Source organism: Cannabis sativa, chromosome 5, assembly GCF_029168945.1.
Source record: "Cannabis sativa cultivar Pink pepper isolate KNU-18-1 chromosome 5, ASM2916894v1, whole genome shotgun sequence".
Classification (NCBI taxonomy): Eukaryota; Viridiplantae; Streptophyta; class Magnoliopsida; order Rosales; family Cannabaceae; genus Cannabis; species Cannabis sativa.
This window is the reverse complement of record NC_083605.1, coordinates 91,896-224,940: the sequence shown is the minus strand read 5'-3', so window position 1 is coordinate 224,940 and position 133,045 is coordinate 91,896. Positions and strand designations below refer to the sequence as shown.

Here is a 133,045-nt window from a genome sequence, read left to right as displayed (position 1 = left end):
TATTTTTCAACCCAACATAAAGATCGGGTTATAAAATTCTGCATGCAAACTGTCCAATTTTAAAAAAAAAAAATTCTGTAACCGACCGACGGGTTGGGCGGGTTAACCCACCCAAACCGAATTAGGATGTTTTTTTTTTTTTTTCAGATTCAACTAAAATAAAAATTAATAACATTAAATACATAATATTCCAAATCTAAATTCAATTTAGGGTTTGGGTTTTTTTTAATATATATTATATATTATTATATATTATATAATATATAAAAAAAAAAAAACTGAAAATCGGATTAAATCGGTTTGGGCGGGTTCATTGGGCGGTTTGGGTCAAAATTCAACCCGCCCAATTTACAGATTGGGCGGTTTAGAATTTTGTCAAGTTATGTCGGTTTGTATTTTTTTTCGGTTTTGTCGGTTTGGTTTGGTCGGGTTATTCGGATTGGGCGGTTTACGAAAATTTCTGTACAGCCCTAATGGTCACTATCTGTATAGGTGCGGATCGGATAGGATCACTTGCCCGCAAGGGATATGGCTCTGATACCATGTTGAGAATCATGGGGTTCCATCTCAAAACCAATTGGCTATGAGTGGAGTAGCCCATGTTCTTATATATGGCTCAATTCTCTACCATTTATTCTATGTGGGACAATGTCCACAACACACGTAACACTAAAACTTCAAAGCTAATAAAAATATGTCATATATATACAAATGTCTAAAGTAATAATCTAGTTGATATTTATTGGTGAGATTTTTACTGGTGCTTCAAATTTGTAAGCATAAGTAAAATTAATTTTATGCAGTTAACTCTTTGAGATTTTTTGTGTAGCAATTACTCTCTTAGCTTCACTTCTATTTACAAATTTCGAAGGCTGCATTTCATAATAGGTACGAGCATTATGAATTTTTGGTTACTGTCTTTCAGACTGACCAATGCTCTGATAGCTTTCATGGATCTCATGAACCGGGTTTCAAGGATTTCCTCGATATTTGTGTTATAGTATTTATCAGTGACATCCTTGTGTACTCCCAGTTAGAAATGGAGCATGAGCAACAACCACAGATGGTTCTACAACAACTACGGGAACACAAGCTTTATGCTAAATTCAAGAAATGTGAGTTCTTGTCATCACAAGTATCGTTTTTAAGGCATATTGTCAGTAAAGATGGAATCATGGTAGATGCAAGGAAAATTGAATAAATTAGGGATTGGCCAAGACTGAAGACAATTACAAAAGTCAAAAGTTTTTTGGGTTTAGCGGAGTATTATCGTCATTTTGTGGAAGGATTTCTAAGATTTCCACACCTTTAACAGAGTTAACTAAGAAAAATCAACGGTTTGTGTGGACCAACAAGTGTGAAGCTAGTTTCCAAGAGCTAAAGCAGCGGTTGATTTCAGCTCCAGTGTTGACTTTGCCATCATATTAGGAAAAGTTCGTAGTTTACTATGATGCCTCCAGACAGGGTTTAGGGTGCGTTTGGATGCAACCTGACAGGGTCATTGTTTATGCTTCTCGTTAGTTGAAGGATTATGAACAATGCTACCCAAATCATGACCTAAAACTTGCCGCAGTGGTTTTTGTTTTAAAAATTTGGCAGCATTATCTCAATGGAGAGAGATGTTAGATTTATACTGACCAGAAGAGTTTCAAATATTTCTTTACTCAGAAATATTTGAACATGAGACAAAGACTATAGTTAGAGTTAGTTAAGGACTACGATTATGAGATTCTTTATCATCCCGGAAAAGCCAACGTGGTTGCAGATGCCTTGAGTTAGAAAGATCTCGGGCAGGTTTTTAGTACCAAGATGATTTCTCCTCAATTGGCAACTGACATGGTTAAAGTAGATATTGAGTTTGTGGTTGGCAGACTTAGTAATTTGACGCTTTAGTCTGATCTGTTAGAAAGGATCATAAGTGCTCAAACAGAACACCTTGAGTTGGTTAAGTCTCAAAAGGAAGTTTTAGCTGGTCGGGCTAAAGACTCAAACAGATAGTGGTATGTTTATTTATAAGGCTCTGGTTTTTTTGAGCAGTGGTGAGCTTAGGAAAGAGATTCTAAATGAAGCTCACACTACTCCATACTCGTTGTATCCAGGTACCACAAAGATGTACCAGGATTTGAAACCATACTACTGGTGGTGTGGTTTGAAAAGGGATGTACTGGATTATGTGTCCAAGTACTTGACTTGTCAGCAAATTAAGACTGAACATCAAAGACCTACAGATTTATTGCAACCTTTGACACTTCTCGAGTGGAAGTGGAAAGATGTCACTATGGAATTTATGGTTGGTTTACCTAGGACCGCGGGTTTGTACGATTCGATCTGGGTAATAGTAAATTGATTTACCAAGTCAGCACATTTTCTACCAGTGAAAACAACATATACAGTGGACTAATATGTGGAGCTTTATGTGAAGGAGATAGTATGTCTCCATGGGGGTCCAAAATCCATTGTCTCGAATAGGGATCAAAAGTTTACTTCTAAGTTTTAGAAAAGTCTTTAGAAGGCCATGGGTGCGAAGCTGAAATTTAGTACAACTTTTCACCCTCAGACAAATGGAAATATATTAGAAAGTTATTTTTTAATATTAATAATAAAGTTATTTTTAATAAAAATATTAAAATTTACATCAAATTTTGTAATTGTACATTAGAGCATAATGCTAAAAATTATTGTAAATACATTAGAAAGTTATTTTTTTATATCAAATATAGCATAATTTTTTACATCTTACTTGGACCATTATTCTCAATAGAAGATCTAAAATTTGTGCTAAATTTGGTACAAAAAAATAAGTTTGTGATGTATTTAATTCACTATTTATAATTGTATTCCAATACACAAGATGTAAAGTATAGAAAAAATTGATTATATTGATGATGTAGTTTTTCTCAAGTGTGCTAAAAGAGAAATGCTAAAGAGCATCAGTGGTGCCTAGCACCCTTCTACGTGTCAATATCGCTATTGGTCCAACTAAATATTGGGTCTCATATAGTTTAATGTAATAATTTTTAGAGAGTATCGCTAGCCAATTACAAGACGACACGCTAGAAGGTGAGACACTACTAGTGCCTAATAGCAATGCTCGTGCTAACATATACCAATACACTATCTTTTTGACACTTTATTGGAGATGCTGACCATTTCCAATGAAAGATTTAAAAAATGAGTTTGTATTGTATTTATAATTGTGCTCCAATGCACAAAATGTAAATATAGAGAAAAAAATAATTAATTATATTAATGGTCATTTAATATTTTATTGAGAATATAGAATAATTATTATTTTTTATTCTTTTATTATTTAAATAATGGTAATATTATAATTAAAAAAAAAGTAAATACTATTTTGGACTTTGTGTTTTATAAAAGTTACCAATTCGACTCTCTGTTTTGTTAAATGACAAAGTGGACCCTATATTTTTTAAAATGGTAAAAATAGGACCTTGATCAGATTATATTAAAAAATAAAACATATTAATGGTCATTAATATAACCAACTTTAAGACAATTTATAACACAAAAAGATACAGAAAATGTAACTAATTTTGTCATAATATCTCTAGATCAGATTATTATTAAGTTTTATTTCGACAAAAAATCAGTTCTGGGTCCTATTTATACAATTTTAGAAAATATAAGGTCTATTTTGTCATTTAACAAAACAGATGGTCCAATTAATAACTTTTACAAAACACATGGTCCAAAAATGGTATTTACCCACTAAAAAATGTTAAGTCTAGTCAAAATCAATGAATCATAATAATTAGTGACATTGTAGTAAATAAAAAGGAAGCATCTATTGTGGGCTAAATTTGGCACAAATAATGCTATATTTTACGCCAAATTTGGCACAACTTTTAGTATGTGTCAAATTTAGTACACGTTTAGAATACCATTGGAGTAGTAGTTTCAATTGTGCTAAAATATAGTAATACACCACTTTTTTGACACTCTATTGGAGATGCTCTTAAAGTAGTAGTTTTTCTCAATTGTGCTAAAGCCTAAAATATAGCAATACACCACTTTTTTGACACTCCATTAGTAAAAAATATGCTTTAATAATATGACAAAAAGTTATGCAAATTTAACACAATATTTATAAGGTAAAATATGTATTGCCATAAATACATTACTTTTATTTACTTTTACCAAACAATAAACAAAAAATACAAAGCAACCACATATCGTTTGTCCGTCCGTTTGACGGTGGTGGTCATGGGTCGTGGGTCATCAACCATGCACCAGCTAGAACCAGAGAGAGGAAGGGTCGTGGGTCTCGGTCACGCAGCATAGAGAACAAGAGAGAGAGGGAGGGTCGTGAATGGTGGTCACCGAAGATTGATGGTATTTTTAGTGATGGTGTTTGGTGAGAACCAGAGAAAGGGGAAGAGTGAGCGAGAGGAAAGAGAGAGAAACAGAGAAAGTTTTGGAGAAATAATTTTGAAATACGAAGAATAATTTGAAGTTTATAAAAAAGTGAACATAAATTACCAATTTCATCCCATACTAGTTTACTTAATTAATTTTTACATGAAAAATCAAATTTCTCTTATTATTTCTTTCACGTGCGTTGAAGGATCATTAATTGATGCAACATAAATTTTTTTTTTTTTATATTGTTATTATAATATAATTTCAAAAAAGATAAAAAAGAAAAATTGACTCTACATAGTTGATATTCCATTTTTATAATTTTTGGGTTCATTTTTCCTAAAATGAAAAAGAGGGTGGCTAGTGGAGTTCGTTTGGTTAATTACTTTATTAATTAAGTTTTGTTAATTTTGAAGAAGGATATTCTTTACAATATATATAATATTATAGCTAGGGTGATCATGATAATGGTTCCTTTCTTATCCTTATACTTAGTATATAGTCACATGTTTTAGAATTTAAAGTACCAATATAATATCATCTTTTTTATTCCTTCCTATATATACATGAACCAAACTCCACTACCTCTTCATCATCAAAACAAAACAAAACAAAACCTATATATATATATATATAAATAACAAATATATATTATAGTTCTGCAGAAGTAGACATGGCGTGATATTGGTTCGGCTCATACCTCATATATGATTGCTTCAAATGTCTATATATATATATGAATCAATACAAAGAGAGACGAGCCGAATCAATATCACTCTTGTATGCTTTTTGCGTCTAAATTAATTATATATGCATGCATAGCTTCTCATCTCCTACCTTTCAATATAATTTATATTCTTATTAATACATGCATCTCTTATTTTATATCAATATATATTTATAGGGATATTATTTTGTCCCGTGATGTACTTTCACAGAATGTATTCCATAGTATATTAGATGGGTCTCAGGGTACATTAAATGAGTATTAGAGTACGTTTCTACTTTTTAACTTTAATTAACCCTAGATCAATCTCAGCCGTCAGATCAAATAACTCCATCATCTGACGACTACCGTACACAGGGCCGGCCCTAGGCATAGGCGGGCTAGGCCCGTGCCTAGGGCCCACACTTTCCGGGGGCCCAAAATAAAAAAAAAAATTATTAGGCTTTTATTTATGTAAAATTTAAGTGTAATATAAGCAACAAAAATTCATAGCTTAGTTGGTTGAGGTGGATGGCATAATGTTTAAGGTCATGGGTTCAAATCCCATAACACACTTTTTTTGATTTTTTTTTATATATTTTTAAGGGCCCCAAAATTTAATCCGTCTTGGTCCTATATATTTTCAGGGCCGGCCCTGCTCCTTGTACTCAAAGTTGTTGGTATATCAGAAAAAGACGACCTCCTTGTACTATGATATAACTATTGGGCAATTTTTTCTTTTTCTTTGAAAAATTATATTACTTTGATATATATATATATATAAGTATCAAGTTCTTCTCTAATAAATTTTTTGCAACAAAGTTATTAATAATTTTTTCTACTTTAAAATTCTATATTAATTTTATTTTTATTTAGTTTTTAATTACAAAGTATATTAAAATGATAAATTTCTATCTCTCTCCATAAAATTTATATATATATATATTATAATAGACATATATATATGTATCTCTAAGAAAACCTAAAAAATAATTATATAAGAGCTAATAAGATTTTTTTTAATTTATAACCACAGAAACATATGTATTAAGACATAATTTAAATGTGCTTAAATTTTATATATGATAGCAAACAGAAATTTATATATTACTCAGTTTGAAAATATCTAAGAAAATCTTTGTAATATAATATTAAGAAAATTTATAACAACAGAAACATATGTATTAAGACATAATTTAAATGTGCTTAAATTTTACATATGATAGCAAACAGAAATTTATATATTACTCAGTTTGAAAATATCTAAGAAAATCTTTCTAATATAATATTAATAAAATTTATAACAACAGAAACATATATATATATTATAATAAAATCTTTATTATTACATTTTTATCCAAAATGAATTTCTTCTATTTTGGTCATCATCTTCACTCTCAAGATTCCTAGGAATAACAAATTCAAAGCTATTCCTAGGTGTAACAAATTCGAAACTCTCTTCTTCTTCTGTTATATTATCGCGGATAGGATGATTAGGTTCATTAGCAAAATGATCAGACTGATAATCGTGATCACTTGCCTCTGAATTTACGGGCGCTCCTGGAATTTTCGTCTCCGCATTCTCGGAAAGGTGCTTTTTTTTACTCTTAAAAAGACCTTTGAAGATCTTATTAAGAGCTCCTTTAATTTCTTTTAAAGCTCCTTTCTTCTTTTGGCCTCTTGACCTTTGAACATCAGTAAACTCAAAGCTTGGTGATGTGGCTGCATATCTCACGCTTTGAGATCTTGGTATATCAGCAAAAGACGACCTCCTTGTCAGGGCCGGCCCTAGGCATAGGCGGGCTAGGCCCGTGCCTAGGGCCCACACTTTCCGGGGGCCCAAAATAAAAAAAAAATTATTAGGCTTTTATTTAAGTAAAATTTAAGTGTAATATAAGCAACAAAAATTCATAGCTTAGTTGGTTGAGGTGGATGGCATAATGTTTAAGGTCATGGGTTCAAATCCCATAACACTCTTTTTTTGATTTTTTTTTATATATTTTTAAGGGCCCCAAAATTTAATCCGTCTTGGGCCCATATATTTTCAGGGCCGGCCCTGACCGTACATCACGGATTACAATCCGTAAAAGTACAAGGACAAAATCATATTCCTATATTTATATATATTGGAATATTTATTTTAATTATTCTTCACATATGATTTTATTTTAAAAAGTGGCCGCAAAAGTATATTATTATACGATTTTGTTGCATTCCTATATTTTATTATTTTAGCTTATTTAATACGTGGTCCAATAATATATCGGCACGTGTTGTTGAATTCACACTTAACAAGCAAAAAAGAGTATTACTCCAACAAAAGTACTTTTGCCACTATATTTTTTAATTTATAAAATCATATATGGGTCATTGTATTTTTGCTTAATGCAAATCAATGACTTTGATTTTTGTCCAAATAATCAAAAGTTTTTAGAGTTATTTTGATAGGGGCATTGAGGTCATTTTACTTAGTCCTCCAATGACAATCGTTTAAACGCAAATGAATTTCTTATGTTCTTCTTTCATTTTACTCAAGTGATTTTTTTATTAAGGAAATAACTCTTACAAAAGCTAAGAATTTCTAGAATTTCGGTTTTTGATCTCACTGAAGCTCTTTGCCAGCATCATGAAGAAGATTGTGCACGCAGTCAATTGGAGTATGAAAGGATTCCGAATCTAAATCTGAAGTTGTCTAAGACTTTTCTATATCATTTGTTGATCATTAAAGATTTTAGAGTATAACTTTAATTCACTCTTTTAAGGTTTACAAATAAGATAATTCAAAAATGTTAGGCAAAAAGGTGGAAAGGTTCTATTTGTCCATAAAAATTCACTGTCTATTCTAAAAGCATGTTTACCTATCCATGTGCTACAATATTAATATTACGACTCACATGAAAGAGATGCTCCAAAAAAGAAGACAACAAAACTTTAACATCAAATAAGATAACCCTCAACTTATATATACTCGTAAAATGTGGAAGACTCAAATGCCAAAACCAAAGACAATAAATCTGAGACGATCCCTGATAGGTAATCTAAAATTTTGGACCCACCTTAATTCTAACAAAAGAACTGCAACTTCTCCGTGAAAGATTAACAATATATAAACCCTACAACATAAATCACCTTCATTACATCAATCTTGTTTAAATTCAATATAATTTATTTGTAATAAATCAATTACCAAAAGGGTTTCCTTTGATTAGACTCTACATTTTATTAAATTTGAGAGTTGGGTGAAAAACTCTATAATTAAGAAGTATAAGAACCTTGTAGTGGTTTAGATAGGGATGTTTAACATGCTTATTTAAGGAGAAAATAGTTGCTTCAAATCCAACCATGTTTTGAGTTGTGGAAACATCTACATAAAGTTGGGAACTATCAAATTCCATTTCACCACCTATTTTTGCAAATTGTATCCCTTCTGGAGTTCTTTTATGAGCTTGATTCCTCTCTACATATCTCGGACCTCAGATTTAATATGGCTATTAGAGATGCAACTCTTCTGTTCCTTGACTTCTTACCAATAAGAGGATATCCATGTTATCACTTGTTGTGGAGATCTTGTTTATTCATCATGAGTGAAATTATTTATGCTACAATTAACATTTGTTCAAATGTTTTTTGTTGTAGAATTTCTGAGCCATCCAGTAACACTCTTTTGAAAGATAGATCTTTTCTACCTAGAAAGAAAATCAAAAAATTAGGTTTATAGTATCTATCATGTTCTTTTGTAATTTTTCATTTGTCTACTTTGACTTTTTAAACCATGATAAATTTTTTTCATCTTCATTCCTTACATTACACACACCGATTGTGTAAGATGCATGATCTTTGTATTTTCAAAATTTGGTTTTATGTAAATTTCTTAGTAAATTTTCTATTATATTATTGATATTTGATAATTTAGTTTTATGATTGTTAAGTTTTGCTCCTAAACTTTTTTCTGTTACAAAATTTTTTCCTGAACTATAAAAATCATTAGAAATATCCCGTGCAATTGCATTGTGCTTATTTATTTAAAAAAATTGTTGATATAGCACTAACTTAATCTAGTCTAATTTAAAGATCGAGATAAAAAATAAATACAAAAGTAGCAAACTATTGATGAATTATGAGCATATATGTGCATTCTTAGAGCTACTATTTATATATTAATACAAATAACTAGATTTTAGGTGGCTCAAAGTTATTAAATAAACTCTTTTACTGGAATTATACATATAACTCATAGCTAAATAATCAAATTATTTTGAAGAATGACAAAAATATAACAGGAGGGGGATATTTGCAACAGTTGTATAATTTGGAGGGAATTTTTACAACAAAGAAAAATTTAGAAAGCAAAACTTAACAAGAGTCATAATTCAAGGGACAAAGATCCTATTATTCTTAATATAAATACATATAGTTTATGTTAACTCAAACTTTTCGATCTCCTTGTTTTGATGATTAACAAATATTTGATTATTATTTGTTACTAATGATTTATTGATTTTGTAGCAAATTTAAAAGAGAAAATAAATATTTTGGTATTTTTACCAAACTTTTGAAAGCAACACTAAATGGATTCAACAAGCATATCAAGAGCAAAAGATTCATCAAGGGATCAACAACTCAAGACCCTATTCAAAAGAGGTCTTCAAAAACCCAAAGTCAAAAAGTCAACCCGAAAGTCAAAGTCAAAGTCAAAGTCAAGGTCAACTCTCGGGAAAAGTCAACTTGGGATCAAAAACATGCAAATCAAGCTAGGAGGCTCATCTACATTAAGACTACTCAAAATTAAATGGTATAAATCTACTTTAGTCTTGTTAAAGTGATTTGCATAGCACACTAAGTTTTTATAAATTTGAATTTTGGCCCATTCACTAACTTGTGCAACAAGTTTTCTCACACGATAGTTCAAAAAATTTTTTGATTGAATTTCTAAATCACATTTTGTTTAACTAAGAGAACAAAGTTTGAATTTCTGAAATCGGATAATCGAGTAGAGAGTTATGGCCATTTTAGTGCGAAAAATCGAACTTTTTCCACTGCCTGGATTTAGGTTAACCGGTTTCAAAGAGGTAAACCGGTTCTCCATGAACCTAAGCATTCTATTGTAAACCGGTGAACCGATTTTCCCAGAGGGAGTCTCGTTTTTCGTGCCCAACGGCTATAAACGGCTATTTTTCACTCAAACACTATATAAACTCGATTTTCACTCAAAAAATTAAGTTGGTTGAGCATTTATTACATATATCTAACCTATCTAAGTGAGATTAAGGAGCTTCTAAGTTTGAAATCCAAACCAACACATTTCACACACTTTGAGCCAAAATTTGATTTTATTCATCTTAAGTGTGCTTGCTTTTCACTCTAGGTTTCCATTGTATCATCATATTTCTAGAGTGATTTTAGCTTGTATATCAAACACATTTCCATATTGTGATTGAGGTGAGGTTGGCACCGGTTTTGTAAACAACCCGGAAATAGTGAGATTGGCACTTTAACAATCCGAGAAAGAGGTTAATAGTCCTCGGGGTGCGAAACTATTGTAAGAGGTTTGGAAATACCTTGGTGAAAATTTCCGGTTGTAAGGGTTAGTCGAAGCCCGTTAACTTGGCTCGATATTGGAACTCAAAGCTAGGTCCATAGCTTTGAAGACCAAGGACGTAGGTGGCATAGTTCTACCGAACCTTGTAAAAATCGAGAGTTTGCATTTTCTAATCCTTAAACTCTTTACTTTACAAGTTTAATTATTTGTCTTAATATATTGCTTGCCATACTACTTGCTTTTACTTCGATTAATTGACTAATTGCGTAATTTTGTGTTAAAAGTTTTAATTTTCCGAAATTAGTTTAAATTTCCAATTCACCCCCCCTCTTGGAAACATATCTTGGGCTAACAATTGGTATCAGAGCAAGGGCTCAAATTATTTGATTAGATTTCACAATCTAGAGCATGGCGTTTCCAAGTAATTCACAAAATAACATGTTAGAAGGTTTTAGCACAAATAGAGCACCATACTTCAATGGAGTAGATTTTCCTTATTGGAAAATTAGAATGGAAACTTACCTTCAATCTATTGACTATGATTTGTGGCATATTGTGTCTAGTGGTCCTTATGTTGCTAAACATGTCATAAATGGTGTTGAAGTAATTAAGACTTATGAAGCATATGATGAAAATGATAAGAAAATGCTTTCTAAAAATGCTAAAGCTAAATATGCTCTTATATGTGGTTTGGATAGAGATATTTTTAAAAATATTGAACAAGCCTCTACCGCTTATGACATGTGGAAAATGCTTGAAGTTACTCATCAAGGAACTAGTGCTTTATGAAGGAAACTAAAATTCAAATTTATTCCACTCAATATGAGAACTTTAAGATGAAATCGGATGAAACCATTGCTAATATGTATACTCGCTTCACTACAATTACTAATGGTTTGAACTCTCTTGGCAAGGTACTTACTCAAAAGGATATGGTGACCAAGATTTTGAGAAGTCTCACCAAGGCTTATCAAGGAAAGGTGGTTGCTATTCAAGAAGCCAAGGATCTCTCAACACTTCCCTTGGAAGAACTAATTGGCTCACTCATGAACCATGAAATTTTCATGAGTGCTCAAGAAGAAGAGGAAGTTGAGAAGAAAAAGAAGACTATTGCATTCAAGTCTTCATCCTCCCATGCCATTAGTGAAGAAGATGAGGAAAGCTTATGTAGTGACATGGAGGATTTGGCACTCTTCTCTAAGAAATACAAAAAGTTCATGAAATTCAAAAAGAACTTTGGGAAGAAGCCACAAAGAGGGAGTGACTCAAAAGAAAGAAAAAGCAAAGATGATCCACCAATTTGCTTTGAGTGCAAGAAGCCCGGACATATGAAGATGGATTGTCCAATGAGAAAGAAGAACAAATACAAAGGAAGGGCAATGTTGGCGGATTGGCTCAATAGTGACGAAGAGGACTCCGAAGAAGAAGGAAAGAATGAAGTGGCAAACATGTGCATGATGGCACTTGATGATGGGGTAAGCATTTCTAACCAAAATGATTGTGATAGCGAAAATGATGATGATAACTTAGATATGTCATATGATGAGTTGTCTAATTCATTTAAGGAACTATTTGATGATTTTGGTAAATTGCTTGTTAAAAACCAAACCCTTAGAGAGAAGACCAACATGCTTTTAAAAGAAATTGAGATTTTGAAAATAAATGAAAAAGAACTTATAGCTAAATCTCAATGTGCTACATGTGCTTCACATAAGAAAGAAATTATTGATTTGAAAACCCATGTGAGAAGCCTAAAAAATGACATATATACCTTCACTAGAGGTAAGGAAGGCTATGATCTCATGGTGGGAAACCAATCATGTGGTTTTTCAAAAAATGGTATTGGTTATGATCCTAGTAAGAAACAAAAATTTTTGAGAAACTTTTTTGTGAAATCATCTAGTCTACCTCACTTTACATGCACATATTGTAACCGAGATGGTCATACTATTTCCTATTGTCATGTAAAGAAATTTGCATATCTAGGCAAGACTAAATGGGTACCAAAGGGTTCTAGAACTAACATGAATGGACCCAAAGTTATATGGGTACCAAAAGCCAACAAATGAACTTGTTTTTGTAGGAATCAACAAGAAAGAGCCAAAGCTTATGGTTCTTGGATAGTGGATGTTCAAAGCATATGACCGGTGATCCATCAAGATTTTCAAGCTTTAAAAGCAAGGAAAGTGGCTTTGTCACTTTTGGAGACAATTCAAAAGGAAAAATCTTGGGCATTGGTGATATCGGTAACATATACTCTCCATGTATTAAAAATGTGCTTCTTGTTGATAATCTTAAACATAACTTGCTTAGTATTAGTCAATTATGTGATATAGGTTTTCGTGTTGTGTTTGAATCCTCAAAATGCTCCATTGAAAATGTTTCAACCAATGAAGTTATTTTCCTTGGAGTAAGGAAGGATAATGTGTATGTTATTGATGTTGATTCTTTTGATAGTAAAAATAAATGTTTAACCGTTATGAATGATAATTCTTGGTTGTGGCATAGAAGATTAGGACATGCTAGTATGGATTCTATTTCAAAATTGGTTAGAAAAGATCTTGTTATTGGTTTGCCATCTATTCCGTTTGTTAAAGATAAACTTTGTGATGCATGCCAATTTGGAAAACAAATTAAAACATCTTTTCATTCCAAGAAAGAAATTTCAACTACTAGACCTTTGCAATTGCTTCATATTGATTTATTTGGTCCTTCTAGAATTGCTAGTCTTGGTGGTAAATACTATGCATTTGTAATTGTTGATGATTTTTCAAGATTTACTTGGGTTATTTTCTTGACTCTTAAAAGTGATGTTTTGGAAAACTTTGTCAAATTTTGTAAAAATGTGCAAAATGAAAAAGGATATTCTATTACCTCCGTTAGGAGTGACCATGGTGGTGAGTTTGACAATGATGCCTTAGAATTGTTTTGTGATGATCATGGTTTTAACCATAACTTTTCGGCACCAAGAACTCCACAACAAAATGGAGTTGTCGAAAGGAAGAATAGAACAATTCAAGAAATGGCTAGGTCAATGCTAAATGAAATTTCATTACCAAAATATTTTTGGGCCGAGGCCGTTAATACCTCTTGCTATATTTTGAATCGTGTTTTCATTAGGCCCAACATGAATAAAACCCCTTATGAGCTTTGGAAAGGAAGAAAACCCAACATTGGTTATTTTAAAGTTTTTGGATGCAAATGTTACATTTTAAACACCAAGGACAACCTTGGAAAATTTGATGCGAAATCCGATGTTGGAATTTTTATAGGGTATTCAACACATAGTAAAGCTTATAGAATTTATAACAAAAGAACTAATGTTGTTGAAGAATCTATTCATGTTGCTTTTGATGAGACTAACCCGCCTACAAGCAAAAGTTTAGATGATGATGTTGTAGGTTTGGGAGATGAGGTTCAAAATCTCGAAATTGGAGAGACTTCCAATGCTCCTTCACAAACTCCCAAAGAGGAACCACCCGTGGAAAAGGTAAATGAAAGCCAAGGTATGAACTCTAACCTTCCACATGAGTGGAAATTCAAAAGTGCTCATCCTATAGACCAAATTCTAGGTGATCCTTCTCAAGGTGTCACTACTAGAAACTCCCTTAGAAACTTGTGTAATTTCATTGCTTTTATTTCTCAAATTGAACCAAAGAATTTTAAAGAGGCCGAAGTTGATGAATTTTGGCTTCTAGCTATGCAAGAAGAAATAAATCAATTTATAAGAAATAATGTTTGGGAGTTAGTTCCAAGACCGTCACATCAATCGGTGATTGGAACAAAATGGGTCTATAGAAATAAGGTAGATGAGCATGGGGTCATTGTGCGTAACAAGGCTAGATTAGTGGCCCAAGGTTACAATCAAGAAGAAGGAATTGATTATGAGGAAACCTTTGCCCCGTAGCAAGACTTGAGTCCATTAGAATGTTGTTAGCTTTTGCATGCCACAAGAATTTTATCTTGTATCAAATGGATGTAAAAAGTGCATTCTTAAATGGGTACATTATGGAAGAGGTTTATGTCTCTCAACCACCCGGTTTTCAAAATCATAAATACCCTAACCATGTTTACAAATTGAAAAAGGCTTTATATGGTTTAAAGCAAGCTCCTAGAGCTTGGTATGAAAGATTAAGCACCTTTCTTATTTCAAATGGTTTTTCAATGGGTAAAGCGGATAATACACTTTTTATAAAAAGAAAATCCAAAGACATTATTATAGTACAAATTTATGTTGATGATATTATTTTTGGTGCTACTAATGATGCTCTTTGTGAAGAATTTTCTAAGTGTATGCATAGTGAGTTTGAGATGAGCATGATGGGAGAACTCAATTTCTTTCTTGGACTTCAAATCAAGCAACAAAAGGATGGCATATTCATAGGTCAAACTAAGTACATCAAGGATCTTCTTCAAAAGTTTGACTTGGCAAATGCAAAGTCCATGAATACACCCATGAGCACATCCATAAAGATGGACAAAGATGAAAGCGGTAAGAATGTAGATATCACCAAGTATCGAGGTATGATTGGCTCTTTATTATATTTAACCGCTAGTAGACCGGATATTTTGTTTAGTGTTGGTCTTTGTGCTAGGTACCAATCTTGTCCTAAAGAATCCCACTTAAGTGCCGTTAAAAGAATATTTAGATACTTGATAGGCACAATGAATCTAGGACTTTGGTACCCCAAGAACTCAAACTTTGAAATAGTTAGCTACTCGGATGCCGACTTTGCCGGTTGTAAGACGGATAGAAAAAGTACTAGTGGAACTTGTCACTTTTTAGGAAATTCCTTAGTGTCATGGTTTAGCAAGAAACAAAACTCGGTAGCTCTATCCACAACCGAAGCCGAATATATAGCCGCGGGTAGTTGTTGTGCACAAATACTTTGGATGAAACAAACTCTTAAGGATTTTGATATTGATTTTGAATGTACACCCATAAAGTGTGATAACACTAGTGCCATTAACCTCTCTAAGAATCCAATATTGCATTCTAGAGCCAAGCATATTGACATAAGGCACCACTTCCTTAGAGATCATATCCAAAGAGGTGATATTATGCTAGACTTTGTAAGCACCGAATTCCAATTAGCGGATATATTCACCAAGCCTCTTAGTGATGAGAGATTTAGTTTCATTAGAAGAGAGCTAGGAATGACCAACTTAGATGAAATATAAGGTTTGCTAGCTATGAAAAAATTTCATATCTCTTTACTTACTTATTTATGCATAATTGTTCCAAATATGATATTAATGAGATTTATATGCATAGATGTGAAAATTTATTGACACTTGACCTATATGAACTATCCTTGTTGAAAAACTTAAAATTATAGGTCAAAATGTGGATTTTTGGTGAACTTTGGACTTGTTTTTAAACAAGTGAACATGTGAATTTTTGCATATTTGATTTTCTTATGTGTCTATATGCTTGAATATGTGAAATAGAGTGTATTTAGTATGCCTATAGGTTTGCATTGATTGAAATTTGCATGAAACAAATTTTTGGTACCTCACTTGTTGAATTTTTAGATTTTTAGGCCTAAAAGAGTGTTTTTCGCCAAACTCTCTCATTTTTCAACATTTTTCGATTCCGTAAGTTTGTACACCTCACATTTTATTTTATAAAACTGCTGGAAAAAGAATTTTTCAATTTCGTTGCATAAAACTCATTTTTGGTACGGTTCTAGTTTCTTGGCAATTTTCGAAAAGCTTACCGTAAATCGTCATTTTTCATCATTTTTGAGTTTTTCTTGTTTGAGCAATTTTGTTTTATCATATTTGAGGTGCTAAAAAAATTTGGGGTCAAACGGTTGGACAAAACGGGTTTTCAAGCAATTTTCGGGAAAATGGCCTGCTGCAGAAACCGGTTTACCGGTTCTGCGTGTATCTGATAAACCGGTAAACCGGTTTTTCACTGGGCCCGATTCCAAGGCTGTTTCAGTCTTTTCAAAACTGATTTTTTTGCTATAAAAACCCCATTAACGACTTCCTCACCCCCCATTCAGATACCTTAACCCTAAATAGAGCCTCAAACCCTTTTTCTCTCAAATTCTCACTCTCTAAACCTAATCTCCTTATTCTCTTCAACCTCCTACCACCATGGCCTCTTCTTCAAGACCAAAGAGGCAAAAAGTGTCAATGCAACAAAAGGAGCAAAGGACTAAGGCAAAGCATGATCTCTTCTCACATGGAAAAATTGCAAGGAAGTTCAAGGAAGATTACTCTCAAAGGGATGTCATCAATGGTAAGCAATGTGATCTCCAAGCCCTTGAGTATGTCAACTTTAATTTTCTTATTGAGCGTATGGGATGGGAAAAATTGTTAGAAATTCAAACAAATATATATCCTAGGTTAGTTAGAGCCTTCTATGCTTGCATTGAGTTTCAATGTGATCCATATAGAGTTAAGGGAGATCTCAAAGGAGTACATTTTGAGTTAACTATTGACTCGCTTAATGATTTTCTTAATGCACCTAAAGATGGCCTCTTGCTTGACCATAGACCTCGCCTTAAAAATAATGCCTTTTTCAATTTTAACCTCTTTAATAATCATGTGTGTGTAGGTAACTCCTTTAGATCAAAACAAAAAAGAACCTACCTCACCCTTCAAGGGAAAATAGTTCATGCCTTTATATGCTCTAATCTTATTCCTAGGAAAGGCCATCAAGATGAGGTAAGTGCCATTGATCAAGTTCTCCTATACAATCTTATAATGGGCGAAAACCAAATTAACCTAGGCTATCTCATCCTTAAAACCATGCATGAAGTGTTTAAACCTTCCCTAAAAAGGGCATTACCCTATGGTTATCTCCTTAGCTATTTATTCCCACTTCTAGGAATCCCAATAGAAGATGAAATTGATGTTTATGAACCCAAGGATTCCGACACTCTTGGTGAGATCACATTCAAATTCATGCGCTACAAATTCGATGAAGAGGAAAAGAAGTGGATTCCCACCACTTCAATGTCCCATGTCCATGAGGATGAACACTTGGTCCCAAGTGAAGATGAAGGGGAAGAGCAAGATGTCCAAGCTCAAAATGAAGAGGAAGGCGAAGAGGAAGTGCCTCCAATACCCCAAGCTCCTCACTTTAACCTTGAAGAAGCTTTTGCCAACCTTACCACTTCCATGACTTCCAATTTCACCACCTTGAGAGGTGAAATGAACAACCAATTTTCAACTCTTCAACATGAGATGACAACCATACGGAGTGATATTACCACATTGAGAGTAGACATGGAGCAAGGGTTTGACAACATGCAAGAGGAAATGACACAATGGAGGGCATACATGGATCGCTTTGGCCCCCCACCAAACTAGTTTTTTTTTTGCATATCTTTTTTTTTGCATCTTTATTTTATTTTTTTTTGTTTTTGGTTGTGTGCAAAGGCTTCATGCCTCTTGACTTTGTGTTAGTTGGTCTTTTTCTTTGTTTTATTTTTTTTTGTTGTGTTGAATGTTATTTTGGATATTATGTTTTTTTTTTAATGCATTGGATTGTTGCTTTGTTTTTATTTTTATTATTATTTTTTTTTCTCTCTTTTCTTTTATATTTTGTGAATTCCTTGCCACCCTTTTTGATGAATCAAAAGGGGGAGAACAACTATTGATTAATTTTTGGCATCACCTCAAATTTTTTTTTTGGTATCTAATTCATTTATCATAAGTAAAAATTGAGGGGGAGTTTACAATTTCATGCAAGGTAAAATTAAAAGGTAAATTTTTTTTCTTGCACACATTAAGGGGGAGCTAATCCAACTTACTTTGCTTAAATTTTTCTTTCCCTTTCAAAATAATCAAATATTTGATATCATCAAAAAGGGGGAGATTGTTAACTCAAACTTTTCGATCTCCTTGTTTTGATGATTAACAAATATTTGATTATTATTTGTTACTAATGATTTATTGATTTTGTAGCAAATTTAAAAGAGAAAATAAATATTTTGGTATTTTTACCAAACTTTTGAAAGCAACACTAAATGGATTCAACAAGCATATCAAGAGCAAAAGATTCATCAAGGGATCAACAACTCAAGACCCTATTCAAAAGAGGTCTTCAAAAACCCAAAGTCAAAAAGTCAACCCGAAAGTCAAAGTCAAAGTCAAAGTCAAGGTCAACTCTCGGGAAAAGTCAACTTGGGATCAAAAACATGCAAATCAAGCTAGGAGGCTCATCTACATTAAGACTACTCAAAATTAAATGGTATAAATCTACTTTAGTCTTGTTAAAGTGATTTGCATAGCACACTAAGTTTTTATAAATTTGAATTTTGGCCCATTCACTAACTTGTGCAACAAGTTTTCTCACACGATAGTTCAAAAAATTTTTTGATTGAATTTCTAAATCACATTTTGTTTAACTAAGAGAACAAAGTTTGAATTTCTGAAATCGGATAATCGAGTAGAGAGTTATGGCCGTTTTAGTGCGAAAAATCGAACTTTTTCCACTGCTTGGATTTAGGTTAACCGGTTTCAAAGAGGTAAACCGGTTCTCCATGAACCGGTTACCCTATTGTAAACCGGTGAACCGATTTTCCCAGAGGGAGTCTCGTTTTTCGTGCCCAACGGCTATAAACGGCTATTTTTCACTCAAACACTATATAAACTCGATTTTCACTCAAAAAATTAAGTTGGTTGAGCATTTATTACATATATCTAACCTATCTAAGTGAGATTAAGGAGCTTCTAAGTTTGAAATCCAAACCAACACATTTCACACACTTTGAGCCAAAATTTGATTTTATTCATCTTAAGTGTGCTTGCTTTTCACTCTAGGTTTCCATTGTATCATCATATTTCTAGAGTGATTTTAGCTTGTATATCAAACACATTTCCATATTGTGATTGAGGTGAGGTTGGCACCGGTTTTGTAAACAACCCGGAAATAGTGAGATTGGCACTTTAACAATCCGAGAAAGAGGTTAATAGTCCTCGGGGGTGCGAAACTATTGTAAGAGGTTTGGAAATACCTTGGTGAAAATTTCCCGGTTGTAAGGGTTAGTCAAGCCCGTTAACTTGGCTCGATATTGGAACTCAAAGCTAGGTCCATAGCTTTGAAGACCAAGGACGTAGGTGGCATAGTTCTACCGAACCTTGTAAAAATCGAGAGTTTGCATTTTCTAATCCTTAAACTCTTTACTTTACAAGTTTAATTATTTGTCTTAATATATTGCTTGCCATACTACTTGCTTTTACTTGATTAATTGACTAATTGCGTAATTTTGTGTTAAAAGTTTTAATTTTCCGAAATTAGTTTAAATTTCCAATTCACCCCCCCTCTTGGAAACATATCTTGGGCTAACAGTTTAGTCTTAGTCAATGTAATTCAGTTCAATAATAATTTAGAGAGTGTTTGGCGTTGTTTCTATTTTTGGTTAATATTTTATAAAAATAATTTTTAGAATATTTTTACTAAAAAAATTTCTTCAGTATTCTACAAAAAAAAAATTCAATATTCTACACTTTGATATGAACTCAACCACGCCACAGACTCTGGATGTCCTCCTAGCACTGACTCTAGACCCAGCCCCAGACCCCTGGCCCTGGACCCCAAACTCGACTCATGCCTTTGACCCAGGCATGAGAGAAAAAATGTATAAAAAAAATGTTAGACAAAAAATTAAAAATTGATTTTGAAATAGAAAAAATGTTTTGATGTTTTCTCATTTTTTTTTTACTTTATTTTCTAAAAATTTGGCCAAATACCCCGATTTTCAAGTTTTTTTTTTTTTTTTAAAAAAAAAAAAGTAATAGCAATATGAGATAAGTTGAAAAATATATTTTTTGTATTCATTAATTAAAAATACCCTCATAATATATTTTATTAAAATATACCCACTTTTTTAAGTGGGTTGTCCAATGTACGCTCACTCTCTACTTAAGTCTAGTATATAATTTACATTAACCTAAAGGATCTAATGGAGATATCATCTATAAAAGTAGGTATATCTTAAAGAATATAAAAATAGAGGTAAAAATTAAAACGAGTAAAATAAAGTGGGTATACAATGTACTAAACACTCCTAACTCATGAAGTCACTACTTTCAAAAAAAAAATTAAAAAACTCAGTAACTCAATAAAATAAGGTAAAAAAAATTTTTTTAACTCAATAAAATTAAGATTAATTAGAATTTTTATCCCTCAAACACATGTATCAAATCATGCTCCCTTCAATATTATAAATTATAAATGTTTATATTATCCAATACATTACGTAAACTAAAAGTCTGATTATTTTGCATTGATCAACATATTTCCTTTATGGTATGTGGGTAGACTTAACCAATTTAATTACACCGAACTAATCTAATTACAAAAATTTAAATATTCAATTACAATTAAATTGAGTGTGAATTGTTAAATTCTAACTAAAAATTAGATTGATTATTGAATAACACTTTCAAAATCTAATTAAAAACTAACCAATCAAATTACATATACCATACATTAAAATCATATTATATTTATTTGTATGTAATAAAATAATATTTACATTTAATTTTTACTTGTTTTTTTTTTTGGTAAATATTCATTTTTACTTGTTTATTAGTTTTTCATTGATCCTATTACACCTTATTAAAGAAATACTAAAAAATAACTCTAAAAACTCATGTGCAGTTTAGTTTTTATATGTATTTTGTGACGTGCAATTAATGAATTATTTCCGTTTTCAAAAGAAAATTGATCCAATCCAATTATTAATTACTAGTTAGATTAGATTTTGAAACCTAATTAGATTGAATCAGATGATGTTTTTCCAAATTCAATTACTAATTTGATGAATTAGATCGGATTAGAAAAAAAAATAGATTAAATAGAATGTTCAAATTTAGAGATATATGAGTTGGGTTGCACTTGGGATTTAGAGTACCAAAAAGATGTTATATCTTGTAATGATTATACCATGTCACTTCACACAATACAACTGATCAAAATCACACCTATGTTATATTTTAATATCATGGCCTCTACTCTATAGTATTACCAATTTAATAAAAATTGAAAACAAGTCAAAATGTTTACATGCATATACATACTCACCAATTTAATAAGAAACAAAAAGTTTGGCCCATCTTTGATGCCTGAAAAAACTAAGTTTGATCTTTTGCTGAGTTCGAATAATGAGTTTGAAGTCACACATTGGTGTTAGAGCCTATATTAAATGATTGTGCTATTAAAATAGAAGATTAAGGCACTCACATTCTTATGCAACAGAGACAGCAATTCAAAAATGAAGAAGATTTGTATGAAAACACTTTCTTTGCTTAAATCTAAGAAACACAGTATCTTTAAATATGACACTTACCTTCATTCTTTTTATCCCTTATATCACTTACACTATCGCATAAGAATTGAGTTTAAAACGTTCACCGGCAGCTATACAGACCATCTCTATTTAACCATGTAATCTTAGATGAGCTCAGAAGAGCAGCCCACACATCTGAGTTGGGTTTCTAAGGCATTGCCTTTACAAACTCCCGAACCTAATTCAAATGCCTTACTCATCCCAAAAGATCAGCTCCATCTTCGGTTTTAGGAAGTGTTCTGACTCGACGCTTCTAAAGATCTCGAGACCCTTATCTATTCAGCCCAACATGGGAGAACAAGCTGAAAGAGCACCAAGGAAGGTCACAAAATTAGGGTCAATGTGATAGATTTCTTGCATTATACCAAAGAGCTTAAGAGCATCACACATTTAGTACTAACTAATTACATGTTTGTTGTAGAAACAAACCCCTTTAAGCTGTTATGGGGAAATATCAGGAAAAACAATGCTTGTATTCCACCCTAAAATTCTTCACTTGAATCACTACCAGTTCTACTAGCACAAGCTCAACAGACCATGACTCTTGGCTATTTACAGTTGATGGAATGAGAGTATATTTAATTTGTATGCAAGAGATGAGCCAGAATCACATAGCTGACACAGGGAGCTATGAATATCTATATGCATATTTGCAAAGGATGACTTTCTAGCATCACTATACATGCAAATTGCAACATAAGCCAACCATTTTAACATCAAAGACAAATAGAACTGGTAAGGAACTAAACAGAATCATTTCAGAGATTAAATCCAAAAGACCAAAATCTCATTAAACCCAAAACCCATTTTAGAGATTAAATTCAAAACTCATTTCAGAGATTAAATCCAAAAAATTCAAATGATATGTTGATAAGATCAACACAATGAAATCAAATTAATCAACACACAATATCAAATCATTGGACATTGGAGTAAAAGACCACAAAAGGTTCAACTGAATCAAATCATGTTAAAAGGGTTACTAAAGAGCCCCTAAATAAACCAAAAGAAGAATTGATATATAACAATTTCAACAAAAATATGCCAAGAAACAGGTGAAGAAAGAAAAGTGTGGGCACCAACAGATGCAAGCAGCAGGGGAATCAATGCAACTTGCCTGGAAGGTAAAGCCTTTTTCTTTTTTTATTTTTAATGTAAGAGAAGGCTCTCGCGAAATGGCTAAATCCTATGTCATTTCCCTCTTCTCTTCCTTCTCATTTACAAATTTAAGAAAAAAATATATACTAACTGACAAATTGTGAGAAATTCGGTAAGCAGATTAGTCAACAGCAATCACAACAACCGGCCAGTAAACTCCTCAGCATGTTTAATTTAGCTATAGCCACTTTGGCAAATCAAGATCAAGGGCACTAAGAACCGTTCTCTTGGTACATATAGCTGGAATAAGTAACAATCTAAAATAGTCAGATAACACAGTTGGATTTACTCAATCACAGAAACAAAAATAAAATGTCCCAAGAAAAAAGATCATAAATGACCAATTGTGAGAAGTTCGGTAAGCAGATCAGTCGATAGCTATCACAACAACCGGCCAGTAAACTCCTCGGCGTGTTTAATTTAGCTACAGCCACTTTGGCAAATCAAGATCAAGAGTAAGAACCATTATCTTGGTACATGTAGCTAGACTATGTAATAATCAGATAACACACTTAATTGGATTTACTAAGTAACAGAAACAAAAATAAAATTGGATTTTCTGGTTTTTCCAGACTAACATTGTTGATGCACATGCACTCAAACTAGGCAAAGCCATCTAATTCAATGGTATTAATATAGCTCAGTTATGATCATCCAAAAAATTGATGTAAGGGTAACCTCTGTTGATGGGAGCAACCTTGCATTCCATCCTTCAACTTCCTTTAACGCCAATATCACAATGAGGACTAATAACCCCACATTTGTTTGAGCCTTCAATTCAACTCAACAACAATTTTTCTAGCTCAGTGGTTATCGACTTAAACTCACCGATATAATTTATCAAAAAAAATGTACAAGTGTGAACATTAAATAAAGTTACCATGCTTCTTCATGGCAATAAGAAACTTGATGCTGACTTTAGAGGAAGGTCGGATCATCACCTTCTCTTTCCCCTCTTCCAACCATTTCCCCAAACTCAACATGAACTCCAGAAGCGCCTCAAACTCTGCAGCTTAGGCTTTTGCAGGCTCGAGCATAAGTATAAAAGTTCATTTTAATATAAGAAATTAATGGAGTAACATATGAACACATTTAAGCATTAATAAGGGCTACAACAAACAATCTCACATATATGATGTACATATATCAATAACATGTATATAGCATATGATGTAGTTCAAACAGTCACATATATGTTGTAAAAACAGAGTCAATACTCCAAATCACAATTAATCAACTATTTTTCTTTTAAAGAACAATTAATCAACTTAATCACTCCAACAGAGAAAATGCATACATGCATATATTGAGAGTTATATGAATAATTAAAGATAGTAGTAACATAACATGCCATTACAATTTTTAGTTTCTTCCATAACTTTGAGGCTCCAATATCACCTCACCTCCTCCTCCTCCTCCTCCTAACAGAAACCAGACTCTTTACAAAGAAACAATCCCTCAATCCTAAAAGACTGGTACTATCTACATCACAAACAACATTTCTTATCTTTTGGGTATCACTGTTAAAAGACACCAACTGTTTATGCCCATCTTTCTTTACTTCCTTTAGAATCTCACCATTCTTCGGAATCGGTACCCCGAAACAAATATTTTCCAGTGGTCCATCTCCAATATACTCATATTTGGTCCAAGAACAAGAAGCATCTTCACCAACATCCATTGTTAAGATACGAAGGATATTCTCTCTGTCATCTCTCCATAGCAGTACAACTGAATCGTTCCACACTGAAATCTCGATGAAATAAGAAGTGAAGTCCCAATATACAAAGCGTGGCAAATGTATGAGATGGAATTTCTCATTACTCAAATTAAAACTGAGGATAAAGTCATAAAAATAATTGTCTAAATCATGCCCCAACCAGTAACAAACTCCTTCCCAATATAAAGGGCAGACTAAAACATTAGACATTATAATATTTACAATGTCTTGAGACATGCTAATCTCTCTCCAAGAGTTGGAACTCATTGTGTAAACCTCAACTTTGCATTTGTTATGGCACCAAATGGCAACACATTTGTAATCCTTATTTACAGAATCAAATCCAAATCCCACAACACCATTAGGAAAGCTAAGAGACCCTTCAAATATCAAGTTCCTTGGTTGTGGGAGAAACATGAATTCTTTCAAAACGGGATTACATATTGCCATTGTTCCAACATCATTTACTAAAAAGATTAGCCCATCACAGTGATAACTACTATACCAAGAGCTTTCATCACCAATAGGTTCTGGCAAATGAATAATGAGAGGTTCTGTGACAGACATAAGAGGATCGTCCTCACCACGATCATCATAGTTTACAGTCAACAATTTGTATGCGATCAAGCTATGATCGACATGGTTGGAAGGCCATTTGAAGAGTAAGGATGCAGAGGATTGGTTTTTGGCAATGAGGAGGTGGTTGGAAACAAATTTTGGGTCGTTAATCAAACCCGAAATAAGGGAATACAAAAACTTGTTCACAACTTTATATTGTACTAGAGAATTGGCAGGCACCCACAACATGATATTCTCAATTATTTCCTTTGGCAAATCACAAAACCTCACCATTTTTGCCATGATCATCAATCTAAGCTCTCTATGCAATAAAACTTGTTTCCAATACAGTATAAGAAAATTTCCCCCTCCCCAAAAAAGAACAATCTGAAATAAAATCAAAAGTTCACATCACAATTACTAATTTAGTTAAATGATCATATGTAAAGAGATAGAGATTGAAATAAATGCACATTGAAATAGAATTTACACCTAGTGAGTTCTATTACAGAAATTTGCAAAATAAAAGCAGAGCGTTTCCAAAATTACCTTAAATAAGCAGAAAAAGAACTGATTCAAAGATTGGAGTAAGAGATCCTCGATTCCTGATGAAAGATTTAAAAGCCAAATTTCGATTTAACTCCAAAGAAGAAAAGGGTTTCTCAGAAGAGAAAAATCGGAAAGAAAATATAGATTATAGAGGGAACAACTGAGGTCTTTTTTCACATTATATACAAGTCACACGTATCAAATTTCTGCCAACACAACTTTTTTTTGTTTTTTTATTATTTAAAAAAAAAATAAATGGAAGAGCGCTTTTTCAAATGCATCCTGATAAATCGCCAGGCCCTGATGGCTTTAATCCTGGTTTTTATCAGAAGCATTGGGATATAGTCGGGAAGGACATTACAACTTTGGTTTAGCGGTTCTTTTCTTGTGGTGAGTTTCCTGATTACCTTATACATACTAATGTAGTGCTTATTCCGAAAAAGTCCCATCCTGAAAGTATGAATGAGTTGAGGCCGATTGCTTTGTGCAATGTTATCTACAAGATTTTATCGAAAGTTTTGGCTAATAGACTCAAAGGGATTCTCACTCAAGTTATTTCAGAAACTCAAAGCGCTTTCTTACCTGGGCGGCTAATTACTGATAACATTTTGATTTCGTATGAGATAATGCACTATCTCAAACGTAAACAAAAGGGTAAACAAGGCTTTATGGCAATTAAGCTGGACATGAGCAAGGCGTACGATAGAGTTGAATGGGGTTTTTTGGAAGCTATGATGAAAAAGTTGGGCTTCCATGATCAGTGTATTCGCTTAATTCTGAAGTGTGTGAGTTCGGTAGCCTATAAGTTTGTAGTAGGAGAGCATGAGGTTGGTCCTATTGTCCCTTCACGAGGCTTAAGACAAGGTGATCCGCTATCGCCTTACTTGTTCCTTTTGTGTGCTGAAGGATTTTCTGCTCTGCTACATGACTTTGAGAGACGGGGTAAGATTCGGGGTTGTAAAGTGGCTAGGGGAGCTCCTTTAATATCACACATGCTGTTTGCGGATGATAGTTACATTTACTGTCAGGCCTCAGAGGATGGAGCAAGAAATGTGGTTTGTTTACTGGAACTCTTTCAAGAAGCTTCGGATCAACAAATCAATTGTCAGAAGTCTTCCCTTTTTTTCAGTCCGAATACTAGTCATGATGAGAAAGTCCGAATTTGTACAATGATGGGGATTCAGGAAGCAAATGAAAATAGCCTATACTTGGGTCTTCCGAATACACTGGGCCGTAGTAAGACTGCAATGTTGGGGTTTTTGAAAGATAGAATGAGGAAGAAAATTCAAAGTTGGGAAGGGAAGTTTTTATCAAAAGCTGGGAAAGAATTGCTTATCAAAGCAGTGGCCCAATCCCTTCCTAGTTACGCAATGAATGTCTTTTTGTTACCTGTGGAGACTTGTCAGGAGATGGAACAACTAATGTGTAAATTTTGGTGGCAATCCTCTACTAAGAACAATAAAGGCATACATTGGAAGAGTTGGGACAAACTTACCATTCACAAATCTAAAGGGGGTATGGGCTTTAGAAACCTTAGAGATTTCAACCTTAGTTTATTGAGTAAGCAAGGTTGGCGTCTCTTATCTTTTCCGGAATCTTTGGTAAGTAGAATTTTTAGAGCCCGTTATTACAAGAATGGAAATTTTCTCTCGGCGGAGCTAGGTGGTAACCCGAGTTTTGTTTGGCGCAGTATTCATGAAACTCAAGATTTGGTGCGCAATGGGGTAAGATGTCGCATTGGTAATGGGACTAAGGTGAACATTATTCGGGATCCGTGGCTACCCGACCCTGCAAATCCAATTGTTACTTCCTCTCATCCGGCCTTATTGGACAAAAATGTTAGTGTGTTGATGGTTCCTGGAGAGTTAGCTTGGGATGGAGACTTGGTGCGAGATTTGTTTAACAACAGGGATTCTAATTTAATTCTTAGTATTCCCTTATCTTCAAGTCGGATATGTGATTCCTGGTTTCGGAACTTGGAAAAAACTGGGCACTTTACAGTTAAATCAACATACAGATATTTGCAAATGAATAAGGAAGCAGGAGTTAATTTATATAGCTCAGGGGTTTGGAAACTGATTTGGAAATTACGTGTTCCTCCTAAAGCTAAGGATTTGTTATGGCGAGCGGCTTCAGATTGTCTTCCCACGAAAACAAGGCTCCAATCAAGACATGTACCGATACAGAGTAATTGTCCCAGGTGTGTTAATCAACCTGAGACTCCGTTTCACTGCTTGGTTGACTGTCCTTTTGCTGCACAATGTTGGAACTGTAGTGGTATCACGCTAAATATTCAGGGCTATGTTTCTTTTGCTGGTTGGTTGGAAGCTGTATTTGATCGAATTGATGCAGCCACTAGAGAACAAGTTGTCGTGACCTGCTGGGCGATTTGGAAAACCAGAAATGATCTGGTCTGGTCTGAGAAGGTGTCTACAGCCGAGAGTGTAGTTGTTCTTGCTCAAGTTACTCTCTCGAATTGGTCTCAAGCTCAAGACAGATCATTCGTCCCTCTACCTGCTTATCTCTCTGCTGCTGATGGCTCGGATACGTGGCAGAAACCAGCTGCTACATTGATGAAAATCAATGTTGATGCTGCAATTTTTGACAGCAATGGCACATATAGTTTTGTGTGTGTTGCTCGGGATGCAAGTGGTCATTTGGTGGAGGCTATCACATGTTGTAGGGCTGGTGTTGTTCAACCGGAGATGGCTGAGGCCATGGGGGTTCGCGAAGCTCTCAGCTGGATTAAGAAGAAGGCTTGGCACGGGGTAGTTGTGGAGTCGGATTGTCTCTCGGTGATTCAAGCAATTCGTAGTAACCTTCCTTTATTATCTTATTTTGGAAGTGTTATATCTGATTGCAAATTGTTATTGGAACAAATTGGTGATGTTTCTATTTATTTTATTAAGCGGTCTGCTAATAGCGTTGCTCACTCCTTTGCGAGGGCTTCCTATTTTGTTGCTGATCGTACTCTTTTAAGCAATGACGTTTCTACTGATTTGCTTCATGTAATCATGAATGATTGCAATTAATAAAGTTGATTATTATCTTCAAAAAAAAAAATAAATAAATGGTATAAACTTAATATTTATTTTAACAGGATAAATTCAATATTTATTTTTTAGCAACATAAATATTTAATATTTATAAAATTTTAATTTTCTTTTAATTTCGTCAATATAGATTCTGTTTTAAATTTATCAAAAAAAAATATTTAAAAGTAACTAATAGTACATATTTTTTTCTAGACCGAAAAAAATTATAGTTTTACAAATATTAGTACTTATACTATTAAAAATAAATATTGAGTTTATACTCTTTACAAACTTAAAATTTTTGATATGCTGCTATTTTTCCTTTTAAAAGTAATGTTATCCTATTTTGCTAATTAAATTTTAATTTTTATGCTAGGCATTACTTCTTAATTCAAAAAATGAATTGATTCAATTTTAGGTGAGGTATAATGCTATTTTCTTCAAAATAAAAAAGAGAAAGATGAAAAAATGTCAAAAACATGACTCCATCTAATGACATATTAGAATCAAAATTAGAACAGTGCACATTTTTCCTCGTAAGACCCACGAGAGGGCTTCACTGGATTTATGAAAATGCAACTTTTTATATTTAAAATCATAGACTAAAAAACAAAACAAAATGAACTTAATTTCTTTTGGAAGTAGAAGTAGAAGGATAATAAATTCATATAATTAATTAAATAATTTACATGTATTGCATAAATATATATGATAAATTTTGTGATAGAGTTATATCCTAATAAAATCTTATATAAAACTAAAAAAGCTCATTGAGCAGAAACTAAAAAACTAAGAAGAAAATTTTAAAAGTGAGATGTTGAATTGGCATGGTGCTAATAATCCTAGAAATTAAACTCTAAGAAACAAGAAGGTTGTCATTCCTCAAAACATCGATAGCTTCAGCAACTTTGGCTTTCAAGGCATGAGGTGAGTTGAGCAAGTGCAGAAGCTGTGTGTGGTCCATCTCTAGAAGCATGCCAGTGACTTTAGCTGCATTTTTATGCTCCAATTGCTCCACAAGTGGATACAACTTGTTTCCCACCAATCTCCTCTGTTGTTCTGCTGTGGACATCTGTGGAGGATGCATAAGTGGAGGTTGCCCATTTTGTTGTACAAGCCCTGTTCTAGCTCGGAGTAACTGCTGGTTGTACCCAAACCCAAACCCAAACCCAAACCCGGGTTGGGGAGGAATCATAGCACCATAGTATAGTTGTTGTCCAACACCTGGAGCACACAATGGATGCATAGGATTAACATACTGATTTACTCTTTCATTTTTGTGCTCAAATTTTTCTTTCAATTCCATCTCTCTTACACTTTTTTTCTGGGCCTTCCCAACATACCACTCTTTCTCATCAAATGTCTTTCCATTAAGACCATCAACAGCTCGAGCTGCATCATCGGCGTCTTCAAAGTTCACAAATCCAAAACCTTTGGATTTTCCTTTCTGGTCCCTCATAACCACTACACTGGTAATACTTCCATATTCACCAAAAATGTTGGTTAAATCATCTTCATTCAAAGTTGGAGAAAAGTTCTTTACATAAACATTGTTGAATTTCCTTTTCTCTTTCCGAACAAAAGGTCCAATAAAAACTTGTTTGTCATTAAATAGCATCCCATTAAGCTTGTCAATGGCACACTGAGCAGCCTCTTCGCTCTCAAATTGAACAAAACCATAACCTTTAGAGTGACCCCAAACATCGGTAGCTATTTTACAGGACAAAATGTTGCCAAAGCTTGAAAATGTTTCATGTAAAGCTTTGCAGTCAATTCCTTTATCTAAGTTTTTAATAAATATATTGCCAGTTCCGCTCTTTCGAATACTCGGGTCCCGATTAGAATACATTATTCTAATTGGCTTACCGTTAACAACCCGAAAATTCATGAGATTCAGTGCTCGAGAAGCATCTTGCGGATTACTAAAATTAACATAGCCATAACCGAGGGATCGTCCTGAGGTCAAATCTCTGCAGACACGAACGGAAATGAGTTGACCCATTTGGCTAAACAATTGAAAAAGCTGTGTTTCATTTAGTGAGGGATGGAGATCACCAACATAGAGTGAGCTCCTCACGCCATTTGCAACCTGAACATGCGCCATCTTTTTCACTTTTTTGTTTATTGTATTATAGTATAGTATAGGTACGTACGTAGGTAGAAGAAAAATGAGAAGAAGAGAATTAAGGATAGATCAGGTGATTCTATTATATATATTGAAAGTATAACTGCAGTACTTAATTTATATAATACGTATAATGAGTGTTTATATATTATAGTGTTGATATATAATCCACATATAAATAGTACTTAATTTATATAATACGTATAATGAGTGTTTATATATTATAGTGTTGATATATAATCCACATATAAATAGTACTTCTATTGAAAAAAAGATATATACATAATCCTATATAGTTAAGGATAATATCAAATTTTAAAAATAATCGTCTATATATCTTTTTTTTTTTTTTTTAATATAACTACTCATTTAATGATTTTAATTAATTAGTAAAAAAAAAAAAATAGTGGGAATTATAGTAATTAAATGGTGTAATTAATTATGAGGTAATTAATGTTGTTTTCCCTTACCCAATATATATATCTGCTATTTATTTATTTTAGTAGAACATCTTCTCCTGAATTGCTTTCAAAATTACTAATTAATTAAATTAATATATAATATAATATAAAACATACATTTGTTCCTCTGAAAAAGTTTTTTTAATTGAAAATTAAAAAATAATAAGTAATTAAAAATCAAAAAATAAAAACAAGGAAGGATATATTTATTTAGACTATTGACTCTTCAAATTGAATGTTCTTCTACTAGTACTTTTAAAACAAGTATACACGAAAATAATTAAGTGAGGTATGAATTTTATAATTGTTTTAAATTTTCTCTTGAATAGTGTGGGTAGGGTACTGGAGTATGGTAGTTACAGTAGATATCCCCTTTAATAATTAATAGTGTTCTTTTGATAGAATGTTAATAAAATTTATGAATATTATAATTGTTTTGATAAAGGGAAAAGTTTTATTCAACTTGAAATAATATCATCACTTACAATTGAAAGTAAATTTGATGGAGCAGAAAGCTCATCAAATATACAATCTGACATAAAATAGGATTACTTTACAATGCAATGAGCAGCCCTATTAGCAGACCGTTTAACAAAAGAAATAAAAACATTTTATAACTCAGACAGTAACAAACGACAATCTTGAACTAGTAACCCAAATTAAGATGGCATTTGAACTGATCTATTAATAGCCTGAACAACAACTAAGAAATCCGTTTCAATTTCCACATCCGTTAGTTTTATCGTCTTTATCCAACTCAAGACCTCTTTCAAACCCACAACTTCAGTAATCTCAGGAGAAACCCTACCAATTCTACTGCCTGAAACCGCTTGAACAAGCTTACCATCCTTGTCTCTAACAATGAAGTCAAAACCAAACCGATTCTCAGCTTCAAAGAGGGCCCCGTTGACAATGAATATTATAATTTTGTTTGTGAGGACATTCAGTTTTTTCTAATGCTAATTTACTGGGGTTCTTGCTTTCAGTTTTGTCACCTAATTTTTAGGGATAAATGGAATTGCCCTTCTTTCTCCCCATGATTTTCACCTTTTCGGTACATGATCTTGTGACCAACTTTTTAATCTCACATATATAAGAGAGGGTATTTTATGGTCTATGTTTTGTCCAATCTTATTCTCACCTTTTAGATATTGTAATTCTTGTTCTCTTTAGTTAGGTAATCTTATAGTGTTACGGTTAAGATTTGTAGTTTTTTTTGCTAAATGTTGTAGGGCCTGTTTGGCACAGCTTTTTTTAAAAAAGCTAAAAATTACTTTTTAAAAAAGTGTGATAAAAATGTGTTTCGTAAACAGTCAAAAAATAGATTTTCAAGAATTTTTGGAGAAGCTACAGCTAAAAGCTGAAGTTGTTCCAACCCAACTTTTAGAAAAAGTTGTTTTGATTAAAAGACTATAATAATTTTTTTTATACTAAAACCATATTTAATTATTTATTACATATTAAAATAAATAAAAAAAATTAAAATAAACTAATTATAATAAAATAAATAATTATTAAATCTCTTTTTTTTTTAAAAAAAAAAATAATAATTTTTATTTTATTTTATTATTAACAAACAATATCAACCTAAAATTTTTCTTATATACTTGAGTTCTAATTTTTTTTTTACATTTGATAAAACATATTACTATAAATTATTTTTATCAAATGCATATAAATTTATATTTAAAAAATAAAATATTATATAAAATAAATTCTTACATATTTGTGATTATAATAATCTCGATTATAACATTATCATTACTATTATAATAGATTTTAACAACTCACAGTACTTTAAAATTTATAATTTACCAAACACTCAGCTCAACTTTTTTCCACAATTTTGCTACAGTTGTTTTTTCTCACAGCACAACTACAGCTGCTTTTTTCCACAACACAATTGTGTCAAACTGGCCCGTGTAGTTTTCTCAGGATGGTAGGTTATGGTTTCTGGTAAGTATAGTTTGGGAGGCAGTTTACTTTTATAGAGTATTTGTGTTAGGCTCATGGAGTGAGTTGATCGGAGGGAGAATTTTCTCTCCGATGTATGGTCATTGTTTAACGCGTTTGTAGTTTGCTTCTTTCTTTATTTTAATTGCTTTCATTTATTAGGATTGACCTTTTACTTTCACTCTTTTTTTTTGTAATTTCTTTTTTGAACTTATCTTTTCCTTGTTGGTTGTTGTGGGTAACTTTTCAGTCATGTTAGCAAAAGTTGTATCATTAATGGTTGCATTGGATTGGTCTCTCACTCTTGGTCTTCCTCTTCATGTGGTGGAGTTAGATTGCTTAGCCTTGGTTTCGGCTCTCCCGAAGCGTTTTTCCTTTTGTAATGAACTAGGTTCCTTATTAAATGATTTTGCTAGTTTGCTTTCCAGTTTTCCTGAGGCATCCCTAATTCATGTTAGACGTACAACCTATAAAGCTGCTCATGAATTAGTTGTGCATGCATTAAGGTGGATGGTAAATTGGCTTGGATTGATGATTTTTCTTCTTTTTTGATTGTTGTTAATAAATAACTCTTATGCGACAAAAGATGAGCAAACACAAGGGAAAATAACTCATGAGTCCAAAGATGGGGAAGACTTTATTTTTGACAGAGGAAAATAAAAAATCATTTGGAGTCCTCCTTCTCCTTCTGGGCTTCACTTTTATTTTGTTCACTTTGAATGGGCAAAGAATGTCAAGGTTCTGGGGATTTTCTTGGAAAAGGATGCGACTTAGACATTGGTGCAATATTGAGTCTTTGACCGAGGTCGAAAGTTGATGTTTATCAAAGTTCTTTTGTGAACCAAAATCATGATTTATGAGGCGGTGGCTATTCGAATGACATTGTTGGAATATTTTTTTTATAGAGGCCGACTCGTTAGCGGTGACTGTTCTTTTGTAGCTTATGTGACCAACCAAATAATTGACTCAAATGGCTTTGTTCTCCTCTTTGATACCCTTCAATTGAAATTCCTTACACTTCCATGGTTGTTGATAGAGGATGAGCTTATTCGGATTCAACACTTGGTGCCATCAATCAATTTGAGGATAAGGTGAATTTTGGGCGATCGGTAACGTTAGGCCCTATAGTGTGCTAGCTTTTAGTAAATAATAAGGGTATAAGGGCCCGTTTGGTACTCCGTATTATATTGTATTCTGTTGGATTATCTTACTATTATTTAATACAATTCTATATTTAGTATTTATTTGTATCAATATGTTGTGTAACGTTATAATATATTTTCAATAAACTCAACACTAACTTCGGGTCCAGGTCCCGAGTCCAGTTCGGTCACGGTCTAGCTCCTATCCCATCTGAGTCCTGTCTGGGTCTTGGTGAGAGATTGGGGTTGACCCCAAATCTTTTATAAATATTATAATACAAAACATAATGTTATTTATTATTTATACAATACCGCCTTTAACTGCCTACCAAACGACCCCTCTAATTTAAACTCGGATAACAAACACTCTATAAGTTTCCGTTGAACTTGATGACTAGACTCCCTCTAACTCAAATAGCATAACAAACTCTCCATATTTGAACCCAACCCAAAATGTATAAGAATTTTTTTTTTTCCTAAACTAAGGGTGCGTTTGGAAAACCACCGTGTAATTGGATTTGTGTGTAATTTGAGGTTACACAATTTGACATGTTTGTCTGACTATGTAATTATTTTAAATTTTGTGTATTACGAAAATTATTGAGTAGATTCTTTATTTTCTAAAATGACACATTATACTCTAAAAAAATTAATTCAGGATACTCTTGTCATTCAATAAAACAAATTGTTTTTATTTCATAACTCATTTTCCGGATATGAGCATATTAATTTGGTAATTCAAAATCCTTTTAATGTAATTGATTAAAAAAAGGATTTTCCTTAACACATTAACTCATGGTAACACTATTAATATGAGTTGACTATAGACCATTATGATAATCCCTTTATAACATAATATAATATAATATAAAACGCCCTAGATTAAAGCCAAAATTAATCTATATATATTATTATGCTTAATTTCCAATTGTAATAATCATTAATTAATAACAAAAATCATATTTCACGAGAATAATTTATGGACTTAAATTCAGAATATTATAGATTCGTGATAAACACACAATTATGTCTTAAAATATATGATCACCCCGAAACCAAAGTATCCAAATATATATATATATTTCTTTAATTTAATAACATTTATTCTCAAATTAATTTTAAAAAAATCAACTACACATACACATATATATATATATAAGCTAAGCATGCTTGGCATTGCATACAAGCTATAAAATATATCTTATTATAATAATATAATTCTCAAAGAGCTTAATTACACGAAAATTATAAGCATAATGGCTAGACTTCAAGTTCTTTCTATTATTCTTATTGGATTATTTCTCATTTCTTCTCTATTAGGTTGGTGATCTCAATTATATTTTTATTTATACATTTATATATTAGATGTGCATTTGTAATATAATATGCATATATTCATATAATGTGCATTTGTAGGGATATATCCTAACTTTTTCTATCCCAACAAACTTATTTTGTAATGACTATAAAGTCTATATCAATTTACGTTTATTTTTTTTTTTTTAAAAAAAATGAATGATTTGAAAACATGTAAAATATCGATATGTTCAGATTACTGATTATTAATAGTATATTTTTTTGTAAAGTTTTTGAATGTGAAGGTGCTCATGAGTGCTGCAAGAGCTTTAAAAGTGGTAATTGTCCTCATAATGAGAATCAATGCAAAATAGATTGTGGTGGTTGTCGTCATGGAGATGGAGGAAAATGCAAAATAGAAGGCGGTGATAATGTTTGTCATTGTTATTGTTAATCCAATAATAATTTACATTATTATTATTAAATATTTTCAATAAAGTGATGATTAACATTTTATTATATATTTTCTATTTTATATATCAATATCGATGATCAATGAGAGTCTTGTCTCTTATTATATTTTTTGATTGTGTTACTTTTTATATATGTGTTTGGATGCATTTCATTCTCAATTTGATTTTGTGAATGATTATTTCTTTTGTGAGAGGATAGAAATGTTATTTATGTTAAAATTATTAAAAAATATTTATGAAGATGTAACAAAAATTGTTAAATATAATGTAAATATTATATAGACATTTATATAATAAATAAGATATTAGACCTAATTAAGTCTAATTTTAAATTTAGACTAATTAGGTTTAATTGTACCAAATATATATAGAATTTTTTTAATATATGGATTTTTTTTCGGGAAGGTTAAAGTATTTAAGTTTGCAATTCTATACTAAAAAATACAAGAGATTGCAAATGCAAATTAGATTTTGCAGTGTAAAAATTAAATTATAGAAAACGATTTTTTTTTTTTTTGAAATCAAAAGAAATAGAATTAATAGTGCTGAAAAATACAAATTTGAATAACAAATGCACCTCACTTTTCTTGAAATTAAAAAAATAAATAATTAAATAGATAATAAGCAGCTGAAAATGTGAAAATGCTTAATAAGATACTAGTAGACTCTAGAGTCATTTACTATAAGAAAAAACAATCTTGATTAATGTTTTTAAGAGAGAAAATGAAAAATAAGATATAAGGCTTTAAATTTTAAAACCCCTATATAAATTACTGTACTTAGAGCATCTTTAATGGTGTATCATTTTACTAAATTGGTGTAGAATTTTCACATACTAAATTATACACTAAATTGGTGTAAACCAAATTCTACATTATTAATGATGTTAGTTTTTAAGTATACACAAATTTGGTGTCAAACTTTTTTTTTTCATACTAGTACTTATTTTAATTTATTTTAAAAATTAATTTTATATTTTAGTCCACAAATTAAAATTTATTACAAGAGTAATAGTTGATTAAGATTTAAAGCACGCTAACATATTAAAAATACAAAATAACAAAAACAAAAATACCAATACTAAATAAAATAAAAACAATATAACACTAAAAAGAAATATTAAATAAAATAATATTTTAATAAACATTTGGTGTAATTTATTTTTTTTTTTAAAAAAACAAATGTGTAATATTTAATTGATTTCATAAATATTTTATTTTACTAAATTATTTTAAGATCTTAAATTCTTACTAGTAATCATGTTACAATTACATCATAAATTAGTTATTTTTTATTATTAATGTTAATAATATAAAATATGAGATTTTTAAGCAAAATATATTTACTTAGTGAGATATTTAGTATGATATTTGGTGTGTATTATTAGGGTTGTCGTACCAAAATGTAAAAAATTCTACACTAAATCGATGTAGATTCTATACCAAATTAGTGTGAATTATTGGAGTTGTTGTACCAAAAAGTAAAAAATTCTACACTAAAATTGGTGTAGATTCTATACCCAATTAATATAACCATTAGAGATGGTCTTAGTGTTTTAGTTAATTATGTTAAAATTCTTAAAAATTTCAAGGTTAATCCTCTATAAGCACATTAAATATTAAAATAAATAAAAAATTGAAAAGTGGAGGTTGGAAATTAACCTCTTTACCTCCTACTTAAAAATGACACTATACTACTATGTTTAAACATTGTTTTGTCACATTTTTTTTATTATTTAACATTTTATCCATATATAAATAATTGTTTTCTTTTCAAAATTTAGAATCCTTTGAGAGCTAAATGCGCACACCTTGCTCACCCACTTAGGCCAATCGTCAGGGCCAGTCCTGAAATAAAGTGGGCCACAGGAAATTTTGTTTTTGGGCCTTTATATTCGAAAAAATGTAGTATTTTCAAAATCAGTAAAAAAAATGTATAATTTTAAAAGAAGAAAAAAAATTTTGGACTCCTGGGTTGGGTGGGCCCTTGGCACAAGCTTAGCCCGCCTATGCTTAGGCCGGGCCTGCCAATCATGAATGTATTTAAGCACTTTTACTTGAATCAAATATTAGACAATACAACTCCAAATTTAAAAAATATGGTGTGAGCAACAAGGGCGAAAATGATGGTTCATCTTAAATGTAAAGATGAAAAACTACATAAGGATAGTAGGTGAGGATAATGAAAACAAAGGAAAAATATAGCTTAGCTTAAATGAATCACTAAGCCAAATATTAACAACCATACATTAGGGGAATACCTAAATTCAACATTTGTTAATTAAGAAACAAGTACGAATGACTTGAGCAGAGAACATATCATATTCTATAAACCAAACATATATAACATTGATGAATTAACGTTATGACTTACTTGCTGCAAATCATCTTTTCCTGGCCAATGCCATTAGAGATGGCTCGATGATTCCACCAGTGAGCCTCAGAACCAAATGCAATGTGGACTTTGTGGAAATGACTAAAGGAAATTCACACAATTTTGTTAAATTTCTCAGACAAAAATCATTGCAAACAGTACACTATTCATAACTGTAGCTAAAGTATTTCAATCTCAAACCCTCTAAAAAATTTTCAAATTTTCTCAAATTTATATAGATAAACTCTTATTCGATAATCTCACTTTGTGTTGACTGTTAGGTGTTAGAAATACTGTAAAACTTAATTTAGCCCTAATTAATTCAAGAGAATCAAACAATAAGATTAAGGAATAGCGGAAGCGTACCGGAGTCCATAGAATCGATTTTGTAATGACCTTTAATTGGTATGATCTTCCAATTTGCATCAAAACCTTTCTCTGTAGTTTTTCTCCTGGTGATGGGGATACAAGAGTGAAAAGATATGATGCAAATGGGGACCATTACCCGTTATATTACCAACAGACAAACCTGTTGGCAATATTTTTGACTATTTCTATTTGGCCCCTCATCAATATAGAAATTGTCCTTATGGTATCCACATATTAAAATCATAACAATCATGCCCTTAAGTCATAAACTTTATTCCAAAATAGACCACATAAATTTGACTTATTTATTTGATGACCCAACACACATTTTATATATACAATTGTGACCCCAATAAATTCTAACAATCTCCCACTGGGTCACATATGTATACATATAAATGTGTTAACCTTATTGAGCTCATAACTTTGTCATCATAACCATAGGCATGTGCAATCTCGTCCATTAACTATATCAACATAGGATCAAAGCGATTTTCGTTGTATCAATCACAACTAAACCCATCAATGGTCACATACATCAATATAGCCAAATGACATAGATCAATCATGATAATGTGGTATGAAAATTACATGCATGGTGATCTATTCATGTCAATTTTCAATTGGTCCTACTTTACTTTATGGAGATCAAAACTTTAGCTTAAATGTACAAAGTGAAATAAACTGAATAACATAATTTCTGATCAGAAAAATATCCAAATACACATGTTTCATAAAATAAATAAAACACACTAAAGACAAACTCCCACTGAATCTAGATATCTTCATAATCTAAAACACCCATACGAGCAGTGTGCTCATGAAAGACCTTGGGTGGCAAACCCTTAGTAAGGGGGTCTGCAATCATGGAGTTTGTACCTAAGTGTTCTATACAAATCTGTCTACTTTGTACCCTTTCTTTTACAACAAGGAACTTGATGTCAATGTGTTTTGACTTCGTCGAACTCCTATTGTTGTTGGAATACAATACAGCTGATTTATTGTCACAATACAACTTAAGTGGTCTTTCAATTCCATCCACAATGCGCAGCCCAGTGACAAAGTTTTTCAGCCATATACCATGGTTGGATGCCTCATAACATGCAACAAATTCTGCTGCCATGGTGGATGAAGCTATGAGTGTTTGTTTTGCACTCCTCCATGATATAGCTCCACCACCTAACAGATATATGTAGCCCGAAGTGGATCTCCTACTATCTTGGCATCCCGCAAAGTCGAGTCGAGTACCCCAATGATCTCAAAGTGATCGACCTCCTATATGTGAGCATGTACTCTCTTGTTCTCTTCAAATATCTCATAACCTTTTTGGTTGCTTTCCGGTGATCAATTCTGGATTGCTTAAGTATCTGCCCTAACACTCCAACAATGTACGCTATATCCGACGCGTACAAACTTGAGCATACATTAGACTCCCAAAGCGTAGGGAATCTTTTGCATTTCTTGAATTTCAAGGCTTCCTTTAGGGCATTGTTTAAGACAAAATTTGTCTCCTTTAACGACGGGGTATCACACAGTCTACAATCTTGCATGCCAAACCGTTTGAGTACTTTATCGATATAGCTCTTTTGTGATAATCCAAGAATACCCCGAGAACGGTCTCGATGTATTTGAATTCCTAAAACAAAAGAGGCGTCACCAAGATCTTTCATCTCAAAATGCTTCGATAGAAATCTCTTGGTTTCGTGCAATAAGCCTATATCATTAGTGGCAAGCAATATGTCATCGACATATAGAACCAGAAATATACACTTACTCCCACTAAACTTATGATACACACAATCATCAACAGCATTCATCTCAAAACCAAATAAGAGAACCACTTGATGAAATTTGTGGTACCATTGACGGGAAGCTTGCTTGAGTCCATAGATGGATTTTTTTAATTTGCAAACCATTTTCTTTGGGTCACAAACCACAAAGTTTTCTGGTTGCTCCATATAAATTGTCTCATCAATGTCGCCATTGAGAAACGCCATTTTGTTTTAACATCCATCTGATGTAACTCAAGATCAAAGTGAGCAACAAGTGCCATTATTATCCTGAAAGAGTCTTTCGATGAAACTGGAGAGAAAGTCTCTTTATAATCAATGCCTTCTTTCTGAGTATAGCCTTTTGCTACAAGACGTGCCTTAAACCTCACCACATTACCATTTTCATCCCTCTTGGTTTTAAATATCCATTTACAACCAATTGGTTTTACACCTTCTGGTAATGGGACAACTTCCCAAACTTTATTGTCTTGCATAGACTTATTCTCTTCATTCATGGCATCATTCCACTTATGAGAGTTAGAACTTTTCATGGCTTGATGAAAGTTGATTGGATCATCTTCCATCATTCCAATGCCATCCTCATGTTCTTGAAGATACACTATATATTCATCTGGATTAATAGCATTTCTTCTTTCTCTAGTGGATCGTCGCAAAGGCACTTGTTCTTGAGGTTGTTGAGTTTGTACCTCTGGGGTTTGATTGACTATGTTTGGTTGCTCTTGATCTAAAACTTGATCAATATTAGGAATGGAATCCTGGATATTGTCAAAAGCAATTATTGGAATAGGAATCAACTCATTCTCAAGAGGAGTGGTTGATTCTAAATCCTCCTCAAAAACAAAGTCTTTAACCGTATTTCTCCCCCCAAACTCAATATCCTCAAAAAACTTTGCAGTTCCCGTTTCAAATATATTCTTTACTTTGGGATCATAAAACTTGAAACCCCTGGATCGTTCAGAATATCCAATAAAGTAGCTGCTCACAGTTTTGGGTTCCAGCTTCTTTTCATTTGGCCTATAAGGCCTAGCCTCAGCTGGACATCCCCAAACATGAAAGTGCTTAAGACTAGGCTTTCGCCCTGTCCAAAGCTCATAAGGTGTTTTTGCAGCTGCTTTAGTTGGTACCCTGTTCAAAATATAGAAATTTCTTGTCTTAAGTGCCTCTCCCCAGAGTGATTCTGGTAAGGTTGAATGACTGATCATACTCCTTACCATATCTTTAAGAGTACGGTTTCGTCTTTCAGCAACACCATTCATGCTAGGAGATCCTGGCATAGTGTACTGTGGGACAATTCCACACTCCTCTAGATATCTGGCAAAAGGTCCTGGACGTTGTTCACCTGATCCGTCATATCTGCCATAGTACTCACCACCACGGTCAGACCTGACTTTCTTTATTCTTTTGCTAAGTTGATTCTCAACTTCAGCCTTAAAAGATTTGAACACTTCCAACACTTGAGACTTTTCATGAAGTAGAAATAGGTACGCATATCTTGAGTAATCATCTATGAATGATACGAAATATCGTTGACCATTCCAAGAAGGTGTAGGAAATGGCCCACAAATATCTGTATGTATCAACTCTAAGACATCGGTAGCTCTTTTCGCACCCAATTTCTTTGTTTTGGTCTGTTTGCCTTTGATGCATTCAATACAAACATCAAAGTCTGAAAAATCAATTGAATCTAAAATTCCATCAGATACAAGTCGCTCAACTCTATTTCTAGAGATGTGACCTAACCGTTTGTGCCATAAGGAACTTGATTTTTCATTATCCATTTTACGCTTAGTACCACGTGATTCAACATTCAAGGTTTCATTATAAGAAGCAACGGTGTCAAGCAAATATAAGTTGTCATAAACCATAAGAGAACCAGTTCCAACAGTATTTGAATTAATAGATAAACTAAAGCAATTGTTTCCAAATGAACAACAATAACCCAATTTGTCCAAACAAGAAACAGAAACCAAATTCCGTCTAAAAGACGGTACAACAAAAGTATCTATCAAATCCAAATAGTAACCAGTACTTAATAACAACCTAAAATGCCCTATTGCTTCCACATTTACCGACTTGCCATCTCCTACATAAATGCTTCTTTCAGCATCATTTGGCTTTCGGTAACTCAGGCAACCCTGCATAGAAACACTGATGTTAGTAGTAGCACCAGAATCTAACCACCAAGTGTTTCTTGGTACTGAAGCTAAATTTACCTCAGAACAGACCAAAGTAAGAAATGTACCTTTCTTTGCTCGCCATGCAATGTACTTAGCACATTCTTTCTTCATGTGTCCTTTCATGTTGCAAAAGAAACAACCATCATCACTGTTGGTTTGAGTTTGTTTCTTATGTGCAGGACCTTTATCCTTAGCAGCCTCATTCTTTCTTTTCTTGCCCTTATCTTTAGAGGTGCTTGCCAAATGAGCACTTTCAGTCTTTTCTTGCTTCAATCTTTCTTCCTCTTGAACACAAAATGAAATGAGCTCATTAAGAGTCCACTTCTCCCTTTGGCAGTTGTAACTGACCTTAAATTGACTGAATTGTGGAGGAAGAGAGATAAGCACTAAATGCACAAGCAAGTCATCCGAAAGCTCAAGCTTTAGTGCCTTCAACTTTGAAGCAAGGTGAGACATTTCCATAATGTACTCCCTTATATTTTCCTTGCCCTTAAACTTCATGGAAATAAGTTTCTTTAAAAGAGTACTTGTTTCCGCCTTATCGCTTTTTGCAAAGCGCTTCTCAATTTCAGCAAGGAAAGTTGTGGCATCGGTGACCTCCTCGGACACCGCACCCCTAAAAGCCTCAGGTATGCCGCGCTTAATGATCATAAGACTCATGCGGTTTGAACGGTCCCACTTCTCATAAATTCTCCTTTGCTCGGAGGTACTAGTATCCGTAAGAGAAGCAGGACGATCCATCCTTAATGCAAGGTCAAGATCCATGCAGCCAAGAACAATAAAAATGTTCTCCTTCCAGTCCTTAAAGTTATTACCATTAAGGACCGGTACCGAATTAAGATTAGCAGATACACTAGCAACAGCTGAAAAGAACAATACAATTACATAAATAACATGCTCATATAAGAATCCAAATAAAACAATAAATTCAAATAATGGTTAATCCCATCTCAAGATACCAAACACAACATTAATATTAAGTCTTTGGACAGTAATATTAATTGTAAGCGGTACTCTTGTTGTAGTGATCAAATATTGACAATAAATTATGTCAAACAATATGCAATCTTTGGACTAACATATTATTCACACAAAATTCCTTATAATTGTCACACATTTATCACCACAAACATGCATGAAATTCATCCAAATATTAACTCACCTTTGGGTTAGTTAATAAATTTATGAATTACATACACACCATTATCATAATATTTTTATTAAATTAATCTACACAAAAGAGATCACTTTGGTGATATTTTGTTTCAATTAATTTAATTAAATATTAAATATCCTTAATAAATTCTAAAACCAAAATTTGAATTAAATTGTTACTGTATTATTATTATTATAATTAAAATTATTATTTATTTTAATAATAATAATAATAAATAATAATAATAATGATAAAGCAAAAGGAAGAAAATAAATGCATATCAGATGCATTCTCTCTCTAGCAGCCGAGAACAAACTGTAATTGCGATATATATATATAGATAATTCTATCATATATATGGAATAAAAATCATCGCAACATTAAATTACATTACAGTATATATATATATCTTACATACTGTAATCAAACGATATTAAATTCTTCACATGCACACACATTGATGTAAATGGATAGGGGCGTAAACCATTTACCATATATGTCGACACCATATATATATAAATATACACACAGGATGCATATATGTCGACACCATAAACACAATGTAATATAGATTTTGGCATTTATTAAATTGGGAAAGTAATTAACTGGAAGACCACAACACTACAATATATTCTCAAGAATTAATTTAGGGATGCTCTTGATACCACATGTTAGAAATACTGTAAAACTTAATTTAGCCCTAATTAATTCAAGAGAATCAAACAATAAGATTAAGGAATAGCGGAAGCGTACCGGAGTCCATAGAATCGATTTTGTAATGACCTTTAATTGGTATGATCTTCCAATTTGCATCAAAACCTTTCTCTGTAGTTTTTCTCCTGGTGATGGGGATACAAGAGTGAAAAGATATGATGCAAATGGGGACCATTACCCGTTATATTACCAACAGACAAACCTGTTGGCAATATTTTTGACTATTTCTATTTGGCCCCTCATCAATATAGAAATTGTCCTTATGGTATCCACATATTAAAATCATAACAATCATGCCCTTAAGTCATAAACTTTATTCCAAAATAGACCACATAAATTTGACTTATTTATTTGATGACCCAACACACATTTTATATATACAATTGTGACCCCAATAAATTCTAACATTAGGTAGTAACCAAAGTCTCGTATTGACTAAAAATGAGAAACACCATGAGCATATAAGGATAAACATATCTCTATTAGTATGATGTCTTATTAAAAAGTATCCAAAAATAAATTCATAAAGACTTACACTAGAAGTGAAGAAGATAAAAATGAGCTCGAGAGTAAACTCATAATTATATATATTTAATTATTTTACTTAGCTACATTTTACAAATATTATTATTGATTACTTTTTTTTTAAATAATTATTAGATATTAAATTATGCCATAGTAAAAATGATTGAGGATATTGGAGATAGTAAAGCTTTTGGATTTTAGTTATGGTATAACTTACATTCACTTTTTTTTCCTCATTTACACCCATAGAGTTGTAAATTGTAATAAGCAAACTTTAGGGACTAAAGTGTAACATTTTCTATAAAATTGGGTAACTAATATAAATTGTGGAGCTTTATATATGATAGTCCAACTCGTTACAGAGCCAAAAACCCTAGACGAGTCGGCTAAAGATGCAGATCTTCGTGAAAACCCTAACTGGGAAGACCATCACCCTTGAGGTCGAGTCTAGCGACACCATCGACAATGTCAAGGCTAAGATTCAGGACAAGGAAGGTCAGTTTTCACTCTATTCATTCTCTTTCTTATTGTTGCTTGCAAATGGTTAATGTTGTCATTGCTTCTCTACTTTTAGGTATTCCTCCGGACCAGCAGAGGTTGATCTTCGCCGGAAAGCAGCTTGAAGATGGTCGCACTCTTGCTGATTACAACATCCAGAAAGGTTACCATTTTTTTTGTGTGTTTGTTTATGTTTCTTTCGAGATTATCGAATAAAAGTTTATCTATATAGATTTGAGTAAAGTTATTGTTTGTTTGGTTAAAAAATTGAGAATTTTTTAGAGGGTTCGAGTTTGAAATACGTTAGCTACAGTTATGAATATTGTATTGTCTGCAATGGTTTTTGTTTATGAAATTTAACAAAATTGTGTGAATTTGATTGGGTCATTTCCAGAGTCCACATTGCATTTGGTTCTGAGGCTCCGTGGTGGAATCATTGAGCCATCTCTTATGGCATTGGCCAGGAAATACAACCAGGAAAAGATGATTTGCCGCAAGTAAGTCATAATCTTAATATATCAATGTTATATATGTTTGGTTTATAGAATATGATATGTTCTCTGCTCAAGTCATTTGTGTTTGTTTCTTAATTAACAAATGTTGGATTTAGGGATTCCCCTCATGTATGGTTGTTAACAATATTTGGCTTAGTGATTCATTTAAGCTATAAGCTATATGGTTCCTTTGTTTTCATTATCCTCACCTGTTATGCTTATGTAGTTTTTCATATTTACATTTAAGCTATGGTGTTCTTGTAATGTCTTGTGTCGATACTAGTTCAGTTTTTTGTGTCTTTATGTATCAATATCGATATGCTTTATTTGAAACTTCTTTGATTGATGCTCATAGCGTTTGTTACTTGCTTATAGGTGCTATGCCCGTCTCCACCCTCGTGCTGTTAATTGCAGAAAGAAGAAGTGTGGACACAGCAACCAGGTAAACAAACTTTTGTTTGATTATTTCTTTTCTGAGTTTCAATGAATAATTATTACAAACTCGTTTATTCACTTGTTTGTTTCGTAACTTGAATTGCAGTTGAGGCCAAAGAAGAAGATCAAGTAGATTTTCATTCCTACCGTAAGGTGCTGCTTCTGCAGTTTCCTATTAGAACATTAATTTTGTTTTTGCTGTTTTGGACAACATTGCTCTACTGGGAAAACTTATTTCCTGTATTTCTTTGTACTTTGGAATTTTGGTTATTAAGATGTTGAGTTCGACCTATTATTTGGTTTTACTTATAACTATTCTCTTATACATTTATACGGTTATGTTCTTGCTAGACTGTGTCTTGCCTTCAAGCATTTTTCTTAAAAATATTTAGAAAAAAGTTTTTAGATTTTGTGATACATCAATGAGTAATCTTTAAAAATAAACTAAAATGTCCAAGGTAACAATTCTAAGATCAAATGGGATTTCCATTAATGAGTTGGAAAACATTCAAATCGAATGCAATTATGTATTTAGATTCAAACAAGTAACAGCCCTTTTTCTCTTGTTATTTAGTCAAAACTTAGAACCCTAAATCAACATAAACAAAGTCGCTTATGCAAACAACAAAATGCAAGATCCCGGGAACCTCTTTACCAGCGTCTAAGAGATGGCGGGAACAGACTGCCGACATGGACGCTCAGCACACTAGAGATTGTTCTATTGCCCTTGGGCTGATGGAAAGCAATGATACATGAAAGTTTTTTTATTATTCTTGATTATGGTGAGATAGCTTGATTCAACACTGGCAAACTAATTTTAAATGTTTTTAGCTTATAAACATGACAATGGAGATATTGGTTGACAAATTTTGGGATGTAGCTTATTTAGAACCAAATTTGGCACCAAACATAACATACCAAGTTTGATAGAAATTAGAAAAGAGCATTGCCTTTCTTGTGCTAACTATAAGATTAGTACAATAATTTAGCTAAAGATATTAAAGCTTAAACTAATCCCTACTAAAAGTTTCCATTGTCATAAAAAGAGATATAGATCATCTCTAATTGCCTTTACAAAGATGTGTCATGAATTAAAAAATGGGATTTATGAGACAAATTATTAGTGCATGCAATATGTCATTCCCACTTAATATACAATACTGTAATTTTACAAGAAACAAGTTATTAAACATCTTTTCAAAATGAACTTGTACACAATTTGTCTTCATCTTTTCTTTACTTTGTGCTTTTACACAATTCAAGTGAGTCAAATATTCTTGTGCTTGGTCTCAGCTTGTCACTTAAAACTGTCATCTGTTCAAAGAGAAATAAGCTACAATATATTAAGAGAAAAATACTACACAAAATTAAAGATAATAGGAAAATGCAGGCATACACTAATGTGGCACTTTCTAATTGGTTGGCAACCTCCAAAGCCTTTTGAAGGCTATCGACCAATTGAGAAACGCCACATAGATGATATATAGTGACTCATAACACTTATTCTCAGCTACCCTTTTATGGAAAACAAGCAATGAGAAAATTAACCTTGTTTGAAATACATTCTGAACCATCTTTTTGGGAGCTTCACTGGCTGCATATTCTAACTTGAGTACCTCTTCTGAACTCAAACGCCAGCCAAGAGCTCCCAAATTCTCTTCTGCCTGTTTCACACTCTTAACACCTGGTATTGGAATGGTTCCCTTACATATGCACCAGTTTATAGCAACCTGCCAACTAGATCTTATTTTGTTAAGTTGCTGTGATCATTGTGATAATTCAAGTGTTTGTAAATTGCTTAATCCAATCACCTGTGGCACAGTTTTCCGCCTCTTTAGTGCGATGTCATTAAGTGTACTCAGTAAAGGCTCCAACCCGGGAAGAATTTGTCTGAATAGGAATGAACTACATAAAGAGAAAGAGCAAAGTTTAGAAGATCAGTTTCTGTTATTAAAGACTAACTTTAATGCATGGAAAATTTCAATGAAGAAACCAGTTTACCGAGGCCCTCGTGGTAGTTTATCTGAAGTATATTTCCCGGTAAGCATTCCAAGTCCTAAAGGACTATAAGCAATAACTCGGATGCCAAGAGAATCACATATGTTTTTTATTTCCAACTGATCTTCTCCCATGCTTAGCAAAGAGAATTGCACCTATAATGATTGTTAAAATTCAGTTCCCATACAAAATTTCTTGAAGTTCCACATTGATGAACCTTCTAGGTTAACCCAAAACAGTGAAGAATAAATGGTACTCTCAGGATAGGATATGTACCTTAATGTATTTCTATTCTTAAGAAAGACAATATACAAAATAAGTTTATATACTATTATGTTTAATCAAAGTGTGTTATACAATTGAGGACAAGTTTAACGAGTGTGTATCAAACTATTTCAAGTAATGCAGCAAACATCTCAGATTCCAATTTGGAGTTGAATCTCTATGGCTTGGTTTTCTTCTTTACTTTTTGTTTTGATTTTGTTTTTCTGGTTTGTTTCTTGTTCTTAGTTTGGGTGAGTTCTTGTATTTGCAGGTGATGAAGTTGGTGTCGGAATAGGAGTGAAATCCCTACAAAGATTTTCACCTTTGGAAGCATTGTTGTCAATTTGTCATTGGTATCATATTGTGCCAAGAGCTGAATTTGTTGAGTTGTGTTTAACATGAATAGAGATTTGGAGAAGTAGAACAATACCTGAGCTGAAACCAAGGGAACTCCACGAGCTTTGAGGTAATCATATATCTTTAGAAGTTGCTTTGGTCCATAGTTGCTGACCCCAACTGCTCGAACAAGACCCTGCATCAAACCATCTCTGAATATGTGAATTGGTAACAGTAATCTTGATATCTACTTAAGATTTACAAGATTTATTTGATGTTGAACACTCTGATATGGTGTTGGCTCTTTTCGAGCACCTATGATAAAATAGACCTCTAACGGTTGTTTTTGGTTCACTATTATTTGAGCTACTGAAAACTAATTAACAATGAATGGTCTTACGACATGTGTTTTTCAGTAAAACTTTCGAGTCAGAAAACTCAAAAATGTGATTTAGAAACAAGTAATCAAGTACTCATTATTGAAATCACAATGTTAACAGAAAATTAAAGCAAAAATATGATATGGGAAGAAGAAGAAGAAAACATGTTAGCAAACAATGAGAATTCAAAGTATTTCTACCATTTATAAATCTATGCATAAAGTGTCATATAACCTTTTCGTACATTGCCACTAAACCATCCCAAAGGGCCATCTCCTGCAAAGGAGCATAATTTGCAGTTGACCAGTGGAGCTGCCCTATTCCAATTTGCTCAACTTGAATACGTTCTAGTGACCCCCTGAAAAACCATGCTACATCAAAATTATATCATAAGACCAATCAATACACAGGGAAGATTTTCAAAGCTCTCTCTAGCCGAATTCGACAACAGATACGCCTGAAAAAGGGGTTATTACCTGCAAGCATTTACAAACTGCCCTGGCGTCAGTCGCCATGGATATGCAGCAAACTTGGTGGCTATCACAATGTCATCCTGAAGCCCTTTTCCCCCTGCATATGAAGTTGTCCAAGAACTTGGATTAATTGAAAAAATTGACCACATTCTATGTAACAAATTTATGTTTTTATCCAATCTCTTATTGCATATACATAGCAACTTTCATTTTCTGCCATAACAAAAAGACCCCATGTTTCGTTACATTGAAACCATTTTCTGCAAGCGGTTTAGAGATAATAGTATGATGAATATTGGAAACCTCAATCAACTAGATTGTAATTCAGTCAATAAAATGTTCTATAATAGTAGGTAGATAGCAATATACAAAATAGCATTTTCTTTATATTATTTTTCAAATAGGTTTCTGTAGTGAAAAGTGACAAAATCTCAATGTCATATCAATGTTCTGCAAGAACAATTACTGACTAAAGTAACTATAATTTGCTAATAATTTTGACATGTAAGTACTGAGTACACATAAGGTCTTTCATTTTTGTTTTGGGAAAAAAAAAACTCTGAAGAACAAACTTATCAGAATTGGGAACAAATATATTTACCTCATAATCATTCACTAGAACACATGGTGAGCAAAACAACAAATACAGTACAGTCCAAACAAACTAAGAAGATACCTTGAAACTCCCTGATGAATTTTCCAAGTAATTTTTCACTTTGACCATTCAATCTTCCAGTCCCATAAGAATCAGCAGTATCAAAGAGGTTAATTCCATTGTCCACAGCAAGATTAAAAGTCCTCTGAAGTTCATCATCCATGGCTTCTTGATAACCCCAAAGAAGCTGGTTTCCCCAAGCCCATGTACCAAATCCCATTGGAGACACACTTAGGGGCCCCACTTTCACCTGGTTTTACATTCATTATTCACACACCATTATCAATTTCAAAACACCTCAAATAAAAAGAAAGAGAGAAAATAATAGATACCTTCTGCCATGGCCAGAAGAGAGGGAGCTTAAGAGGGTTGGAGGATGAAGAAGGAAGAGAAAGCCCAGATGAAGGAGTGAATGAGTTGATGAAGTATGGTGTGGTGGGAGTTGTTGAGCTTGAAAAGAAAGCCATAACCGGAAAAGAAGAAAGCTTTCTGGCAATGGCAAGTGAAGTGAGGCAGTTATTATGATTATGTCAAGTGTGTGGTGCCAGTTTCTTTGACAAAAACAAAAGTCAACTAATGACATTTTAGGACAAAAACGACAGTGATATTTTAAACAAACGACATTAAAATTACAACAACGACAGAAAAAAAAAGAAAAAACATATTATTATTGTTTTAAGAGTAAATAGCGGCATAAACTAAAATAATATTTTTAGTTGCGAAATTCTCAATATTTTTAAAATTATAATATTATTGGTTTTTGTTCAATTATAATTTAAAAGACATATTTTAAATTATTAGGTTTGAACGAAAACATGTAGTATCAATTACTTTTATTAATTTTTTTTATAAATTCAAAATAAAATTGAAGAAATCAGATAAAAGTTATAGTGTTATTAACATTATACACTTACGCTGCTAAAAAAATTCATTAAATTTATGCCGATAATTAATTTAAAACTTTAGTACTGCGATTATCATTCTTGATTTTGTGAGATTAAGGATAAATAGTGGCATAAACTAAAATAATTTTTTAATGACAAAAGTTCCTAATTATTTTATATTGTAATTTTCGTTCAGTTTCGCTTGTATATATTCTAATAGTGTCTTAAACATCACACATTTTAAATTATTGAATTTGAATAGAAACATACAATATCAATTACTTAATTTTTTTTTTAATAAATTCAAAACAAAATTAAGGAAACTGAATGAAAATTATAGTATTAAGGAACAAGGTTGTTTGGAAGAAAAAAAACACTCCTATGTTAATGACGTGCTTACTTCTGCACAAGTAGCTCTTGATCACTGGAATAAAGCTTAAGATAAAATTTCGTTGTCATCAATCTGTTTGGAAAGCATCGGTGATGGCGCTCCGCAAAAAACACAATCAAGATTAATGTAGATGCAACACTCTTTGATAGTGACAACAAGTATGGTTTCAGAATTGTTGCCCGAAACCATCTTGGTCATCTTGTTGCAGCATGGGCCGGTTGCCACAACGAAAGATATGCAGCTGAAGTCATTGAAGCCATGGGGATTAAAGAAGCTCTCAGTTGGGTAAAGACCAATAATTGGCAACATGTTCAAGTTGAGACGGACAATCTTGTTTCAGTACAAGCTATTCGAAGCAAACAAGCAATGAGGTCTACTTTCGACCTTTTAATCAAAGACGGCCAACTTTTGTTATCTACCCTCCCAAATGTTAATTTATTTTTCATTAGACGATCAGCAAACCGAGTAGCACATTATGTTGCTAGACATTCTCGGTATCAATCTGATCGTAGCATTTTTGATATTTCTATTTCTGATAAATTCTTACATCTTTTATATTCAGAATGTTAAATTATTGAATGAATTTGATATTTTATCTCAAAAAAAAAACACTTTATATTGTTGAAAAAATCATTAAGTTTTAGACACAATTAATACTATTGATTGTGTGAGATTACAATTATGAACCAATAAACGACAGTGAAATTTAAGTCGACAAACGACATAGAAAATACAAAAACGACATCAAAACAAATTTGTTAAAATAAGTTGACAGCTGTGGGATTTGAACCCACGCCCTTTCGGACCAGAGCCTAAATCTGGCGCCTTAGACCACTCGGCCAAACTGTCTGTTTTTAATTCTCAGTTACATATTTAATATATAAACATTAAAACATCTAGAAATTAGAGATAAAAGTCAACTCAATTATATTTACTTGAAGATTATCAACTAATTTTGACTTTTTGAAATTTACTCACTAAATCCAGAGGTGGCCGGCGGCCAGCCCTGATCGGAGTAATATACAATAGCGGTGGCAAGGCTACAACAATCGAAAAATCTTCTCTTTACTGTTAATTGTTTGAATCGAGACTCAAAATAAGACAAACAAAACACCATTATGGACAGCAGCACTGCTCGCAGAAGATTGGATTGTATTTCTCATCACCTTTTACTGCCATATCAACCCAATCATTTTCTTCAACCAGTGAGTTTATTGTAATCTCCTTTTTTAGTTTCTTACATTTTGGTTGGTGATTTCCTGTGTTTGATTATTATTATTATTGTTATGTTTTGTGAGAAAGGGTTTAGTCAGTAATGGGCAATTGGAAAGTGAAGTGTTTGAGCCTGTGATCATTGGTGGTATGGTTTTGGACATTCATGCCACTCCTTCAACTCCTGCAAGTCCAAGGACCACTACTCCTGGAATGGTATACAATTACTCTTTTAATTTCTACTTCAATCACTTGTTTAATAATGTATTTATGTATATATGTTGATTCCAGTCCTTTTTAATGGCTATGAAAAATGCATTATTTTCATGTTGTTGTAATGCCCATTTGGATTAATGGCTGCCATTTCATTGTAGCTTAAACTTTGTTTTAATGGAATGGATTTGCAATTTCTATTAGAGGCATTTTTTAGATAGAATAAATTGGGTTTTTGCCCATATTCTCCATGAACTATCATATTTTGCCCCTCAAATTTTTCGAGTGTCAAATCGTACCCCTTTTGTTAAAGCAAATAAAAGTTCCGGGGGCAAAATATGATAGTGATCATACTTCCGGAGGTAAAATTGTTAATTATTTAATAGAAATTTAACGAAATCTAATAAAAGTCTCATATTTCAGTAATGTTCAAAGCTGAGGGGAAATATTTAACATCGCTAATAATTTGGGGGGGCAGAAACTTATTATGGACAAAGTTTAGAGCGGAAAAATACTTGTTTATTCTTTCGGATAATAGGTTCTTGTTACAATATATGAGAATTTTATAATTCTTTCCTTTGGGATCTTTTTACTCTCAGATAAACTATGTATTGGGTGGTGTAGCAAGAAATGTTGCAGAGTGCATGTCAAAGCTTGCAACAAAACCTTTTATGATTAGTGTCTTGGGTCTTGACATGGCAGGTACTTTGCTACCATTGTTCATTCTCACTGTAATTTATAGTATTCTATACTGAAAATTAGTATTTTTGATTCACAGGCTTAGTGCAAGGCCATTAATGTTGTCTCTCAAAGGAGAGTGAAATGCTTAAATTCTTATTTTTCATCATGACCAATTCAGTTGTAGAGATTTTAAACACATAAGTTTATTCATGCCATTTTATCTGCTGCTTAAAATTCAGCTGTATAAATATACTAGTATTTGTGACACTGAATGTATATTTTCTTGGCCAAGGAAATATGTTGCTGGATCACTGGAAATATGCTGAGCTATCAACCAAAGGTAACCCCAAATATGCTTGCATTTTTATCCTTAGTCCATTGAGACTTCTGATTTGGTCTCATTTTAATTCCATGTTGCATAAATTAGTTTCTCTCTCTCTCTCATCAAAATTTGGTGTTTTATCTCTAAAATGTTTGGGCCATTGTAAGTTCCAACTATTTATTAGGAATAATGGTTTTTGAGTAGGAATTCTGAGGCAGGATGTTATCAAGACTGCTGTTGTAAGCAACATATTTGATGTTACTGGAGAGGTGGCGGCTGGTGTTGCAAGCGTGGAAGCTATTGTAAGTACTTAAACACGAAGGATTAGATTTTGGCAGCATAATATTAGCACTCCCAAAAATTGATCTTTGTATTATTTAATGTAGTTATTTCCATTGAGTTAAGATGATTTTATGATGCATGGTGTAGGAAAAGTATCTTACACCAGATTGGATCCAGAAATTCAAGCACAACATACAATCTGCTCCTGTTATGATGGTTGATGCAAATCTGAATCTTTCAGCTCTAGAATTTTCTTGCCAAAGTAATTTTCATAAACTCTTGTTCTTTATCCAATTTCCTTTTGTTCTCTTCAATTAATATATTGTTAATATGGGGTTCCTTTCACTTTCTCAGTAGCTGCATCATCAAATACTCCAGTGTGGTTTGAGCCTGTATCAGTTGCTAAATCTCGAAGAATTGTGTCGGTTGCCAAGTATGTGAGTGTTGCACCACTTTCCCATTATATCAAGATCATCATATGCTCTATTTTATGGATTTTCTTTTATAACAATTGACAAGTCTTATGGTGGATTTGTTCAGGTAACTTTTGTTTCGCCAAATGAATATGAACTTATTTCCATGGCTAACGCTTTAACTGGTGGAAGCGAGTTTTCTTTCTCTCCATTTGAAAGTGACAACATAGAATCTTTGCTCCAAAGGCTAAAACCCGCGATACGAGTACTGCTGAAAAATGGTATCAAATTTGTTGTTGTCACACTTGGCTCGAAAGGAATGTTGTTATGCTCTAATGGAGAGCCAAGATTTACAAGCGTTGATCATGAAGGGTACAAACAAGATGTTACTAGAAGAAAGTTATATAAGACCGTCGCTTCAGCCTGTCCTCGTAAACTTTTCTCTGACTGTGCAAAATCAGAGACTCTTCTATTTGCTATCCATCTTCCGGCTCTTCCTGCATCAGTTGTGAGGCTTACCGGGGCTGGTGATTGCTTGGTTGGTGGGACTCTTTCTTCTATTTGTGCTGGTTTGGATGTGATACAAAGCTTGGCAGTCGGCATTGCAGCTTCAAAAGCTGCTGTTGAAGCTGAGGCTAACGTCCCCAATGTTCTTGATTTGGCCTCAATTGCAGGTATGACAAGCATTTGTGTCGAACTCCTTTTTGCTTAATCAAATAATGCCTTTTGCTCATAGAGAAATTGAAATAGGATATTTGAGTATCTCTATGAATGACTGAATTATGTTCTTTTTTATATATCTGGACTGTCACTTGGATCTTCAGAACGAAACATTTTGAAGATCTCTCCTTTTTAGACTTAAGCAGAGATTGGAGTGTGCTGTTGTAATAACCTTGGGTTTCTGTGACTGCTGTCACAAGCTTTTCTACAGCTTTTTGGTTTTCTTCAAACAAAAATTATTTGAATCATACTTAAACTCATGTAACCACGGTTTTCCTCCGCCACAAGTGAGGTTTTTCATTATTTATCGGATAGGGGCCAGTCTAAGACATTGGCCTCTGTCTCCTTTTCAAAAAAAAATATTAAGGGTTGATTGCGGCATAAATACGTAAAGTTTTGAGTATATAAGCAGTATAAACTTAATGATTCTTTTAGCGGCATAAGTGTTAGTAAAAAATGTAATTTTTTTTTCATTTAAATTTATTAAAAAAAATATTTAGAAATAATTGATACTACATATTTCCATTCAAACTTATGATAATTTAAAATGTGGGCTTTATAATGAAGTATGCACTGATAAAATTGGATAAAAATTATAATTTTACAAACATTAGTACTTTTGTCGTTAAAATAATCATTGAGTTTATGCCGCTTATAAACTTAAAACCTTAAATACTTATGTCATTATTTACCCTCATATTAATAAGGCTGGATGTGTGTTTATTTCGAAAAACATGTAGAAACAAGATAACAACCTGTAATCAACATTGGTTTTTCTATAAACTTTGCTTATGCTTATACAACTTGTCTTTTTTTATAAAAATGCAGAGGATGCAAGGTTGGTTTACTCTGCAGCCAAAGTTGTGTGCATGGAAACAATGGTCTGAAATCAATTTTTTTTTCATGAATCGAATGAGATCGAAACATTCAGCTGTCGAAGGACAAACTATCATTCCCCTTTACTTGAAAGAAAATGCAGTGTACGTTTTCATAATTATACTCAAGTTAATTCATGAAAAATGCATTATATTTGTTACTGTGATTCAGTTTTGAGCAATCTCATTTATCAGTGAGTCATATCATAAATATCTCAATGTTAATATGCTTGAACTTAATAAGAATTGAAGAAATTTTTGTCAATTTTTCAGGTTTGTTTGGAAGGAAATAAAACTTTTTTCATATAATAAAGTGCATTAGTAATTAAATGTTAATAAACATATGGATTGCTATATTTATTGGCAGTTGATTTTTTTAAACTTTTCCTTTAATTTAATAATTATACCTTTTTGTCTAAATTTAAGAAATAGATTTAGGGCGTGTTTGGAAAGCCACGGTGTAATGGAATTTGTGTACACAATTTGACATGTTTGTTTGACCATGTAATTACATTATAATAGTGTAATTTGAGGTACTTGAGGAGTTCTAATCACACTCACCAATTTTTATAACCTTCATGAGAATTGAGTGTAATTACTAAAAACTTTTCATTATAAACATTAACTACTAAAAAATTTTATTTTTCCGTGTAATTACCTAATTATTTTGCTAGACAAGATATTAGGAATTCATATGTAATTACTACCTCATATTCAAACACACTTTGTATTTTAAAATATAATGTAATTACTAGACTGTATAATTATTACTCTAGTAATTATAGTTTCTAGTAATTATACAATTACTTCCAAATACACTTTTAGTATATGTATGTATGTATTTGGAAAATTGACCAAAATTGAGATTAATTTATTGTGTAAATGGAAAAAAAATGAATTCATAAGACTAAATCTAGTATTAAAAATTTGTCAAAAATATAATAAAATCTAGTATATTAGTATATGAACATGTAAGTAATTTTTGCTTGAAGCGTACTCACTTAATGATTAAGTCTTAATAAAGATAAAATAAATAAAACAGTGTTTACTTGAAATTAAAATATTTTTATTGGAAGGATTTTTTTTTTTTTGAGAATAAACTTGTGCTTCATTAGATAAACAATAAGTACAAAGCAATCAAGTTACATGGAAAATAGAGAATCATTCCAAACTAACTCATTATCTAGTCATAAACCTAACTTAACAACCTTATGAGCCAAAACATTTAAATCCCTACTAACATGACTAACAGTTAAGTTAGGACTGAACTATAACAAGTTCTTAGAGAACTATTATTCTAGGTACAAGATTTAAGTTTATCCAATGGTTTTACAATTTGTTTTAAGAACATCCACAGGAAGATGAAACATTTGAACCCATTGAATGTCATAAAGAAATGCCTTTGCTTCAACCATAGAGAAACTTGCTTCAACCTGATTCAATCCATTCAAAACAACAACCCCAATACTATGCTTCTTGTTTTGATGATCGATGGCTGCATCGGTATAAACCTGAAAATTATCCTTAAAAGAATTTGGTGTTGGCCTGGTATGCACAGGAGTAGAAATATTTGACTGATTATGCTGTTGTTGTGCATCCAGATACTTAAAGAAAAAGCTAAAACACCAATCAAAAATATCATTAGCAGGCATAGCATTATGTCTGTAAAAGATATTGTTTCTCTGATTTTAAAGAGCCCACAATTAACAGTATAAAATACAAACATAATCTCTGTCAAGAGCATCGGTCATACTCATTAAAAACATATGAGTATCAAGGTGTTTATATTTATAATAATAAGTCACAAACCTTGAAGATTTCCAAACTTTCCTCGATCTAGAGCAATCCAACAAAGCATGCTGTATAGTTTCGGGGCAAAGCTTGCAAATGGGACAAATAGGAGAGTCAATAACATGTTTTTGAAAAAGGAAGGAGGCAACAGGAACAACATTCGAAACAACTCTCCAAACAAAATGTTTTATTTTTGGGGGAACTTTAGAATTCCAAATCTTACTCCAGAATTTCTTAGAATCATTAAAAGATGAAGAAGTGGGAATATCTTGAGTAGAGAGAGCCAAATGGTAGGCAAACATAACACTAAAAGACCAGAACTCTCCCTGGACCAAATAAGATCATCTTTTCCATTGTGACCTGAGACAGGCACCTCAAGAATATCATGAACAACAGCTTCATCAAAATGTCTCCTAAGTGTAGGTAGATCCCAAGATTCGGAATCATCTATGAAATGGGAAAGCATACAAGATTCAAGGGAGACATTATCCTTATAGTGTAGAAATTTATTATGAGGTAGCCAATAATCCTCAAGAGTCATAATTTGTTCACCATCCCTGATCTTCCAAATGGTACCAGAAGCCATCAAATTTCTTTCCCAAAGAAGGCTTCTCCAAGAGTAGGAAGGGATATGACCAGGAGTAACCTCAAATATAGAGGAATTTGGAAAGTACCTAGCTTTGAGAACTTGACAGGGCAAAGAGTTAGGGATTTTAAAGATCCTCCAAGCTTGCTTAGTAAGCATAGCTTGGTTAAAATGAATTAGGGACCGAAAACCAAGCCCACCCAAAAATTTTGATTGACAAACCGATTTCCAAGATTTCCAATAAATTTTTTTGGTATCACAGAAGAACCCCACCAAAATCTGGCCATCGTAGCCTCAATTCCTTTACACAGTTTGACAGGTTACCTAAAGTAGGCCATCGCATAAGCAGGTATAGCCTGTATAACAGCCTTGAGAAGGATTTCCTTACCTGCCTCTGCCTTGGAAAACCACTTAGCAGACCACTTCGAAAGAACAGAGAGAACTTTATCTTTAAGGAAAGAAAAGGAATGATATTTAGATTTGGGAAGACACTGAGAAAGACCTAAGTATTTACTAATGAAAGGTCTGTCTTCAAGATGGAAAGTGTTGAAGAAAAGATCTCTGATAGTTTGGGAAGTATTTGGGGAAAGAAGGATAGAAGATTTAGAAACATTAATAATCTGCCCTGATGCTTTAGAATAAACGTTAAACACATCCCAAAGAGAAGAACAGGAGTTTCTATTAGTAGAGCAAAAGATGAGACCATCATCAGCAAAAAAAAGATGGGAAATAGAACGTGCTCTTCTAGAGATAGTAACCCCCTTGAGTAGACCCTTCACTTGTTTAGCATGAAGTAGAGATGATAAGCCTTCAGCACACAGAATAAAAAGATAGGGGGATAAAGGATCCCTTGCCTGAGTCTACGAGAAGGCTTAACAAAGCCCTTAACAAGCCCATTAACCAAAAAGGAAAAACAAGTAGTAGTTATACACCTCATGATAAGAGATACAAAACTAATAGGAAAGTTGAAATGAAGCATAATACTCTTCAAAAAATACCAATCAATTCGATCAAAAGCCTTTGCTATGTCAAGATTTAAGGCAGCCCAGCCACATTTACCACTCTTTCTAGAGTTAATGGTATAAACAATTTCCTGAGCAATAAGTATATTGTCAAAAATGACCCTGCCAGTCACAAAAGCGCTTTGGAAAGGAGAGATAATTTTATCTAACACAGTTTTTAAACGACTGGCTAAAACTTTGGAAACAACCTTATAAAAGGTTGTGCAAAGACTAATGGGTCTAAAGTCCTTAACAGAAGTGACATGCTATTTTTAGGAATAAGGACAATTAAAGTGGAATTGAGATCAGAAAAATCAACCCCATTGTTAAGGCAGTCAAGGACAGCATTAACAAAATCAGAGCCCACCGTGTGCCAATTCTTTTGATAAAAATAGGCATTAAGACCATCTAAACCAGGGGCCCTATCCCAGAAAGATGAAAAATGACTTTCCTAACCTCATCAATAGTGAAAGGCTGACCAAGGAAATCAACTTCAGAGTCCTCAAGAGGAGGACCTAAGCACTCCAGAATCATATTCGCAGACTCAGCATTACCACTGTCAGAATGAAAAAGGTTAGAAAAATAAGAGGAGATTAAGGCACAAATATCCTCAAAATTATCAACAAAATTACCATTGTCATCTTTTAGAAACCTAATAGTATTATTCTTCTTTCTATGGGAAGCAAAACGATAAAAAAATTTAGTGTTCTTATCCCCAACTTGAAGCCAGTAAATCCTAGCCCTTTGCCTCCAATAAATCTCTTCCTTGTAAAGAAGAGCATCAAGCTAAGCTGAGATTGAAGATTTTCAATCTTCCCAGCAACATCCCTATATTCAGAGGGATAGTGGATTGGAGACAAGCAATCTCATGCTGAAGATCACTAAGTCTACATTTAAAGAGATGCTTAAAAATTAAAAATTTTTACAAAACACCTCCTAAAAAATTACATATTCACAAATATATATACTAATATGTTGATCAAAATATATATATAAACTAAAAACTATTAATAAGAAAAAGTTCTTTTTCTTTTTTTAAAAAATAAGCATTCATAGATTAGAAAAAATTAGACCTCGCGGTCATTACAAAGTATGTTCTTAGGAATGGACGATATAGATAAACGACCAAACCAGTTGTGTGTAAAGACCCACTTTACTACATTATGGGTCATAAAATTACAAGTTCTGACAGTATTACAAAATAAATAGTCTACAAAGGAAAGAATGATTCTTTTACAAAACAAAGAGTAGTTTCTAATTTTTCATCTAGGTTTCACGCCATTGATTGAATTGATCACTATTTTAGAATTAGTTTCCACAATAATAAACTTGTAGCCATTATCCATCCTTTGCCAACTCCGAAGCCAAGCAAACACGACATCCTCACCACAAAGTGCGTCTGAAAAATTCAATTTTGTTGTATTCTCCCAAACCACCTCACTAAGGTGGTCTCTAGCAACAATTGCAATACACATGTGCTCCATCCCCACTTTTACATCACAATTCTGTTTGAGCCAGTCTTGAGGAGGAGGGCACCAATCAACCAAGTGGAGCAGAGACGAGGTAGGGATAATGGATGCTCTGTAATTTGTATCAGAGACAGAAAAGATACCTCACGAGGATGAACGCCATAGGTGAAAAGCCAAATTTCAATTGAAGAACATGTGCTCAAGAGATTCCTCCTTTACAACGGGATTTAGGAAGGCACAACTTGTCCCAAGCCTTCAGTTGGATCCCGTGATTCCTTTTTTTAAAATCCCACCAAAAATTTCGAACCATATCATCAATTTTCGAAACAAGATGATTAAAGAACTTGATAGTTTGAATGACATACATAGGCATACTGAAAAAGCTTGGTACATGACTTTTTCTTATTATACATTACGAGCTTTTGCCTACAAAGAAGTGAAGATCAATGGAGTTAAGTAGAATCTCAATAGACCATTGTAGTCGACGTGATTGGGTGAATACCGAGCACTCCTGTTACGCTGCAATGAAAAATCGTCTCTTTTCTTAACCGAAATGCCTCTGGTCTCACCAGAGTTTGGATTACCCAACAAACCATCGATTTTGCAGGTGGGTTTTCGACAGCTGACACTATAGCTACGTATAAGCTTTTGACTTACTGATCCATTGGTTTCACCATTAGCCACTCTCCTCAGATTCTCCCAAGAGTTAGGGACCGTAGGATCAGCCACATTCCCTCCAACTAAAATATCTTCTTCGTTAACAAGACTGCATTTTGGCTGATCGCCTCGCTGTTTCTGCATCAGGTTCAGACCCCACAAATTCCACTTTCTTTGCCACACGTGATTTCTTCAACCCCTTTTGAGTTCGCCCAATTGGAGGAACCGAATCTGCAGCATCCTTAGATGAAGTTGATTCAACACTCTCCAAGCTCTCATCATTGACAGATTTCAACTTGCATGACATACACAGGCATAATGAAAAAGCTTGGTAATAAGAAAAAGATGGTACATGACTTTTTCTTATTATACATTACTAGATTTTGCCTACAAAGAAGTGAAGATCAATCTGCAAAAGTGAAAAAAGAGGATCAATTAATAATTATTTCATAAAAGTTACAACAAATCTTCAATTCCATTTTGTAAGAATAATTAGATTTATGATCATTTTTCTGGTACACATAATTATTTCATACCTTATGGTTGGCTTCTCACGTGGTACAGAAGCAAAGCACTTGTTTAAAATTGGTGGTGCCATAAGTTCAGCAGGCTTCAAAAGATCATACAAATTTTATTAGTATTTTTGTAAAATTACATTGTGATAAAACGACTATTATTATACTCGCAAAACAACTATAGATTTTCACTTTGCGATCATTATGGTCTACCAACCACCAAAAAAGAAAAACAGATTAAAAATAACACAATAGAAATAAATACCTTTAAGCCTTTCATCTCGCATTTCACTTTACTTGTATGTTCCAATTCCAAATCATCTTCAAGCTCTTCTAACACAGCTTGCTGTGGAGGTGGTGGTGGTGAAGTTTTTTCAGTTGGCGAACTGCTTGATGATGATGATGATGATGATACTTCACTCTCACCATTCTGATATCTAGTGTTTGCTAAGCTGTCCATCTTTATGGATGAAGAACTATCACTAATAATGGAATTAGAGCTTGAGTGCCTAGACTTCACATTTCTCATGTTGTTTTCAACAACATTATCCTCAAGATGCCTTCTTTTACCACCTTTATTACTTTCATCTGTCTTATTAACTGGTGCTTGTTGTGCATGTCCATACGCCTTTACTTCCAAAGCGCACCTTGTATCCATACCCGGCTTTGAGGGTAAGCGAGCCAGGCGCTTAGTGACCTGAAATTGTGAAAAAAGAAAATTATCACTACATATAGTGTTGTACAGTAATTATTCAGTTAGTATTTAACGATAAAAATTACCTTAGAAGTGGTGATAGTAGGGAGCACAAAACTAGGTAAGTTTTTCCTTTTAACATGGTGTACACGAATCTCCATTCCAGACTTCCAACAAGTATAGTTGTTCAGTACTATCCCTTTAAACTCTGCAATAGTTGCCCTAATATCAAAGGTTCCATCTTGATTTGGCAAACCAGGTCCTTGTTGTTTTCTTTTCAAACCCATAAAGTAGCTACAATGAAAAGGTTTGGATTTGTCTGAAAAATCACCAGGATGGGGGTGACATTGGAGCATGTTCAAAGTGTGCTTCTCAATCTGAATAATTTACAAACATTTGATCATTAGATAAGAGCAGAAACAGAACATATATATATATATATTTATATATAGGATGTACCTTCAATGTTAGCTGACGTATACGAGATTCAACCCAACCTTTCCATTGTCTCAAATCATCACCATTTTCAGCATTGATGTCTATTTGTAGATAATTATTATATGCTTTGAAGAAGGAAAATCTCTCAAACAGGGTATCCCATTCCAAGTCTTCCTTGTTCGACTCCATAGCCTTCAAGTGCAATTTTAAAAAACACTAAATTTAGTTATGAAAAGTAAAAATTTTAATAAAACTTAGTAAACAAAAAAACTCCCACAAATAACATGTATTTAGAGTGACAATTCGTGTTCGTAAATTATGTCTTATCGAGACTTAGGTATGACCTATTTATTATTGTGTCAAAAACTAAAACTCAAGTCCATCCCATCTAACCTTACACATGAGTTTAACCATATATGTAAATAAGGAATTATGTTTAATTTTTGTTAATTTATCGACTCATTAACATGTTTGTAATCTTGTTACGACCGATGTATGAGCAATTTAATATATTTATGTCCTATTTAACTAAGAAATATAATTTACATACAATAAATATAATAAATTTAAGAGTGTATACTATACTCTTACAAAGTCATTTTCGGGTTGAGAGTTTTAACTCAAAAATGAACCAAACTCTGTTTAACTCGTGCAGGTTTCGAATCGTGTTATCGTGTCTAACTTAAATTGTCACCCTTTCCATTTCCGAATATAAATGAGTGATAGCCAATAAAGTGAAAAATGGAATACTAATACCAAAAGAAAGATAAAAGAAAAGAACTTCAAAACTGATTAATTATTGCAAATCCATATTGTTAAAGGAATGCCTAAGAATACAATCACGATACTAATTGCATGGAGAAGAAAGCCATAGAGATCAATATTCAAAGTTATCATTAATGATCATACCACACAGATATCATTTCCCCTCTGAAATTCGTCCGAAATAATTTGCAAAGTGCTTGACGAGACGTTATAGCTGGAATTCATTGCAGGATAAGCCGGAGTTATTATCGGCATTAAATGATATCTATCTCTGTGATATCTTCTTGGATCCCAAACTTGAAGCCCCAAAGATCCTTCTTCAATGTTGCAGAGCATAACTGGGTTGGGCCATCGCCATTGAGTATACACCCGAAAGAATCGGGATACTAACATGCTGGGCAATGCATTAGGATATAATTGGCATATTCGAGCCACAAGCAAAGCCCAGTTTATCCCACCAAGAAATCCTGTAACCTGGCCATGATTAAATAAACATACTCTAATTAGTAAAAAGATTGTTGTTCTAAAAAAGACCGTTGTTTTTCCCGTAATAAAACACAAATCCGTAAAAAAGATAAGGTGTATTGTGTAAATCTGAAGCATACATTAGAATAAACACCACGACACTTTGCCCATAATCTCATGCATCTTAGAGTCGTGCGAAAATTCTGCATACAGAAAAGAAAACAAGATAAGATCAATGAAACATTGTAGGTGTATCCACACACACGTCCAACCTAACAAAGCTATAAACAAACCTGAATATTTGGAACTAATCGTAGAATCTGGTCAGTGACCCTACAACCATTCAGACTACGAACTGTCTGCTCGTCTGCATTCTCCAGTATTGAGTTGTGTGATAAATCTAGTTCCTGTTCCAAAATAACTATAAGTCACCGTAGAAACAATTGAAATCATCAAATTTACTTAGTTAAATCCATTACCATAATTTCACCAGACAACCATTAAACAAAATTCAAAGCCAAATTTTAGCATCCCTTTGGACGTGTGTGGTTAAGGTGCATGAACTTTCATTTCAAAACTAAATGGTAATGATATATGGTATTGTTTTTTCACATATAAGTAATGTTGGACTATTTCTACCAAACAGTATGAAGAGAACAATCATCATGAATAAAATACTTACTTCAGGAATAATCCAGAGTGACAGTTTAGCATAAAGTAAATCTATTGAAACCCCACTAAACTTGAACTTCATAACTGGAACGTGAGCATCAGGCACTGGATGCAACTCTGTAACTTCAGGCATGGCTGCCAACATTCTACCTAGTTCACCAAAGAAATCTTCCTGCATCCAATAATTGATAGGTCCAATTTTGATTATCAAGTTCAGAAAATAGTAAAAAAGAAGTAAATTTACTAGTGTTTGTGTTACAAAAGAGGAAACTAGATCTCACTTCTCTTGTTGCATATCTAGGTCCAACGCAGAGAGTGTCTATATCTGCACCTGGCCCATGCACCTGTCGAAAAACAGAGAAAATAAATAAATAAAAGGAAGATGCATAATATAAATAAGTTAGTGACAAGATACTATTAGTGTGGTGTTAAATGAAACATCAAAGACATTTTAAATTAGGTGAAGAAATATCCTAATCAACAGTTTCTACTTTTACAGCAAAATCTAGGTCATACACTGATAAGACTCCTATAAGTTTTGTAAATGGAGTACATACAACATTGTGTTTTTGTTTTTGTGGTCTTTTTGTTATTTTATTCTTTGTTAGGCCTTAGGAGAGCTAGAATATAGTAAATAAGAAGGGTATATGTGTCGGGTAGTGTGAGTGAGGAATTACTATATATAGGTGAGTAAGAGAGTAAATTTGGTATGCAATGTATTGAATTAAGCTCTATTTGCAAAACAAAAAAGGCCTAAGGGCTCCCACATTCTTGCTACTGTTTCATTGATATTTCTGCTACTTTTCTACTCTGTGTGTGTGTGTGTGTATATTTTGTTAAATTTAGGGCTGAGTTGTCTTGTTCATAGTGGATCTTATCTTAGTTGGTATTAGATAGTTCTAACTATTGTCTATAATTAGGGGAAAGGAAGGAGTCTTTTTGTAAGGAGAGCTTGAAATTAGAGAAACTGTAGACTCTTGTGGACTTGGAGAGACCAATCCACTTGAAAAGATTGAATATGCTGGATTGAATTTCTTTAAGGGTTTTTATTATTTATTTGTTTGTGTCTTGATTGTTGATAGAAATAAATTTATCGAACTTCAGCTATTAAATTTTGTTTTACACTAAAGTCTAAACTAGAATTAAGAGAAACCTGTCATCTACCTATCAAGAAAACAAACAGAGTAGTCATAATATTCAAATGTAAAAATAGAAAGGCTTACCCCCAATCTATAAGAGCCGAAAGTGAAAATCTTTGCATTGGCTTCACGCACCAGTTGTTCATTCAAACCCTTAGCTCGACTAATACTTTTAACCCATACTTTCACAATCTGTTACATTTCAAAACAAGAAAAACACTAAGGCTAGAGTAGAATTATGATTATCATTACAATGTTTCTTTACTTTTTTTTCTTTCTTTCCTCACCGAAATCCAAACCTTGAAACATTATAACCTAATCAAAACTCAAAAAAGAAAAATCACCTGGTCTAGTCTGGCGAGCACCTCCTCCCTGGCGAGAGCCTCATCAGGAGTCTCGTACAATTGAGCATTTTCCAAATACTGATCAACATCCAGTACAAACAAATCAATTAATTTCACATAAAATTGAGATAAAATTTAGGTGATATAAATGATAAATAAAGTAAGTACGTTTTGAAGTTGTTTGGTTTTGCAGAGATCGAAGTAAGTTGGTCCAGTCAAAGAGATGGGATCTGTAATGCCTAAACGCTGCCCCTCATTCTTCTTATTCGCCATTATTGATATTCACAGAAGTAGAAAAGCAGAAGCTAATTAAACTCTGATCATATATATAGGTTTTCGTGGATTTTTTTTTTTTTTTATTATTGATAAATAAATAAAAGATATTATTTCCTAAAAAAAAATATTGAAAATAACTAATTTATTGATTTAATACTAATATAGGTAGGTTAAGGAGGGCAAATATTCGAATATATTAATTTTTATAGTATATTTTTTTTTTTTTGAAAAAGATTTTTTAATATTCATTATCTAATTAGTATAACACACATTGAAATATCTCAAGATTTTGCAGACGAAAAAAGAAAAATCTGTAACTAGAATAGAAGTATTAAGAAAAATCACGAAAAAAGATAATTAAGAAAGATAATATACCCTGGACGAGCTTATACATATATGAAAACAATTAATAACTCTATTTTACATTAATTAATCAACCCTACCTACCTACCTACCTATTTTGGAGATAACAAACAACAACCAATTTTGGTTAATGAGCTTTTGTGATTACTCATAACATTAATAAAGATTGTAATAGAAAGTCATACAAAATTCTTTTTGTTATAGTATTGGTTTGTTTCTTTGTCAAATACATGCATGGTTAGTATATCTATCTTTGCTTATTATTTTAGCCTCAAAGGTATATGATCTGGCAATATGTTTATATATATAATAAATATACATCTTTGTGTAGTTTTTTTTTTTATGAAATTCGAGCTGGGTAACTGGATGTTTCATCATATGATATTATTTAAAAAATTGTATGTATGTACAGGTTTGATATTTTAGAGTTTGAACGCATAAAACTCATAATAGGACTTTGTGGAGATTCATGTGTTGTTAAACTTATGGTCTTCCAAATTTGTTTTGTCATTAAATCTCTTCTGCTTAATGCTCTTCTTTAACCTTTTCTTTTCTTTTTCATTGCTACCTAAGTTATGGATTTTCAATGCTAGCTAGATAGATACTTGGCTTAGGCATATATATATGTATATATGTATATCAAATATCTTCTTTTATATATGCTTCTGATCATTATTAACTCATCATTTTAACTATTAATTCTTGTAAAGTTCCTCAATACCATCCATGTATGTATGTAGTTCATGAACTACTACTGAACCATGCAATTACTTGAAAAATCTTCAACATAATCATATTCCTTCTTTTAGGTTTCTTTTACACATCCATACATAGAAATGGCATTTACTTTACAAATTCTATTATTTTTATCTATAATACTTTCTTTTTCAATCAATTTTTTTTTCTCATTTCCATCTTATAATATTCCTTATTATAAAGGCCAATAATAACATTTCAAAAAAATTATAAATTATTCTACTAATTTGCTGTCCACTAACAGCTTTTTCATTGCTCTCTTTCTTGCCATTTTTTTTACTCATTATTGTCTTTTGGTTGATTCACTCTACTGATATGAGAACTATTTCTAATATTTGCACTATATTTTTTTTTTTTGAATAATGTTGTATATTATAATAATTAAAAGTTATAATAATAAAAAAAAATAAAAATGTAACTAAGTATACGTGCATTGCACGTAACTTCAATACAATATTGTGTACTTTTTTTTTAAATCAAAAGCTCTTTCTGATCTCTCTCTCTAAAAAAAAAGAAGCTATATTATCTACTCTCAAATTACATCCTAAATGATAATGAGAATGAGATGCCCTTGCAATACAATGAGCAACACTATTTACAGAGCACTTAACAAAACGTAAAGAAACATTGGACAATGCGAATAATAATAAACGACAATCTTCAACCGAAAAACTAAATTGAGAGACCATATGAACTATACTCGATAATACTTGAACACTCACAAGATTATCGAACTCTACAATCACATTGCACCAGTCTTGACTCATGATCTCAAGCAACACACCCGACTCCAAACTTAGTCTTATTTTCGAATATAGTAGCATCAACATTAAGCTTACTAAATTATCACAACTTAGTTACCAAATTCCTTGCCGACCTTACTATCTCTAAAGTCGGTACAAACGTTCCAAATAGACCAACAAATCATTGCAACAACTTCCTTCCACCAAAACCAACAATCTTCCTCAACATTATTACTTAGTTGAACACTTTTAATCAACACACGATTAATCATTGCAAAGGCTCTTAGTAATATCTTATTATTTTCATCCCAAGCTCGATCCATTTTAAAAAGAGAACACCATTAATAATATTATATATCCCAAATATATCTCAAATTAAATTTAACATTAATTGTTATATCATATTATTTGTTCAAAAATATATATATTCTAACTCATAAATATGCCATTGTGATCTGAATCATATATAAATATTGGATTCTTCAATAGCGATAACTATAAAAATTTAAAAAAGACATAAAATGATCAAAATTATAATAAATCGAAATTAAATCTAAATATGAAAATTGTATTATTAATTTTTTCTTCTTCATTTGAGATTTAAGGAAGTGTTAAACAAAAAAATAGAAACTAAAGTATAAATGTATACTTGATAGGTATATCTCATATTTTGGCCTAAAATACTTTATATCCTAAATTTTAATATAGGATAAATAAACCCAAAATTTTATAAACAATATAAATAAACACAATATTTATTGAATTGTTGTTGCTATTATTTAAATATACCACAATATATATAAAGCCACTAATGGTGAGGGAGGGAGGGATGGGAAAAAGGGAAAAATTATGAGTTTGAACCTAAATCTTTAAGCTATTAAGCTATTATTATTTGATTGTAAAATATTATTATACTATATAAAAAAAATACCACAATATATAATGCCAAATGAGTCGTATGTATGTGACTTAAAAATGCATTACAAAAAATGAAAGGCACAAAATCAAGTCCCATATTGGTTTTTTTATAAGGAAACCCATCATACTTACTATAAATGATTCTAGTTATATTATTATAAGGACCTAAGAAAACCTAAGTACGTATTGATCATTACCAATATATATAGGTTTTCCTTGTGGAATTTAATATTGATATTTATAATAATATCGCGTTTTTTAAATTATATTATTATTATTATTATTATTATTATTATTATTATTATTATTATTATTATTATTATTATTGATTTTGAAAGTTTAAAGAAATAAAAGATATTGAAAGTGCTTAATCTATTGGTTTAAGAGAATTTTTTTTTTTTTTATTTCTATTAAGTTTTTTTTTCTCAAAAAATTATTTTGGTTAAATTTGACAGATAGTAACAAAGCTAGTGTAAATAATTTTTGATAATGTTTAAGATAAATAATATTAATAATAGGATATTTGTTATTTTAAGGATTGAAGCTAAAGATGTATCTTCGTTTGACTCCTTCATAGCTTAATCAAATAATACCTTTTGCTCATAGCTTAATTGAAATAGGATATTTGAGTATCTCTATGAATGACTGAATTATATTCTTTTTATATTTCATATTAAGGGTTGATTGTGGCATAAGTACTTAAAGTTTTGAGTATATAAACAGCATAAACTGAATGATTTTTTTTAACAGCATAAGTACTCAATGTCAGTGAAAACTGTAATTTTTTTTTCCTTTGAATTTATTAAAAAAATATTTAGAATTAATTGATACTACATGTTTGCATTCAAACTTATGATGATTTAAATTTGGGCTTTATAATGAAGTCTGTACTAATAAAATTGGATCAAAATTACAGTTTTACAAACATTAGTACTTTTGTCACTAAAATAATTATTGAGTTTATGCCGCTTATAAATTTAAAACTTTAATACTTATACCATTATTTACCCTCATATTAATAAGGCTGAGTGTGTGTTTATTTCGAAAAACACCTAGAAATAAGATAACAACCTGTAATCAACATTGGTTTTTCTATAAACTTTGCTTATGCTTATACAACTTATCTTTTTTTTTTTCTAAATACGGAGGATGCAAGGTTGGTTTACTCTGCAGCCAAAGTTGTGTGCATGGAAACAATGGTCTAAAATCAATTATTATTATTTTTTTAAAAAAAATCCACTTAACGTAAAAGTGGTGGAGGTGGAGAAAATATTTCCTTAATTTACTCTCCTCCTTGACTGATCCATTCCTATTTTTTTATTTATAATAATAATAATAATAATGATAATAATCATTATTAAAAAAAAATCGTTCAGGGATTAGATTTGAAGTATAAAAATGAAAAAGCCATAATATATTAGATTTTTTGTTTTTGTTTTTGTTTTTATCAAAAAGCTTGATAAAATTAACAATTTTTTTTAAGTTATAATAAAATTTTGAAAATGTCCATTTTCTCCATTTTTAATTATAAATTTTTTATTTTTTCTTTATTCAAATGTAAGAAAAATATTATTTCTATTAAAAAAATTATAATTTTAAAAACACTTCTAAAGTATAATATCCTAATAAAAAAATAATTTAACTTTTACTTTTGGACCCTTAAGCTCTTAAATTAAACAATGAGTTAATTTAGTTTGAGAAGATGTTGCACTAATTAGTGATGTCTAATTATGATATTTTCTTAAAAGCATCCTTTTTTTGAATTCAGATCACTTAGTTAAAAAATCGTGTTAGACAATTTAGGGTGACTCCTATTTTTGAAGTGTTGCCTATATAAATGCAGATAACACAAAATTATTAAGTAATTGCTTGTGTGTACATAATAAAAGATCACATTATGATTTAAAGAAGTGTAGTTGAAACCTACTACTACTAATAGTGATGATTGCTAAAGCTTTAAATTCATAATATCTTTGTCTAATCTTTAAGAGTGAGTTACACTCAAGCTTCTAATAATTATAATAATAATAATGCACACAACATAATTGAAAAGCTCAAGTCACTATTTACATGTCCCTACTTTGTTTTGTGATGTAATTGAGTTGATATATTGGCTTATATAGCCACTATTTCTTACATGTCCCATAATTGAAGTAAGAAATTTTTTTACTATTCTAGAACAGAACCAACTTTTCATTGGAGTAGAATCTCTAGAAAGGTTTCCATTGAAAAGTTGGAAAATTATCATTTGTTTAAACAATGAACTTGAAGTCAACCTATTTAGTCAAAGCATTGGAATAATAATGAACTATTATAAAATGATATGCCATTGAAATAACAATATAGTAATATGTTTAAACTAAAGAAAAACTAATACATTAAACTTTTTTTTATGACTTTACAACATGAATACTTGAAATAAAGTGGGAAGAAACATTTACAAAACATTCTTGGCCATTGAATGTGTGTTCTTTAGCCTACTCTTTCCTGATTGACTTCTCCTATAGCTTCTCAATGGAGTTAAGTAGAATCTCAATAGACCATTGTTGTCGACGTGATTGGGTGAATACCGAGCACTCCTGTTACGCTGCAATGAAAAATCTTCTCTTTTCTTAACCGAAATGCCTCTGGTCTCACCACCAGCGTTTGGATTACTCAACAAACCATCGATTTTGCAGGTGGGTTTTCGACAGCTGACACTATAGCTACGTATAAGCTTTTGACTTACTGATCCATTGGTTTCACCATTAGCCACTCTCCTTAGATTCTCCCAAGAATTAGGGACCGTGGGATCAGCCACATTCCCTCCAACTAAAATATCTTCTTCGTTAACAAGACCGCATTTTGGCTGATCGCCTCGCTGTTTCTGCATCAGGTTCAGACCCCACAAATTCCACTTTCTTTGCCACCCTTGTGATTTCTTCAACCCCTTTTGAGTTCGCCCAATTGGGGGAACCGAATCTGCAGCATCCTTAGATGAAGTTGATTCAACACTCTCCAAGCTCTCATCTTTGACAGATTTCAACTTGGCATCCCTCAAATCTCTATTAGTGATAAGCAATTTAGCGCCAAAGAACAATTCAGTTGTTGCTGGAGAGACCTTAGCGTTCGAATTCAACTTCAAGTCGTCAACTTCAGCTAAACCCCCTTTCCTATGCAAGGAGTTTGAGCAATCAAAACTCCTCCTGCGCCTCTGCAAAGGCAAAGACTCTGAATTGTAGTAGTCCTTTGTTTGAGCTGTACCCCCGGGACTCATCTCTCCATCTTTGACCAAGTTCGTGTCTGATACACAACTCTCATTCTCACCATCAGAAAGCTTGGTATCCTCTACAACCGAGACCATTGGAGTTAGCCGTGGATATGCAGCTCTGCCAATCAAATACCCATCCCAAGAGGCTCTAGGCTCATCAAAGGAGTATCTGTATTCATCCAATGACATTCGACCAGCATCCATGGATAATCTTGGATCGGTATCACAAGACCTACGCCCCAACCCATAGTCTCCAACCTCTGATTGGGTTTCTCTCAAATGCCTAGGACTACATCTCTCAACCCCTAAAACCCCACCATCATTGTCATCATCGTTGTTGAGCTTCTTGCCCTTCGGTTTTCGCCCCCATTTCCTCAACTTCTTGCTCAAACCAGACGCAGCAACCCAAAATGTCCCGGCAATGTCCTTCAAATCCTTCCCTGTACCTTTCTTCTTCTTCTTGCATTCAAGATCTATAAACTCCTTCATAGGCCTTAACTCACAACCATCTTCCTCATCAAGCAATCCATGCTCAGAAACCCTAATCTCACCCTCATTCCCATTCCTGTCCTCTTCTTTTAACTCAAACCTTAAATTCCCCAACTCAACCTCAAACTTTCCAGCTGTACCTTTCCTCTCATCATCAAGATTAAAGAGGTTATACAAACTATTCCGCGCCCTAACATCGCAAGACCTACGTCTGGTAGGGTCAGAAGGGTTAGCAAAGACCTCAGACTTGGGTCCATTGCATGATTTACTACGACGAAGCTCTGATCCAGAAGAAGAAGCAGCACCAGCACCAGCACCAGAACCAGCTTGGTTTCGAGTGGGAGTGTCGTTGTTAACAGAGGCTTCAATACCAACCAAGCGTTCTCTGAGGCATGAAGCACAAAACCCAGTAATGGGTATGCTAGGATGACGGTGACAAGTGGAAAGACGTCTAGACTGAGCCTGAGCAAGAGCCAATGGTTGAAGTGGGATGACAGCCATGACTACTATTAAGGCTGTACATCGATTGATTTGGTTGGATTATGTAAAAATGGTGTTGCAACATCCAACAAATAAATCTGCATAAATTAAACCTAATTAATTCATCTCAAAAACTACCAAACCCAAATCTCAGAATTCCATACAGTTTCTAATTAGGTTTTGCCATTTCAGCTTAAACACAACTCAAGCTCAGTAAACTAAAATAAAAATCAAATTTTTACGAGTGTTGGGGATCACAAAACCACATTTATTAATGTTTAAGTGCATAAATCAGAGACAATATTGATTGAGTGAGTTATGGAAGAAAAGAGAGAAAATGTTGGTTAGTAGTAATACCTACCTGTTGGAGTGTGAGAACAGGAAATGGAGAAGAGGAGGCCGGCGTCGGTGGAGGCCGTGAGAAGGGAAGGTCTGGGGTTGGGGTTGGGGTTGGGGTTGGGATTGGTGACCGTGATGGTGAGAGAGGGTAGGGTAGGGTAGTCTGAAACTTTTAGGTCATCTTTGTTTCACTCCACTTGCCCACTAATCCATTAAAATCACCACTCCTATGTTTAATTCCTTCCATTTTCAGCTTTTACAAATACTCTCACATTTCCTAAGCTCATCTCCAACCCAACTCTAAAACACTAAATATAGTGTAATTTCACGCTATATTTATTCTAATGGGACACTAACGCTATACTCATAAATAGCTTTGTCTACAGCATTCCACTAAATTTAGTGAGACACTGTAGACCACACTATTTTTTTAAAAAAATAATAATTAAATAATACTTTAAAAAAAGAAAAACTAAATAATTACATATATTTAATATTAAAATATTCTTATTATATTAATAAAACAATAAATAAATAATATAAAATTTGGTGTAATTTTTAGTATTGTTTGTTGTTGAAATTGAAAAAAAAAATTAGTATTGATATAATAGTTTTTTGATATTGATTTAATACTGAATTTGAGTTTTCCCATTAAAAATAGCCTAAGATTATATGATTTAATTTTTAAGATTAATTTGATGTAAAATGTTATTCAATATAGACAAGAATAATTTATAGTATAAATATTTGTTTAACTTTCAATTGCAAATAAATATTTAAATTTAATTTTTAACGGTAATAATATTTTTTTAAAAAATAATTTAAGTAGTTTACAATGCCAAAAATGAAATTTATATATTTTATTTTATACGAGATTATATTTTCTCATACGTATTTTGTTTTAATTTAATTATCGGTACTATAAATTATTCAAAATTTTTTTGATGTTATATAGTTACAATATATATATATATATATGATAATAAATAAATATTGAGCTGAATACTCCTTGTAAGTTGTTTGTTTAATGAGTTGAATGCTCCTTCTTTTTTAAAGAACATTGTAATGGTGGAAGCTATTTCTTAATAAACTTCTTTTCAAAAAATAAATAAATAAATAAATAAATATTGAGCTAATTTTTTCAATACCGAATTTCAGATAAGCTCCTTTTGTCTCTCTACATTATTTTTTTTTATTCTCAATGTATTTATCTAATTTATTTAGTAAATAATTAAAAACGTCACTCACCAATATATTATTATTTTATTTTAATTTTATTAGGCTATACTAGAGTTTTAATTTTTTATTTTTTTAGGCTGACTAGAGTTGACAAACTTTTTGGGGACATTACTATAAAATGGCTCATTTTTTATATCATTTTTTTTAATGTGGACAGGTCTTGTATTTAGTATTTACAAATAAATTTAAAAATTATAATATAAATTACTATTTAAATCTTTTTTTTTTTGTATTAATCATTTTCCTTTATCTCAAAAAAAAAAAAAAACTACATATTTAAAGAAAGAAATTCTCAAAAATTTACAATAACAATTATTATTAAGATAAAGTGTTGTATACAATTACTCTATGACAAAATTTCCCAAACTTTTAATATCATATTTTGTTTAATGAAATAGTGATATTGAAAATGAAATCATTATTACCAAACTTTATAATGGCCTAATAATAAAATGAAGAAAGAGAATAATAGTAGTTTTTGTATGTGGCACTGATTTTGTAGTAGCCTTCTCAAGGTTATTTTAATATTCTTGAGTAGACTTTTGGGTTAATAATATCTCTAATGAAAGATTTTAAATATGTGCTAAATTTACAAAAAAAAAAAGTTTGTAATATATTTAGTTTATTATTTGTAATTGTGTTTCAACAAATAAGATGTAAAATAATGAAAAAAGGATTAATTATATTAATGGTCACTTAATATTTTATTGAAAAAATATAAAAATTATTATTTTTTACTTTCTTTATTATTTAAATAATAATAATATAGTAAATGAATAATGTAAAATTTAGTAAAAGTTAAAATATAATAATTAGTGTCATTATAGTAAATAAAAAATAACATAGACTAAATTTAACACAAAAATTATAAAAACAAAAAAGTAGCCCTTATTGAATCTTGTGTTTTACAAAAGTTATCGATTGAATTCTTTATTTTTTTAAATGATAAATTAAACTTTATACTTTTTAAAATAATACATTGAACTCAATTTTTGGTCAATTTTTTTAATATATTCAACCTAGAAATTAGTTTTTAACACAAATAAATACAAAAAAATATAATCAACTTGGTTATAACACTTCTAAGTCAGGTTATAATTAAGTTTTATTTAGATAAAAACTGAGTTCAAGATTTTATTTCATACTATTTTGAAGAACATAGAATCTAAATAATCACTTAAAAGTACAAATGTTCAAATTGATAACTTTTATAAATACATGTTCTAAAATAATATTTATTCTTATTAATAAATAGAAATAGTGAGTTAGTGTGTGTATTTTTTATTATTAACACTATTAATGGTGCGCCTAGCACTATCTTTGAGGTGACATCTTGTAAATAGTTAGTAATACTCTATAATAATTATTAAATTAAATTGTGTAGTGACAAAACGTGTCATCATGTTGTGTTCGTGTTATATTTTATGTAATCTGCTTCTATATTTTATGTTAGGCATGTTGACCTATTTTTTGACTCATGTTCGTGTTATAGAGAAAAATAATAGATTTAGATTCATTAGAAAACTTATATACATTTATTTATATATAGTTTTTATATATATAATAAAAATTAAAATTTTAAAAATATTTTCAATTTCATTTTTAAAAAATTAAATTAAAATATTTTAACTAACATTGATCACTAAACATATATATTAACATAATTATATTATTATTAATTTTTTTATTTTATTTTATTTAAAAAAAATCGTGTCAAATTCGTGTTAAGCGGGTCGTGTCGTATTTGAGCCGTTTTTATTTCGTGTTAAGTCGTCTCGACCCATTTTTGACTTGCGTCTAATTTTCCCGACCATAACCCGTAAAATTCGTGTCGTGTTCATGTTTGTGTGTCGTGTCGAAATCTGTTTTGCCACTCTTAGTAAAATACAATATTTAATTGCAGTAGTAGCAATATAACACCTATTAGATAATGTTCGACACCAATAACATTTATTTTATTTTTATAGACAAATACTATTTCAGACCATGTGTTTTGCAAAAGTTATTGACTGGACCATGAGCTGATTTTTTTTTTTTATAAAAAATAATTACATTTTCTATATCAATCTGTGCTAAAAATTATTTTTAAATTAATTAAATTAAAAGAAAAAAAATCAAAAGTTAAGCTCAATATATTATTTGTATTATTTTAAAAATTATTAAAATAATATTTAATCGATAATTTTACCTACACACCTAAAATGATATTAACCCTATTTCTATATATTACATTAAAAAATAAAAATGGAAGAGCATAGATTGGCCAGAAAGTGATAGATAATAGGGCCCCAAGTGGAAACGACAGTAAAGAAAATGCCAAATCCAACGTCCACACACACTCTGAATCTGCACATTGATATCTACAAATCATGTGTTCCTTCCATAACATGTCTCACTTTAATACAAACAAAATTAACAACTTTATTTAATTAAACATACCAACTTTATTTAATAACACATTCAATTTTGAGGGAAGGGTATTTTGTCAATAAATTTTATCAACCAATTTAAGTCACAAGATCTTTGCTTTTTGCTTTTATGGCAATTATCTTCATTTATTTTATCTTCAATGTCAAGATTTTAGGGTGATCATAATGAGATGGAAATGGAAAACATTTCAAATAATAATAGAAAAAGAATATTGTAATTTGGTACATACCAAACATCATAAGTGCAAGGTCGGATTTGTATTAAGGCAAATTAGGTCTGTGTTTAGAATTCATTCGACAAAAGACTTAAAAGTTATTTGCTAAGAGATCATAAATCCAAAACGTAAGCCACCAAAAATGCTAATAATAGTAAGAATAAAAAGAATTGTAAATCCCAAATTAAATTCTAGCTAATTGTTGTTTTCACAAATCAACTTAAATGAAAGTTTTCACACATTAAGAAGCTTTACTTAAACTTTATTCCACAATGCTTTTATCTGACATTGAAGAATTATGTAATGCTTGTTATTGAAGAAAAGTTAGAATATTAAACCACTTTTCTAACCAATAATATATAATTAAAAATTACTTTATTAATGTACGTAATTGGATGTGACATCCAATATAAATTCTAGTTGTACTCCAACAAAATTGTAATGGGAACAACAAATTAAACCACAATTATTTCCAAATTTAAAACTTTATTCGTTGTAGGATTTGATCTATCATCTATATATATATATACAATTATAAATTGGGGTTATGAATTTAGTAAATGTAAAGATCATGAAAAATATACCTTTGGGGACACTATAGTGTGGCATTAGAGTGAGGAGTGAAGCTAATAAACAATTATATTAGGAGTAAAAAAATTACATTAGGTCTATAGGTAACAAAATCAGAATTGTAGCAAGTTACCTGTTACCAAAGTTTGCAGGGTTATAGCATAGCTCAAATGGTAACACGTTACAACCTTTTGGGTAACCTGTTACCATTTTCATATATATAACTTCATGACAAAATTATTATTATTATTATTTAATTATTTCTCTTTCTATTGAAAACATAAACAAAAGAAAATTGACATTAGATCTATAGGTAACAAAATCTGAATGGTAACCAACATAACATGTTACAACCTTTACAACGTATCTCAAATGGTAACACGTTACAACCTTTTGGGTAACCTGTTACCATTTTCATATCTATATATATAAATTAATGACAAAATTATTATTATAGTTATTGTTCTCCAGGGCTGCTCTTTTTTTTTTTTTTTTTTTTTTTGAAAATAAAGCGTTTATAAAATAAGAAAGAGTTAGACCTTTCGATCATTACAAAAGATAAGGTCAGGTATAGAAGAGGGCTCCACCATACCCAAAATATTCTAAACAAAAGTCCACTTAATCATATTATGGGTTGCAAAATTACAACATTTGAAAATAAATGAGAAATTACAGCATAAAAAAAAGATTAGAGAGTTTATTACAAATATTAATATAATTATCAATGTTCCAAATATAGTAGATTCCTTTCAGCGTTTTGATAACCTTCTTCGAATCACTCTCAATCAAAATAAAATGGTGCTTTATCGAACCAGTCGATTCCTAACCCAACTGACACATCGCAGCTTCGCCAATCAGTAGATCCGAGAAGTTGAGCATATTAGCTGCTACCCACAAAATTGTCTCCGTGCGATCCCAAGCCAATGCTGCTACACACATGGACTCTCTACCAACCTTAACATCATAGTTGATTTTGATCCAATCTTCAAGAGGAGGGGACCAAGCAGGAGACACCACAACCAATACCGGTGCAAATAAGCAAGATGCATAATCAGTATTACACAAAGAGATAGAACCAATACATGCTAAAAATAGAGTATTTCACAGCTCCACATCCGGCAAACGGAGATCAACGATCCACCCATTTAGTGACGATCGGTCAACGTGAAACTCACTAAAAATCTTTTATCAAAAATTTAGTTTTTTCATCAAGAAACTAGTTTTCTCATAAAAAAAAAACTTATTTTTTAATCAATAAATTAGTTTCTTCATCATATTGGTTTTAATTATATAAAAGTAAAATTTATATAAGTTTTTAAGCTTTTTTTTTTATTTTTAAATATACCACATTTGGTACAGTTAAATTAACATGCCATATATATATATCAAAGCTTACATTTTCCTTACGTTTTCTGTAAATAGTCCATTATTCAGTCAAGAGGCCTAAACAAAAATTCCTTTTACAAAATACACGATTTTTTATAATAATTTTTAAAAATACTACATATTCTTAGAATAAAGACCCAATTTTTTCTTTCATACTCACACACACTATTTGGGTCGACCCTAATACTCAAGAGTTTAAATATTATTCAACTTTCAAGCCATATGTTAATTATAATTAGGGATAATTACACAAGGCATCATTTTTTATAAAAAAATTATATTTTTACGTTTACAATTTTTTTTTTTTACATTTTTACGGTTTTCCATATAAACAACACGAAAACAACATGAAAACTACATAAAAATAACATGAAAATAACATCAAAAACATAACAAAAAATAACATGCAGATAGCAAAAAATCAACAACAAATCAACAAGAGTACAACATAAAAAGACCGTATTTTTTGTAAATAAAATAAAAAAAAATCATAAAAATGTTTAAAATTCCGTAAAATCATATTTTTGTAATTTTTTTGTTATTTTTATGTATTTGTGAAATAATTCCTTATAATTATATATCTAATCTAAATACAATGTTGAAATTTCGTATCAAAAATATATTACTTGTATTTATGTAGACACGATATAATTGTTCACTATTTCTTTAGACTTTTTCTTTAGTGATCATACTATATATTCATAATATTAAATAATACGTACTTTCTTCTGCCTTATGAATTTAATAATAAAAAAAAAGTGAGTGATTAGTGTTATGGTTATGTCAATTATGTGGTGGAATTGCGACAAACGACATAGAAGGACTAAAATGACAGTGATATTACAATTATCAATTATGAAGACAACAAACGACATACAAATAACAAAACGACAGTAACATTACCCTTGTTAAGGCAACAAACAATATAAAAGGACCGAAACGACAGTGAGATAATCAAAAAACGACAATGGAGGACCAAAGCGACAGACAGAACTACAAAATGATATGTTTACTGATTTAATCTTTATACAAAAATAAATAAATAAAACTTTTGATGGACACAAAGTTCGTGTTTGGAAAGTCACAATGTAATTAAATTTTCGTGTAGTTAGAAGTAATTACACAATTTGACATATTTGTCTGACTATATAATTACATTATAACTATGTAATTGAAATAAATTGAGCAGTTCCAAAGAATTGAATGTAATTACTAAAAAAAATTATTTCATATAATTAACTACTAAAAAATATTATTTTCTTGTGTAATTATTAACTATTTTGTCAATCAAAATATTAAGAATTCATATATAATTACTATTTCATATCTAAACACACCTTGAATTTTAAAATATAATGTAATTATAAGACTGTAATTATCATTCTAATAATTACACAATTACTTTTGAATCCAAGTAAATTTATATTTTTTAGTGAGAATGGGAAAAAAAGTTTAAGTAAACTTATAGGATTTCTTAGTTGACTTTTTAGACAAATTTTTTATTTATGTATAGTTATTTTTGGAATATGGAATTTAGGAGGGAAATAAAACAAAAACAAATTACATTAAACTATACTCTATTTTTCTTCTTCTTATATTAATTCAAATAATTTTTTTTTTCTTTTCAGAATTTTTTGTATGCAAGTCTTTTTTTTTTTTTCTTTTTTAAAACCCAAGTCTCAAACCAAAATTAAGAATAGAATGAAGAAATGATGAAGTGAAGTGAAATAAAAATAGTATGAAATCCCAAACATTGAAGTAAAATAAAACCTCACTATAAACTTTTCTCTGTGACTTAATATATTTGTTTACATATAATTAAGTATATATACATACCCAAAACATAATATATACTACTATACTATACATCTACACAATAAGCACTTGATTTCTTCATAATCTCATAACTAATAAGCTCTATATTCAAACACACTCATTCAAGTGAAACATTGAGAATCTGGGTTAGCTTGAAATAATAATAAAAATAGTAATTGGTAACTAACAATGGCTATATAGCTGCATTAATTTTTTAAAAGGTATCAAAAAGTAAAATTATCTTCTAATTCCAAATTCTCTATTAACTCCAGAAACTTAACCACTGTCTATTATACCAATTTTCAAGTGATAATGAATCTAAATTTTCATATCCTTGTTGCCCCAAATCCTCAATATAGTTGCTTGTTGTTGCCATTAGTACTCCTCTGTCTTCAAATCTTGTTTCTGTTTTGTTTTTCGAATCGATGTTTCGATACTTATTTTCTTCTTCTTCTTCTTTTTCATCCAATCTCTTGTCCTTTTTCATTTCATTAGTTTTTGATAAGAGAAGATCTTTCAACCTTTGCAACTGCTCAAAAATCGAAACAAACAATTCAAAACAAGCTCCAGCTCTAGCTCGCTCGCGAGCTTTTAAAGTAGTACTTAGAGAAAATCGAGTAAAAGAGAGAGAAAAATAAAAGGCGAAATGTGTTTATTACCTGTAAAACTAAGGAGTCTTTCTCTTGTTTTAAGGAATCAAATTGAGATACCAAATTGTCATACTCAGCTCTAAGATTTTTAAAATCTTGTTCAATTTGTTTCGATTTCCATCTTGCTCTTCGATTTTGAAACCATATGGCAACTTGTTTAGGCTGCAAACCAAGCTCTCTAGCCAACTGAATCTTCTTCTTTGGCTCGAGTTTAGTCTCCGATTCGAATATGGATTCCAATTGCTTAATTTGCTCATCACTAAATCTCCTTTGATTATTATTATTGTTATTCTTTTTCTTCTTTGAAATAGGAATAAGAGAGTGTTGAAATGAAGGAAATTGATCTCTACTCTCCATTATGGTTTTATTTGGATAATATTAAAAATGTTATGAGAAAGTGTTATGGAATTTAAAGAGTTGATGAATTGAAGGAAAGAAAGAAAGAAGGAATTCCACGCACTTGTTTTTTATTTTTTGGTGAATTAAATTAATAATGAATTTAGAGTATTTTGATTTTGATTTTGATTGATTGATTATTGTTCTAACCAATGAGATTAGATTTCTTGTGCTACTATCCAATCTTATGCCTTGTGTACATTTCTTATCTTTCAATATTATTTTTTCATGCCTAAGAGCTTTACATATTTAATTTAATCAAATATAAATATAATGATATGTGCCCACAAAATTAAATACTATATTTAATAATGTTATAATATTTTTTAACCAATTATATCCGATTAAAATGAGATTCTTAATATAAAAAAAATACTATTACATTAATCAAAATATTGATTTGATTTTGATATATTTTGTGTGCATATATCGTTACTCATAATTAGGACCGTGTTAAGGACCAACCTAATATTAGGCCACAATAATGTTTTTGCTCTTTTAAAAATGTATATAATTTTTTTTTACTAATTTTAAAAATATTATACATATTTTTTTCCAAATAAAAGTTTTTTTTTTATTTTTTTAAGTTCACTAAAATTCAGAACCGACCATGGTTTTAATTAAATCCATACATATATTTGCTTTTTCTTTTAGTCTCATCACTTTTTGTAAAACCATAATTAATTAGTCATCTCATTCTAAAGGAAAGACATTCAACTAAGCTTGCTAGGTAGCCTACAATTTCTGAGTGAACAAAAAGAAATGGATATATAATAATAATATCACTCCCTTTCAAAATAATAATAATAATAATAATAATAATAATAATAATAATAATAATATCACCTTTTTCAAAAGATTACTTATATGTGTTAGTTTTTTTTAATAAATGAATTATAAACACTTTATTATTATTATTATTATGTTATTTGCTTTATTTGTTTTTTCTTTTCATATTATTAATTTATTTAATACAAAATTATATGTATATATATGTTACAGTATTCGATAAATGTGGCTCGTATAAAATTAATTATCATGAATATTAATTAATAAATACAAGATATATTATGGTATTGATTAAACAATAGATGGGTATAAATAAAAATGAAACAAATAACAAAATAATAAGATAGTATATTCTTTCTATAAAATAACATTATCAATAATAATTAATTTAAATAAGTACTGTTATATTTTTATTTTATTTTTGCAAATATTACTTAGAAATGGACCTGATTTAGTAATGTAGGGTCATTAAACAATTGGATGCATATGCATGAATTAAATATATATATTTATTTATTTATATATATATATGTATGATCCTAAAAATCTTTGCTATATTCTATTTTATGCCATAGATTGATATCTTGTGTTTTGATCCATACACTGTTTGGATTCTTATTATTTTCTTATAATACCATTTGTCATATACTTAGGTAACTGACAAGAATGAGGTGCCCATAGGGAACTAAGTACTTAAATTTTCAGATTCAATTTATGTATGTATATATATATATGTATGTGCATCTTACATGTATATGAAATTTGATATAATATAATTGAGAATATTATATAGAGGGAGCAATTATAGTGGAGATGGTATTAATAATAATAAAATTTTCAAATATATATTAAAGCTTTTCAACAAACATATGCATGAACCCTTTTTGAACACTCTGAAAATAAATTAATATTCCTTTGGGTTGATATAAGAAATGGCTAAGCTTTTTTTTTTTTTTTTTTTGTTATCTTTTCTAATGAAAGTATATATATTGATTAGACTAGACTTCATTAATTAATCCGTACAACTATTATTATTATTATTATTTGACAGATGTAGAGTGATATTTAACTTACTTTATTATCTTATACATATATGTACGTGTAGTTTAGGATGTTGATTTTAGTGTCGTTTTAAGATAAATGTTATTTTCATACCAATAATATAAAGTAATAAAATCCCTTTAAGGGGAGCATATTATGTCATCTTTTGCCACGTAATAAACAAATCAATTTGAAAAACGACAATAATATATATTTGGTTGCATTATGCATTATTATTATAATGTACTAGTGAAAAATTAACATGACAATATATTTAGTTTTGTCATTTCTTGATCACTAGATAAGGAAATTTAGGGTTGAGAAATGGTATTGTAAAGTTTTGTTTTTAAACTTTAATTAACTAAGTATCATACTAATTATATTTGTTGATTATGTTTTGTCTAATAATTAAGATTTTCTATTTTGGGTATTGCATCCCTAGCAATAATAAGGAGAAATATTAGAATGTAGGACTTTTATGAGGTTTGAATCTCTCTAGACTCAAAAATTTAAGATTACTAGGAAGCTTCTCGATCGAATTACTAGCGCTTGCAAGATTTATTTTGGAGAATACTCTATTTTGTACTTTTTTAATAGAATGCCTTAAGTCAAATATGACCGACTCTGAAATTTAATGGATCATTGAAAAAAAAAAAACTATTTTTGAGCTTTTATTTAGAAAAAAAATATATAATATTATTCAAAATCAATAAAAAAAAATTGTATATTTTTAAAAAAGAAATTTTTTGGAGGGCCCTGAGCTAAGTAGACCCTAAGCACAGGCCTAACCCGCTTAAACCCAAGGTCAAGCCTAATGTCGAATTCGTTAAAGTATTTGGATATATTATTATTTTGCAAAATATTATTTTCCGTACAATACTCTAGTTAATCATTATTATTATAAAGATTGCTTAGTAAAATTTAATTGATTACTTTTGGGAGGTATAAATTATAAACATGAACAAAAAAGAAAGGATTTATTAGAACATATATATTGTCAAAATTAAGTAGTTCATATGTCTTTTAAAGTAGATAACAATAGGCTATATATATTTAGTACATGTGAAGATAATCTCAAATGAATAAGTGATGTTTTTATTATGTGGGCTAAGTCTTTATATAAGACTTGCACGTCACAATAAGTTTGTGGTGCAAAAAATATATAGCTTTATTTTACAATCTCATTCACTTTTTCTTTTTTCTTAAAAAGAAAAACAATTTCATTTTGAAATGATAACGCAAAGTTAATTGCTTATTACATTAAATTGCAATAATTTGTGTTGATATTGAAGAAAGAAAAAAAAACACTAGAGTTTGGCCAAAGATATTGGATTTTGAAATGATTGAAGAACAACCAACTTTGATTTAATACTTTATAGGGCTTAGGCTAGACCTATTTTTTTACACTTTCTTACATATATTTTGTCAAACTTGTGGGGTTGATCGATATATCATGTTTTTAATTTAATTTAATTTATTTATTTAAAAAAAGATTAATAGAATTAATATCACTTTGATGTTGTATGGTCATATAACTTCTTCTTTTTTCAATTTTTCAACATAAACTTGTTCTTTGAGGACAAGGAATTAGTTGTTTGAGGTTATAATTCAATATACTAATTATTATACAAAAACCACAACTTAATAAATTATAAAAATGACATTAATATACTAAAAAAAAATTATAAATACGTATTATAAAATATAAAATATTAATAAAATGATAATTAATAAATTAAACGGATTCTCGTTCTGTTTAATATTCGAGAATAAAAATAATCTCCGCCCCTATCTCATTTTCTGTTTAGGCAAAAAATCTTTGCTCCATTAAAGGCGAGTCTCCGGACCCATTTCCATGAAAAAAATATACATCCTTAATTTTCACTAATTATAAGACTTGATTCTCATCTACATATTAATTAATATAATTCAAAATTATAGTATTTGTATCAACAATAAACACTAGAATAGGGGACAACAATAAAAAATCAAAACAATCACTTAATTAGTTTAGTTAATTAAGTATGGAAAATTTAAATTGTAAAGAAGTGAAGCTATATATAGATATAGATATAGGTAGCTATAACAATTGAATAATAAGGTGGTGAAGTAGTGAATGAAAGAGACATAGAATTTTGTCTTAAACGGCCATGATTAGCCATTCATTTGGGTAAATGTGTGGTTATGATATGATTGACCCTACTATATAAGATTTTCATTGTTTTTAGTGACAAAACCTTTTCATAAATTCATACAATATAATTGGCAATAATTGTAAATGGTGTTGGCCTTGTACCATTTCACCCATATCTGTATTTTGCCGACAATTAACTAATATTAATTATGAATCAATTTAGTTTATAATTACTCTCTTTCTTTTTTTTTTTTTTAAAAAAATAAAATAGAATAAAAAATCTCAACCTAAAGTTATATTATATATATGGTGATTCTCTTATAATAAATGTATGGAGGAATGTTTTCGATTATGATTTTTGTTTTTTAATTTCTTTGTTTATTAGTAAGTAATAGTGATGTGTGTGTGTGGCATGCAATTTCAATATATATATCTGTCCTATTACAAATTGAATATTATTTTTTTTTTTTAAAAAAAAAAAAAAACTAGTTGAAAAAAATTAATTAATATTAATGATTGTCACGTACATAGGGTTGAATTTTGAGTTTTGACCAAGTTGTAGTTAATGAATAAATGGACAGCTTCAAAATTAGCTCCTCACGTACGTTATTATTATATATTCTACTTTATAATTTATTTATTAGTTTTAACGATAATAATTTTTCATTGATATGGTCAAATAAGTATGCATAATGCATATGGTGAAATAAGAAAAAAAAAATGTAAATTCACATTATATAAATATATATAAAGAGAATTTAACATGTACATATGTAAGTGGTTTAATACGGATTATTATTTCATTTTTGTTGGGCCACTAGCTTACCTTATAATTCCTACATTTAGTGACGGAGATAAGCAGATGGAGAAGTAGAAGTGTCATGGTCTCCCCGGATTTTTTAAAATTTTTAAAATTATATGTAAAATATTGTTGACCCTCACGAAATTATTTTTGACATCTTCTCATACTAATGGAGTAGGTAGAACACTTATATTGAAAGTAATCTTGAACGTGAGACTTAGGGTTGATACCTCAACAATCTTCCCCTCAAATTACCAAGACCCACGTACCAGTGGTGGGGCCTCCCCTCCAACGAAATCATATTGTGCCTGCTGCTATCACCAATAGAACTCGTTGGCAGACATTTAACATCGTTATCGTTAGAAAGACTTTTGACACAAGGCATACTAAACAAAAATTTCCATCTTGTACTACTGTAATCACTAACGGGACACGTCACCTGACACCACAATATTAAATTGACTTTCGACACATGGCAGTTGGCACCGTACAAATCTTCAATTGTGAGGTCATCACATTCAGAGCTTCTCCCACATAACACAAATGCAGTCCACTCTCCCAACTCTTGAACCTTTGGCTCACATTAGGGGTGAGCAAAAAATCCAAGAAACTGAGTACACCGACCGTCCGAACACCGAAAAAACCAACATCGAAAAAACTGCCTTTGCACGGTCAGTTTTAGTGTCAATGGCAAATTGACCGATTAAACCGAGAACCGACCGAACATATATATTATACACTATACATATATAATATAATTATTTTTGTACATATTTAATATACAATTTTATTAAACCAGTTTTACTTTTTATATTTTTTATTTAAAGTCTCAATTATCCATTGCTTTATTTTATTATAATTTAATATATTTATGTATTACATACACACATTCATAAAAATAATACGAGTTTTTTAATATAACTCATTACTATGCTAGTAGCACAAATAATTAGAACAAATTTTAAAAAAAAAAATTATTTTACATTATTTATTTAACTAAGAAAAGTTTTTGTTCTTAAATAATAAGATATTTGATACAATACTCTAATTTTTTTAATTTCCAAATAATTATAGCAAATTTAAGGGTAAATACCATTTTTGGACTCTGTGTTTTGTAAAAGTTATCAATTTAACTTTCTATTTTGTTGAATGACAAAATAGACCCTATATTTTTCAAAATTGTACAAATAGGACCCTAAACTAATTTTTTGTCAAAATAAAATTTAATAATAATCCGATCTAGAGATGTTATGACCAAACTGATTATATTTTCTATTTTCATTCGTGTTAAAAATTATCTTAAAGGTGGTTATATTAAAAAATAAAATTGTTGAAAATTGAGGTCAGAGTCCTATTTGTACAATTTTGAAAAATACAGGATCGATCTATTTTGTCATTTAACAAAACAAAAGGTCTAATTGATAACTTTTACAAAACACATGATCCAAAATGGTATTTATACTAAATTCAAAGACTTACTTTTTAAAAGAAGAAAATGAAGCTTGGTTTGGTCAGTTTAAACTGACCAAACCGTTGATTAAAATGGTTGGTTTTGTTTTTTTTTTTTTTTTTTTTTTTTTTTTTTTTACATGTATATTATGGTTGGATGATTTTTGGATTATAACCGTGAAAACTGAAAACCAAATTTTGGATTTTTTTTTGTGTAAAAAACCAACCAAACCGATCATTGCTCACCCCTAGCTCACATTGGCATGACATTGTCTGCTTTGAAACTAGACACTCGAGAATTTATTTTTGATACCTTCCCAAATGACCTCGTACTGATAGAGTATGTGGAATATTTATATTCAAGACAATTTTTATTTAATCTTTCAATGTGAGACTTAAATTGATACCCCAACATACTCCTACATATGCCTCTCATGCTTAAAGATAGTAGGATTATTCATCTAAAAGAGAAAAAAAAATAGTATATAGGATTAACTAGATACCTTATAATTATGAATTTATGATCCTATTATTAGATATCTATGAATGAGTAATTCAAAAATATTCACTCATCAACAACAATATTGTTTGAACCAATTAAGAAGAGAATAATTGATAATTAATCTCAACTTCTCTATGATCAAAGTACAATTAATCTTATTCTCTTGGGCTGTCCTCCTAGAGGTAATGGTAATGATTATTGGGGAGGAGGAGAGAAAGGGTCAGGTTCTTGGATTTTTGGAATCAAAGAGTTGAGTTTCAGGGTCCTTAGGACCATCGACGCCGGCAACGGGCGGTCGATCTTACCACGTACATGGTCGAGCAAGATCAGTGTAAAGAAGAGAAAGGAGTGACAGTGAGAGAGAAAGGAAATGTTGCAATTAATTAGAGTTTACAATTAGAGAGAGAAATACAGAAGAAGAAGAAAAAAAAATGAAAAAGAATATATATTGTATTATTGTTTATAATGTATTTATTTTTATAGTTTTTAAATTATTTTTATAATATTTAAATAATTAATGTTATAAGGACCACTAAAAATATATCACGCGTAACGTGTGGCACTTACCTGAGATTTTCTATAATGAATAACAAAACAGAACTTGAGTTCAATAGATTTTACTGTTAAAATTTCAATTTTTGTGGTTAAGTGTTAAGAAATGTAAAATTTAAGTGATTTTGCTGCTAATATCCCTATAGATTATGCACTAAGAAAAAAGTACACAAAAATAGTTTAACCGTTATAGATGGTCTTAGGTGAAATTATGTGGTCTCGTTTGGCTAAGCTTATACTTTTACTAATAGCTAAAAATATAAGATAAGTATAAGTTTTGACTTATTTTTAGTGTGAGGAAATTATACTCTATACCCTTTTTATATTGTCCTCTTTTATTTTTACCCTCTTTTTTAAAGTCTATCACTTTTACCTCTTTTTTTAAATAGTGTACCAATTTTGCCCCTGTCACTTCAAGATACTCTCCATATGACTCTCTTATGTTAGGGTATTTTAGGTACAATACATATAAAAAGAGGTATGTTTCAAATAAATATAAAATTAAAGATAAATTTGATTAATTGATTAATAAAAGGGTTATTTTTCAACTTACCCCCTTTTCCCCTTTTAGTGTTTGGATAATTAAACTAAAAAAGAATAACACATATATTGGACTATGCTATTCCAGCCGAAACTTGGCCCATGAAATCAGCCTGTTAGATTTGGGGCCTTGGGCCGTCAATATCAAAAGCTTGGCATATATATGACTAATTAAACAAGCACCAACAAATTGGATTTTATTTTCATAAATACCATTTATTTTTCTTATATACTAAATTCTTGTATTCATACATTTATGATTAAATATATACCCCTTTTCCTAGTTAAATCATTATAGAATAATTAATAAAAATTAAAATATAAGTGGGTTGGTGACTGATAAGTTATATAAAAGTAGAACAAAATTATTAATTTATTTATTTTATTTTATTAAAAAGAGTTGTGCTGGTAAATCAATTAACCCTTTGACGGGTTGTTTGACCCACCAGAAGTGTTATAATATCACACAATAGTCAATAGGTCAAGAGTTTTGACTCTGAGGTGAAAACTTTAGTTTATTGCTTTTTGACCAATGCAATAATTATAAACCAAGTCTCTTAATTTATAGTTACATTCAACAAATTAATACCCCTAAATAAAAATGAGAGTTTTTAGGGCTAAACATTTCTACCCAAAAACCTGCCCCACCCAAACTCAAAAAACCCTAAAAAAAATGAGATTGAAAAATTATTGGCCGGGTTCAAGTGACACTCGATTACAAATTGGGTTAGATTCGGGTTTGGGAAAAATAACAATTTCGGTACAGGGTGTCACTTAGACCCGCCCTAAACCCAGCATAAATTGGCTTATTGTGAATGTTATATTGGAAGGCTCAAACTCGATTCGCACCAGAATATCGCCAAAACCGTGTCTTACCCACCCGGTCAAACCTAAACACGAACTCAATCAAATCTTGTCTACAAATAGACAAATTTAGTATTGAATTTGCTATACCCAAAATTCAAATTCGAACTCGAAACCTGAAAACTCACCCGAATGTGCACCCTATTAGTTTGTAATTATTATTGTAAAACAATTAAAACTACAAGAAATGTTACTTTTGCCAGTACATTTTTACTCTTGTAAAAGTTTGGTATTGCGCTGGTAAAACAGAATCTACTTTTGATGTGTTGGCAAATGAATTAACGCTGGTATTAGAAATTTTGCAAGCGCAAAATGAAAAGCGTTGGCAAAACTAACTTTTTCCAGCACGTAAATGTACTGGTAAAACTTTGACATTTTCACCAGCACAGTTTGCGAGATGTGCTAGTAAAAGTTACTTTTACCAATATAGTAATAAATTGTGCTACAAAAGTGACATTTCTTATAATAAAAAATAAAAGTAGAAAAAATATTACTATTACATAACTAGCTAGTTAGTATGCATATAAAGATTTGGCATGATTATTAATCTCACATTCACTTCAAACTTATATATTGATAATTACTTAATTATACAAACAATAGCAAAATTAATCATGATAATTGATAACTATATATATTAGTCATAATGATCCAAATAATTAATTTGTTTATAAATATTTAAGTGAAAGATAGAGAGAGAAAGTGTTGATTAGCAAAACCCTAGACAGCTGTTTCCAAAAAAATATAACCACTCACACTAACACTAACACACTACTATAGTAATCTAACTACTACATGACCTTTAATCTCTCTCTCTCTCTTTCTCTTTCTTTCTCTAGGAAAAATATACCCTTTATTTTATTTTTAATTTTTAATTTTTATCTTTTTCTTTTTTTGTTGTTGTGAAACCAAATGATTATGTTGATTATGGTGGTGCCTATTAATAATTTCCATGAAAGAAGAATATATATATTTATATTTATATGAGAAAACCCATGAAGATTGAAGATCCATTGGAAAAGACCAAACCCTAGCTATATATATATCTGTATATATAGATAGGGTAGGTTAATTTGAATGGCGGATGAGTAGTTATTAGCTAGGGCACAGGGGAAGCTTCTTTTGAGGGGAATGTTTGTCTGGCACGAGGTCACCAATTTCACCCTAATACTATATATATATATATATATATACATTTATATATATATGGTTATAATTAGTGTCTTCGGACCAGGCTTCATTCCCCTCAGCTACTGCTTCGATCATATATAAATATATATATATATATATAGATCATCACTTCATCGATCAGGTGAGTTTTTAGGTACATATATATTTATATTTATCAATTGTTTTTCTAGCTCATATCTCAAATCGATGAATTAATTGATATATAATAAGCTATTAATTGGATCATGGGTGAGATCTTAGATCGATGTTGATGATTATATATATATGAAATTATTAATTTATTTCTTATTTATATAACTGATCTGATCATATAGCTACTATTGAATTATTTAGGAAGAAATTAACAAAACAAAACCCTTATATAATATATATATATATATATATATATATAAATAGCTCTAGCTAATAGGTTATATTAGCCCTTTTGTGAAGGATTATATTCTATTTCTATCTATATATATCACTGAAGATATTTCTGTAATCATATATATATATATGATGATCATGATCTTCACCATATATATAGGGCAAATATATTGCTGTTTTTTGCAGTACTGGTATATATATATATTCTATACTTTCTTCTCATCATGTTATATATATAGGAATATAGCTAGGGCTATATATATTAATTCGATCTTCAATATGGTAAAACTATAACTGTAAATACAATTAGATATATTATTTTAATTATGATAGGGATTTGTTTTTTGTTTTCTACTAATTCATATATATCATCTATTCTCTTCTTCCAATTAATTATAAATATTTATTATAATTAAGCATGTATATATATAGTGGGAAACCATGTGCAAAAGCTGTAAATCTGCATTTCTCTGATCATCAGCTTTACCAAATATTCTTTAATAATAATTTTAATTTATTAGATGTTTATTATACCTACACTGATCAATATATGATATATATATATATACACACATAAACTTGTAGTGGAAGACATATATGTATGGATATGAATATGTGTTAATTGTGGAGAGAAAGAATTAGATTTGATCTTAAATTATATTCCCTTGTGATGAAGTTGATTCTATTTTTGTCACTCTTTATTTTTATTTTTCATCTTTACAAAAAGAGATATCTTTTCCAAATCTTTCTTTCTTTTCTTCTTTATAAATATCCTGTTCATTTCCTTTTAATTAATTCACTATTTTCTCTATATATTTAGTTTATTGGATATATACATGTATATATATAACATATAGTTAATTATTACTGCAGATATTTCGATATACATAAGATCATGATCATATATAGTGTATATTATATAGTCATACATATTTGTGTGTACATTAATTTCATACTTGATGATCCTTAATATGTAGTCCATATGATGATATATATTGCTACTTATTACTTATAGTAATATGCTTATATATATACATGTATATATTGCATAATTATATAACAGAGATAAGGTCCTATTCCTATATAATGATATACATATTGATTGGATAGTAATATAGATATATACATGCTGTGCTAGCATACATATTATCTGGCATTGTCATAAATATTTTACATATATATATGGTATATATTATTTTATTTTGGTAAACATTGGCATATAAACACTAACATATAATTTTTGTATATGTAGAAAAATTAATATTAGATGTATATGTAAATGCACTATATAAACGTCAAGCTTAAGCGACTTTTTTTTTTTTTTTTTTTTTTTTGTGATAGAACAAAGGCGACTTGGTTTTATATATATATAATCTTCGACTACCTTATATATATAGAATATTTTTTTTAAAAAAAAAAAAATAATTAAATTTGTGCATGCTCATGAATATTTATATATATATATATTTATATAAATATAGTAAGTAGTGAATATGGTAGTGGGTAGCAGGTGGAATGTGCGAAGACAAAGTAAAAGAATATATATAAGGTAAACAACTTTAAATAATTTAGATGAGGTGCCAAACATTAAAAGTTTCCAACTACTATACCTCCAAATATAATATATATCTTTATATATTAAAAGTGCCTATCTAACGGCATTTATTGGTTTAACAGAATATACCTAAAAAATAAAAGAATATTCTGTTAAATTTAACGATGTTAATATGTTTGATCTCCCGTTAACAAATAAATAAACCCAATAATTAAACCCAAAAAATTAAAAAATATTTTTTTAAATAAAAAAAAAATCATCTTAGCCACATATCTCTCTAACAAACTGTATATTCCCAATTTAACAATCTTTTTTTAAATAAATAAAAAAAATCATCTTACCCACATATCTCTTTAACAAACTGTATATTCCCAATTTTTGAAATTTTTTTTGTTATTTTTAAAATTTACACGATTTATTTTATGGGTACAGGAACAAGTGAAGGAATTCCTCGTGTGAGCTGCTTGACTAATCCTCTGAAGACATGCGAGGTATGAATGCTCATCATTTAGGCCTATGTACTTTTTCTGCACTTTCTGCAAGTTCAAATTGATTCCTTATATTTCTTACAAAATAAAACTGCATCTGGGAAAAGCATCCTCATTCGATATGCCACAACATCTGGGAAAAGCAACATCCTTATAGATGCAGGAAAGTAAGTATCTATATTGGTTCTGTTTAATCTGCATTGTTATGGGTCATGACAGTGTTTCACCAATTAGTTTCTGTAATGCAGATTCTTCTACCACAGTGCTCTTCGATGGTTTCCAGCCTATGGGTTAGTTATTATCTTGTTTAGTGATTATTTATTATTTCATTTTAATTTAGTGGTGTAATTTTCTGCTGGTCACACTATCTATCTGAGGGTCACAATATATGTATATGTAGTGGTTACATTTATGAAATGTCAAATTCGCATTGTGCAAATAGCAAAACTATCATTGACTGTCCTTTTTATTTTTAGAGACCTCTGATCTCTTTGTGTTGTTAGACCATACAATTTCCCACCACTTCTCCTGCAGACTCATTATTATGTATTTAAAACATGTAACTAATATATAATTATTAGTTCTTGATCGAATATATGTTTATTATAATGTGATTATATTAATTGGTTTATGTTTTTATAATGCAATAACTATCAATAATTTCAATTAGTATTGAAAAAAAAACTACATTTATTACAGTATATATATATATATATATCAACTCATCTAATTAGTTTAGTATTTTGAAGTTATAGCTATTAGAGGTTTAATTCGATCGGTTAGAATATTTTTGAACTTTTTGATTATATATGCTTGGTTTAGTTTAATATATGCACATATGTGTGGTTTTTATAAATTAATTGCTGCTACATGTATATATAGTTTTTCTGGTATGTTATATATTTAACTTTTTATCCTGGTATTTGAAGTTTTATTACTTAATAATTAATTAGACAAAATTTATCTGTTATATGAAATTTTTTCATGAATCAAAGTATATATATTTCAAATTATTAGTACATTTCATAGAGTAACTTTTATATGCATGCATTTTTACACTTATCACAAAAGGCTGCATTATGTATAAAACATATTAATCAGCTAATCCTTTTTGCCTCGTACTGTTTTTATTTTCTTTTCATTTAATTGGCTAACTGAAGTCTCAAGCTTCATGCCATCTCATTTAACACACACATATGTATAACCAAGTAAATATTTGAAAAACAAAAAACACACTAAAGAGAAATTAAAGCAATAAAAACAAGAGATATAAATAGATACTAATAGAATATTTATATGCATAAAACATATAGGCATTCGAAAGCTACTACCTGGTAATTAATTAATTAGATACTAATTAATAACAATAACTTGTTGCTTAATTAGAAAGTAAAATAAAGCTTGAAATTCTAAAGATTTAATTAATAAGCTATATCTATTTGTATCTGGTCTTTTCTTCTTTTGTGCTCTCTCTTTAATTATAATGTCCAATCTATGATTACATGACTTTTAAGTACAATAATTAAGTGTGTAGTTACTTGGAGATATCTCAATTGATTGGGTGTGTGAATGTGTGGGAGATGTATAGCGAGATGGGTTGAAATCTCCATTATAACATTTGAATAACAATGTGTATATTATAGGTTTATATACACAATTATGACATTCTTAACAATTAGTTATATAAAACATATCGTTTATAAAATAATTTACAATTAGTTACTGAATTCTTAAACAAAAACTACTAGAACTTATATAAAACTAATATTTACGTGGCTCGCCACGTAACTCTCATCTAGTATATATATATTTACATATTTACATATCATCACTTATATTTGTATAATAATTAATCTAAATCTATGATGAAAAAAAAAATCCAGAAACTAAAAATAAAAAATAAATGAAAAAATAGAATCATATAATTAATTGTATATATATGGTTTTTTTTTATTTTAAATATTGGAGAGACCTATAAATATTTAGTTATTTAAGATTTTTACAATGTTGAAATATTGTAGTTAAGATTTATCGCATACAATCACTAATTAACAAGATGTTGATATTAAATAAAAGTTTAATTTTAAATTACATATTTCTTTCAAAAAAAATTGAATATGCAGCGGTAATATGATAATGACACATTATATTTATTTTATATATGAGGAATATTTATATAAAATTTTCTTATATTTTAATTTTTATAAACTTAATTTTTTTAAGTTTATTTTTTTTCGTAAATTTAAGGTGTCAGTTAAATATTAGCGTTAAATACTAACTGAATTACTACTATATCGACTTTACTGTTACAAATACACATGTGTATACAGTGGTCATCCAATTAATATGTGTGTCCAACTTGCAAAGAAGAAAAAAGCTTAAAAAAAAAATTTGCCACCAAAATAAAATAAGAAAATTAAGTATATATAAAAATTAAAATATATGATAGTTATATTAGCTACAAATTAAAATTATAAATGTGGAGTTTTATGTATGAAAAGCTAAAAAAGACACACCAACCGACCAAGTTGCTTCCATTTCCATATATATATTAAAGTTATTAATAAAGCTGCATGGTAATTTATGTTTTTTTATGAGTTTATTATATGTTTATTTAATTAATATCTTTCTATAAATAATATTTTTAATTTATTAAGTGTATATAATAAGTAGTATATTAATTCATTATGTAATTAAATTATTATGTGATCTAAATTGTCATTTATAATTAAATATGGCTTCTATATATGTGATGGTATATACATTTTGGTTAATTTGAATATGTATATAATTAATTTATAGTAATAATATTAATCTTATAAAGACGTATATCATTACGACTTTATCAATATTCAAAAATATGAACAATTCGTTCAATATTATTTATATATAATATATAATTAGAACATGTCAACTAACACTTACTTTTTCTTCGTCATGAGTTAATTAAGACGAGTTAGACCATATATCCTTATTAATCACTATCTAAGCTATATAATTATATATATATATATATTATTATATCGATGATATATATTGTGCAATAGTGGTCCCTAAATTATTAGCCTACTTATTTTTACTCTTTTACAATAAAGTTATATATAATATATATATATATATGATAAGATATAAGTAGGTTAGACCTGTGTTTAGAATACATTTAGTTTAGAAATTTTTTAAAAAAAAAAAATCTTTTTAAAAATACATATATTTTTTTACTAATTTTAAAAAATACTATATTTTTTGAGTAAGAGCCCAACAATAATTTTTTTTATTATAGGCCACTAAATTTCAGAATTAATACTGTATATATATGACTTTTTTTAAAAAAAAAAATTACACAAAATATATTTATATAATTATATAACTCTTAAATTTATATCATTAACTCTCAAATTTATATGTAATATATAAAACACTTCTTAGGTTACTAACAAAATTTAAGTAGAAATATTAATTTTAAAAATATTAAATTATTAGATTTTGATTCAATTGCAAATAATAAAAGAAAATTCGAATTTCTATGTTTAATTTAGCTAATTAATTAAAAAAAAAATCAAAAAATATCTCTTTTATACTATACAAAAAATATATTTATATAAAAAATATCTAAGTGAAACTCAACTTTTTTTCTTATCTTTTTTTTTTGTCGTATAATTTTCTTTATGCAATGGAACAACCTCAACCTATATAATGTAAAAAAATATTTTTTTTAATTAGATAAAAAAATTAAGTATATAAAATCTCAAATTTTCTCAATAATACCCATTTAAGTGTATTACCCAATCAAAATACATATATATACTATATTCCAAATTTATTTAACATAAAAGCCTGAATTGAATCCAAAGTAAATAATCTATGAGTTATAAAATTGTAATAAATGTCAAAGAACACGGCATTGGACAAAAGTATGTCCCTTTTGGTGGTGCGCACACTCCTCAAGTCTGACGTAGGGGATAAATTTCTGACTTGGAGGGATCCTGTGTTTGGAGAATGCTGCGAGGATAGTTTTCGGATGCTTCCAGATGTCTCTTTAGCTACCCGTTTTGGATTATCCCATAAAGGTATATATCCAAATACACTTTGATGGACCTTGTGTCTTCTAGGCATATGCTCCTTCTTTGACCAATACGGTCCGACCTTATCATGTCTCTAAGTTGGACTAACATTTGGATCCAGAGCCATAGGCCGACTCTGTTGTGGGCCAATTTATTAATTTATTGGGCCTATGAGCGGGCCTGCCTTAGTTAACTTTAAGTCTTCGAAGTATACGGCTCATAAATTCGAAAACATGTGGTACCATTAAGAAAATTATCAAGTCTATGGTCTCTAACAGTGGTCGAGACTATTATTTTTTACAAAGTATAATTATTACAATCTAACTTAAGAAAAAATATTGGTTAAATGTGCTAAAGTGTTGCTGAGATTAGGGGTTATGGAGATGAGATTGGCTATTATTGCTACTAATAATATTGCCCGTAATATATAGTAGAGTTATATACAGGAAAACTTGTTGTTTGGGATGCAGCAATGATAGCAAGTTGTTGGCCATCATTTCTAAGATTAGCAATGGGCGTAGACCTTGCATTGCTCTGATACCAAGATAAATTTAAGAAAGAATGAAAGATAAATAATGAATATAATTCTCAGCTCAATAATTAATGAAGTTGGATACTTTCATTTATAGAAATAAATTTACACACAGTAAAAGGTAGCCGTTAGGCATAATTATAACTGGCACAAATGCACAAGATACAAGAGAATATTATAACCATAATTCTCAAATCATTTTAGCACAAAAATATTAGGACCACACGGGGAAATGTGACTAACAAATTCAGTACGAATCGCACCATATTAGAATGGTATTTTATAGAACTTTAGTAGTGCATCTCAACAAGGTATTATTTAGTAAGTAGAGTTATCATGCTTGTTTTGATGTTTATTTGTCTTTAGGGTCGACTCTGAGGGTAGGTGAGTCAGGCGTGAGCCTCGGACTCCCGAACACTCAGGATTCCAAAATTGTGAAAAAATAAATTATTAGTATATAGATAAAATATTAAATAATAAAAAAAATATAACAAATATTATTTAGTGTAGTGGTAAAAAATCTTACTTTAAGTTAAGAGGTCAAAAAATCAATTCTCAACCTCTACCTTTTTATTTTTTTTAAAATATTTAATGTGCACCTATAAAAGATAACTCTTAATATTTTTAAGAAACTTCACCGTTACGCTAAAATATTATAACTATTATTTTAATAATAATTAAACTGTATATAAGTCTCCAAAATTTAATTTTATCTTAAGTCCAATACCTTAAGACTAAGCCTCCGCTAATAACTAATGCTGAGTTGGCTTGATTCTCAACATGAACAAGAAGTTCCACAACAATTTGTTTTAACTTGGTAAATAGAAACAAATTCTTAATTTTAAAATAAATAAGCTAATATATATATAAATATTTTTCTTAACAAACCCTAACTAGCTATATGACAATAATATTGTAATTAGAGATTATCTTCTCATAAATTCAATATCTTTCATTGCATAACCTTGTATCCCAATCGGCCTATGACTACAACAAATTAATTAAAATATACATATATAATTATAACAGATCAAATGTATTGAATATTAATATTTTTAAACCACTAATGACTAAATTATTTCAATCCAAACAAACAAACAAAAAAAAAACATATAGATACATAAATAATATTTAATATTCATTCGGCCTAGCCTGCTTTTTTGCTTTCACACAATTAAATTAAAAGAATTTGCAACATAATGTTGGAGAGTTTTAGATTTTTAATCGTCCAATAACTTCTTTTTTAGTAGAAAAGGTATTCAAAAAAAAATTAATAATAGGAAAAAAATTAAGATTTTTTTTCTTAAATCTATAGCTATAAAAGGTTATTTTTTTTCTCTGGTCAGGTCTACTGAGTTTTTTTGGGCATAGGTGGCTTGATCAGGATTGTATTTTGTTACTGTAATTCGATTTTTAATATAGCAATTAATCCTTGTCTATTTGACAAAAATTATAATCATTTTATGTTTTTTTTTACTATTTTAGTGTACAATTATCAAATCAAAGAAAAGTAATTAATTTTTTTCCCGACGTTTTTAAACAGTCGTTTAAAGTATTCCCGTCAGTTTCTATAACTGTCGCCTATATACGATCGTCGCAAAATAGGCAAAATAGGCGACGGTTAAAAACCGTCGCTAATGTGGACTTCCTGACGGTTTAAAACCGTTACCTATAACAGGGTATAGGCGACGGTTTTAAATCGTGTCCTATACTATAGATTTCTGTTGTGTATGTTTTGATTCAATCCTAAACTTTGTCCTAATTATTGTTCTTATAATTTGTTTAGTGAACACGACATAAGATTTTACGGGTTCGACCTGACACGAAATTTATTCGAATCATATTCATGTCCATATTTACAAATTTTTTGTGTTACGGGTCATATTTGGGTCAGCAATTTTTCCAAAAATTTAAGACTTCAATAATTGTCACCCTTATACATGAAGGTGGAGCATCAAACTATTTAAGTTTGATATATTTTAAAATTTTGATAATAACTATGTGTAACAACTTTCAAATCGGTATATTTTATATTATATGAGTTGGGGATGTTTTATTAACCGAAAAAAATTAAGAAAAAAAGTGTTTTGACAAAAAAAAAAAGTTGAATTTGGCTTCAGTATTTTTTTTTTTTTATTGAAAATAAGCGTATTCGTGTCAATAAATAAACAAACTAGACCTCTCGGTCATTACATAATAGTTCCACCGGAACTGAGTCAATCGGAATAGAGTCGTACAACTTGTGAGTAAAAGCCCAATTCGCCACATTATGGGCAGTAAAATTACAAGTTCTACTAGCAAAAACAAAATTACAACAATTAAAATAGGGAGAGGATCTAGAACAAAAGGAGACATAGTTCTCAATCGCCCAATGGGACTCCGTCCCATTGAGAGCATTGATGACTATTCTCGAGTCACTCTCCACCAAAACATATTTGAAGCCTTGCTCCAGAGCCAAAGAGACAGCTGAACAACAAGCCGCTGCTTCTCCACATAAAGCATCCACAAAATCTAACTGAGTCGTGTGAATCTGAACCACAGTCCCATGATGGTTTCTGGCTACCACCGCTATGCACATACTTTCCAAACCTACCCTGGCTTCAATATTTTGTATATAAATATATTTTTGATATAGTGTAAAAAGTGATATATTTTTATATTTTTCTAATTAAGTAGCTAAATTAAGTATAGAAATTTAAATTTTTCTTTTATTATTCGCCATTCGATCAAAATATAATAATTTAATATTTTTAAAATTAATATTTATAGTTAAATTGTTTAGTAACCAGTAATACCTATTGAAAAGTGTTCCATATATGTAAATTATATAAATACAAGTTAGGTAGCCTGCGCATTATTCGATAACCTGTATTTTAAAATCATACATCTTTAGTGTCCTAAATTCAAATTTTTTTGATAAAATTTTATCAATACAATCAAATTGTTTAAATTTTATGAATTCTGAATTCAAATTTAATTATTTGATTACATAAAGCTAAAAACTGTTTGGTTAAATTGATAAAATTTTATTTTAAGGTACTAAATATGCATAATTTGAAAATATGAGGTACTAATTAAATATTATTAAAAATACAAAATACTAAATATGTTTTTCATAAAAACAGAAAATACTAAATAAGTATATATATTTCTAACAAAACATATGTACAAAATTCTCGAATTAGTTCGGATTGATTGGGTGAGTTGGTATTATTTTTAATCAGGCCAATATAAAGATGGCTAATTAGTAATTTTTCCCCCCAAACTTTAACATGTACTAAATCGTGCCTCCTGAACTTTTTTGGCCGTTAGAAATTCCCCCGAACTATTGAGGTTGTTAAATTTAAGGACTTTTATCTAATTTCATTCAATTTTACTATTTCAGTGATTGTTTATGTACTAAACCATGCTCCCCAGACTTTGATATCTACCCAATCATGCCCCTCAAACTTTGATATGTACTAAATTATGCCCCTTGAACTTTCATACATGTTAGAATTTTTTTACTAAAATTAGACAAAAATCCTTAAATTTAACAATCTCAATAGTTCGGGAGGAATCTTTAACGGCCAAAAAAGTTCAAGGGGCACGATTTAGTACATGTCAAAATTCAGGGGGAAAAATTACTAATTAGCCTATAAAAATTAAGGGGTTATATTTTTGTCGAGTTATTTAATTAACATTATTTGTCGGGATATGTTGATTTAATTTAGGCGACAAATTATTTCATTTGGGCATTTTACAAAACTTTATGTAACCTTTGCTACTACTCTTATTAATTAATGATATTATCTTTAAAACTCTTACCTCATGAAATTTCTTCCTTTGGATATATTAAGAAGTTTTAATAAAATCAATTCTTGAAAATTGAAAAAAATATATATAAATTAAGGAAGAAAAAAAACTAACCAAATCTTTTTTATCTTTCTAAAAATCTATTTATTTACACATTCTTATTCATATAGAGAAAAAAAGAAACTACCTACCAACCTCTCTTTCATCACCATACAAAAAATATTACATAATTCCCAAAGCCAAACACTCATTTTCATTTTCAAATCTCAAATATCCCATTAACCAACCGGTTCTTCCACCGGTTGGGAAAAACATGGCCAAATCATTCCATTTCTTATTCTCATAAAAAAAAAAAATCAATACAAAAATCAAATCATTCCATTTTTCTTTTTTCAATTCCATGAGCTTATTATTAGTACTCAACGTCGTCGTTTTAACATCCATAACCGCCCTCTTCCTCCTCTCACTCTTCTCACTCTGTTTCATATTCCATCTCTGTTTCAAATCAAGAACCTCTCACCATCTCCAACGATTCAACTCACTCTGGACCGTCCGATTCCTACTCGTTCTCTTCATAACTTTCTGGACCATAAACGAGCTTCTCCACCAACCCATCTTCCTCCGCCGTATCGGAAAACACCTCACCCAACCTCAACAATCAACCCTCTGTAAAATCCACCTCGCTTTAAGCCTCGGCTTCTTCCAACCCGCTTTTTTGGTAACCCTTCTCTTCCTCGTCGACGTTTCGATCAAGAAAGAAACCCCTAACGGCCGATGGGCTGTTGCTTCCGTACTGCTCATGATTTTCCCTCTTTTCTGTTTACAGATCGTGATTCTCTTCTTCGTCGCGGAGATCGAATCGATTACGGTTCGATTTCCTGATTACTTTGTTAGAAGCTCTGTCTTCGTCGATGGTGAAAAGACGGTGCTTTGCGCTTATCCTTTGCTCAGTACGACGGCGTTTGGATCGTTTGGGTTAGGGTTTTGGGTGATGTTTTTGGTTTCGGCTTGGAGAGTGGTTTCTGTGGTGATTAATAAAGCTTTGAGGTTGAGGATTTATGGGTTGGCTTTAACGGTTTTGATTTCGCTTCCTCTTCAGATCGTGATGCTTGGATTGTCGGTGGTTTGGTCGCCGGATCAGACGGCGTACGGCGGCGTTTCGTTGGCCGTTTTTCTTTTGACGTTTTTTTGTGCAGTCGTGGGTGAGGGTATTTTGGTAATTAAACCTATTGCGGATTCGCTGGCTGTGAGAGGACAACAGTGTTTTTCTACGTGGGATCCTTGGAGAAGACGACACGTGGCGGTTGATGAAATGGTGGGTTCGTGATTGTTTTTGTTGTTTTTGCTGTGAGGGTGTTTTCGTCAATTGGTTATCGGTTTATTGTAATTTTTTTGAAAGTAAAAAATTAAAAAAGAGATTATTTTGTAATGTATTTAGAATATTAGATTTTTTTTTTTGGGGATAATTTATTACAAACGTAATTATTTTTTTTTTTACATAAATTAGAAATATGATATGAACAAGACCTAACTACTACTTTGTAGTTGCTCTTTACTTTTATAATTTACCAAATGAAAAATTGTATTAACATTTTATATTAGCTCAATTTTTCACTTATTAAAGAAAATATATTATGTTCTTCAACATCAATATTATAAATTATTATTATTTTATTTTTTTTTTTAAAAAAAAGCATTCATTAGATAGAAAAAATTTAACTTCGTGGTCATTAGTTTTTAGGAATAGTCGTAATTGATAATCACCTAAATTAGTAATGGATAAAAGCTCATTTAGCTACATTGTCGGTCATAAAATTATAAGTTCTTGAAGTACAACAAAATAAATAGCTAACAAAAGAGGAAATGATTCTTTGATAAAATAAGGAATAACTCTCAATTTTCTACTTAGAGTCAATACCATTGATAGAATTGATCACTATCTTAGAATTACTTTTCACCATGATAAGTAATGATAGGGAAGTTTAACTTTTTTTATCTAATGAATGCTTCTTTAAAAAAAAAATCAATATTGTAAATTTGATGGAACACGGTTAACTTTCTTTGATAGAAGAATTTTTTTTACTTTTTGGGGTATATGTTTATTCTAACCTAATAAGTTTATTCTAAAAAAAAACAAAAATTATTTGAATTTGTTTTAAGGCTAATTATGATTTTGTCTCTTAAATTTTGTCATGTACCAAATCATACTTTCAAAGATTTTTGGCCAATACTATTTAATCAACAATTGTTTATGTACTAAATTGTGCTCTTGAACTTTGATATCTACTAAATTCTCTCTTTCGAACTTAAACATGTATCAAATTGTCTCTCCTAAAATTTCATCTACGTATTTATGGCCGCCTTTGAGAGTAGGCAAGCTAGACTTACACCTCAGATCCCTGAACGCCCAAGGCTCAAAAATTGTGAAAAAAATATCACTATATAGATAAAACATTATAATAAATTGTTTTAGTGTAGTGATAAATTGTGTTATTTAATGTGTCGGTATTAAAAATTGAATTTTGAAATACACGTAAAATTAGACAAAAATTTTTAAATCCAACAAAAATAAAAGTCTATATTAATTTTACATTATAGACTATATGATTTGAAAGAAATAGTAATGGTTATAAACGAGTTACTAGTTACATTACAGACAAGGTATTTTAAGTTACTAATATTTCTATGTGTATTTATAGTGACATTGATTAATTATTTTTGGGTTTATGAAAATGTGAAAGGACTTTTGACTTTTGTTGGGGTTTCTAATGAATTTTAGCTTTTTCTCTTAAAACTTTTTGACAATAAGTTAACTTTAACAAGGCGTATATTAATATCATCAGCTGTTAATATTTGTTAAAAAATAATAACAATATAAAATTACAGAAACATAAGACAACTCATCATTACGTTTTTAGAAATGAAAAATGAAACAAAAATGCAACATAGTTTAAATATCAATCTTTTCGGCCTCAATTTCAAGTTTAAACCATCTTCAGTTTGGAGGGTAATTTTGTAAAAATGATCCTAAATGGGCACAAATCAATCGTGGATTTGTATAACTTGGTAAATTGGGCCAAATACATGCATTTGAGCCACCTCACCAGTCCAAGAAAATTGGTTTTTTTATTTTTATTTTTATATTTACCATCTAAATAAAGATATGATATTCTAATTGGAGTTAAAAGCAAGTGAAATAAATAATAAAAAGAAGAGAAATTTACATAATACATTTTTACTTTTCAAGATTTTTTTTTAATATTTTTACGGTGTTCATAAAAATAACAAGAAAACTATATAAAAATAACAAGAAAACAACATTCAAACAATGTAAAAAAAATAAGGGTAAATACCATTTTGGACCTTCTGTTTTACAAAAGTTACCAATTGGACCCTGTGTTTTGTTAAATGACAAAATAGACCCTGTATTTTCTAAAATAGTACAAATAGGACCCTGAATTGATTTTTTGTCAAAATAAAGTTAAATTATAATCCGATCAAAAAGTGATATGACAAAACTGTTTACATTTTTTGTATCTGTTCGTATTAAGCATTGTCTTCAAGTTGGTTGTATTAAAAAAAAAGTTGTCAAAAATTAAGCTCAGGGTCCTATTTTTACTATTTTAGAAAATACAGGGTCCATTTTGTCATTTAACAAAACACAGGGTCCAATCTGTAACTTTTGCAAAACACAGGGTCCAAAATGGTATTTACCCAAAAAATAATATACAAATAATAAAAAATCAACAGTAAAATAACAAAAGTGTAAAAATATATTAAAAAATTATATTTTATGTAAATAAAATCTTAAGAATGGTAAAAATATTTAAAATATTTAAATTACATACAACTATATTTTGTAATTTTTTTTGTTATTTTTGTATCTTTTTGAAATAATTCCTAAAAAGAAACATGAAAGATAATGAAAACACAATTTTTTAGAGAAAATTGGATTTTATATCATTTTTATATTGTCCTCTTTTATTTTTACCTTCTTTTTAAAAGTCTATTATTTTTACCTTTATTTTAAAACATTGTACCAATTTTTCTCCTGTCACTTTAAGATACTCTTTATGTGACTTCCTTATATCATAATATTTTAGGTACAATACATATAAAAAGAAGTATGTTTCAATTAAATAAAAATTAGAAAGAAATTTAATTAATTGATTAATAAAAGAGACATTTTCCAACTTACCCCAATCTTTTATGCTATTTTATGATATAATGTAATGTTCATCTTTCAAAAAAATATATATAAATATACATAAATTATGATTTTTATTATAAAATATAAGTTGGGAACCTTTAATCATTATATACTTCATGGAATAGAATTTAGAATGCATATATAAATGTATGGAATTATTATTGAGGACCTACTTGGCTTTAATATGAGAAGGAAGTAGTTATACAAGGATTAATGATACTAAACAAGAGATTGATACCTAACTTTCTTTGCTCATCACTTTGATTTTTCTTAGTCCCAAAGCAAAGAAATCAAATGAAATTCATTGCTATCTACACCACACTCTTTGGCCTTTATACAATGACTCATAATTAGCATGGTCTACAACTTTACATGCCTATCTTAAGTCACTATTTTTTTTGTTTGTGAGTGGGGTTCCTTCCATTATATACCTCATACATGCTTTCTTCACCCAAGATAATGAATCTCAAACACTGATATGTATTTCTAGAAATTTCTATAGTACACCCTAAAATTTCATAGATTTTTTATCTGTTTTGTCATTTAGAAAAAAAATTTAATCTATTCTTTTAATAATTATGTACGTTGTAACTATTTTAGACTGTTTGTAAATTTTTAAAAAATTTTGAATAATTTACAGTGCTGAAAATAAAGTTTAAACAGTTACTTACTAAACATATAAGAAAAAAAATAGTCGTGCGTACAACACAAAATTTATAAATCTTGTTTTCGGCATATATTCAGAATTTTCCTAAAAATTTACCGGTAATTTTAAGTAACTATAACATACACGATTATGAAAAAAAAAAATTAGACTAACAAGTTTTTTTTGAGTACCAAAATACATCCTTTTACCCTACATTTCTTACCCTTAAAAATATATGTATATATTATTATATTTTCATTAATTAGACATATTTATAGGAATAGGGCAATTTGATATATTTACGAAAACAATCGTTAGTAGTTATGTATGAAAATGGGCCATCTCACATTTTCAAACATTTTTTCTTCTTCTTGAGAATAAAGATTAGTAATGTCTTCTCATCCCCAATTTAGGGATATTTTAAAATTTTATTGTGATCTTTTTTTTTTTATTATTGTATCACAATTTAAGATCAAAGAAATAGTAATATTGTAATAGAAATAATATTAAACAAAATTTTTACTTAAAAAATGAAGAAAAGAAATTCAATGCAATTTAAAGAAAATGCCAAATTTCCCCTTTGTTATAGCTTGAAAGTCTCTAAGGCCTTCACCATCTCCATAATATACATATAAGAAGCACATTGAGCCAAATAATAAAAAGAATTAATAAATTAGAACAAAATTTTAAAAAGATTACAAAAATACGTTACTGTGGAGAAATTTTTTATTTATACAGTTTAAACTTTTAAATTTACAAAAATACAAACTTCAATAAATTCTTCGATATTTTTGTTTGGTTGTTTTATATTTTATTTATAATTGATTTATACTAATAGTAATGTGGTGGATTTTCTTGTTATTTTTTATTATTTTATAGTTGATTTATAATTATTTTAAAATTGATTTCTCGTTGTTTTTTAATTGTTTTCTTAATTCTAGTTAAAAAAAATAGTTTTATAATTTTAAAACTTTAAAATTATATTTTTGTAAATAAGAACTTTAGTTTAGGCCATAAAATTAAAAATAAAACATAAAAAAAAAATTGAAAAATTCCTAAAAAAACTCTAAAAATATAATATTTCAATTTGAGAATTAATAAATTTGATTTTGAATTTAATAGTTAACATAAAATTATACTATTTATTTTGTGATATACATTATTATATCATAATAATAACTATCTAAATATGGCACATTAAAGAATAAGAGGATTGCATGCATTAATTTGTGATTAATAAAAGATTTTCTTGGTAACACTCAAAATCAAGTAATGATCAAATCTCTTTGGATACTTTCCTAACTTATTTTATGGAAATTGCAGATTATCAGGAGCCAATTTTGATAATTACTCCCATATTTAGCTGCTTTAAATTGGATTATTCATAATGGGATGATTAGATTTTCTATTTAGCTCATCAACACTATTTCAATAATATACATACATATATATATTTATATTAACCAATAAAATAACAAAACCAAAGTAATTAGTTAACACATGTATAAATTAGATGTTATATACTCCAGATTCGACTATTCATCAGAAACTAACTGACACTACAAAAGGAATATAAATCAGTTCAAAGAATATAATAATTAAATTATATTATTAAATGCGATTTAAAATAACTCGTTTCAATTAATTGTAAGTTGATAAAAATATTCAAACTCGTTGTCACAATAATTATAAACAATAAAAATGAAAATAAACTTTATAGAACACACTTTTGTTTTTTATTTTGAAAATTTAAAAATAAAAATAGCTATAAAAAATTTATTTTTTTTCAAAAATAAAAATTTTACTTTTATTTTGTAATTAAAAAATTAAAATGTATTATCAAACGGCACCTAAATTACTAGTTAAAAAACACATTATTAGGCTCCACATCAATCTCTATCCATTATATATTTGAAAACTATTGATTAACAATATCTTTTACTTTTGCACTTTACAAAAGTCAAAAATTGGAGCTTGGATGGTGAATGGATATTAATCCATGATGAGGGCACTTTTTTTCATCTTAAAAATCTATTGACACCAATAGTTCTCTTCTTATTTAGGATTTACATCAAACTAGTGGTGGTGCCAAGCCATCATTTATGAAAGAGTAAAAAGGTCCAAAATTTGAATCTCTCACCCATGTCAAAAAAAAAAAAACTAGTAAAGGGTAAAAATATAAATATTTCTTCAAAAATTGATGTTACTAAAGAAAATATAAATTTGAGGGTAAAAAACAAAGAAAGATAAACTTTTAAGGGGTAAAAATAAAAAGAATCAATAAGATTTTTTTCACTGAACTATGACTCTTTTAAATTTTATCTCCTAAACATATTTTTGTTATGACAATTCTCCTCGAATTATACAAATCTTTAAAAATATATTCTTTCAGTTATTATGCTCATTTTTAAAAGAATTTACCTTTGTAACCATGAGTTACATTTATAGTTACAATATGAGATTTATTTAATAGCTTTAAACTAACTAAAATTCCACTTATTAACATTAAATATGCAAACATAAATTTTATAAAAAACATATGCATATTCTCATAATTTATTATTAAACTACTATTTGTGTATTTTTTTTAACTCTTGAATCTATATAATCTCAATAATTGAGAGATAAAAATTTGCAGAGACAATTTAAATTTAGAAATTACAAATCTTAATTAACCTTACTAAAATTGAGCCACTAAAACATATGAGCCAAATTTGTAATTGTAGATAGTGTTATAGCCATAGTTGAATTAACCTTGGAAGTTGGAAATATGGCTCTCTCGAAAGTTGGAGAGCCAACCAAAAGAAAATAAAAAAGAAGAAAGCAATTTAAAGTGAAAGGTTTATTTTGCTTTAGAATTTTTTTAGATGCTTCATAGTTGATACCCATCGTTTTCTCTCCACTCAAATCTTAAATGGAAATTACTTTATTGAAAGCTTTATCCATTTCGTGGGTCATCTATTCTAATGACCTATATATAATACAAAACAATACGAGCATACATCAGTTCAGGTGAGTTTTAACGAGTTTTTGATTTTCAATTTCAAGTTTTTCGAGTTCAGATTTTGAAATCTTGAAATCGAACCCACCCATATAAAAAATAAGTTTTTCAAATTTTGGGCTCAAGTGGGTCGGATTCAGGTGGGTCAGCTTTCGAGTTAGGCTAGATTTTTTATTTTATTTTATTTATTTTTTTAATATCACTTTTTTAACAAAAAAACTTAAAAATAGCACAATTATACAATATGTTATTATACATACATATTACATAAACTAACACATTAATAATTTAACACACACTCACAAATTCAAAATTAAAAAAAAAGACATATATATAATATAATATATATATACATAAAAAGAATGCTAACCGAGTTTTGGGTTTTCAAAAATATTAAATCCAAACTTGGCTCAGTACATAACCAAGTCATACCTGAACCTGGTCTACTAAAATTGAAACCTATTTTTTTGGAGTTTTTCTGGTTTCAGGCTAGGTTGGTTACAGGTGGGTTTCGAGTTTCGAGTATAAATGTGCAGCCCTACAAAACAGCTCATAAAAATATCATTTTTATTAGGAGTAATAATATGTTTAGTACCCAATTATCTAAATTGTATTCAGAACTTATTAGTAGCATATGCTACTCACTACTAATGCATTCTCGCCCCTATTTTTATGGAATATTTTTATTCTTGTATTAATGGTTGAGATATTTTTCTTAGAAAAAAAAATATGTATACACATAAATAATACACAAATTTGACACTAGTAACAAATTACTTTAAGTTTTAACAAGTGAGACTTATTTTAAATGAAAATGATTAATTACAATCATTTATCAAATTTATATAATAATTAAACTTATTATATTTCGTCGACTAATCAAAATATAACACGTGTATATAATTGTGTACACGTAGATAATCCACAATGACACTTGTTGAAATCTAACGGTAATAAGCAAAACAGAAGTACATTTCAAACAGTGTTATAGCTAAAAAAATTAGTTTGTGAGGTTAAATGTAACAAATCGTGTAATTCAAATAATTTTACTGTCAATATCATTTTAAAAAATAAAAGTTAAAACAACCAAATGCTTATTATAACATAATTCATGCTGTTATATAAATAATAAAAAGTCAGTTATAATTTCTCTAAATATGGTGAAAACACTAACGGTAGCCCCTTCATCACTCTTCAAGTAATGTGAAACATATTCCCATGAAATGAAATATGCATACCAAACAGCCCCTAAAGTGATGGCGAAGGGAAGGGGGCATGTAGGGTCATTTGCCTCCAATTTTTTGTTCGCATATATTTTGTATATAAATTTTGGGTATTTTATATTTTGACCTTATAAAAATATTTTTTTTTCATTTATGTCCTTACATATTTTTATATTGTCCCCATAAAATTTATGTATTTTATTTTTATTCCATATATTTTTACTTGTATCCTTGTAAAATTTATATTTTTCACTTTTATTCACATATATTTATTTTTATTTTCACAAAATTTGTCTTTTTTTCAATAAAATTTTATTTTTCATTAATATTTCAAAAAAAAATAAAAAACTCCCCACTAAAATATTGGGCTAGCTCAACCAGTGTTAGAATTTAGGAATAAGATGAATGAGGTTCCATCTCAAAACCAATTGACAATGGAAAGAGTAGCCCATTCATCTTATATATCACAATTTATTTCCACACATTAACAATAGGGAACTAACTCTTAATACACCCTCCCACGTTTGGGCCTAGAAAGTATGGGTATAACGAACGACCTTTAAAAAACTACAGGACCGAACGTGACATTTGAAAGAATCCCACAAGGACAAATATCAGGAAATTTGTGGGTATACACGTCGGGAAATTTGTGGATTTTGAAACAGGTCAAAGACCCCAACACTGGAAATTGGCACATATTGGCCGAAAGGTCCCAAATGGAGGTTAAAGGGGAGACAGCGGAAGTATCTGTTTGGACCGGCAGCACTTTGGCTCACAACGGATCACAAACGACTTTTTGGATCGGTGACAATTTGGGCTCACAACGGATCACAAGTGACTCTGATACCATGTTAGAATTTGGGAATAAGATGAATGAGGTTCCATCTCAAAACCAATTGGTAATGGGAGGAGTAGTCCATTCATCTTATATATCACAATTTATTTCTACACATTAACAATGTGAGACTAACTCTTAATAACCAGCTCTACCTAAAAGTTTTTCAATATATAAAAGTAAAATGAAACAAATAAATTGAAAGTGTTCACATCTCAACTTATTGTGATTTTGTCCAAGAAGGGCCTCTCCCTGCAAGCATGCAAGTATTTTGCATGTGTTCGTCTCCCTCGAAAGCTCTTAGTGTTGCGATTATGTCCTACACATACACGTAGTTCACTCACTTGTTTCATTGCTTTAACTCAAATCGCAATTATAGAACTTCCTTCTCTTCTTGGTCAAGATATAAATGGGAAAGAGTCCTATCAAGTAAAGGCCATAACCAACCTTCTTATTTCTTAATCATAAATATACCCAAAATATCTACAAGTTTTGACCTAGGCAAAAGTTTGAAAATGGTTAACATCCATGTGTATGAGAGTAATACGAATGGATATATAAACTAATTTATAAAACTAATATATTATTTAAAAATAAAATAAAAAATAACACTAACAAATCATCCATCATATTTATAAATGATCAACTTAAATTTGTACAAATAAAAAATACCCCAAAAAAAAAATATAATGAACTCTTGAAACCAAATCTTAAATTTGTACAAATATTTTAAGACATCAACCACTTGTAATTGTAGTATAAAATTCTGTCACCTCAATGTTAAATTAAAAAATAAAAAATAAATTAGAGGAATCAAAATTTAAAATATGAATTTTGTGTGTGGGTGTAATAAATGAATTAGGTTTAAAAATAATGGTGGAATTGAATTGAATATGTTGAGGGGTCAAGATCACATGCATCTCTACTACTAAACACATAAGCAAAATAAATGGGCTTTAGAATTAGAACACAACATAATCTGCAACACAATCTGCCTCAAAATCCGCTCCTATATTGAATTTTGACCCTTTTTGTGGGGTAATAACTAATAACCCTAATCTCACAATAAATTACTACATTGTTATTATTTTTTTTAAAGTAATTTACGGCATAAATACTTAAGTTTAACTTCTAATTGTAAATAAATACATAAGTTTAATTTTTAACAGTAATAACATTTAAGTTATAATTTTGAAACTTTTATAAATACCTAGTTATTAACTGTTAAGTAAATTACCACGTGATAATTCTTGATTGATCAAAGTCATTAAATAGTTATTTTTTTTAAAAAAAAAAAATTAAATATATACTAATAAGAAAATGATAGGCGGATAATGACTTAACATTTAACGGTCAGGTACCTACAGAGTTTTAAAAATGTAACTTAATTATTATTACCGCTAAAAATTAAACTTAGATATTTATTTACAAGTTAAACTTATTGTTATACTTTTATATTTATTATTATGACATTTTTATTATTTTATTATTAAAATTTAGTTAGCATGCTATTTTACATTAAATAATTTTTATAATTATTATTAAATTTTATATTTATTTTTGTATTATTATTATTTATATTTATAATAAATTATTAAATAATATATTAAATTTATATAAAAATTTATAATTTTGGATTAAAGGACATATTTTTAGTATTATTATATATGACATATTTTGACATATTTTTTTAGTCCAATTTTAATACACATATTTTTTAATTTATACAGATATATTACTCTATACGGATAGTGTAGAATATTAAGAATAATACTGAAAAAAAAAAAATCGATTTAAGGAAAAAAAAATCTTGAGGTAAATTTCTCTTACAAAATTATTACATTATAAATGTAAAGCTAAAGTGACGTATGGTTGATGTCATACTCGGAGGTCCAACCATGCTATTGGTTGCTCCATGAGAGTGCTGACGTGGACAAGACACCTCATTGTCGGTCGTCTTTCTCATTCGTGGACCCCACTTTTGCTGCCTCAGCCAATCACAGCTTTCCACGTGTCCCGGCTGCCACACACCTTGAGATTGAATTTTCATCTTCGAAATTAATTCAGGTTAGTTTGAAACTTTGAATGAATTAGGCACTGTTTGGTTAGAATTTAATTTAATTTGGCAAATAAGTTTTCAATTTCAATTTTGCTTTTTTTTTTTTTTTTGGTGTATTTGTTAAGACTAGTGGATGGAGCGTGTTAATTTTTTTAAAAATGATAATTAAAATTAATATATTAATATTCCTTAATATAAGCCGTAGATAATGCCATATGTATTAATAGATTAGATTAGAATCCCATCTTTTAGGAAGAAAACCTAGCTAGCTAAGATATCAAAATATTATTATTATTATTATTATTATTATGATGCAATAATTATATAGCGTGTGCCAAAAAAAAATTATGAAGAAAAAAAAACACTATTCCAGCTGTAAAATATAAAACATTTATTCAAAAAAACCTACCTCAGAAGGCAACAACAATATTAATTATCTAAAAAAAATATATGTATTGAAAAAAATGTACATACGCCGATACATTTTTATCTATTTTGTTATTCGAAATAAATTTTTAGTTAATTTTTTTCTTATAATTATATATATTATAATTATTTAAAACATCTTGTAAAATTTTAAAAAATTCAAAAAAATTTAACACGGATAAAATAGAGTTTATTCAATGTATTACGTGCGTAACGTATATGAAATAGATTGTTTGAATACTGTTTTTTATATTGTAAATTATTTCAAATTTTTTTAAAAAAAATTATAAAATATCTTAAATAACTATAACATACAAGAATATGAAAAATAAATTAGACTAAAAAAATTTTCTAAATGAGAAAATAACAATTAAAAAGTACATCAATACATTGTAGAAATACCCTATATAATATTATTAATATTGCTATTTTTGTTAATAAAATAAAAAATTAAATAACCCCACCATATATAGAATCAAAAACTTTGAGTACATACTAAGCAAGAAAAGAAAAAAGAAAAAAAAAAACCTAGTTAGCTAGCTAGAAACATCTCACCACACCACATCCACCTATTTCTTTCTTTTTTTTTTTTTTAATTAATTTATTTTTCCATATAAATACGAAACCAATCTTCCAAAATCATAACAAAACCTCTCTCATCTTATTTTTCTTTCCTTATTTTCTCTCATATGTTTGTTTCTTGAGAAAATATTATATCATGAGCAACATTCCAAGATCTCTTACCGATTCTTCCTTTACTCTATTCAAGCTAGCAATTTCTTCTTCTGATCCTTGGCCTTTTTCTATCAAATTTTTCTTGTAACACAACACCTAGCTAATTAATCATCCAAACACAAAACAAGAACAAAAACCTATTCCTACTCCTCTAGCTACTTGTATTAAATCAAATAATCTTTGTTTGGTTATTTTTTTTCTTTCAAAAATGACAATTTCTAGTGAGAAATTAGAAAATACCAACAATATTTTCCATCTCAATATTCCCCACATTCATTTCCATAATCATAATAATGATCATGAAATTGGGAATAAAGATATCCCAAAAGGGTGTTTGGCTGTAATGGTTGGAGAAGAAGAGGAACAAAGAGAAAGGTTTGTTATTCCTGTTATTTACATAAACCACCCTCTCTTTATTAAACTTCTTAAAGAGGCTGAAGAAGAGTATGGCTTTGATCAAAAGGGTCCAATTGTCATTCCTTGCCACGTGGACCAATTCAGAACCGTTCAAACCATCATTGATCAAGAAAATAATTCTCTCAATCAACACCATCATCATCACCATCATCATCACCACCATCATAATCATGTTTGGTGTTTTAGGGTTTGATTTTTATTAAATTTCTCATGTAATTAATTGATTGAATTTGTTTTTATTTTTTTTGGATCAAAAGACAAAATTGTGTGTTGATTTGAAATTATTAATATTATTATTGTACAATTTTATTACTTAATTGTGTGTTTGTGTTTGGTTTTGATTTTGCTTGTGTAATTAATTAATAATATTATATGTTGTGATTAACACATTATAAATATGATTTTGTAGTAATTTTAGACGCGGTTTTAGATAATTAAACGTAAGTGACACGGTTTATTAGAATGAAGATTTCATCAAATTAATTAAATTAAATTGCAAGTGTGAATATTTTTTGTTTACAGAATATTTTTGCTGAAAAAATTATTTAATTGCTATAACTATAAATTTTAGAAAGTGTGTTTAATATTGTGAAAATATAGTTTTATTATTTTGGATATGTTTTTGGAATATAAATAAAATATAGATTTATTAGTAAAGATTATTTTGTAATAATCATATCATATCATAAAAGCAATATTTGAGTAATGATTGTACACGTTACATTATTCTAGCCTCACTATATAATATTAGGTAGAGGTCCCTTTTAGTTAATTATCAGATTCCCTAATTAATGTGTTTATTTTTCTAATTCTCTCTACTAATTATATTGTCTTTTTATTTATATATAGTATATACCTCAATTAAATTAAATTATTTGTGAAGAAAAAAATGCATTATATTCCTCTCCAAAATTAATGATATAAGATATGTATATATATATCTTTAAAATTACTCAATATATTTGTAATATAATTAGTATAATACAAATTGTCTTAGTAGTTTACATTACTATTACAAGCCTTGAACTAGCTAGAAATACTCCCTTTCATTTTTATTAAAAAAATAAATAGAAAAGGCAGTTAATTCTATCTGTCTAGCTAGCTTGATAATATAATATAATTGAGATTTTGATTATATATATTTAAATATGTAATTATATAAATTGTCAGTAGATTAGATCATACAGTCTATAATTTTATTATATTTTTCTTCAATTTCATAATTATAAACCTTATATATATACAATATTCATATACATATGATCATTCTCTCTAATATGATGTAGTTACAAGCATTAATTAAGTCAATTGTGACTACAATTTTTTTTTATTAAAATAAATAATAAACAGAATACTTGTGGAATCAAAGTAAAACAATGTGTATATATATACAATACACACACTAATTACAAAGCCTAATATAATAACATACATAAAATTATTATTATAATTATTATTTGCAAAGGATTTTCTTTATATGGGAGAGAGATCATGTAAGTTTCCAAATGATAGAAACTATATATACTCTTTTCTTTGTTATATATATGTATGTATATATATAACTATTTTATCTATGGTAGCTTACCTATATAAAGCAATCTTAAATAAGTGTCTAAATCACTAACAAAATTATTTGTTTAGTGAGTGATTTTTTTTCTATCTTTTTTTTTTTTTTTTTTGGATTTTTTTAAAACCCTTAAACTCTCCCTTTATTGAATAGAAAAGTTTCATACTCAACATTTGTTGTATTAATATATTAAAGTGAAACTCACACAAAGTATTTAAAATTGTACTTTATTTTACATTTTTACGAATTTTTTTTCTTTACAATTTTACAAATTTGTGATTTTTTAGAGAAAAAAAAAATAACGCTATTTTCATGTTGTTGCAACATTATACTATATTTATGTAACATGAAAATAACGCTACGTAAGAAAAAGAATTCGTAAAAATATATATAAAAAAATTAAAATTCTGTAAATAGAGTTTCCATTCCAACTCAAATATAAGAAATTATAATTCAATACTAAAGAAGATCCAACTCAAATATCTATAGAATCAAAGCTAAGAAATTACTTTTTCAGAAGAATGAAAAATCTAAATTAAAACAATAGTTACATACACAATATTATATTCATTTATCGCTATCAATTAATTAAAAATTGTATTAAAACATTACACATAATATTATTTCTTAAATTTGTAAAAATCTTGTCTAAAATAGATATGATTAGTTAAAAGAATATTTTGATGTAAAAATTGGATACATATTCATTACTCATATGAATCCAATTACAAAGATTTATTAGCTTTTGATTCAATTTTCTAAAGTCAAAACAAAATATCCATATTATAATTTAACAATTAAAATAGATATATAGTGGGAACAGAACAAAAATCATCATCATCATCTTATAATAATAATAAATATTATTTGTTTTAGAATTTCGGCTAAATCACTGGCCATGTGAAAGAACCCTATGGAACCAATATGAGTGAGAGCTGTCATAATAAAAAAAAAAAAAAATAGGCTTTTATTTCATTGCTTTCTTTCACACCAAGTTTTTTTTTTTTTGGTGTCAAAATTTCAGTTCAGATTTTTCTTAAAATTCCAAAAATACTTTTATTTGTATTATTATCTGTAAACAACAAGCTTAGTATCCCCATCCATGATTGTTTGACTTATTTGTTCCTAAGATACCGGAAGTTAATTTCTTGATTAGTTTGACTTAATAGATTATAGTATAATTTATAATCCCTCTCTTTATAAAAATTACATAAAAATATATATGGTCTGGTTTATACATGAAGACTTAGTAATATATATATACATATATTATTTGGGGTAAGAACAACTCAAAGTTTGAACTTTTAAACAGTCTCTCTTTAATCTTATAGGTAAACCAGTTTAGTTTTGCAACCATTTCCTTCAAACCAATCTGATCCATATATATGTTCTATATAATAATATTAAATATTTTAAAGTCAAACCCAATTGGCTAAAATATAAGTTCTTTGAGTGTTAATAAAAAATTGGGATTAAATAGTTATAGAAAAAAAAAAAAAAAGGTTATTTTATGCTTAGATTCTAAGGGTTATTTAATCAGGACCACAACATTTTAATTATGCTTTTAAAATCAAGAAAAAAGAAGAAGAAGAAGCTAATAATGGAAAGTTCAAAGCTTGAAAAGAATTGAATTGACTTTTTCCTTTTTCTTTTTTAAAGCAAACAATTGAGTTGACTTTGAAAAGGCTTAAGGAATAGACATTGGACAAATCCTAGTTTGAATCATTTGTAATAATTTTAATACAAGAAGAAGAAAAAAAAAAAGTTGTATTTTTCTCAAAGATTTCAACACATAATTGTTTACAGTACACAAATTATTTTTACAAAAATTAAACAAAATATGTTCATGTAAATTAATTCATACAAGCTATTGCAATGCAATACCAACTGTTTCAATTTCTTTTCTTTTTTTTTTTAACCTATGTAGACACTCCAATTTTCACCTTTTACCATAGAAGGAAATGGTAAACCAAAAAAAATACACAAACCACTTTCAGTAAGAGGGGAGGAAAAGAATTCTATAAGAAAAAAAAGTAGGGGAAAATTGTTCTTTAAGTTAAACTCTATCGATGTCTCGAATTAGCGTTTCGTAGTGTCACTCCATGCAAAAATTTAGTATATCCAAGGAAGCTAAGCTTCCCATCTGAAGTTCTGATCCAATCATTCAATAAAGGATAAGCTGTTGGACCCAAACTCATCTCCTGCACAACAAATGTTTTGGTTTTCTCTCTTTAGTTTCGCGGTTTTTTTCAGCCATAAGATATTTGTGAAAACTAATAATGATTATGTGTACGTACCTGGGCTAACTCCTCGACTGAGATGGAACGGTTTCCTTCGATTTCAAAAAACTCGAATGCTGTACTTGCAATCTTTTCCCATCCTTCAAGGGCTTCTAGTTGATAAGTACTGATTGCAGCGGCACAGAACTCTTCGAAGTCCATTTTCTTGTAAGAAAGTGGTTCCATCTAAAATTTAAAATCATAGAAAAGCTAAGTATTTTTATAGCCAATGAAGTCATATCGGAAGAGATCTTAATGAAGTTGGATCATATGATTTCTCACCAAATTTAAAATGTCGGAAACCCTTGCTTCCCTCATGGCATCAGTAGCATTTTTTGTGAGAGCCTGAACCAAATTGAATGGTCATGTTTAATACCAGAAGCACAAACTGAAACAACTACAGTAAGGTGATTGATCTAACTAACCGTTCTAAAATTATCGAGTGTTACATATCCATGTTTTGGATCCAAAAGCCTAAACTGGGCTCGGAGATAGATGAGCTCATCTTCTGTGATAGCTTTTGATAGTGCCTGTAATTACATAAATGTGACAAGCAAAATGAAAAGCTGTAAGTAGAGCATTATAATATACAACAAAATGAATGAGTATCATGCCCAAAAGGTGGCCTTGTTTGGGGCCAAAGACCGCCAAAAATGGGCAATAATTGGATGAAGGGGGAAGGCAACTTTACCTTTAAGGCCGCACGTTTCAAAGGTGTTGCTCGAATATATGACTTAACTAGCTTGTAGATTGAAATATCTAAAGGCAAGTCACGACTTTCATCTCGTAACCAAGGGTGAGCTGAAATAGCACAAACATAATTGTTACTTTAGAAAAAAACTAAGAGTAGTGATATCAAAAGTGTGCGTGAGTGAATGGCATTAAGATAAGAAGAGTGGTTGAATTAAATTACCAAGAGCTTGCACAGCAGTCATTCTTTTTCTGTGATCCTTGTTCAGAAGCCTTTTCACAAAATCTTTCCCTTCTGGTGACACTTCTGGCCAAGGTGAGTCATTGAAGTTAGGATCGGCTCTTAATACTGAACGGAATATGCCTGATTCAGTACGAGCCCAGAAAGGTCTGCTTCCACACAGCAATATATATGTTATGACGCCAATACTCCATAAATCTCCTTCAGTACTGTAAGATCTATGTAATACTTCAGGAGCAACATAGTATGCACTGCCAACTATATCATTGAGTCTTTGATCTACAAACCGACAAGAACTTCAGAATGTGAATACAAAGTGATTGATCAAAAAAGATAATGAACTTCAGAGGAATAAACAAATGATTTGTGCTTCTTTTGTTGAATGAGACTAATAAAAGACAGTAAACAAGGTCAGTTCAATAGACAAAAGCGGGTACCTGGCCTAATGAAATCAGACAGACCAAAATCGATAACTTTCAATGGGGCATCTTCATCTCTTGTTGTGAAAAGAAAATTCTGTCCAAGAGTATAATGAATAAGGAAGTTGCTTATTAGATTGTGTAAGTAAGGAATCAAACTATGCAAATGGGATAATTAACTCAAACTTCAGAGTGATGTACCTCTGGCTTTAGATCACGGTGCACAACGCCTTGAAGATGACAAAAAGCAACTACACTTAAAATCTGTACAATAATACTTTTTGCATCTTCTTCTGTGTATCTTCCACCTCTGCATAAAAAGAATCAAATTTAACAAAATAAATAAATAATGGTGACTTGAACCAAATTAATGGAACCCCAAAGCAAAATGAAAAGAAATTGGCTATACCTTGCCAAAATTCTATCAAGTAGTTCTCCACCTTCACATAACCTAACAAGTGAACATATTGTTACTAACTTCATATGAAACTATTAAACGGGAGGCAACTATGTGCTTCGTAAAATAAGCATAAAAACAAGTGGACGGAGGGAAGGGAAACATACTCCATTACAATGTAGACATTATTCGAATCCTCAAATGCATCATGGAATTTGATCAGATTTTTATGCCCCGATAATGCCTTCAGTATTTTCACCTCCCTACGAACATCCTCAATAGATATAGCCGTTGTCATCTGCAAAAGAATATGTGCTTAGCAACTAGAAGCCTTAAACTAAAACTTGTTGTAATACATTTTCACGAGAAAGTAACACATTCTAGCTTAACTTTCAGAATATAAAGATGTCAATAATTCTTAAGCCAAGGAAGAAGCTTGCTTCTGAAGAACAGACTCAACTACGATAACAGCATACAACTAAATAAGTATGATACACGATACACAAATCACTCTTGCAGAAAGCCATTACTTTCTTATGATAAATTACTAGCTGAAATTGTAGTACTTCAGTTCAGTAATGCATAAATGATCAACCAATTCCAGTCCCAGAAAACTATAGCAGAGAATGTAGAGATTTAACCCTCTCAGACTAAGTGTAATCATAAAACTTCCTTCCTTCTTATCTTTTCAATCTCAAGCTACTATTGTCTTCCTCAAATGGCTCCTTTTCAACATAAAACCAAAACAATATATATATATATATATGACAGCTCTTCCAGAATCTCTCTGATGCCTATAATGCCTATAAATGAAATTCCCATATATAACTACATCAAATGCCATGATAATTGAAGCTTCTAAAACTTCAAATACTGAGAAAATCATGTGATCACCATTCTTTATTCAAATTTCACTAAGATTTTCCATTACCTAATTCTTCAGAGCCTAATACCCACCTAGAATAGCTAAGATTTTTCCAATCACAATGATCTGTCTAAAACCCCAAATCCCCATAAAAATAAAAACAAAATCTTTAAAATCTAAAGAACCAGAATTGTAACAATCAAAATCTTTACCTTAGCTTTGGATATGATCTTCACAGCAACAGGCTGACCTTTAAGCTCACCTTTCTTGCCCTTAGCCCAACAAGTATGACCAAAATGCCCTCGACCCACCTCCTTCCCAAGCTCAAACCTTGCCCCAAAGTTCTTCCCATACCCAAAGTTCTTATCAAGCTCTCTCTCTCTCTCCCCTTCATCTCCGTTCTGTTCCTCCGGAATCGGTCCATCCTTAGGTCTCGGAGACTTCCCCTGCCGGCGACGAAGCGCCGCCATGATCGGCTTCGCCGGTGAAGGAGGCGGTAAAGGCCATCGGAACTTCCTCCCAGGTGTTCTCGCCGGCGATGGAGCAACACCCGCTGGTAAAGGACTAGTAAAAGGACTGGCGGTAAAAGAATAAGCCGGAGTATTCTTACCGGAGTGAGAAGAAGCTCCTCCTCCTCCGGTAACGGAACTAGTCGGAGCTTCATTAGAAGTCTTTGACTGGTCTCCGTTGACTGTGGAAACGGCGACTTGCTTTGTACAGCATTGTCCCATCGTTGATCTTCACTGAGTCAAAAAGTCAAATCATCCAACGGAGGAGAACTCGAAGCTTCTAACGACGGCTCCGGTGACTGGAAATTTCAATATTTAAAAAATAAAAATAATAATAATAATTTTTTAAATAAATAAAAATTAAAAAAATAATAATAATAAAAGAGAGAGAAAGAGAAAGAGAGGTTGAAACGTTTTTTGATGAATTTTGGTTTTAAAAGGTTTTAAGAGAAAGAGTTTATATATAAATTGAATATAAAGGCTAACGTTACAGCCATATATGAAAATTCCATTTGTGAAAGTTTTAATCCTAGCCGTTGGATCATCTTTTCATCTAAAGAAAATTATTAAGTTATTTCTTTATTATTGTCTGTCCTTGTCAAAAGTTATTCAATTTTTTTTTTTACTTTGTTAAGAAAAAAAATAAAAAAAAATCCAAAGCTAACTACCATCTTTAATATTTGTTTGGTAATTAAATGGTTTTGTCAGTGTTTTAATATTATTTTTTTTCTCTTATTTAAATGTGGTAATTTAGATTACATAATTGAATAATTGAAAAAGAATATTCTAAAAAAATGAAAAATAAAGACTTCTAAAAAATTTGAATTGGCTTTACCGTTTACACACTTTGTGTTTTTTGTAATAATTATTTAAAAGAAATGTATACATTTATTTTAGTATTTAAACTAATCTTTAGTTAATTTTTTTGCTATGATTATATACGTAATAGTTATTTAAATTTGGAACGGTAAAAAAAAGTTCAAATAATATTATACGCATAATTATTTTATTTTATATATGTGTGAAATAAATTGTTTAAATATTATTTTTTATATTTTAAATTATTCTATTTAAATAATTATAATATATATGAATATAAAAAAATTAAAATAAAAAATTATTTTAAATACCAAAACAAATCAATTATTGAACACCCAATGAAAAATATTCTATTGTTCATACTTCATTGACTGAAAAGTGCTTCTCTTTTTTTCTTTGGCTCCTGAAAAACTGAAAAAGTAATTGATTTAACATAGCAAAAGTAATAATAATAATTTAGAAATTCACAAATAACTCAAATTTAAATAAATAAAGTTTCACATAATTCTTTTGAGACAACTAACAAACAAAACTGAAAATTGTTTTATTTCCAAGTCACTAAATAATAAGTAGTGTTTTTTGTTCTTCTGAAAAAAAAAATTAAAAAAAATCTATATAGGACATGAACATGTAGTTTGGAGCATAAATTATTTATAGATAAAATAAAATTGAAAGAATGTGACATGTTTTGTATTAATTAACTTTTTTCCTTTGATTACATCGCTATAATTTTTCTTTTTTTAACATATATAAAAAGTTTATACCTTTCTTCCACAATATTATTCTTCTCCATTGGGACTAAAATCTTATTATTATTATTATTATTATTATTATTATTATTATGGGGTAATATTATGAATTTATAGTGTATCTCAAAACTTAATTCTAAAATAAAATTTTAGGTAAATATTATTTTGGATTTGTGTTTTGTAAAAATTACTAATTAGACTTTCTGTTTTGTTAAATGATAAAATAGACTATATATTTTTCAAAATGGTACAAATAAGACTCTGAACTGATTTTTTTATCAAAATAAAATTTAATAATAATCTAATCTAAAGGTGTTATGAGAAAACTGTTTACATTTTCTGTATCTGTTCGTGTTACGAGTTGTTTTCAAGTTGGTTATATTAAAAAAAACTGTCAAAAATTAAACTCAATGTCTTATTTTTACCATTTTAGAAAATATAAGGTCTATTTTGTTAAATAACAAAATAGAGAGTCCAATCAGTAACAAAACACAAGATCCAAAATAGTATTTACCCTAAAAATTTCTAATTAACAAATAAAGTAGAATATTAGAATGATCCATATAATATAATGATGATATGTGATTAGGGTTTTACACCAATGGCAAAAAAGTTGGTGACCTTTTAGAAATAGTAGGTCACCAAACCAATTATTTGTTTATATTACTATTCTTTAAAAGAAAAATCAAATTTTTGATTTAAATAAGAAAAAAAAAACAAATTTGAATAATTAAACACAATTTAGAAATAAAATTTAGAATGCAATATCTGAATTTATCTCATTTAGTCAAATTATATTATTATTATTATTATTATTATTAAGACTAGTAAACTACATTAAATTGTTTGACATTTATTTTTTGTTTTAGAAATTGTGTTTTCAAGTCCTTTGAAAAAAAAAATATTGTGTTCTCAAGTATAATAAGAGTAGAAAATATTTTTTTGCTTTTTTATTTTTTAAATAAGATTATAACTAATTTATTTTTATTAAAAACAAAATTTAGTGAAAAATAATTTGAAAAGCTTAATCAATAAATATATGGTTGTACTATATGTGTTTCTGAAATAGCTTTAAACTTGCTCAATCAATGAAAAGTACAAGACCATGGCCAAAAATGGGCTGTCATCTTTAAAGGCCCAACCATATTTACTTTCTCTTACTTTAGAGGTATGAAATTCATCTTAATTTATTTTATTAAAATAAAAAAAAAAACAATATATATATATTATTTTCAAGATTTATAATTTATGACTTAAAAAATGTATAATATCAATATAGGTATAAATTAATTTACAAGTGAATTATACAATATAACAAAAAAAACATATTAATAATCCTCTTACTAGTATTTAGTCTTCAACCCAATACAATTTGCCTAAACTAGAACTCATGAAGGGAAGAAGTGTAGAACCTCAATAAAGTAGGGAGACAAGAACAACTAATACCACCATTTTAGGAGACCATCCCTACCATTATGAGGGACAAATACATGTATAGACACATTTGTTATTAGCGACCACTTTGAACTGGCATCTTGTCATTTGTTAGCGATATTCCATAAAAGTTATTACATTAAATTATATAGACCTCTTAACTCAGAATTTCGTTAATAATAAATGAGATATTTTTTATGAATTATTTACTAAATGATAAATAATAGAATAATTGACACAAAATATTTATGTAATTCTGTAGTTAAATCTACATAATTCACAAGACTTTATCATTTATGGGCGATTTGTTTACTGAGTACAAAATTCAATAAATACAAAAAATGATGAATTTCTCTCAAAGTGATCACTTGATAATTTTGTCGTCGTTTGCACGATGGTCTCCTCTACTAGTTGTAGTATTTCTAATATGACAGTTATTTTTTTTGAACTTATCTTAATAATTGCTCATAAACTGTGGACAATTCTCACGATTCATATAATTACTTTACAACGTGTATTAAAATGCATAATTGCCTAATAATTGTCATTTGATTTTATCGAATAAATAATTATTTCACTGAGAAGTCTTCTTACACTTTGCTACTCACAATAAGTTTAGCAGTCCTTCATGTGGGTTTTTTAGGTTCGCCTCGCATTATAAATATCTTATGTGGTGACTCATCTTGCCTTCTTATATCCTGTATTTCTTTTTGTAATGTGCATGTTCTATACTCAGTTATCTCTGAAATGATTGTGATACATGATATTTTGATCTCGCTGGTTTTTCTATTTAATAATTAATACTTTTGACTCCCCTTTGATCATTCTTTAAAGTAAGACTTAAATATAAAAGTGTAAATAATAATTTCTAAGACGCTTTAAATACCATATTCACTTCCCTCGGGTGCATTCTCTTTTATTTTCGAGCTCTTGTTCACATGTCGTGACTATATTTGTTGCTCGAAATATGAGCATTAGAGGACCCGATATTTAAATACACTAATGGTGATATGACTTTTTGGAGGGTGTTAGACACCACTGATGCCTTTTAGTTATTCTCAACATATAAAATAGAATCTTTATATAAAAATACTTTATTAAAGAATAATCTCTAATTTATTATAAAAAAAATTATACCCCAATTTGGTTCAATTATAATTAAGGATAACTTTTAAATTATAATTAGTTATACATTCTTTAAGTCTCGTATTAAAAAAATATACATATATATAAGAATAATCATATCTTAATAAAATATATTTAGTTTATAAATTTATTAATAATTTTATTCTAAATTATAATACATGTATAAATATTATATTTATTCAAAAATAATTTTATTGATATAGTATTAAGAATTTTAATGTAATTTGAATATACAAATTAAAATTATGTGTTAAAAAAAAGTTTTTGTGAGTGTGAATGAGTTCAATATTAGATTTATTTATTTTGTGAGTGTGAAAGTGTTTAAGGTGATTTTCATGGCTTTATATAAATCTTAAAATATATACTATATACATACATATGTTACTTTTTTTAATGTTTGGAATGAAACATGATGTTTTTGTTAAACAACTAAATTTGATACAAGTGAGATTCACCAACTTGGAACAACAATATAATTCTTTAGCAATATTTAAATCCAACAAAATCTTGATGAATCAAAAATTGTTACTTTAATGTTTTAATTTAGGAAATTAAACATGCCATTTTAATATATTGTTGTTTGTCTTAACTCTTAAATCCAACTTAATACTTTGTTGTTTACTTAATACCTAGTATATAGTAAATTAATTTGAAAATATACATTTCCATCAATTTTGGTAAATATTTCTCTCTCTCTTTTTTTTTTTCTTTTCACAACAAATATATAAATATGTTTTATATTTAAATATATTCTATCAATAAAAAATATTCATCAAAATTAGTGAAAAGATACAATTTGAGCTAACTTATGATGTATATTTTTTAATTAAACAACATTTTAAATGGTTTTTTAAAAAAGGCAACATTTTAAAACTTAAATAGTCAACATGGTACTAAATTACTTCAAACTCCCTTTTAATATATAAAATTTTAAAACCCATAATTATTATATTAATTACAATAAATTTTACTCTAATTAGGATGTGATGTCCAACAATACAAGAATTTATAGGCTTATCCATTATGGTAAACTAGACAAAGAAGATTGAAATTTTAAATAAATATTCTTGTTTATTTACAAAGGGTTAATTTCACAAATGTACAAAAATAACAAAAAAACAACAAAAATATGGTTTCACGGAATTTTAAATATTTTTACGATTTTTTTGATTTTATTTACATAAAATACGGTCTTTTTATGTTAAAATTTTGTTCATTTGTTGTTAATTTTTTGTTATATGTATGTTATTTTTTTGTTGTTATTTTGATGTTATTTTCATGTTACTTTTATGTTGTTTTCTTGTTGATGTTATATTGTTTTCATGTTATTTTTTGGAAAACTGTAAAAATGTAAAAAAACATTCTTTGAACGTAAAAATGTAAATATTTTACAAAAAATGGTGCCTTATATAATTATTTCTATTACAAAATTGATGAGAAAAGAAACTTTCATAAAGAAAGATTGTGAACAATGACATCTTAAATTTTAAGTACATTTGGCTTAACTATGTGCATTTTGTACAATGTGAACTTTGGAATAAATTTATAGGAAAATAACAAATTAAATTAAAATAACATCATTGTGAAAAAATCATCTATACTATAGTTTTACTCTTATAAAAACAAGTAGTACGTTTTTTTTTCTCTTTGGATTAATGGCATTGTTCTCATTGAGAAATTTCTTATATCTTAAGAAAGTTATTTTGTTTTTTATTTAAAAAATTATATATTTTTTAATTTTATAGGATAAGGATTTTGTAATTTAAGGCCATGTGAGAGTAATTAGTTACAAAATACAAAGCACAATCATTACTTGTATCTAATTTGAAATTGAAATAATCAAAATGAAATGAATTTTTAAGAAAATATATACATTTTTTTATGATAAACTTTGTAATTTTGATTTTTAATTTTTGAATTGTGATAACCAAATTAAATAGTCTATAATATAAACGAATTATAAGACCATATTTAAAGTGGTCTCATTATAATATAAAGTCAATAATTGCCTCCTTATATTTATTTTGCCTGATAAATAAATAAATAAAATAATTATTAAAAATAAAAATAAAAAGTCAATAATTGATGGTTGTTTGTGGCAGACGCGGATAAGACATTGAAAATGGCGTGGTGTGACTTTGGCATTATTATAAGTCTTGCTTCGTTTTTTTCTTCTTTATTTTACTTTTCATTCATTACTAGAAAGATAATCACTACTACTAACCTATACATTTATATAACATATTAAAACATAAAACTTAAAATTATCCCAAAATAGACACATTTCTAAACCAGCCTTTGTAGGTTGTAGAGAGGACAAAATTGGGCTTAGGCCACAAGGGGGTGAGCATCGGTCGGTTTGGTCGGTTTTTTTCTATATAAAAATCCAAAATTTGATTTTCGGTTTAGATTGGTGCAATCTGAAAACCGACCGACCAATTCAGAACTTATATTAAAACCGACCGTTTTGAACCTCGGTTTGGTCGGTTTAAACCGCCCAAACCGAACTTTTTTTTTAAAAAAAAAAAATAATCCAATTTATTCTATAAATGTATTATTTTACATTTTACAACTACAAACATACAAATTAATTGTTCAAAAACTAATTATTTTATTCTTTTAACTTTAATATTAATAAAAAAATAATATAGTATTTTTTTTTATATTATTAGTAACTATAATACTTAAAAAAAAAACTTAATAAACTAATATATATATGTATAACGGTCGGTTTCGGTTTTTTCGGTCAGTTTATTACAAAAAAAAACCGACCGTTTAATGACGGTTTTAACCGTTAGCGGTTTTTTCAGTTTTCGATTTCGTCGGTTTCAGTTCTAACGCTGTTCGGTAGGTCGGTTTAAATGATTTTTTCGATTTTCTAGATTTTATGATCACCCCTAATACAAGAGGGTGATCAAATAAAATTGGATTTGACTATCTCTCACTAATCTTATCACACATTTACTATACAGTATTGGAATAAATTAATAGAAAAATATAACAAAATAAATAAAGAATAATCACAATTAATATTTGTAATATGTTGTTTAATAAAATTGTTTGGAAATAGAATACTAATCATTTAACTTGTTTAGTTTATCAAGAAACGTAATCAGAATGCTTGAATTGAGAAAATTGTTATTTTGAGTTAAACTATAGTATGTATTAGTTATTTTGTAAAGATATATTTTAAAGGATAAAATTGTCATTATATATTTAATATTAAAAAATAAATAAAAATCATTACATTTATAGCACGTTTACTATACAATATTCAAAATCATAATAAAGTAATAGAATAAATGAAGAATAATCAAAAATAATATTTATAATATGTTGTTTACTAAAACTGATTAGAAATGAAATGATAGTGATTTATCTTGTTTATTTTATCTAGAAACGTAATTGGGATGCTTAAATTAATTAAATTACCCTTCTGAATTAAATTGTTTACTTTATCAGGAAACGAAATCAAAATGCTTAAATTGACTAAATTACCCTTTTGAGTTAAATTATAGTATATGGTAGTTATTTTTTAAGATATATTTTAAAGGATAAAACTGTCATTATAAATTTAATATTAAAAAATAAAATAAAAATAAATAAAATCCATTACCCTTAATGACATTCCTTAAAAAATTGGTGGGAGAAGTTCTCCCTTTCTTAAATTTAATAAATTAAATAAACTAATGTAGGGAATGATTCCTTTCCATTGATATTAAACATGTCAATTGATGTCATTTGTTAAAAAATTAGTGGGGGAAGTATTGCTTTTTTTTTTATCTCTTATTTAATCAAGTTCTTTGCTTTTTAATTTTAATAAAGTA

At 29.8% G+C, this 133,045-nt stretch overlaps 11 protein-coding genes, 1 long non-coding RNA gene and 3 other non-coding genes across 21 annotated transcripts; 5 read left to right on the top strand and 10 right to left on the bottom strand.

Moving 5' to 3' along the window:
• Positions 1 to 23,191: 23,191 nt before the first annotated feature.
• On the bottom strand, positions 23,192 to 23,282 carry LOC133038634 (small nucleolar RNA snoR109). Its single transcript, XR_009688133.1, has one exon. It is a non-coding gene; the product is annotated as a small nucleolar RNA snoR109 (small nucleolar RNA).
• A 155-nt stretch (positions 23,283 to 23,437) lies between these two features.
• LOC133038633 (small nucleolar RNA snoR109) lies at positions 23,438 to 23,528 on the bottom strand. The gene has a single exon (XR_009688132.1). It is a non-coding gene; the product is annotated as a small nucleolar RNA snoR109 (small nucleolar RNA).
• A 790-nt stretch (positions 23,529 to 24,318) lies between these two features.
• Positions 24,319 to 26,086, bottom strand: LOC133028932 (putative F-box/LRR-repeat/kelch-repeat protein At1g11620). Its single transcript, XM_061115087.1, has 2 exons — positions 25,923 to 26,086; positions 24,319 to 25,760 (listed from the first exon to the last, which is right to left on the bottom strand). The coding sequence occupies exon 2, from the start codon at positions 25,680 to 25,682 to the stop codon at positions 24,495 to 24,497; it is 1,188 nt and encodes a 395-aa protein (XP_060971070.1). The 5' UTR covers positions 25,683 to 25,760; positions 25,923 to 26,086; the 3' UTR covers positions 24,319 to 24,494.
• Positions 26,087 to 29,813: 3,727 nt separating this feature from the next.
• On the bottom strand, positions 29,814 to 31,061 carry LOC115716462 (polyadenylate-binding protein 3-like). The gene has a single exon (XM_030645270.2). It carries the CDS (start codon positions 31,059 to 31,061, stop codon positions 29,814 to 29,816), a length of 1,248 nt encoding a protein of 415 aa, XP_030501130.1.
• Positions 31,062 to 45,759: 14,698 nt separating this feature from the next.
• Positions 45,760 to 47,233, top strand: LOC115717443 (ubiquitin-ribosomal protein eL40 fusion protein). Of its 2 annotated transcripts, XM_030646432.2 has the most exons (5): positions 45,760 to 46,009; positions 46,089 to 46,175; positions 46,407 to 46,509; positions 46,882 to 46,948; positions 47,048 to 47,233. In XM_030646432.2, the coding sequence occupies exons 1-5, from the start codon at positions 45,907 to 45,909 to the stop codon at positions 47,072 to 47,074; spliced, it is 387 nt and encodes a 128-aa protein (XP_030502292.1). In that variant the 5' UTR covers positions 45,760 to 45,906; the 3' UTR covers positions 47,075 to 47,233. The 2 variants fall into 2 exon arrangements, with proteins under 2 accessions (XP_030502292.1, XP_060971069.1); XM_061115086.1 differs by having other exon boundaries at positions 45,848 to 46,009; positions 46,882 to 47,233.
• A 726-nt stretch (positions 47,234 to 47,959) lies between these two features.
• On the bottom strand, positions 47,960 to 51,568 carry LOC133037697 (pyridoxal reductase, chloroplastic-like). Of its 2 annotated transcripts, XM_061115084.1 has the most exons (9): positions 51,380 to 51,567; positions 51,069 to 51,297; positions 50,396 to 50,489; positions 50,154 to 50,277; positions 49,634 to 49,735; positions 48,943 to 49,094; positions 48,753 to 48,846; positions 48,490 to 48,671; positions 47,960 to 48,255 (listed from the first exon to the last, which is right to left on the bottom strand). In XM_061115084.1, the coding sequence occupies exons 1-9, from the start codon at positions 51,512 to 51,514 to the stop codon at positions 48,252 to 48,254; spliced, it is 1,116 nt and encodes a 371-aa protein (XP_060971067.1). In that variant the 5' UTR covers positions 51,515 to 51,567; the 3' UTR covers positions 47,960 to 48,251. The 2 variants fall into 2 exon arrangements, with proteins under 2 accessions (XP_060971067.1, XP_060971068.1); XM_061115085.1 differs by lacking the exon at positions 47,960 to 48,255 and having other exon boundaries at positions 48,508 to 48,678; positions 51,380 to 51,568.
• A 1,523-nt stretch (positions 51,569 to 53,091) lies between these two features.
• TRNAL-UAG (transfer RNA leucine (anticodon UAG)) lies at positions 53,092 to 53,171 on the bottom strand. Its single transcript has one exon. It is a non-coding gene; the product is annotated as a tRNA-Leu (tRNA).
• Positions 53,172 to 53,232: 61 nt separating this feature from the next.
• LOC133037696 (pseudouridine kinase-like) lies at positions 53,233 to 67,909 on the top strand. 4 transcript variants are annotated; one of them, XR_009687744.1, is made up of 10 exons: positions 53,266 to 53,527; positions 53,625 to 53,750; positions 54,347 to 54,449; positions 54,721 to 54,768; positions 54,955 to 55,052; positions 55,180 to 55,294; positions 55,387 to 55,469; positions 55,573 to 56,119; positions 56,994 to 57,145; positions 67,770 to 67,909. XR_009687744.1 is itself a non-coding variant. In XM_061115082.1 (9 exons), the coding sequence occupies exons 1-9, from the start codon at positions 53,441 to 53,443 to the stop codon at positions 57,050 to 57,052; spliced, it is 1,266 nt and encodes a 421-aa protein (XP_060971065.1). In that variant the 5' UTR covers positions 53,233 to 53,440; the 3' UTR covers positions 57,053 to 57,353. The 4 variants fall into 4 exon arrangements, 2 of the variants coding, with proteins under 2 accessions (XP_060971065.1, XP_060971066.1); XR_009687743.1 differs by lacking the exon at positions 67,770 to 67,909 and adding an exon at positions 57,314 to 57,438; XM_061115082.1 differs by lacking the exon at positions 67,770 to 67,909 and having other exon boundaries at positions 53,233 to 53,527; positions 56,994 to 57,353.
• LOC115717439 (nuclear poly(A) polymerase 1) lies at positions 62,817 to 67,849 on the bottom strand. Its single transcript, XM_030646426.2, has 13 exons — positions 67,745 to 67,849; positions 67,577 to 67,654; positions 67,317 to 67,424; positions 66,375 to 66,437; positions 66,104 to 66,265; positions 65,715 to 65,828; positions 65,562 to 65,624; positions 65,101 to 65,430; positions 64,213 to 64,383; positions 63,840 to 64,130; positions 63,325 to 63,756; positions 63,081 to 63,154; positions 62,817 to 62,953 (listed from the first exon to the last, which is right to left on the bottom strand). Exons 1-13 carry the CDS (start codon positions 67,847 to 67,849, stop codon positions 62,932 to 62,934), a joined length of 2,013 nt encoding a protein of 670 aa, XP_030502286.1. The 3' UTR covers positions 62,817 to 62,931.
• Positions 67,910 to 72,924: 5,015 nt separating the features above from the next.
• Positions 72,925 to 75,481, bottom strand: LOC115716592 (protein OCTOPUS). Of its 2 annotated transcripts, none has more exons than XM_030645422.2 (2): positions 75,209 to 75,481; positions 72,925 to 74,949 (listed from the first exon to the last, which is right to left on the bottom strand). In XM_030645422.2, exon 2 carries the CDS (start codon positions 74,870 to 74,872, stop codon positions 73,070 to 73,072), a length of 1,803 nt encoding a protein of 600 aa, XP_030501282.1. In that variant the 5' UTR covers positions 74,873 to 74,949; positions 75,209 to 75,481; the 3' UTR covers positions 72,925 to 73,069. The 2 variants fall into 2 exon arrangements, with proteins under 2 accessions (XP_030501282.1, XP_030501281.1); XM_030645421.2 differs by having other exon boundaries at positions 75,213 to 75,481.
• Positions 75,482 to 82,782: 7,301 nt separating this feature from the next.
• LOC115715621 (homeobox-leucine zipper protein ATHB-7) lies at positions 82,783 to 83,951 on the bottom strand. The gene is made up of 2 exons (XM_030644277.2): positions 83,504 to 83,951; positions 82,783 to 83,373 (listed from the first exon to the last, which is right to left on the bottom strand). The coding sequence occupies exons 1-2, from the start codon at positions 83,849 to 83,851 to the stop codon at positions 83,107 to 83,109; spliced, it is 615 nt and encodes a 204-aa protein (XP_030500137.1). The 5' UTR covers positions 83,852 to 83,951; the 3' UTR covers positions 82,783 to 83,106.
• Positions 83,952 to 95,473: 11,522 nt separating this feature from the next.
• LOC133037695 (uncharacterized) lies at positions 95,474 to 96,630 on the top strand. Its single transcript, XR_009687742.1, has 2 exons — positions 95,474 to 96,330; positions 96,412 to 96,630. It is a non-coding gene; the product is annotated as an uncharacterized LOC133037695 (long non-coding RNA).
• Positions 96,631 to 104,951: 8,321 nt separating this feature from the next.
• LOC115716593 (uncharacterized) lies at positions 104,952 to 105,878 on the top strand. Its single transcript, XM_030645423.2, has one exon. The coding sequence runs from the start codon at positions 104,952 to 104,954 to the stop codon at positions 105,876 to 105,878; it is 927 nt and encodes a 308-aa protein (XP_030501283.2).
• Positions 105,879 to 117,758: 11,880 nt separating this feature from the next.
• Positions 117,759 to 118,444, top strand: LOC133029089 (auxin-responsive protein SAUR32-like). The gene has a single exon (XM_061115081.1). The coding sequence runs from the start codon at positions 117,895 to 117,897 to the stop codon at positions 118,294 to 118,296; it is 402 nt and encodes a 133-aa protein (XP_060971064.1). The 5' UTR covers positions 117,759 to 117,894; the 3' UTR covers positions 118,297 to 118,444.
• A 2,978-nt stretch (positions 118,445 to 121,422) lies between these two features.
• LOC115716601 (CDPK-related kinase 4) lies at positions 121,423 to 125,530 on the bottom strand. The gene is made up of 11 exons (XM_030645431.2): positions 124,774 to 125,530; positions 123,864 to 123,994; positions 123,709 to 123,750; positions 123,501 to 123,609; positions 123,318 to 123,396; positions 122,863 to 123,159; positions 122,641 to 122,750; positions 122,375 to 122,479; positions 122,232 to 122,294; positions 121,968 to 122,135; positions 121,423 to 121,871 (listed from the first exon to the last, which is right to left on the bottom strand). Exons 1-11 carry the CDS (start codon positions 125,290 to 125,292, stop codon positions 121,734 to 121,736), a joined length of 1,761 nt encoding a protein of 586 aa, XP_030501291.1. The 5' UTR covers positions 125,293 to 125,530; the 3' UTR covers positions 121,423 to 121,733.
• Between the last annotated feature and the right edge of the window lie 7,515 nt (positions 125,531 to 133,045).

Excerpts from the sequence above, each read along its gene's own strand:
- LOC133028932 (XM_061115087.1), bottom strand. The coding sequence starts at position 25,682 with ATGATCATGGCAAAAATGGTGAGGTTTTGTGATTTGCCAAAGGAAATA.
- LOC115716462 (XM_030645270.2), bottom strand. The coding sequence starts at position 31,061 with ATGGCGCATGTTCAGGTTGCAAATGGCGTGAGGAGCTCACTCTATGTT.
- LOC115717443 (XM_061115086.1), top strand. The coding sequence starts at position 45,907 with ATGCAGATCTTCGTGAAAACCCTAACTGGGAAGACCATCACCCTTGAG. Across the intron at positions 46,176-46,406 it reads TGATTACAACATCCAGAAAG|AGTCCACATTGCATTTGGTT; the intron begins GTTACCATTTTT and ends GGTCATTTCCAG. Across the intron at positions 46,510-46,881 it reads GAAAAGATGATTTGCCGCAA|GTGCTATGCCCGTCTCCACC; the intron begins GTAAGTCATAAT and ends ACTTGCTTATAG.
- LOC133037697 (XM_061115084.1), bottom strand. The coding sequence starts at position 51,514 with ATGGCTTTCTTTTCAAGCTCAACAACTCCCACCACACCATACTTCATC. Across the intron at positions 48,847-48,942 it reads AAACTACCACGAGGGCCTCG|TTCATTCCTATTCAGACAAA; the intron begins GTAAACTGGTTT and ends CTCTTTATGTAG. Across the intron at positions 48,672-48,752 it reads GGCGGAAAACTGTGCCACAG|GTTGCTATAAACTGGTGCAT; the intron begins GTGATTGGATTA and ends TCTAGTTGGCAG.
- LOC133037696 (XM_061115082.1), top strand. The coding sequence starts at position 53,441 with ATGGACAGCAGCACTGCTCGCAGAAGATTGGATTGTATTTCTCATCAC. Across the intron at positions 54,450-54,720 it reads CTTGGGTCTTGACATGGCAG|GAAATATGTTGCTGGATCAC; the intron begins GTACTTTGCTAC and ends TTCTTGGCCAAG. Across the intron at positions 55,295-55,386 it reads TCTAGAATTTTCTTGCCAAA|TAGCTGCATCATCAAATACT; the intron begins GTAATTTTCATA and ends TCACTTTCTCAG.
- LOC115717439 (XM_030646426.2), bottom strand. The coding sequence starts at position 67,849 with ATGGCGAATAAGAAGAATGAGGGGCAGCGTTTAGGCATTACAGATCCC. Across the intron at positions 65,625-65,714 it reads GATTAGTTCCAAATATTCAG|AATTTTCGCACGACTCTAAG; the intron begins GTTTGTTTATAG and ends TTCTGTATGCAG. Across the intron at positions 63,757-63,839 it reads CTACTATCACCACTTCTAAG|GTCACTAAGCGCCTGGCTCG; the intron begins GTAATTTTTATC and ends TCACAATTTCAG.
- LOC115716592 (XM_030645422.2), bottom strand. The coding sequence starts at position 74,872 with ATGGCTGTCATCCCACTTCAACCATTGGCTCTTGCTCAGGCTCAGTCT.
- LOC115715621 (XM_030644277.2), bottom strand. The coding sequence starts at position 83,851 with ATGGAGAGTAGAGATCAATTTCCTTCATTTCAACACTCTCTTATTCCT. Across the intron at positions 83,374-83,503 it reads AAGACTCCTTAGTTTTACAG|TTGCAAAGGTTGAAAGATCT; the intron begins GTAATAAACACA and ends ATTTTTGAGCAG.
- LOC115716593 (XM_030645423.2), top strand. The coding sequence starts at position 104,952 with ATGAGCTTATTATTAGTACTCAACGTCGTCGTTTTAACATCCATAACC.
- LOC133029089 (XM_061115081.1), top strand. The coding sequence starts at position 117,895 with ATGACAATTTCTAGTGAGAAATTAGAAAATACCAACAATATTTTCCAT.
- LOC115716601 (XM_030645431.2), bottom strand. The coding sequence starts at position 125,292 with ATGGGACAATGCTGTACAAAGCAAGTCGCCGTTTCCACAGTCAACGGA. Across the intron at positions 123,751-123,863 it reads AATGTCTACATTGTAATGGA|GTTATGTGAAGGTGGAGAAC; the intron begins GTATGTTTCCCT and ends TTCACTTGTTAG. Across the intron at positions 123,397-123,500 it reads ACCGTGATCTAAAGCCAGAG|AATTTTCTTTTCACAACAAG; the intron begins GTACATCACTCT and ends ACTCTTGGACAG.